Genomic DNA, 144,179 nt, shown 5'->3' with positions numbered 1-144,179 from the left:
TTTTGTTTTCCAAGTTTCTTGGGAAAATCTATTTCAAATATGCAAATGAGCTCAACACTATGCCTAATTGACTTATGGCCAAGAAGCCCTAATGGTACAAGTAAAAAAAAAAGGGGCCAAATATCTAACACATTCATGTCCATTTAGTAAGTTAACCTATTCATAAACATGATACATTTGAAGTCACTTGCCATAAAAGACTTAAATTGACCTTAGGAATTGATTGCCCAATCTTGCCTCCATCTTTCTAAATTATTTTTTTTTATTTGCAAACAAGCCTTACCTAATGACAATCCCCCACAGATAACATCAGAAAAAGTCAGAATAGTCATCTTAGTCATTAGTAATGTGGTGAGATAACATTTTGATTTACAAAAGATTGGGATTGTTGGTAAAATTATGAGATTACAGGCAGATCTTACCAACTAAATGATTCACTCTCACACAGAAGAGATGAAAAACCAGATAGACACACTTTCCAGACATTCCAGCTCTTTAAAATAATTTTGACAGACACCAAAACTGCTTCTCTTTTTGTAGTTAGCAAGTATTTCAGACCAGGCAGGCCACACATCAGACTTCAAATTCTATTGGGCCTAATTTCATTGCTAGACAACACTTTGATACCTTTTTCAGGGAGAAATGGAGAAGTGTAATGAGTCATTCAGTGATGAAAACACATCAGTTGTTCTACGAGCAAAAGGCCGCAATGGTGTGAACTGTGCCAGTGCTCAACATGGAAGTAGCTTAGTGACAATTCCTGGAGAACGAGTACATATCGAATGCCGCCGCAGCTATTGTAAAGCAGAAAATATTGTACGTGATAATGTAATACAATCTTTGCAACAACCACAAATCAAATAATCTCCACTCAGAACAGAACATTAATTTTCAAGAGCATTGCTTGTTCTGTGGACAACCAACTAAAATAGATAAGAAAAATAAGAAGTGAGAGAAAATTGTTATGTACCCAGTAAGAACAGGAGACTTCCAGCAAATGGTTGTACAGGTTTGCCACTTAAGGAACGATGAATGATACAGTTTTGGGGAGAATATCATCTGTCCATGACCTTCATGCAGCCGATGCAATGTACCACAACATATGCAACACTAATTTTCGAAATATGAAGAATATTCCGAGTCAATTTTCAGTGAACCCTGGCAACAAACCCAAAAGAGTCAAAGTCGGAAGACCTGACGATTATGAGAGAACAACAGCATTCCTCAAAGTGGCAAACTTTTTAGAAGAATACGATGATGAACAACTTACTATTCAAGACCTTAAAGATGACAGAGTACTTGTAAAACACAGGTTGTGAGCCATATTCTGCAAAGTGGATGAAAATTAAAATAAAGGAACACTTTAAAGATAGTGTAATAATGACCGGCCTGGAAAATCAATGTGGTCACTTTGCGAGGCAACTCAATTCCTTGTAATATATATATATATATATATATATATATATATATATATATATATATATATATATATATATATATATATATATATATATATATATATATATATATATATATATTATTTAGAAAAAAAGTTACCTGGTTGCCTTAAAATTTTGAGTTCATTGAAATAAATTTTTTGAGTTAATACAATGAACATTTTTTGAGTTTCGACAACCTTTATTAAAATATTATTAAAAGATTTTGTAATCATATTGGGTAATGTTGTGTGTTTTATTTCTGATTACGCAGTGAAACGCCAAATAGTGCTATTTTCATGATTTATCAATTTTTTTTTATGTGGTTTAGATACAATAATATTTTGAATCCATCAAATTATTTTAAAAGGAAATAATGCACTTGGACACGAGAACATGCACGTGATGTCATTGACCCAAACAGAGGCTGGACTGGGTCTTTTAATTTGGCCAATAAAGGCTTTATTTCGACTTCATTTATTGTTGCTTTGTGCACAAAAGACCGAGTCTCGCTGTATCGCTCAGGCTGCACTGCAGTGTCTATTCACAAGCGCGATCCCACTACTGATCGGCACGGGGGATTTGACCTGCTCCGTCGCCGACCTGGGCCGGTTCACCCCTCCTTAGACGACCTGGTGGTCCCGGGCTACCCCAGGAACACCATATCGATACCGAACTTAGCAGGGACACCCGATCGACATAGTCCACGGCAGCCCAGAACCCCTGAGCTCAAGCGATCCGCCAGCCTCAGCCTCCCAGCAGCTTGGATTACAGGCGCACGCCACCGCACCCGGCGAGAGCTGCGGGGATCAGCGCTGCGATTGAATCAAATGTGCGCCCAGCGCCCTCTAGTGTATGAAAGTAGAATCTGGGACGATTATTATATTATTATGCAGTGAGTGTGTGTGAACCAAGGCATTTTGCCATCTCTTTTTACAAGCTATAATTGTTCAAGTTAAGTGGTACGTTTTCTTCAAAAATATATTCTTCTCCTTCAAATGTATGCTTATGCACAAAATTAAACAACTCCTAATCTATTGGAGTTGGGCTAATGTTAATACGTATGGTTATTAATAAAAATTATCTTAGTTTAATTAATGTATAATTTGCTACAGCTGAAGACTTTCAAATGATTTGATCATTCAGTGTTAGGCTATGGTCTATTTGTAAAATCTATATTATGTGTGATACAGAAAAAAAAGCAAAAAAACTTTCATTTTCTTTTTTCTCATGCTGTTTTTATGTCCAAAGATACAACCAAATAGTTGTATGTACATACTGTAGTTGCACCACCTGACATGGAAAATGTACCAACATTCTTGAAATTAGCAGCTTTTACCAGTATTTGAGAGAGCTCTTGTCGTGGCAAATTCTTGATTGTCCCCGGTGCTTTAAAGAAAATCTCTCAGAGTCAAAGTTCCAGGTCTCAGAAGAAATAAACTTTATTGTATGAAAAACAAAGTGAGATGCCAGCTGAACATCTGACCATCTCTTTTGCAGGTGCATTACTCCCCACACTCTTTGCCACAGTTGCTCTATTCATAAACTTATGTAGCCTTCTTCGTAATGGTGGCTGACTGCCACTTGTTTTTCTTTCTCATCCAATAGGCATCATTCTATTCATCTTTTTTGATAGTCACCTCATAGTTTTATCCACAATTATATACAAACTTTGTCACGTATCATATTTATCTGTGGAACATCACCACCTTTCCAGTAACACAGTTTCCCAGCGCTTCACACCAATTTTCCCATACAACTAATGTAATATCTCTTGTTTCTTGGTGCTCAGCCGAGGCCAGTTTATACTGCAGCTAAGGCCTAGTGAAAATTAATTTCTTCTACACCCCCCCCCCCCCCCCCCCACACACACACACACACACCTATTCCCTTCTACCAGAGTATGTCCCCATAAATTCAGCCTTCTTTCAGTTAATCTATCTATGGCTAATAATGATCAGCCATCCCTGCTTTTATTCCAACGGACCTCCTTCATGTGAACATACTCCAGCTGGATAATGAGATCAAACATCTCCCCTCTCTTTTGGCTAGAAGGAAGTAAAATATCATCTCATTTCCCTATCAATACAATCATTGTGACAAATCATTTGATAAATCAGTGTGCTATATTCATTTCAGTAGTATACTATTTCAGAGCTTAATTAATTCAGTGGATTAACTTTTTCAGTGATTATACCATAAATGTGTTAGGTACATGTATCCCACGATGCCAGAGGAACTCTCAGATGCTTCCGGTACTCTGGAGCGCTATCTGGGTTGCTCCACCGTTGCCAGGTGTACTCCGGCCCAGCCATGAGTGCTACCTGGTGTTGGGGCTGACAGCGGGTTTTTAAACCACCAGTACAGTCTAGCCCAGTTGCTAAGCACTGAGGTGCTCGTCGATCCCGCCCTCTTTGCTCTCGTAGGGTTTGACAATACATTTCAAACTACAGTAAATGTAAAAAGGTTCTCCCTTTTTTATGTATATATGTGTATATATGTATATATAGTGATTATAAAACCCTTCTAAACATTCCCTTTTATTCTGGTTGCATCATCTCGTACCACGGACAATGACCTGCTTCAGACCCTTAGTCGTCTCCTCTTAGTTACAGTTAAAACATTAAGTGTAATAATAATAAGTGAAAATAATGAATGAAAATAATAATAAATGAAAATAATGAATCATGTATGGGAAGGGGGCTCTTTTATGAAAATAACAAACAAAAACACAATACTACTCTTCCTGCCTACTCTACCCATATTTCTAAGATGTTTCTATTTTACCCAAAATAAAATACACAGTGGGGCTAACTCCCTCTCTCTTCAAAAACATAATCAAAAGCTCAAACAAAATGAAAATGACATTGCTCCCCTTCCCTTACTCCAGGTTTTTACAGAAACTCATCCAGCTCGTCCAGTCCCGGGCCTATTGGGTACATTCCAGAACCGGCACCAATATCCACTCCCGATCTTTTTACAGATATGCTGATCATCTGTTTGACAGCAGCACTGGCCAGCATTGATCGGAGATAAAACACAACACAACAGAACAACAAAATAAAAATACCTACAGCCACTCATATTATAATTTCCCATGATTCAAATATTTTGTCAAACCAATACAAAGTTCCCTATGCTTATCTCCTACATTTTCAGTGATTTCTTCAGTTATTATTTAGTTTCTTCATTGCCTCGTTGAGTGATCCACCAGGAGCTCTATTATTTGGAACATAAGTACAACAGTTAGCTTTAAATATTACAAAGACACCTCATTTCTCATGCGAATGACCAATTTAACGTTTGTCTGTTTTGCCATGTCATTTTATTTATATGCCCCCAACTGTTCTCCCATTGCGTCTTCAGTGTGGTTAATGAGTTTCTGTTGATCACAATAAATGTAATACATAAAACATATCACAAATTATCCACATAAATATATTCAAAGCCTGGTTATAGTTAATCTCTAACTTAAATTCATTTGGAATCCCCCTTGAGTGACCACTCAAATCACACATTTTCAAATGCTACATCTAGCTAAAAATGACAGATGGAGTGACCAGCACTATATCTTAATAATCTACATTTTGTTCAACACATTGTCCGCTCTTTTTCTATTTTTATTTTTTATTATTTAGTGCATAAGAAAGCACAAGCTTATCAGCTCTGTCTTGAAGCAGATCCTAAAATCTCTCTCTTTATTGGACAGTATCAATCATCTAATTCTGTGTTTACCCCTAATTGGTTAATGCAATAGTCCTTTACTGCATGTGCAGTCCTAGCAAAATTTTCAAAAAAGTCCAGTCCTAGTTTTAGTTAATTGTTGAATCAGGCAAACACTCATCCTCTCATCCTCTCCTCTTTTTTTTCTTTTATTAAAAACGTACAGCTGGACTGATGTCTATTGAAAGAAAGCAGATATAGAGTGTTAGCTGAACAGAATACGCAGAACTGCTGTTGGACCAGTGAATAATAAAAATCAAATTAATACTGCCAAGCGGTCTCTGTAGTGTTCATTGAAAAGGTATCACCTGTGTCCACTTAAAGCAGCACTGGGTAACTTTTCTCGCACTGGGCTCTCTCTCTCCCCTACAGTTGGGAAAAAATAATGTCCTCAACTACTGTCGAAAACTGTCGCGTGCATTTGTTGACATGACAACCCTGATAGCCCTGAACTAGTGATGCGCTGGTCGTCTCATTGCCCGCGGACCCCATATGTCTATTTAATGGTCGCGGGTGCGGGGCGGGTTGTAAAAATATATACAGTGGTGCAGGGCGGGCCAAATAACTTCATAAAAGCAGCCCCGCGGGTTGGTGCAGCACTAACAGTTACCCTGAACACTGCAGGAGGAGTTCACATGCAGATGTTCTTCTGCCGTCGCGTGTGAAATGTCTTCATTCCAGGTACAGTCAGTGGTAGGGTTGGGAACCGAGAACCGGTTCTTATGCAGAACCGATACTGATTTTTGAAAAATACCGGAACCGCGCGAAATTCCTGAGTGTCGGTTCCGAAAACGGTTCTGGTGCAATGTGTGTGCGAAGCGCTGGGAGTATAGCCGCGAGCCGCGCTCCCGCTCTCTCTCTCTCTCTCTCTCTCACACACACACACACACACACACACATACTCACACTCACACTGTCCTAGCGCTGCCGCCTCCTTTCCCCTCACGTCACTTTTTTAAAATCCCCCACCGCGTGAGTCCCGCAAACGCGGCGCCGAGGAGCTTGTTTGTAATCCAAGGACAATGGCTCATTAGTTTCGAAATGGTTTGGGTACAAGGTGATCGTGCTGAAAATAAAGGCGTTTGTCCAGCCTTAGAAGCTCATTTGAAACATTGCCGCGGCTCATTTAAGAAAATGACAGCTCTGAAGAGACGCCGCTTTAGTTCGAGGTAAGTTAGTGCTAACAATAATAAAGAAAGATGATCAACACCTTATGTGTTACCACTGAAATGTGTGTGTATATATATATATATATATATATATATATATATATATATATATATATATATATATATATATATATATATATATATTTCCAAATGTAAGCCCATCTTATGCGAAATGCACGCTTCATACTGTCGTCTGCTCTGGCTCTAAAAACTGTTTACTTTTTGCAAACCTTGTGAGCGCGCAAACGCTGCGACCTCGCACCAAATGTTTTTATTGGTTTATTAAGTACAAACAGGAGAGTTATGAAAAATTGAGCGCGAGGGATATGTTCACTTCACACAAAAATATTTTGGAATGAGACGGCTAACTGTAGTAGCGTTTTGTCCACTGTCTATAATAGCCTAATTTAGAGATCACTTTTTTTTTTGAACGTTGACGGTCAACCATCGGTCAAACAGTCATCGGTTAACATCCCTAAAACAGAGAGAGAAAATGTAATAAGACAATTTCAGAGGTGTAAATTTGAACATGTTTATTTTAATTTCCATAAATTCCATATGGCTCGATTAATCCTGTAATATATGTATAGTACAGGACTTTTTTTTTGACATTGCCAACCTGTAAATTCTTTTGAGAGCAAGTAATAAACACAAAAAAGTATTGTTTAAAGTTGCGTATTGTGCCTTTTTCCTTTACCACTATTTGTTTAATAATTTTAATGGAACCGGAATCGGAACCGGAATCGTTAGGCGGAATCGGAACCGGAACCGGAACCGGAAAATTTCTCACGATTCCCAACCCTAGTCAGTGGCATATGTTTCAGCATGTCATGTGAATATAATTTCATGGGTATTATTTTTTTCAAACGCCAAATAATCACGATGCTCACATTTACAAGCCAGTGTCATTATAGTAGTCTATTGGTTGCCGTTTTACAGAATCTATATGATACTTCAGTTCAATGTTTGAGTGGTAGGTAATCACCATAACAAGCAGGACAGCATCGGTCGGGCACGCCTCCTTCAGCTCACGCCAACCAGCAAACGGTCCAATGTTGATCCTCGTCCTGGCTTTAATCCCATCACTTTTCCGTTTCCTCTTATTGCTTTCCTCCAACAAAACCTTTTCTTTCTTATTTGTCTGTGCTGCTTCGGACTATATTGACTATATTATCCAACAAACAAAGTTGGGCTCGCACGTCCGAATTTAAGGAAGTGTGTGTTGGTGGAAGTGACGTATATGCCGTAAAGCAGTCGAATTTTGTAGTTCTTTTTGTTCTCGGGTTACTACCTGAAACCCGAAGTTTAAAAGTATGATTAAAAACGATACAGACCCCGTCAAGCGATGGCAGACGTGTCATTCAACCTATTGTAAGTCGATGTTTCATCACAAGAGTCTTGAAAATATATTACGAAGGTTGAAAAGTTACCTAGTGCTGCTTTAAGAAAGGATGAAGTCCTTCTGCTCATCATCGATCATTTGAGCTGACTGGGCTGCTGTTTTGAGTGTTTCCCTCCTCATCCTAATGCATTTGGTCTGATGTCATTCAAACATACTTCATGTCCCTTTTGTATCACTTAGCTTCTTCCTTTGTAGTTCTGTGGCCATACCTAAGTCATTTATAATTATATTGGAATTATATTTTGAAAAACTACGGAAAGTGGCAAGCATACACTGGCTCAACAAATGACCTCCAAACAACCATCCCCATGTAAAAAAAAAAAAAAAAATGCAAATCCTCACCCAAAATGAAAAATGTATTTTACTGAACACCTCCAACTGTCCACAGTCAATCCATCAAGTTGAAGTAAAACCCAAAAAAACTTAGCTTATGTACAAAGCAATTTAAGTATGATTAGACACTTCTGTTATTTTTTCTCTTATCTTACAAATTATATACAGACAGTATACACTTTTTATTTCACCTCCTCCCTTGGACTTGCTTCGCTTTTTACAACACTATCCCTATCCTGACAGCCCAGGCACTTCTTGTCTGACTCAATCAAGCTTGGATCACTTCCCAGACAAGTGTACCCTTACAGACACACACACACACACACACACACACACACACACACACACACACACACACACACACACACACACACACACACACACACACACATACATCTGCAAATAAACTTCTCCCGCAGATGAGCACAAAGCACTTCTTGCTTGTGTTGAATGCACTTCTTGCATTCAAACGCACTTCTTGTGTTTATTCTACTACTACACACAGCACTTCTTGCAAGTGTTGAATGCACTTCTTGCGTTTATTCTACTACTACACACAGCACTTCTTGCATGTGTTAATCTACACAAGCGCTTTCCCTAAGACCTGGAAATTACTTCTCTGTCTTTTTTTCAAATTTATCATGTATTTCAAACATTTGTTTAGTAATAATTGATTATAGGTTCGTTTAGGAAGGCAATAAGTAGTTACCCAAGGCAGCAGCTCACAAGGGACCACACAAAACAAAATATAAGCAAAATTGCTTACCTTGTATTTGTTTGGAGCCTTTTGTTTTGTGAGGCCTCGTGCCAACCCGCCACAGGCCCCAGCTCAGCCCATTCCGGCTCCTGGTTGGCTCGCCAAATGTCGTGGCAAATTCTAAGTTCTTGATTGTCCCCGGTGCTTTAAAGAAAATCTCTCAGAGTCGAAGTTCCAGGTCTCAGAAGAAATAAACTTTATTGTATGAACAACAAAGTGAGATGCCAGCTGAACATCTGACCATCTCTTTTGCAGGTGCATTACTCCCCACACTCTTTGCCACAGTTGCTCTATTCATAAACTTATCTAGCTTTCTTCGTAATGGTGGCTGACTGCCACTTGTTTTTCTTTCTCATCCAATAGGCATCATTCTATTCATCTTTTTGATAGTCACCTCATAGTTTTATCCACAATTATATACAAACTTTGTCACGTAGCATATATATCTGTGGAACATCCCCACCTTTCCAGTAACACAGTTTCCCAGTGCTTCACACCAATTTTCCCATACAATTAATGTAATATCTCTTGTTTCTCACGCTTTGATGTTACAACTAATGTAATATCTCTTGTTTCTCACACCTTGATGTTTTTTACGAGCGACAGACCTTGATTTCTTGGTGCTCAGCCGAGGCCAGCTTATACTGCAGCTAAGGCCTACTAAGCCCTAGTGAAAATTAATTTCTTCTACACTCTACAGAAATTGTATATAAACACCATTTCAATTTGATCAGACAGTTGCACCACCTGACATGGGGGGGGGGGGGGGGGGGTTAAGATAACAAAGCATAAAATAATATTAAATCTATACTAAAAAAATTAATTCTAAATAAAAATAGGTTTTATAAAAACAAATTTATATATAGGCTACATGAATCCATCAAATTATTTTAAAATGAAATAATGCACTTGGACACGAGAACATACACGTGATGTCATTGACCCAAACAGAGGCTGGACTGGATAATTTAATTTGGCCAATAAAGGCTTTATTTCGACTTTATTTATTTATTGGTTAATTTTAATACGTGATACAGTATGACACACACAATAACTCCCCCCCCCCCCCGTGCTGTTTTTATGTCAGAAGGTACAACAAAATAGTTGTTTGTATACTGTAGTTTCACCACCTGACATGGAAAGTGTAAAGTGTACCAATATTCTTGAAATTAGCAGCTTTTACCAGTATTTGAGACAGTTCTACTAATTTTCAAGGATCACTTGGGCTCTTGGATGATCCATTATCATATATATATTGTTATTACCTTAATTCTCAATTTATTATGCAAGAGCTATCTTTGAGAATATACAAATGGGGGGATAAAAGCCATTAATTTTTCAATGTTCTCAACCTCTTTAAAACAGCTGATATTTATAAAATGTGTTCATATAAAGGTTTTAAACCTAGAATTATGCCATATTATTTTGTTTAAATGAGACACCGTTTAAATTCGTTCAGACAGTTGTACCTCCTGACATTTTGTGGGTTTAAGATAACAAAACATAAAATTATGTATTATTTTAATGGCTATACTACAAAAATATTACTTAAATAGCGTTTATTGGCAGGTCTGTGTGGAGGAATAATATCGCCAAGACTGCTTTTGTCAGCATGTCTGCACAATATGACTTCACTCGTTTACCTTTTGGGTTGAAAAATGTTGCTGCAACTTTCCAGCGATTACTGAATACCGTCTTACAAGACCTCATCTGTAGATGCTGTTTTGTCTAAATAGATATTGTTGTATAATCAGCCAATGTTCCAGAACACTTTGGGCATTTAAGACAGCTATTTGCAAAACTGGAAACTTCTGGTCTAACTTTGAACTTAAAAAAATACAACCTGCTGAGAAAGTCCCTTTTGTTTCTGAGTCATGTAATCTCAGAAGAAGGAGTAAAGGCCGAGGCCTCTAAGGTGGAAGCTGTTCATAACTTTTCAACTCCCAAGAATGTGAAGGCAGTTAAGCGATTCCTTGGCTTGATGGGTTGGTTTTATCGCTTCATACCAAACTTTTCAGAGCGTGCAGCAACTCTTCATGCCTTTAAAAACCCAGAAGGATGACATCGACCGTTCTGCGCTCACCTGGGTTTTTAATCACTCAAGGCCCACATCCTGATAAGCAAGATGAGCTATTAGACTCCACATTTTTTATTTTACTGTAAGGTACCAAAGTGGGAAGTGCAATGTGGTTCCTGACACCCTGTCACGAGGAATGGAAGAGGAAATTCCTGGGACATTAACCCTCTCTCAGGCGGTCAGCGCCCCATGTAACTTACCATTGAACTGGGAGGTCATCGAGCGATGGAACCAAATATGTAAATATATACACTCACCTGAAGGATTATTAGGAACACCATACTAATACTGTGTTTGACCTCCTTTCGCCTTCAGAACTGCCTTAATTCTACGTGGCCTTGATTCAACAAGGTGCTGAAAGGTTCAAATTCTTTTGGTTCCATCTGATTGGTTCTAATTCTTTAGAAATGTTGGCCCATATTGCAGTTGATGGAGATTTGTGGGATGCACATCCAGGGCACAAAGCTCCCTTTCCGCTACATCCCAAAGATGCTCTATTGGGTTGAGATCTGGTGACTGTGGGGGCCATTTTAGTACAGGGAACTCATTGTCATGTTCAAGAAACCAATTTGAAATGATTGGAGCTTTGTGACATGGTGCATTATCCTGCTGAAAGTAGCTACTCGGTGGGGTCTTCTGCTGTTGTAGCTCATCCACCTCAAGGTTGTGCGTGTTGTGGCTTCACAAATGCTTTGCTGCACCTCGGTTGTAACAAGTGTTTTTTTCAGTCAAAGTTGCTTTTATCAGCTTGAATCAGTCGGCCCATGATTCTCCTCTGACCTCTAGCATCAAAAAGGCATTTTCGCCCACAGGACTGCCACATACTGGATGTTTTTCCCTTTTCACACCATTCTTTGCAACCTGATCTCACAGATATCTGTGAAATGCACACGGACCCTTAACTCAAAAATCCGTGGTAGTTGCACGGAATCGCTGAAAATTCCGTGATGCGTTCACGGAAGTGATGCCTGTATATGTCAATGACAGGCAGCATCTGTGGTCCGCACACGGATTCCCTGTTCCAACACCTTATATTTGTCCGTTTGATTCAGTCAGCATCATTTATTTACATTTATTTTCTTTTTATTCATACACGTTTTGAACACTTAACTCAATCCCTTTTCCTCAACCTACCCATTTGTGTATTATAAAAAACAGGATATAACAGGCAGATACACAGATACGGCAGACACAATTTATTCAGAAACTACAAATATTCCAAGTGTTCCGAGGCCAAACGATTGATTTGTGTGAAGAAAATCCCCAAAAACGATCAGTAACGTCGAGTCCATCCGCCGAATATTAATAATAAGTTACATTTCAAATATTGCCACCGGAAGAAACGTCGCATCAGTTTTGACAGCATTGGCTGCTGTATGTCGCGTGACCATTGCGTCATTATGTCAGCATTGATTGTAAAATGCCATTGGCTCTCGTGTGTCTCATGACCGATCGCGTCATGCTGAAGAGTCGTCTGTATCATAACGAGTGCGTGTGGAGCACGCAAGGGGGTAATCTAGCGCTCGGAAAGCGTTCCACCCCTAGGGGCTGCCATTGCTAACCAAGCCATCACCTGCTGTTAGCATCCCATTGACTCTCATTCATTTTTGAGTCACTTTGACAGTGAATAACTTTACATCTGAGAAGTTTAAAGACTCCATTTGTCCATTGTTTATTTCTAAAGAAACACGACAATGTATAAAAGGCTCCATTACCTTGTATCTTACACTATCGCCCAGCAGAAGCTGTTTTTGTAAAAATAGGCTAACGATTGCGTCATAACCAACGCAACCCTGTCGCACAGTTGAGAAATTACCGTATAGACCTGAGGAGACGCTCGCAGGCAATCTTTTACTGTCTATGAGACAGTCGGGGGGACGTGGAGACATAAAGTCTGATAAAGTCAAGGGAGAAGAATGAGGAGAAGCCCATAGTGAGCCAAAAACAACGGGAGAAAATATTTAAACAACGTGATTCAGCTTTCAATTTCCACAACTACTAGAAGACCTACAGCTGTCAGACAGGAGGCTCACGTCACATCTACGTCCTCAAGCTCAGTCTCAGCCTGCGCAGTTCGCTCAGCCATCAGGAAGTGAGTGCTCCAAGGTTGACTTCATTATTTCGCCGTTGACGTAATGGGATCGCTCGGTCCATTTCTTTTACTGTCTATGGGAGCACGAGGAGATTGTCTTGACCAGGACCACACCCCTAAATACATTGAAGCAACTGCCGTTGATTATATTAATTGCTTTAATGAGAAATTAAACAGGTGTTCCTAATAATCCTTTAGGTATATATATATATATATATATATATATATATATATATATATATATATATATATATATATATATATATATATATATATATATATATATATATATATATATATATATATATATATATATATATCAAAATATACATGACAAAGACAAATGCATTTCTGTTGAATCTGTCACTGTGTCATCGGTGATATAATTTTAATAGGGCAGATGCAATAGGAGAGGAGAAAGGGGAACAAAACTGGGAACACCTAGGCCAGAAAATTACAAAATACCAACATATTCAAAATAAGATTAAACAAAATTGTTTTCCATCATGACAATTTTTTCGTCATGATGAATTGTTTTCCATCATGACGGATGACACAGTGAAAGATTCAACAGAAATGTATTTGCCTTTGTCAGGTATTTTATGGTATGTGATCACGAGAGAGACATTCATCACCATTAACAGGTGCGTCTCCTAATCCCATTTTACTCTCACGCACGTCTTTAAAAAAATATTGCACATAAAATTACACCTGCTTCTACTCAAGATAGATTAGATAGATTACTTATCCACACTCCATTGCTTTGTATGAAGAGCTTAATGTTTTAATTACGTATTAAGCAGGTAATTATTTGATTTGTCAGGCTGAATGGTCGCACGTTTACACCCATGTTCAAAGTATTTTTCTTGTCTATTTCTTTCCGAATCTTAACACATCGAACTGGAAGAAAACTATGCTGGAAGCAAATAAATCCAAATAAGATGATGAAAAACAACACTGCAACAGGGATGCCTCAATTTGAACATGCAAACAGTTTTAAAAGTCTTCTTGTCTAACAGTTCCTTAGAGTACTTTTCTAAAAAGTAAAAATAAAACATAAAAAACCTATTAGCACACGAGTTCATTCAGAATGTTAACATTCAGCAAGTCTTCCGAAATATATGAATAAAAGAGAGTTTTGTGGACATCAAAGTTCTCTGTAGGCTTCTTGTAACTATATAGGGCAGGATCTCTCAGCATACATGAGCAAACATCATTTAAAAATGCAAAAAAAAAAACAAAACTGTTTTAGGTTTAGGGGTATGTTTATGGTTAGGGGATATACAGAATATAGTTTGTACAGTATAAAAATCATTATGTCTATTAAGTCCCCATAAAACATGAAAACACAACTCTCTTAGTGTGTGTGTGCGTGCGTGCTGGTAATCCCTAGGTTATGGGGACAAAATGTCCCCACAAAGATGGCAATATCCGAAATCCTTGACCTTGTGGGGACATTTTTTGGTCCCCATGAGGAAAACATCTTATAAATCATACAGGAGTTTTTTTTTTTTTGAGAAAGTAAAAATGCAGAATGTTTCCTGTGATGGGTAGGTTTAGGCTGAGGTAGGGGCAGTGTAGGGGGTTAGAAAATATGGATTGAACCATTATGCCTATGGAAAGTCCCCATAAAACATGGAAACAATATGTGTGTGTGTGTGTGTGTGTGTGTGTGTGTGTGTGTGTGTGTGTGTGTGTGTGTGTGTGTGTGTGTGTGTGTGTGTGTGTGTGTGTGTGTGTGTGTGTGTGTGTGTGTGTGTGTGTGTGTGTGTGTGTGTGTGTGTGTGTGTGTGTGTGTCTGTCTGTCTGTCTGTCTGTCTGTCTGTCTGTCTATGCGCCTGTGTGTTCGCTTGTTCTGTTTTTCTGTCCCAGTGGGGACTTCAGCCTGAATGTGTGTGTCACATGAAATCATGTGACATTACTAAAACATATTTTACTTGTCAATGACCTGATTCACTCTTACTTAATGTTTTTAATTAGTATAAAATTAGCTGACAAATATCTATTATAACTTCTGATTAGTTTCACATAAGCCTCCATATTAAAGGTTTAAATACTAAACTGACTTTATTGAAATGAAGCCTCAAGAAGCTTGAAAGACTTTTTAGATGGGGAAGGTTTTAATATCCTTTGTGAAATCCCAAACGTAAGCCTTTTTTCTGTTAAGACCTCAGTGAAATGTGTAAAAACATTGGCAGTAGTTTCAAAATATACTTCTCGTTTTATCTTAAAATGATTTGAATTGGCCTCTCTGACCTATAGCATGAAGATTAAGCTTTGTTGTGCTTAAGCATGTTTTTGTTGTGAATCTGTTCAGTGACCTTTGAGTCATGTGTATAAATTAAACACCGCCCAAAACTAACTCTCTGCTATTTGTTCTGTCGTCATAGAGTATGAATTTTTAAACTTACTCATAAGTGTCTGCTTTGTCCATGTGTGCACCATTTCTAACAGGATATAAACACACACAAACAAACACACACACATAAATTCCCTTGGAGTTTCCTCATTAGGGTGGAAACACATATTTGGTCTTCGAATACTGCAATTGCTGGATGCAGGATCTGGCACACACACACACACACACACACACACACACACACACACACACACACACACACACACACACACACACACACACACACACACATCAACAAAGTGTAGTACCCGCCCTTGAGCTCCAACTATATAACAGGACAGAGCTTCGTTCAAAGGTATCATCTACTTCAGGACAACTTCAGAGACTGTGTTCCTTGTGGATTCATCCCATCTCTGCATTTATCCACCATGTCATGCTCAAAAACCTGCCCAGAGACTTGTCTGAAGACCTGCTCCATCACTTGCCCTGACACCTGTCTGAAGACCTGCCCTGAGACCTGCTGCGACACCTATTCCAAGCCCTGCTCCTTCACCTTCCCCGAGACCTGCCTGAAGACTTGCTCTGAGACCAGCTCCAACACCTGCCCCAAGCCCTGCTCCTTCACCTTCCCCAAGACCTGCCCTGAGACCTTTCTGAAGACTTGCTCTGAGACCAGCTCCAACACCTGCCCCAAGCCCTGCTCCTTCACCTCCCCCAAGATCTGCCCTGAGACCTTTCTGAAGACTTGCTCTGAGACCAGCTCCGAAATCTGCCCCAAGTCCTGCTCCTTCACCTTCCCCAAGACTTGCTCTGAGACCTTTCAGAATACTTGCTCTGAGACCAGCTCCGACACCTGCTCCAAACACTGCTCCTTCACCTTCCCCAAGACCTGCCCTGAGACCTTTCCGTATACTTGCTCTGAGACCAGCTCCGACACCTGCTCCAAACCCTGCTCCTTCACCTTCCCCAAGACCTGCCCTGAGACCTTTCTGAATACTTGCTCTGAGACCAGCTCCGACACCTGCTCCAAACCCTGCTCCTTCACCTTCCCCAAGACCTGCCCTGAGACCTTTCTGAATACTTGCTCTGAGACCAGCTCCGACACCTGCTCCAAACCCTGCTCCTTCACCTTCCCCAAGACCTGCCCTGAGAACTTTCCGAAGACTTGCTCTGAGACAAGCTCCGACACCTGCTCCAAACCCTGCTCCTTCACCTTCCCCAAGACCTGCCCTGAGACCTTTCTGAAGACTTCCTCTGAGAACAGCTTTGACATCTGCCCCAAGTCCTGCTCCTTCACTTTCCCCAAACCGTGCCCTGAGACCTGTCTAAAGACTTGCTCTGAGACCTGCTCCGACATCTGCCCTGAGACCTGCTCCATGACCTGCTATGACAGCAACCACAAGTCCTCCTCCAGCACCTTCTCCAAGTCCTATTCCATGTCTTCAAAGTCCATAATTAGTCCTCGTCATTGTGGTACAGTCACACCCAAAGCCTACAGTGTGTATGGATGTGGTTTTGGAGGAAGGACACGGATATCTTCCTGCTCTTTTCGTCTGAATACTTGCTCCCCATGTCCAGAATATAGAATGGATGGAGCATACAAATGTCATAGTGGACTGTACAACAGAGGACATGGTGAAAGATTTGGTGCAAGAATCATGGCTGGAGGGTGCTATGGAAGGGATTATGACTACATCCAGAAGACTGAGAAGGCCACCATGCAAAACCTGAATGACCGTCTGGCGTCCTACCTAGATAAAGTGCACTTTCTAGAGGCTGCCAATGCTACTCTGGAGAGGCAGATCCGTGAGTACTATGAGAAGAAGGGGCCAATCTGCCAGAGGGACTTCAGTTGCTACTTGAAAACCATTGCTTGCCTTCAGGGAAAGGTACCATTTAAGGGTGGAAATCTTCAAAATATATTACAAAAATGGTGTCTGATGTTATAAGTTATAAATGAGCCACACTGATAGTTTCCTATGTCCATGCTCTTTATTAAAGATTAAAGATGCTACCATCAACAACAGCAAAATCCTCCTGCGCATTGACAACTCTAAATTGGCTGTTGAAGACTTCAGAATAAAGTAAGGAATTTTTGCATCTAGTTCTTTTGAAGAACATTCAAAACATTCTGGAAAACTGACAGATATTTATAAAGAGCCTCTGGGCTCCCCCCAAAAAAGATCTGTTAATAGTTAGCTCTAATTTGTGTTCCTTTTACATGTAAGCAAGTAAACAGTAAGGGATATTACTTTAAAGACAAATAAAAACAGAATAGAATGGAAAATGAGTCCTTCCAAATGAAGCAAAATCTCAAGCTAGCACATATGTAAATACCAATTTATGAAAGCAAATGTACTTACATTCATTCATATACAAATGTCCATTTGAACAGATGTAATGCAGCTGTTAGGGGTTAACAGCTTATGACCCAGGACCAGTAGTGAAGAAATGAAGACAGAGTCAGGATTGCAATTAATTAAAAGAAAAATTTACTTAAGAATAGTTTGCAGTTTTAAAAGCAGAAGCCAGCTTCAAGTCTCACAAGGAGTTCGTAGGCCGCGCTCCCTCTCTCACCATCTCGTTGCCTCGCCCTCTCGTACATACAATTGTCCCAACAGTTATACCGTTTTCAAGGTCTTATCCACGTCATTACTGCAATGTGGATGCTTCAGATTGGCTCAGAGACAATGCACAGTCATGATAATTTCCACTCGAGTCAGTTAATCTGATGCACGTTTACACTGACGTGTCACTTGTTGATGCTTTCACCCAGAATTAGGCCCGTAGTGACCTTCCAGATCTGGAGCAGGCGCCAGCTTGCCCAGAACAACAAGTCCACCCATCTTTTAGGGTGCCCATTGTACACCATTCTGATCTGTAACACAGAATATTGCGCACATACACAGATACACAGTCTCTCCAAGGTTGGAGCTGATTAAGCTCCAGTTCTAACTAATTCTTACCAAAACATACTGATAACATGTGCTTTATTTCAGTGAGAGGGACACACAATAGTACAGGCAATATTCATCTTGAGTCTTTAGTGTTGCAGTAAAAGGAAATATAAAATAAATAAAACATAATTAAATGAAAGACAAATCCATATTTCATATGGAAGCCGGGCTAAGTGAGCAAACGCTGTTACTGCACTCCTGACATGTTAGGGGTGTGTGATACCTCAAATCCAAACATATGACCTTGTTGCCAGTGTTTAGTGACACATCACACATCTCTAGGCCAGACCCTCAGTCACTCCTCAGGGACCAAATACACACTTTAGAAAACAAGAAACTAAAACAAAATCATAACTGGATAGAATCATTATAATAATATAGGTAATATAGGAAGATAAATATTAATTAAGGTTTTGATTATGAAGTTAATAAGGATATAAATATATACAGGTATATTGAAGCGGCAGTGGATTTCAAAATCCCCCCTTCACAGCAATAAATACAATACATCCACAGTCATAGTGGAAACTTTGCTTTTTGTTTGTACATAGATCACTTTCATTTTTTTCATTTTAATTTCATGATAACTTCCTTCCCCTCTGACCTTTCCACCAATCAGGTATGAGAATGAGTCATTGATAAGGCAGTGTGTGAAGGCTGACATCGATAACCTGCATCGTATACTTGATAAGACATGTCTGGCGAAGGCCGACTTGGAGAGGCAGATCTGTGCTCTGCAGGAGGAGCTGATATATTTGAAGAAAATTCACCAAGAGGTTTGTAGCAGTTTGCCTGATGTGTAACAGAATAATTGAAAAACAAATGTAATTTTTGTTTTTAATGTTTTTAAATGAAGATAAATGGAAGCAATAACTTAAATTCACAACTAATGCTTGAGCCATATGTGGTTATAGGATGTGGCTGCGATAATGTGTCAGTTGACAAGTGCAAAAGTTTGTGTGGAAGTAGATGCTGCTCCTCAGCAAAACCTGGAAAAAGCTTTGGATGACATGCGTTGTCATTATGAGACCATCATAGACAAACACTGCAGAGAACAGGATTGCTGGTTCAAAGAGAAGGTGAGACTTCTAATTCCTCTATTTGAACACAAATCAGCCATCATATGTATAGTGGAAGACTTTTGATTTCAAATAGCATTACAGTGAAACGTAACTCATGAGTTAAATAGCTCACATGATATGTGTGTTTGTGACTCTCTTTAAGATGGCAGGTCTGTGTAAAGATGCTGGCACCAACACAGTGTGCCAGGAAACCTCTAGATCACAGATCTCAGATTCACGACGCACTTTGCAGAGCCTGGAGATCGAGCTACAGTCTCAATTAAGCATGGTGAGACACAGGAAATACAGAATGTGATGGACAGAAAGAAAGAAAATAGAAAAGGGCTGTGAGAGGCAGTGGAAAGAAAGTTTTGGCCACTCATCTGAGGGACAAAAAAGGCTCAACTAAGGTTAAATGCTAAGTGATTATAACACACTTTTGTGTGTGTGTGTCCTACATTGTGGGGACCAAATGTCCCCATAAGGATAGTAAAACCTGAGATCACCTACATTGTGGGGACCAGCCAGCGGTCCACAATGTAAATGGATTCAAAAACATACTAAATTTTGTTTTTGTGAAAATGAATGTTTCCTGTGACGAGTAGGTTCAGGGGTAGGGGCAGTAGGGGATAGAATGTACAGTTTGTATGGCATAAAAACCATTAAGTCTATGGAAAGTCCCCAGAAAGATAGTGCACCAGACAAAGCAGTGTGTGTGTGTGTGTGTGTGTGTGTGTGTGTGTGTGTGTGTGTGTGTGTGTGTGTGTGTGTGTGTGTGTGTGTGTGTGTGTGTGTGTGTGTGTGTGTGTGTGTGTGTGCGTCTTTGACGTCAAGCTTAAAGCGTCATGACAGGGCATTAAGGTCGACTAGTCGGTGCAACCCTACAGTGAAGTATCCATTCTTTACAATTCTAATGTATGCTAAATGTTTTAAGCCTTGTTATTTAGATATGAGCAATTTAAGGCAAACCTGCCTTTGCTTTGTTCTATTCAATGACTGTATAGTTAACTACTTGGACTAATGTAAATCTGTTTTTTTTTTTCTGCCCCTTCTCATCCCCCACACAGAAAGGAGCACTGGAGTGCTCACTGTTGGACACAGAGGCTAGGTACAGCGATATTCTAGCAGGTTTCCAGAAACATATCAACACACACGAGGCAGAGCTTTGTCAGGTGCGCTCTGGCATTGAACAGCAGGGCAGAGACTATGATCTCCTGCTGGACATCAAGAGCCGCCTGGAGCAGGAGATCGCCACTTACAGGTGCCTCCTGGAGAATCAGGGCATTCAGTAAGTTCATCTTTTTATTTTAAAATAAATGTGACAGATAATTTGGTTTATATTTCATAATCTTTTCCTGGGTTGACATGTAGCTTTCAATCTTTCTTTTCTAGATTGGAAAAATAAGGTAATTGCATTCTCTCTCTCTCTCTCTCTCTCTCTCTCTCTCTCTCTCTCTCTCTCTCTCTCTCTCTCTCTCTCTCTCTCTCTCTCTCCATCTCTCTCTCTCTCTCTATGTATATATATATAAAATATATATACACACTCACCTAAAGGATTATTAGAAACACCTGTTCAATGTCTCAATAATGTAATTATCTAATCAACCAATCACGTGGCAGTTGCTTCAATACATTTAGGGGTGTGGTCCTGGTCAAGACAATCTCCTGAACTCTGGGAGAGAAAGGTGATTTATAGGTCATTTCTAGGGTTTACAAAAAATAGTGTAAAAAGGGAAAAACATCCAGTATGCGGCAGTCCTGTGGGCAAATATGCCTTGTTGATGCTAGGGGTCAGAGGAGAATGGGCCGACTGATTCAAGCTGATAGAAAAGCAACTTTGACTGAAATAACCACTCAATACAACCGCGGTATAAAGCAAAGCATTTGTGAAGCCACAACACGCACAACCTTGAGGCGGATGGGCTACAACAGCAGAAGACCCACCAGGTACCACTCGTCTAAAAAAAGAGGAAAAGAGGAAAAAGAGGCTACAATTTCACCAAAATTGGACAGTTGAAGACTGGAAAAACGTTGCCTGGTCTGATGAGTCTCGATTTCTGTTGAGACATTCAGATGGTAGAGTCAGAATTTGGCATAAACAGAATATGAACATAGATCCATCATGCCTTGTTGCCACTGTGCAGGCTGGTGGTGGTGTAATGGGGATGTTTTCTTGGCAGACTTTAGGCCCCTTGGTGCCAATTCGGCATTTTATTAAATACCACGGCCTACCTGAGCGTTGTTTCTGACCATGTCCATCCCTTTATGACCACCATGTACCCATCCTCTTATGGCTACTTCCAGCAGGATAATGCACCATGTCACAAAGCTTGAATCATTTCAAATTGGTTTCTTGAACATGACAATGAGTTCACTGTACTAAAATGGGCCTCACAGTCATCAGATCTCAACCCAATAGAGCATCTTTGGGATGTGGTGGAACGGGAGCTTCGTGCCCTGGATGTGCATCCCACAAATCTCCATCAACTGTAAAATGCGATCCTATCAATATGGGCCAACATTTCTAAAGAATGCTTTCAGCACCCTGTTGAATCAATGCCACATAGAATTAACGCAGTTCTGAAGGCGAAAGGGGGTCAGGTCAGTATATGGTGTTTTTAATAATCCTTTAGGTGAGTGTTTATGTGTGTGTGTGTGTGTGTGTGTGTGTGTGTGTGTGTGTGTGTGTGTGTGTGTGTGTGTGTGTGTGTGTGTGTGTGTGTGTGTGTGTGTGTGTGTGTGTGTGTGTGTGTAAAGTACACAATACATTTATGCTATTCTACCCTGCAGGTGGCCAGTGTAACAATGAATGCAGTGGGGGGTCGTGGATAACATGCAGTTTTAAGTACCACCACTCTGTAATGCCTTTCTTACCATTCACTCTAAGACGATTATGGGGCTGCTGACTGGAACATTTATGGTGTGCATTCCTTATTAAAGTTCAGTCTCAAAATTATTGGTTTCTTTATTTTTTGTTTACATCACAACATAAAAGGAAACCCACACTGTCTTTGTTACACATTTTTATATTTAGAGATCATGTGTAAACAAACAGTTTCATGTGTTGAATGCTGGCAAATTATATTTGAATACTGAAACAGAAGCTCACGCATGGTAAGTGGAAATAACTGAAATTTTACTATGCATCTATAAGTATCTTTACATCTGTGGTTCTCTAAATGTTTTCAGGCTGTACACCACTGTCTTAACTTTGACAATTGCTAGACACTCTACTCACCGTGTTCAGTGTTGGTTATAGTTACTTTGGAAAGTAGTTAGTGAGGTTACAACGTTACCATCAATTAAAAGTAACCAGTTATGATACAGCGTTACCTATTCATAAAAGTAACGCGTTAGAGTACTCATGCGTTACCAAAAATTAAAAGCCATTTGCAGCGGCTCACCTATGACAGACACAGCCCCCGGCCCCTTTAAATGCACCTAGAAGTCGTGGCTCCCCACAAAGAATAGCGTCAGTCATCCGACTAAATTAACACTGCAGGATAACAATAACAGGAAAGACAGTCAGCAATAGGCTGATGTAAGGCTTGGATGCAGCTTCTAGGCCTTGAAAACCCATTCAACGCACTGTTCTTGAGCTAATCTGAAGGTCACACAAAGTTCGGAGGTCTGTAGTTATTGACTCTGCAGAGAGGAAAACAATACTAGACAAAGATGCATGGCAAACATGAGGGCTTACATCTTACACTTATCTTTGTCTAGGATTGTTTCCTCACTACTAAATAATCCACAGTCAACTGTTAGTGTATTTTTGCACATACATGTACGTGCGGCAAACTCATTTAGACTCCACTGCAAGCTGAACAAGCAAAAGACAGGAGGGTGTTTTACAAAACTTTTCAAAATCTGTCTCCTCTTTATCCAATCAGAATTTCTTTTATTTCTTGACCTTTTTATGATCATCTTTTACAGACTAATTGACCGTCACAAATTCCAAGTTAAGTTGTTTTTTTTTTAAAGTTAAGCTTTTAGTTGTTCTGTGCTGTAAGCTAATTCACAAGCTTACAACCTTGATTAAAACTTATGTAAATTGCTTACACACAATAAATAGGCCTATAATTTAGTAAGTCAATATTTTACACATATTTTTATACATCAAACCAGCTAAAATATTTATAGAAAATGATTATTTTATTATAGTAATCTGATGTAGGCTTAAGATATATAGGCTCTGCAATTTAAACTTATGTCTACAGAAATTGCAGGCTTCGTGTGGTTCAACATTTTATATTTGATCTTGTGCATTGTGCTAAATTAACTTAAAGCATGTATTTAATGGAAATGTAGGCCACCACTTACGTTTAACAATAATAGATACCAAAAAGATTGGAAAATGCTTTGGTTCACACTGACTAATCATACCAGATTCTACTTTCATACACTAGAGGGCGCTGGGCGCACATTTGATTCAATAGCAGCGCTGATCCCCGCAGCTCTCGCCGGGTGCGGTGGCGTGCGCCTGTAATCCAAGCTGCTGGGAGGCTGAGGCTGGCGGATCGCTTGAGCTCAGGGGTTCTGGGCTGCAGTGGACTATGTCGATCGGGTGTCCGCGCTAAGTTCGGTATCGATATGGTGCTCCTGGGGGAGCCCGGGACCACCAGGTCGTCTAAGGAGGGGTGAACCGGCCCAGGTCGGCGACGGAGCAGGTCAAATCCCCCGTGCCGATCAGTAGTGGGATCGCGCCTGTGAATAGACACTGCAGTGCAGCCTGAGCGATACAGCGAGACTCGGTCTTTTGTGTTTGTTCGGTGGAATATAAGATATATTTGTATATTCTGCAATATATTACATGAATATATAATATATTTTATAATATCATCAATATATTAATCCATATATTAAAATATATTTCAAGTTATATGTGTATATATATATATATATATATATATATATATATATATATATATATATATATATATATGAATTTAATTTGATAGTGCAATGGTTTCCAGTTTATTTGTTAAATCCACATTAGCTAAATCCATTAGTTAAATCCACTTTCAAATATCTATTTGTGCTATATCGCCTCCTTCTGGAAGATCTGTGAAATGTCTGTTAGTATTCATTGACTGCATTCCATGGCCGGATGGAGGCGCTGTTTCAAACTTTATTAAAACCCTTCCCCAAAATGAGGTCAATCTGACTTTTCTGAAGAACAGTGCTGCTCAAGAATTATAAAAACAGTTTTGTAAAATCAGATGGATAATAAATAAAGCCTTACAAAATGCAGGGTCAATATCTGCACCTCGAATCACTGAGTATATGTGCCTGCCAACATGGGGGTAATATTCAGATTTCATTGACATTATTAGCTGTTTTAAAGCAAAGGAATGAAAATCTAAGTATTACAACTAAATACAGTTGGATTTGAAGTTAGTAAAAAAATAAAAAACACTGAAAAAACAAAGAATTGTTTTCACGGGGCACAATGTATAGCCTACTACAAATATGTGTTATGTTATAACACATTTATTTTTTAAAATATTCACAAAATATTCATATTCCTATTGGTTAATTTAAAGTAGCCTAGTTCAGATCTATTTAAGTTATATCATCCTAAAGATAACCTAACACATCTTCACATTTTTATCTACAGTATAGCCTAATAGGATTTTCTTGAAATTCATTTTTTTTTTTTTATTGCTTTAAGATTTTATATGTCTATACTTGTAGAGTTGTGGACCTTGATTGATGTGGTCATTTGGAAGTGGAAAACAGCTGTGTTGATGTTTTTTGTAATAAATAAAAAGACTGAAGTAAACATTGGCACACAGATAGGGCCATGGTGCGCCCTCTACAGATTTAAATTAATATTGCACAAAAGTTCAGAGCTTTTTCCTGTCCAGATGTGTTTATTTCTGTTCTTCAGTTCTGTGACAAGAAGTCCGATTCATTTTCGCGAATCGGTTCTTTTGAACAGTTCGTTTAAAAAGTAATGTTCAAAACGGATTAAGCTACATTTGCGTCATGACTTGGCATATTGCATGCTTCATTGTGTCTCTCTCTACCTCTCAAAAAACATGTAGGCACACATTATTATTATTATTGTTATTATTATTATTGATATTATATTATTGTAGTGGCATTTTTTGTAGTCAAGCTCTTCAGCTCATAAAGTCATTTAGAACTTCTAAGTATAATTTACATTTACGTTAAATTGTTAAAAATTGCCTATTGGCTAAAAGCTTTTAAAAAATTAGGCATTTTTTTTCATAACGAATGTCAAATGTGTGTGGGGTTTTTTTTCGTTTTTTTTTTTTTATACTTGTAACTTCTGCTCTTCGATTTTTTAAATATCCTACTTTTTGCAGAATCGGTCAAATCCACAATTTTCGGTGCGATCACAGTTTGGAGAATTTTCACATTCTAAATGTTACTTCAATTTCGCATCAGGGCAAAAGATTTCCCCACACAGATTTTACATTGGGTTCAAGCAATGACTATAGATTTTTAAAAAGACGGTCACTCCTGTTACTAATGAATGGGAGAAACCATAGATGTTTCTCAAACGGAAGGCTGCATCCTACGAAGGCTACATATCTCAGCTACCACGTCATTAAAGGCCATCTCAAGTTGAAGGATCCTTGGAAGGCAGACTTTGTTTCACTTTCTTCATTTGGCCGGTTTTAAAGGATGCATCAGATGTATCCTTTGTGGCCTTAAATCACCCACAATCCTTTGCACACATAAATTCACAAAAATAAACTCAATGAAAAACAAGTCGGTACTGAACTTGTCTGAGCTTATTATGAAATATAAGACAAAAAATAATATTTTCAGTCATGAAAGCATATGTTTTGCTGTAAATGCAGCCTGACGTGATCATACTCAACTCTAGTCAGAATATGAGTCTGAAACTGCTCCATTGGGCTGTGATTATGAGGCGTGTTTCAACCGAACCAGGAAAGACATCAATTGGATAGACCTACAACCAATCAGAGCAATGAAGCAACGTCAACAGAGTTCAACTGCACTGTGTTGCTAAGTCCACGTTTTTTTTCTGCGGGTTGTTTTCTATGTCCGTGGGTTGAAGCGACTATTATGTGATATATAGATCCATAAATGCGAATTTTAGCAGGCAACCTTGCCAAAATAACACACATTTTACCCCCCAAACACCTTTTTTTTCCGGAGAACCCCCCGAGAAGCTTTTGTTTAGGGCTAGTATACTGTAAAAAATTATAGGTTCAATAAGTATTGACAACCTTTTTTTTTACATTGTTTTAACTCATCAAAATAAGTTAAGAAATATTAAACTTTTTTTTTATTAATTATACAAGATGTAACTCATTTTTTTAAAGTCAGTTTAACATAATTTAAGTTGAAATAACTTAAACATCCAAGTCGATTGTACTGCAAAAGTTCAAAATTTGCCTTTTTCTTTTTACAGTGTACTTGGCAGGTTTTGTAAAAACTTGGCAACCCTGTCTGCACGCACGCTGGAATAAACGATCTTTGCTGGTGTTGTAAAAAAATAAAATAATTTAATGATACACAGAGAACTTACCCAACATGATCATCATTTTTGAGAGAAATTGTGATGGTGAATGCATAGACAAACAAGCTTTTCGTTTAATATTTGAACAAATATAATCCAAGCTCCTTTGATGACGTGCATGATTACGTTACTGTTGATCATCTGTCCATCATCGTCTAAAGCCTGCCCTGATTATTTCTTTGGTTTAAGATTTTAGATACGGTAATTCATTAGATAATTATTTCATTAGATATTACTCCTCTATGGAGCGAGGCAGGACCGAACTGCCCGACCTAAACATTTTGTGGGCGGGGCTAAGTACGGCTGGCATCCAGGCTACTGTAAATGTATTACTAACACTAAACTGACAATAATTGGGAGACCGCAGACGGCTGTCATTCACTGAAAGCCAGCCATTTATAGAAAGCAGGAAATATAAGATTTGTAATACAAAGTATTTTTCCAAAATTAAGTTTTAAGTATTTTCTTGCTGTGACCGAGGGGGAACATGTGTGACTTGTTATGCACATTTACTAGACCATCTCATTCTAGTGTTAAATTGCTGAGGAGGACACTAGCCTACAAGCCTCAAAAGGACTGGACTAGGAAGGGCACCGTCTCTGTAGGATGCAGTCTTCTGTTTGAGAACCAGCCTTAGGCCGTGTGTCTACCACAGCGTTTTTAGCCAGCTGAAAACGCTAGGCACTCTGCTGAAAACGCCTCGCTGTGAGCACTTGAGAGCGTTTTGGCAGGCAGCGTTTTTTTTTCTTCAGTTGAGACTCTTTGCTTGTTATGATACGGAAAATCCGCGGAAGTGTTAAGTTTCATAGGTTGTTTGTTTCTGTATTGGTTCTATTTTAAATTGCAGATACAATGTAAAGTATTTGCTCTGGCTCTTGTTTTAAATCATTTTGTTCCGGTATTATTGCTTGTTGTCATCTGTTCACGACACGCAGAATGTGGCAGTTGGTCGGTGTTGTATTTGTCCCGCCCCTCCTCCACTGTGATTGGATGGCTGAGTGATGAGCGCTGCGTTTTACTCAAAGTTAAACATTCTTCCACTTTCGGCGACCAATAAAAAACAGCGAACGCTCTGCGCCTCGTTGTGCTCCAGGCGTTCCAAAAACGCGGCGCTTCATTGAAAACAATTGAAAAACGCCAGCCAGCTGCGTGAAAAAAACGCTTTGGTGGACATGGGCTTAGACATATAAAATACATTATATGTATGTTGTCTATGGGCGAAACTAGAACATGCAAGATAGTGCAATACGTCCCTGCCTTCTAAGTAAAAGAGCCAGTCACTAATTGGTAAAGCGCCATTGGGTCACCGCAGCTGCTGTTAGAAGCTCCGGTTCCCAACAAAAGTGGGCGTTTCTAAATTTGTGGGTGTCTTCAAACTGATGGGTGTTTATAAACCATGCAATGAAAATTATCCCCTTCACCCGACCCGACCCGACCCGACCCAACCCACACTGTGACATGGCAAATCAGGTAACAGTTGAAAATGTCCCTCTCTTTATGGCCTCGCCCACTGATCTAGTAACTCCTATTATTATCCTGCAGAGACCTATACTTGGGAGAAACCTGAAATTCGTAAACGACTCATTTCTATTAGTGAACGAATCATTTAGACCGGTTTGGTGAGCCAGTTCAACCAATTCACTGAAAAGCTCCGACTCCAAGGAACGATTCGGACATCTCTAACCGAAGAGGGGGCGGGGCACAGCGGAGGACCATCTCCAACGGTTTGTATGTTGTTTTTCATGAGTTGTCGGGTGTCTCTGTCAGTCATACGGCTAGCCCTACCCCGCAATCCGACTCCAATAGCGAAGCCTGTGTCTCCGACTCTCCGAGCAAGCAAACTCCTAGTCCGTTTTAATTCGGTCTCCAGCGTATCAACATTATTCAGCATGCCCGAGCGGAGGCCCTTCGTGCGGTTGCCCACTGACGTCTACCCCGTCAACTACGGGCTGCGCCTCAAGCCCGACCTCATCGACTTCACCTTCGAGGGCAAACTGGAGGCAGCCGTGGAGGTAATGTTGAGCCTGATGCCATGCAGCCCCTCTTCCCCCCTCTGGTCTGGGCCCCAATGTCATGCCTTGTTCGTGTTAAGCCTGTTTTTTAACTGCATTTTTATAACTGCTGAAACGGTTGTTGCTGCTGCTAATCTAACGAGCTAACGTTACCTGCTAGGGAACCAGACAGCGGCTTTACACACCACGTCTTTCATGTTTACGAGTTCCAGCATGTTTGAAATGTATCATTTGCTATTAAATACTTAAACTTGGTGTCCTCTGAGGTCTGCCTCTCACAATAAAAATAATTAAGCAGTGAGTTTGTTGCCCCGCAAGCTAAAGCGCTAACTGGCGCCACACTGCTAACAGTGTTAGCCTGCAGAGCTGCTGTCATAAAGCACGTAAATACACACATAAATGTCATTATTTAACTGCCTTCCAAGTTATAGTTTTCACATACATAGACGAGACGGTGAATCAGCCCTGGTTATAAGTTCCTGAGTCACTCTTAGCCTGTCTGACAGTTTACATGACACTTTATAGCTTACTATAATCACAGTGTAGCGCCTGAGGAAACGCTCAGGTGCAGTATGGACTTTGTGGCTGGGGGTAAAATAAGTCTAAAACGCAAATAAATCTTCAAATTATGAGGTTCGTTAAAGGATAAACATTGTACATTACCTTAATGATTAATGTTTTTACTCATCTTTCTTAAATGGCTAGTCTGGTCTGAATGTGTATACCTATCCAACTTTATATATATATATATGTATGTATATATATATATATATATATATATATATATATATATATATATATATATATATATATATATATATATATGTAATGTGTGTGTGTGTGTGTGTGTGTGTGTGTGTGTGTATCAATCAGTGGATCTTATCAGTCACAATCACAACATTTTGTGTAAATTACTGTGGTTGATCCTGTAAACAGATAGAAGAGGTAAATGCGGGCCAGATGTGATGAAATTGAGGACCTGCCTCTACCACTGCCCTTTGCGTAAGATTGTTTGTGGAGCCTTTTTTTAGATCAACAGCTTCACACGTTAAGTTGTGCAGCTGTGTTGTGAAAGTCGCCTTGCAGTTGATCTTGTCAAGATGCCAAAATTTATTGGAGCATGAGATTAACTACATCCCCCACAATGCCATACACACAATGACTGTCGCTCCTATAAAGCTATGGCTCACATTTATAAACGCCATTAAAATAGCTACTGCTAGTGGCTACCTTTTGTCACATGGCCAGTGCACTCATTGCATCCAAGTCACATCCAGCTTCAACAAGCCACATGTGCCCTCTAAAGCTTTACCTTGGCAGATTCAAGCCTCTAAACACAATGTGTTTTTGTATGTGGGATCCAATTTACCATGAATGAAGTGTAATAATAGTTAGGTTGAGGAATAATTAAAACGGTGCATTTACAGACCCTGGGATGTATTGTGACTGTGCGTCTGTGAAAACTGGCTTATGGACATGAGAGCCTGAAAGCTATTGATCGTCCCGGGAAAGTTTCACTTCAGCATTATGCAATAAATGCAGTCTTAAACAGCCTATTGCAACATAAGAGGCCATGCAAACTGTTGGTCTTTTTATTGGTAATCTGATTATATATGCACACGTCAGAATTTCATAGCAGCAGGAGATGGCCCTTGAGCCTCCGAAAAGCTGTGAGGATTCAGATGGTTCTTTTTCCATGTGCTTCGTATTTGCTCGTATTCCTGGAGATTTCCTACAACAAAACGAGAAGAGGGAAATTGTATGCACTGTATGAGCAAAGATAAAAACGGCTGAGGTAGATGATCCCAACACAGTCAGTCAATCAGTTTTTTGTTTGTTTTTTAAGATACAAAAATACAGTAAAAACGGTAGTATTGTGAAATATTATTTCAGTTTAAAATGTAATATTTTCTATTTTAAAATATAGTTTATTACTGTAATGGTAAAGCGTCACATGATTCTTCAGAGATCATTCTAATGATTCTATATAAGCATTTCTTATTATTATCATGGTTGAAGTCTTAGTATTGACTAAACCAGGAAGAAGTTACCTGTACTGATTGTCTGAATTGTGTGTAGTGACGTGAGATTGTTTCGTTTTTTTATGATCGTTATCTGATACAGTATGAAACAAAAGAAGGTTCACAAAAGGCAATGAAGTGTCATTAGAAAAGAAATCACACACCAAATTCTGAAAACTGAGGCTCATGACACGACTGGACCCATATAAACATGAAAACTGAACTGTGTGTCATTGTTTTTGACAGGTTACACAAGGGACAAACCAGATTGTGATGAACTGTGCTGATATAGACATAATTACTGCTTCTTTTGTGCCTGAAGGGGGGGAAGGTGAGTGCCAAACTCAACTGTAATCCTCATTTAGTGATGTATTTGCTCGACTTTTGCTTGATTGCTGTTTTCAACCCGCATTAAATGCTTTATTGTGAGTTTTATTTTTAGGATTAACTGTGCTCGTTTTCTCCCCGTCCATTTAGAAATTAACGCTACAGGATTTAACTATCAGAACGAGGATGAGAAGGTGACCCTATGTTTCCCCAGCACTCTGCAAAATGGTAAAGAACTCATTCTGTGGCCTGGAAGACGCTTTCTGCTGTCATGTCAACAGTTGCTATAGTCGGTTTATGCATGAAAACGGCTGTAAAGATGAATGGCCTTTCTTGCTCTGTCCTTCTATTTTATGGGCCTTTTGTTTTGTTGTTTAATCACTGGCTTCTTGTTTCTCAGGGTCGGGATCGTTGAAAATAGACTTTGTTGGAGAGCTGAACGACAAAATGAAAGGCTTCTATAGGAGTAAATACACGACTACTTCAGGAGAAATCCGCTACGCTGCCGTCACACAGTTTGAGGTAAACTCATATCAGGGTATGCGCTTCATTCCTTTGTTCGCTCGCTCACTTTCTCTGCCACTGATTGCTTTATCGTTTGTCTTGTCCCCCTCTCTTCCTGCTCAGTCATTCACTTTCCTCTGTCTCTCGATAAAGACAAATTCAATCAAAACTCAATAGTGACTTTTAAAATTAGTGGAAGTTTTAAAAATAACTTTTTCAGACTGTCTGTTGCATAATGTATGTCTAGCTTGGTACAACCTTTTTATGTATTACTGGTTTTAGTAATACATTTACTGGTGCTCGCCTTATAAATTCATTAAAAAGTCATTATTTAGGTACTCATGCTTATTACATTCATACTTGATGGATTTGAATGTGAGAGGGATATTTAACTGAAAGTTTAGCCTCTTAACTTTAGCTTCGTTTGAAGTTAACGTAATCAGGGCTCAATGATAAGGATGTCCCGCTGGCTCGGGGCCAGAGTGAGAGAGTTGATTGAAAAGTAATTTGCCTTTTCAGTTTAGTGATGCTTTTCCACTGAAATATTTACATGCATTGATCTTCTGCATCCATTTTTATGCCTTGCCAATTTTAAGCGTTTGGTTTTTGTTGATGTGGTCAACACTGTTGTGTTGTTGTACATTTATCTACACTGTTGTGTTCCTGATTTGTCTGCAAGACCTGGTTATCTAGCTGATTAACATAGAAGAGGTTTTGTCAAAATTGAAAAAACTTGTTCTAAGTCTTGTTAAACTACAAACCAGCAATGTTTTGTATCGAATGCCATCATTTCCCAGTAAAACTGTTTTATTTAGGGTTTTACATTATAGATGTGTAATTTCCAGCTTGCAAATTTTATTTTATTTAAAAAAACGTAATATATTATTTTAATATATTGTATACAAATAGGTCAGTAAAAAGGAAGTGAGCAAGTGATTTTGAAGAGTTTGGTATCACATGCCTTCATTTTCCAGCAAAGTGTGTTTTATTTATGGAATTGTATTACAGATTTTATGTATATTACATCATTTATATATTACATATAATTTTCAGCGTTTAATTGTCTTGAAAAAGAAGTTGGTAAGCAACATGTGAATTTAACAGAACATTTAATTATTATAGCAATAATAAAAATACATTGCTGAAAATATTAGCAGGACAAGCTAATATCGAAACTCCTGGCCCGACTGGGCAATTAGAAAAAGATAGAACGTTTTTGATGCCGTGCAAATATCCCTGCTCGTGTTTATATCACTGCAGCCCATTCTAACCCTTAGTCCTCTCTTCTTGTCTCGCTGTCTCCATCTTTCTCAACGTCTCTCGTCACACACTCCAGGCCACGGACGCACGTCGAGCTTTCCCTTGCTGGGATGAACCAGCTATCAAAGCCAATTTTGACATCACCCTCATCGTCCCAAAGGACAGAGTAGCCTTGTCGAATATGGTATGTGTCATTTTTTTCTTCTTTTTTAATCCTTCCCTCTGGAAACAAATGTCCCTAAATGCCTTTATTCACATTACTGTCAGAAGTGTGCATTGTCTAACCCAGGCTCAGAGGCATTGTGCCACCCCTAGCAAGCAGAGACGCATTAATGCATGGGCTGAACCCCAGGGGCTTACCGTTTTGTGGTCTGCACGTCTCAAATGCTCGCTCACACACAGATATTAAGGGTGCAGTCAGTTCATTTGACAGATGAACTTGCTCCTCGACTTTTGTCATTTGTAATGTCAAAAGACTACAGTTTTGTTTACGTCACCATCTTTGGTATTACCGTAATTTCTCAAATAAAGACCGGGGCCTTTATTTACCTGAACTGCCGATGGGAACCGTCTTTTATTTGAAGCAGGCTTTTATTAGGGGCAGGCCTGTATTTCTAATTCCATCTGTTTGAAATATAATTGCTTTATGTAAACCATTTTCAATTTAAAGTGATCGTTCCAGTGGACAAATATCATTGATTTTTTTATAGAAACATTTGCAAAAATATCACCATACAACAAAATAATACGCATTTTTTGTAATTCCGTGGGCAGCTCCGCATCTGAAGATGAACGAGTTCTCGGCGAGCCTGACGTCTCATCACACCGGCCCCCAGTTTGCACATTAGGTGCTTATATTTACTAAATGAGCCTACAAATCAGAAATAAGCAATTTTAAATAATGATCCAGGTTTAAGCAAATAAATAAATAAATCACGACATTAAAGTTTAGTGAAATTAGGAAATATTTAAGAGATCGTTAATTTAGTGCATATTTTGTTCTCATGTCACAAGTAATAATATCAAGCCAAGGTTTACTGAGTTTTACACGATTATTTTGTAGTGTGGTTTTTGGTGAAATGTACTAAAATAAATATCATCACCTGTGCACGTTAGCTCACTTCTTCTCGACGCGTTGGTTTATAGAACAATTACTCCGAATCGCCCTCTGTCATTTCAAAGAATAGCACAACGGCTTGAGACGCGGAGCTGAGATTCGAGGCTTGGGTGCGGCACCTAATATAAGCCTCTCGTCTCTTTTATGTCTTAAGGGTGTCGCAGATTACCCAGGGCACTGATCAGGGAGTCAGCCCATTGACTTACCGGTATGTCCTGATCAGTGCCCTGACTACTGACGGAGCAGATTGAGGTGCACGCATTGTGAAGATCGATATCTGTAGCCTGCCTGACACGGCATTTTCACAGACGTCGCATCTCTCATAGACTACAGTAGCCTATTTAAAATGGCACATGCATCTGTTATATTCTCAATTTAATTTACAAAGCAATCCCTGTAAAGTTTTTAGGTGACACTGACATGACTCGCATTGGTGCGCGTGGCATCAGGATGGTTTCGCATTAAATAAACGGCATTAAGATTATCCTCTCATTTTCCCCCAGTCTTTATTTGAGACCGGCCTTTATTTGTTCGTGCTGACCACGCCCCCGGCCACTATCAGAGGCCTGGCGTTTAATTGACTACAGGTTTTTATTTGAGGATATACGGTACTTTAGTCACTGTCACTATAGTTACGGTTGATAGATCTCATTGCACTTTCATAGTCAGTATTTGAGATGCTACTGTAAGCAGTGGTGTCAACAGGATATCTCAAAAAATAAAGTCTATCGAAAGTGGCATTCACTAAAAATCTGATTTCAAAGATCTGACTTTTCAGCTAGACAAACAAGGAAGAAAAGTTTCTGAAGTTATGCCACAAATTGAAATGTCTAGGGACATTTTTATTCAGGGTATGGGGGCCTACTGTAATTCTGAAACCCAGGGGCCACTGGTTTTCTATAGGCACTCCTGCTAGCAAGTCATGACACTTGACGCACATTATGTACACGTGCTGTGGTAGTCATTGTCACACGTTGTTTAACCGTACACAATTACATTACTTGACACACACAGCACCACCCCCACTGTGGTTTTATTTTTTAATAGAAATAAAACCATTTAGTGTAGTTGGACACAGGCACTATAAACTTATAAACTGAAAGTGTCTGCTCTGCTCCTGCTGATTTGATGATTGTTTGATGTGTGGTTCTGGGAGACTAGTTCCCATGAGCACATTCATTACAATGGTCTTTTCCTTTCTGTACAGAATGTCATTGAGCGAAAGCCATATCCAGAGGATCACAGTCTGGTGGAGGTGAAGTTCGCCACTACACCCATTATGTCCACCTACCTGGTGGCATTTGTCATCGGCGAGTATGACTTTGTGGAGAATCAGTCGTCGGATGGTGTGACAGTCCGTGTGTACACCCCTGTCGGAAAGGCAGAACAAGGGAAATTTGCACTGGAGGTATGAGAACTGCTCCCTCAGTCTGGGATAGCTTGCTTTTTTTTTGCATAGCTAATTCAAATCAGTTTAACCAGTTTAACCTTGTACAAACCTATTAATATTTTTTTATATCTATATTTTTAAGGTTTATTTTTCCCAAATGTCTGATTTATATATAATATGCTTCCTGTTTGAAAAACAGTACTTTTGAACAGTAGTGTACATATATATATATAGAGAGAGAGAGAGAGAGAGAGAGAGAGAGAGAGAGAGAGAGAGAGAGAGAGAGAGAGAGAGAGAGAGAGAGAGAGAGAGAGAGAAATGAATACCTTTTTCACACAGGACACATTCATCTGTTCAAAAATGACTTTCAAATAAATTCTGTTCTTTTTCAATTTTCTATTCATCACAGTTTCCACAGCAATATTAAGCAGCACAACTGTTTTCATCATTGATGATAATATTTATTTCTTGAGCAGCAAATCATCATTATAGAATGATTTCAGAATGATCATGTGACCCTGAAGACTGAAGTAATGAAAATACAGCTTTGCCATCACAGGAATAAATTACATTTCAAAACATTAAAATTGAAAACTTTTACTTTATGCTGTAATCATATTTCACTACATTACTGTTTTTTTTATTCAAATAAATGCAGACTTTGTGAGGATAAGAGACTTTTTCCAAAAACATTGTAAAAATCTTACCAACCCCAAAGTTTTGAACAATAATGTATACAATATATTTACAATGTTTATTTTATTTTTAATATTAACATCATTCATCATTATATACACAGTGCCTTTTTTAAACTATGTCTGATAAATCTAATATTGAAATTGTATAATACTTGGTCTAATAATAAATAAAGCTGTGTGCCTAATGATGAGGATATAACCCTTTTTAATAAATGAAAGTAAAACAATGCATATAATTAATGGATTAAATGTGTATTAAATTACAATGAATAAATAAATATTTTTAAATGCTAAACATCACAACATAATAGTGTACAGTTTGAGAAATAGATCTTAATTTATTTCATATATTATTTAATGCTAGATATGGTTGTAATAATACTTTGGTTGTGAATTTATGAACCTTTGGGAAAACATTTTTTTTTTCTTTTCTTTTTTCCAGGTTGCTACAAAGACCCTTCCGTTCTACAAAGATTATTTCAATGTTCCTTATCCGTTGCCTAAAATTGATCTAATTGCTATTGCTGATTTTGCTGCTGGTTTGTATACTTTACATTATAAATGAAACATCTGGCGTAATAGACTTTGTCTCTTATGTGTAGTTGTATTAACTCTTGCATCTCTCGTGTCCTGTAGGTGCCATGGAAAACTGGGGCCTTGTTACTTACAGGTGATTTTAAGTTTTAACTGGAACGATTAAATAGCAATCCTGAGACTTTATAAATCATCATGAAAACACAGAACCTTGTGCCTGTTGGAAGTAGCTATTCAAGAGAGCTTCGTTAATATTTCATCTTTCTCGGTAGCATGTTAATCCCCAGCATACCTCAACAAATGAGCTGCATTATGTTTAGCGTTTCATTCTTATGCATTTTTTATTAGTGGATTTTAAGTTTTTGTGATTGTACCCTTACAGGGAGACAGCTCTGCTGATTGACCCAAAGAACTCGTGTGCGTCATCCCGCCAGTGGGTTGCCCTGGTAGTCGGACATGAACTGGCACATCAGTGGTTTGGGAACCTGGTTACCATGGTGAGTGTTGAAATGTTCAAAGTGGTAGGTTCATGCTACATATGTTTTTTTTGTAGGTCACAGTAGTATTTGAATATAACTGTTATTCAGGGTGCTGAGAATATGTCTCTTGCTGCAGGAATGGTGGACTCATTTGTGGCTTAACGAAGGCTTTGCATCTTGGATTGAGTACCTTTGTGTTGACCATTGTTTCCCTGAGTACGACATCTGGACCCAGTTTGTTTCTGCGGACTACACCAGGGCTCTGGATCTGGATGCGTTAGATAACAGCCACCCTATTGAGGTTTGCAAGAGATGAGTGCATCACCCCATAACCCCAAGCTTTCCCACTGTGTGTCTCTGGTGTTTGTTGCTTTTAAGTGTTTGCGTGGACAGCAGGAAGTTTTGATTTGCACTTTGTTTGTCAGTCTGTCTATCTACTCAGCCATATCACTTACAGCATTTAAATTCCAGACCTAGATTTAGCCTGATGAAATATTGATCTCTGAGTCATGTTTCAGTGCTTGTGTGTGTGTGTTTCTTTTGAATCATAGGTTGATGTCGGACACCCTTCAGAAGTGGATGAAATATTCGATGCCATATCGTACAGCAAAGGGGCATCTGTCATTCGCATGCTGCATAACTACATTGGCGATGAGGTGAGAGTCACGCTTTTGGCCAGCTGCAGAGAGACAGGTTTAAATCTGTCAGACAGGCAGTCGATGTGGGTCCCTCAAAAGGATGTATGAAAAGACATGTTGCTTATTTGCGGATTGTGCTGGAGTCTAAGGTCAATTAAGCATTTGTTATCTGACAGATGTCTTTTTTTATTTGTTGCAATCGTAATTCCAGCCATGATTAACACTGACTCCTATGGTGTGTTCACACTTGGCAGGTTTGGTTTGATTAAAACATGAGATTACTCTTAGTGTGTTTCACTTGAATAGGTATTTCCACTGAAATGTAAGCGCAACACTGAACAAAGACATATAAACCAAACAAACCAAAATAGGATGTGGTGTCACAAGATGAGACCCTAAAAAAAAAGCACAGAATGCTCAAGGATGCCTAGTTCTTCTTGTCATAGAAGGTATGTTGTCCAGTGCAGTTTGTTACAGGCATCAGAACCACAATTATCCTTGCTGCAGATCTTTATTTGTATGTGTAACAGAGGGATTCCTGCTGCTGTTTTGACTGATTTACACATTTTGAGAGTCCTCAGCTAGTAAAAATACCATCATATTTACGTACAGAAAACAAGAGCATTTAGCCCAGAAAGTGGCATTATTTTGATTGTTTAAGTTCCATAGCAAAATATACACAATGGAAGATATTTATTTATTTTGTATCTAGTAGGCTCGGTGTTAAATATTAAGGGAGCCGAACCACAAGTGTAAACACACCGTTATTTTCATTCACTTTATTGCAGTTGTCTTTAGGAGCTTTGGTTTTGAATGATATTTGATTGAATTATCTTTTTCTAGGATTTTAGAAAGGGAATGAATGCTTACCTTTTGAAGTTTCAGCACAAAAATGCATCTACTGGTAAGTTTATCAGAATACGCTTTATTTTTTATCTTGATGACTGAACAGCCTAATGACCTTTTTAAATGCAAATCAGGATTCTTTATAGCAGTTTTTAGGTCTGTTAAGATTATTACATCATCACCTTTTAACAATTATTTGAAATTAAATTGTAATCATTCAAGTTGGGTTTTCACCATGAAAACTGCCAAAGAAGATGGGATTGTGGTTTTAAAAAAATAAAAACAAATCAATTATTTAATCTAATGCAATAAATGCATATCACCAAGTCCCCACCCTACATTTTTCTCTTTGGATATTCCATTACACTCAGATGCACATCACAACATGGGAAAAATAGATCTGACGCTACTTTAAATATGGATATATGACTTCTTTAAGTCAATGTGTTATAGGCTTACACTGCATTTGACATCAACACAACTTAATTGTAAATCACATTTATTTGTATGACAATTACTCATTAGCATAAATTCATAATAAAAACAGTTCTAGCTGTTTTATCTTGAACTATGGAAACCTTGCGGTGTGTTATTGAGGGAGTTTTTACTGCATAAAAGTAGGGTGATTATTTGTAACATTTAATTACATTTTTGTCTGTACCTTGTGATATTTTGAAACTTTATACATTTTATATACAGTATTCCAAGTTATATTTTGTAATTAGTGCCGTAAAATCGATTAATTGCCAAAATAAAAGTTTGTGTTTACATAATATATGTGTGCGTACGTGTGTATAATTATTATGTATATATAAATACATACACATGTATGTGTTTATGAAAAATGTGTATATAATATAAATTATACAGTATATACATGCAAATACTTCTTAAATATATACATGGAGTGTGTATATATTATACACAGCACACACACATATATTATGTAAACACAAACTTTTATTTTAAATACGATTATTAGCGATTTAATCGTTTTGACAGACTTTTTGTAATATAAATTAAGCATTTATTAGTTATTTATTTTTACTTGTGCTCTGTGTATATAGGAAAGTGTATCCATAAGGAAGTGATTAAGCATTGCCTTTTGGCCCATGATCTGATCCAAACAACAGAGATTACAGCTGTAGTAATTACAGTGTGTTACATTGTAATTCTGACACAGCATAGTATTTGGCGGGAGTGTTGTGGGCGTGTGATCTGGCACCAGTGTTGTTGTTATGCTTTGTTAATTGTTGTGTAGTCAGAAATAAAAGGTTTGACGTCCTCTCTTTCTCTATCCCAGAGGACCTATGGGAATGTTTGGAGGAAGCAAGTGGGAAGCCCATTGCTGCAGTGATGAATTCCTGGACCAAACAAATGGGCTTCCCTATTATAGTAGTGGATCAAGAGCAGGTAACATTTACAGACCCATTCTCATCTTTTTTGTTTTGTTTGTTTTATTTTGTTTTGTTTTATTTTATTTTATTTATTTTGTTTCACCATCATCCAGCACAGGGGGATTGTTTTTCTTTCAAATTTCTCTGGATGTTCTTTCCCTTAAAGTTTTCAAATACAATTTAAATAAGCCTCGGGGTATTGAGAAGTCTTGCTGAGATGGACTATGAGCTTCTCCGGGAGCATCTGGTAATAACAACTGTTGTCTTGGCAATACAAGATTTAATCAGAGCTGAAATAATTGGTTTTGATTTTTTTTCTCTCTCTCCAGCATGGCAGTGACCGTGTGCTAAAAATCTCTCAGAAGAAGTTCTGTGCTAGCGGACCACGTAATGGTACATGCAAATAAAAAGAGCTGTTAAACTATGCACTAAAGCTGCTGACTGTTTAATTTATTTATGTCATTTTCTGACTCTGTTATACCCTAATTTCTGTGTGCTAGATGAGGACTGCCCCAATTGGATGGTTCCCATCAGTATCTGTACCAGTGAGGACCCGAGCTGCACTAAGATGAAGGTTCTGTTGGACCAGCCTGAAACAACAATTAACATCACCAACGTTGCACCTGACCATTGGGTCAAGGTTAGATTGCTATGTTTTATGTATTTTGTAGAAAAGGTTAAGCCTGACAGGCCAGAGCCACATCAAGATGTAGGGTTTCGGAACTAAGCATTGGCAGGGCTCAATCTGAGGGGCGGGATAAACGGTTGTCTTTTAGAGGTGCCCTAGAATGAAACATTGAATTAACCTTGCCATAATGAAATAATAAGAGTTCAGTACATGGACATCACATACTGTAAGTCTCAAACACCATTGCCTCCTACTTCTGTAAATCGCGTGAATCCAAAACACCATGGAAAAAAAAGTGCTTCTTAACATAAACCCAACCGTGACGCAAGCGTTGGGGATCATTTATATGCACGCCCCCAACATTTGCATCTGTCCAAACATGTTCATTGTCAGGCGGAACTGACGGAGCCGAATCATCAAACGACACTGGAGGATAGCAAAAACGGAAGCTCTGACACTCATTATGATCCAGGCTGTACAGGAGATGTGAGGACTTGTATGTCAACAGTCATGGTTGAGGTTTATTATAATCGGATACCACAACAAATCGTTCGTTTGTTCGGCCCATTTCAAGGAAGCTTCGTTCAGGGTTTTAAATTGAAGAAAGGGGCAACTATATTCCTGCAAGCAGTAAGTAGTGATTTATCCACTTATTGACTAGCTGTTTAAACAATTTCTGATTAAATTGAAGGTTTCTTAGGGAGACCGCATTGTATAGATGACGCAAGATGCTATTACAGCAGCAATAGGAAACTCCAAATACCATATCAAACAAAATGGCGTGTGTAATGACAGGTTTATATTATTTTGTATTACAAAATACAACCGTAGATACGTTGCTTACATCGTTCACTTGATCCTTCTAGCAAACGTCACCTTTTCCACCATATAAGTTAAAATGAAAGTCATTTGACAAGGCTATTCATTTTGTAAAAATATAAGTTATATATTTATATTTTTGAGAACTGAAGTACCTACTTCAGTTCTCAAAAATATAAATATGATGTTTTGCATGCTTGTATTAAGAGTACATCACAGTCACTGCGTAACCTACATTGTGACTAACGTTATATAAACATGCAATGTCTTTGACGAAAAAAGACAAGTCTAAAATGTAGGCTGAATGACACTTTAAGCAGAACATCTCAAATGGAGATTGCTGAAATGCTGCTTACTTGTTTATTGGTGTTTTCGGATCATCCACGCGAGAGAGAGCTCGCGTGCATATGGTTGCCAGATTGGACATGTTTTTAGGTAAAATGCCAGATGTGTTCTTTTCACAGAAAAGCTCTGTTTGGGGGATTTAAATGACTGAAATCTGGCAACTGCACGAACGCAAGCTTTTTCTCGCGCGCGGATGATCTGAAAGCACCAATAAACAAGTGGGCTGCATTTTATCAATCTTCATTTGAGATGTTCTGCTTAAAGTGTCATTCAGTCGGTCTGTGTTTTGTTAGGACGGTCAGGACTCACGAGCCGCTTCGCTGAACTGCTGTGAGCTGCTGAAATAAGCCAATCAGAGCAGAGCTCAACATTAATATTCATGACTCTTCAGAGCATGGCAAAAACTGAGTATTACATCCTAGGGACAAGTTCTAGGGTTGTAAATGGACCTGTAAAACTGTATCTGGACAATTTTTGCCCTTAAATAAGCCACATACACTCTATGTAGATATCAGAGAATAATTTAACATATTGTTTCAACTCAATCTAGGGCACCTTTAAATTCCCTCTGCACGCAATAGGATAGCACTACACCCAACCAGAGCAAGCGGAGCTAGTTCATAGATTAAACTTTTGCTGTATGCTGTATCCAGTCGGCAAAACTCAGAACACATCTTCCTTGTTTTAAGAATGACTCAAGTTCTTCTCTTTGTTCTTTTCTCAAAGAAAAGCTTTACTCCAAGCTTCCAGAGTCACGGCCAAAGCCGATTTGAAAGACAGCTGTTTGCCAGCTTCTTTGTCTTCAAGAAGCATGTGGAACCGTCACTACTCTGACGTCATTGTTAAGCCCGCCCACTGACTCTATACACGATGTGATTGGCCCGACTAGAGTTTGGTTTTTCAAGCTCACAAGCCAACGGAGTGTTGCTAGACGACCCTGGCTAAAAATGAGATTGGCATCTGCTAGGGTGTGTCTAGTATGAAAAGGGTCATATTACAGAAAATGGTATAACTAAAACAGCTGCTTAATTTTGGGGGTCAGAAAGGTGGAAAATGGTTATATAAAACAAAATTCAAGGTTTCTAAAATATAAAATAAATGTCTCAATATAAATTTATCATACAAACTAGGGATGTCACAAGTACCGGTACTTTGGTACCAAATCGGTACTGAAATTATTAAAATGTGAAGATACCAGCATTTCTGTAGTACTGGTAGTAGCCTACTGACTTCTGTGGGACCCATAGCTGGGTTCAGTCGCTTCCGTGTTTATCTAAGTGCAGGGCTCCAGACTGTAGTCAAATATATACTAGTGTTTGTGAATATTAAACTGCAAAGTAACATTTAAATATTACTCCTGCTGAGCCCTGCACCTGTCATTTCATGCGAATTTACCATTTCATTTGTGAAAACTGTCATATCATGAACACAGACACTAGATCTTCACGGCAACCCGTCAAAATAAAAATTCGGTTTAAAAGAATTGAAATTGACAGAATATATTAGGCTACTGTTGTACAGTAGATTTTGCTACATCTGTATGTAATAATAATACGCCTCTACGTATAATAATTATGCCTAGAGGGTTGATTATTTTTCACTTGATCTTTTTTTAATAAACAATGTTATTTTTAAACAGCATACAACCTTTTAAATGTTTGTATTATTTACTTATAATGATTATCATCATAAATAATACACTTGCTGTGGTACCGAAATTGGTACTACTGTGTACCGTAAGATTTTGATGGTATTGCTACCGACTACTGGAATTTTGGTACTGTGTCATCCCTAATACAAACCGAGTGAATACATGTTTAGTAGGGCTGTGAATCTTTGGGTAGGCAGCAAATCGATTCGATTCATAGGTTTTTGATTCGATTCAAGAACATTTTTTTGCCAATTCAAGACGATTCATATTGAATTTGATACAATTCGATTAGTTCAATTCGATTATGCCTTTTTTAAATATGCATTCATAGAATTATTAAAATGCTTCCCCTAATGTGTCTTATTCAGGGCGTACAGCGGTTTTTAGAGGTAAGAGAGTGAGCAAAAAACCCAGTAGCACTTTACAATAAGGTTCATCAATTAACATGAACTAATAATGAACTGCACTTATAAAAGCATTTATTTATCTTTGTTAATTTGACCATTTACTAATGCATTATTAAAGTCTTGGTAATACTAGGTAATGCACTGTGAACTAACATGAATAAACCATGAACAGCTGTATTTTTATTAACTAATGTTAGCAAAGATTAACTAATGTTGAACAGAGGTATTGTTCATGGTTAGTTTATGTTAATTAATGCATTTACTAATGTTAACTAATAAAACCTTGTTGTAAAGTGTTACCAAAAAAACTTTAGTTAATGCTGACTATTGTGTATGATAGTGTTAATGGCTACACAACCTTAGTAAAGTGTCCCAGGCATTAAATATGCAGTGCTTCCATGGAGAGACTAGAATATCATGCAATTTTCCAGCTAAACTAACTTTCTTCATGGAATAGAAAGAAAATCCCTCTTTGTTCTGTTTATAGAGAACATTTTCCTTATGATGATTCTAAAAGTAAACGCGCTGGTGTCTACTGACAGGGATTTTCTTTGTGTTACAAAATCTGACACACTTTAATGCACATCTGATTGATAGATAAACTGCATGCTCTTATTTCAGTGTTGGTAATGTTGTAGTTACTTTAGCAGTTTCTTTCTTATATTCAGTTAAACGATATTAAGTTAAATTTCTTGTATCATTCATCAGAACTGTGCGTACGCATTTTAGACACTTACAAATGTGTTTGCTTCCTCCATGCAATAAATGTGCATCCTTGAATAAGCGGGGTTTTAATTCAACTGATTAGGTATGTGCGCAATCCAGTAAAGGAGGTAAAGAGCGCATGCATGTCTGTGAAGGAGAGTTGTTAGGGGGCAGATGATGCGGCACAATGTCTCTATTAATTCACGCATCTAGTAGATATAATCAAATGTTTATTTTAAAGCACGGAATCATTATTGAATTGTGATTTATTCGATTCTTAGCATTTTAAATCGAGTATCGACCAAAATTACCAATTCACAATTCAAAATACATTTCAAGATCAATGCATCATGATTTGTAATCGATGCATCGAGAAAATGAGTGAATCATTGCATCCCTAATGTTTAATAATCACTAGGGGTGACCCCGAATAGTTGAGGATTCGATGCATTGATATGCAGATACAGATTCGGCCACAGTCGAATCTTTGCTGGTGTTATGAAACAAGGATCATACCATTATGGCAATATGGGGGTGCTCAATTATATTTTAAAGACAATGAATTTTTTTTTGCTGCGTGCAAAAAAACTAACACATTGTTTTCAATGAGTGTACACACACTGGCGGCAGCATTCAGCGCCTGTCCGCGGTGACTCAGGAAGTTGCTTAAAATCCTGCCACGTCACAGAGTGCCATTTCAAGTTTTATATTCAATTTAGATTATATTTCCCTCAAATCGTCAATCTACATACTGATTACACCCTGTGCTACACGATACACCTATCGTGCAGCTCTTCTGTCAGAAGTCGATTCAAAATTAAGCTTGCGTGTATATAATGTGTGCGTCCGGTGTGAGAGACCCTAGACGCGCCACTGAGCTTCGCGTCCGGTTTGCGACCCCCCTTTAGGCACAATCGGTTTAAGAACGTGCATATAAACGCACTCAAAGTGTTCTTGTCCTCTCTAGGCAGGTATTTTTGTTAGGTTTATTTATCAAAATGTTCTTTTATATATTTGTGTGATGTTCTGTATTTTGAGTGTGGCATTTTATGAATGTTTATTCACCACATTATCTTTTATTTAAACCTAATTAAGAAAGCCATTGTCAGTTGGCAGGCAGTTTTGGTCGCTTTATTAAAAATTGTTGCTGTTTGCAGTGTGTAAAGTAAAATAAAAATAGTTTTACCCTTCTGCTGACTGGTGTCGTGGCCCTTCCAACACATTTACTCACACATAGATGATTCGACTATTGGTTGACCAAAGAGAGATTAGACTATTCTGATTCGAATCTCTAAATCCTTAGTCGGGGACACCCCTAGTAATCACTTAGTGATTGTCGACAAACTGTTTGTCTTTACCATAAGCGAGTCTCTTTAGAACTTCTCTAAAGAATGTGTATGTGCCACTCAAACCAGAAACAGGTAAAGGAGCAAGCTATCATTTAATTCAGACTGTGCTTTGCTGTTTGGTGGTTGTGCAACATCAAACCACGATTACAGCATCAAACCGATGTGTCAGAGGTGAATTTATAAAGATTTTTAGGTTTTTCTCATCATGCAAGCGCATGTTATGACTTTGACAAAAGAATTAGGGAAAAATTACTTGAAAATGTTCACAGATGATTGTACTACTATGAATATATACTATGAATGTAATGCTGCATGAATCATTTATGTTAAATAAGCTCTGAAAATCTACAGAGAGGTTTGGATTTTTTTTTAAATGGAATATATGCAGCAACCCTGTAAACTGCAGCATGTATGCAATCTGTGTCTCCAAACTGTGTTGTCTTCCATGTGCAGATTAATCCAGGTACCGTAGGATTCTACAGGATCCAGTACAGCTCAGCCATGCTGGACGGTCTGCTGCCTGGTATCCGAGATCTTACACTGCTGCCTGTGGACCGCCTGGGTCTGCAAAACGACCTCTTCTCTCTGGTGAGACACTACACATGAGGCTGAATCATTGGTTTGCAAGTCAGAGTAGAGGCTCAGGTCTCCACGTTGAGTCAGTTCTCAAGTATTGATGATAAAGACTGGAGTGAAGTGTCAAGTTACACAGCCTTATGGAAGGCAGGTTCTTTCAAGCCTACAGGTCTGACTAATACACTGTTTCACTAATACACTACTAATTATAAATTATGAATCAAATCGTATGAATTTTGTAACTTAACCTCCATCCAAAAAAAAATACGTACAAGACTTAACTTTGTTCACACTTAGTAAAACTTTAAAATGTTAAGTTGGCTTTTTGCTGGAACAATAAAAGTGTAGAGGAACGTTTTATTAGATACTGTACTATGGACGTATTTTAATATACATTGGCCCATTTCTGTTGATTTTTATAATAACTAGCTATTCATACAGTACCAAAAATCCAATTAAATGTATTAAAATAAATTATTAAAAATATAGCTTATTATAAAGTTTATTATGTGCTTGTCTGTTTGAGTGCTTCATTGATTTGGTATTTTCTTTTATAGGCTACAGATATTTTTTCAGTGTTAATATCATTGTGTTCACTGTTGCTTAAAAGGTGTCTTGAGAAAAGCAATTTCAACAATATCATTAATCATTTCTGTCTAGAGGTGTGCGATATCACAATTTCCGCTCATGAGCGATTCAAATGTCTTCACAATCTGCTATTGAAGAAATATACTATTGTTCTATCAGTTGTAGTTCTTCTGTATATTTTCGTTTCGTTTTCGTTTTTTCGAACTAGAGCTTAGATCAGTTCAAAAAAATCAAGACCGACCCTACCCAAGCAAATGCACCCGAGAGACCTGCCCTGCCCGACACATTAACTGTAATTATGAGCCCAAGCCCCATTTAAACCCGACCATTTTTGAATACGTGGGCGTTCTGTCGAGAACGAGCCTGTAATGACTAATGAGCGGAGCGGAGCCGGTGTGACTCAGCTCAATAATCCGCAGGCGCGCGCTCATGAACCCAGCGGTAATATGATGTTCGTTCAAATCCAGCTCAGACATGACATAAATCTGTAGCTTACTATACTTGTTGTAGCCATTAAACAATGTTTTTAATTTATGTTTAAATATTATAGCCTAATATTTTTTTGTTTCATCTGATTATGATAGGCTAGGCTATAAGTGCAAAGATGCGAGTGGGTCAGAAAGGATTTTGGTGGTTATATTTAGTTTAATATTAAGTTTTGTGTTGTGTTAAAAGCCTTTCTTTCGTTTTGTACAAATTGTATCTTAATTTTAATAAAGGTTTCTTCGGCCAATTGCATGTATTTAATTAATAAGAAGCAAATAAGTAGACTATGAGGTCGCGGAAGCGATCGCTTTCAATGCTCATGAACTGGAGCGCGTCTCAAATAAACTGAAACTCGGCAGGCTTGCCTCACAGACATGAGGAATATGTAGCCTTATATGTGTAGAAACGAAAAGATTTAAATAAGCATAGTGCAGTGTTCAGAACTCACACGGTAAACAACCAGCTTGATACAGATGATCACGGCGATGGGCATGAGCGGGATGTTAAAGTTTAAGGGATTTTTTTTTACCTCATACTGAATATGATCGGGTGAAAGCGCATTTTAAACAGGTAGGCTACGTAGCACTTATTCACTCACGAATTAATCGTTCTCTCTAATGCATTCAAAATCTTCTATCATCTTGTAGTGCTTCCCTGCAGTTATCAATAGCCAGTTATCAGTAGCTCTAAGTAGGTAGCTTACAGTTAGCCAGCCTATTATATTATATTATATGATTTTGAATGAGCAGACATCTGTATTGATCCGTAGATAAAATAACTGATGAAAACGTTCATCTTTCCAAACTTCCAAACATACAAACAAATTTGAACTGCAAAGAGCATCAATTATATTTAATTGGCATAGTGGGGGGAAAATGCACACAAATGTTCCAATAAACCACGTTGAAACCAGGCTCTTAATCTCCTATTATTTATTTTTTATATTTTTTTTTCAGTTAATGCAGGTTATAAACCAAACTTTATAGTGATATTTCAGAGCTTACTAAAATACTTTAGCAGTTAATAGCCGCAAATTTCCTCGGAGCGAAGACGGAGCTGTGTTTCTGAAATCAGTGAGCGAGGCGAGGAGAGGGAGATGGTGAACCCAGAGCGGAGCTGGAGCGGAGGGATTCTTGAATGCTTAGAGCGTGGAGGGGAAATTGCCGCCGCTCTGCTCCGCTCACATACTCTGGTGTGTTGACTCGCAAGGCTCGCAGCGGGGCGGGGGCGTGGCATCACGATGGTGTTTCTCCATCGTGATGTCGCACAGCCATCACGATGGACGATGATATCGTCCATCGGCACAACCCTACAACAGAACTTGTTGCCATAGTTGGCTAACGTTGCTTTTGTGAAACAGCCCTGACCGTGTAAGCATGCACACACTAAAAGCCTGTCTAAAGTACTAAACTAAGTTATCTTTCGCATCCTATTGCGCTAAAACTGTCAAATACACACAAGGTTTACATTAACACAGTCAGGTTATGTCTTCATTGAACGTAAACACTTGAGGGAAACCTGGATGCATATCAGTATATTATATTTGTGGTCTTAAGTGACAACAGCTTAATAAACCTGCTGCTGTCTGTCATTAATGTTTATCAAACAACAGACAGAAAAGGGAAAATCACTTACTGATCTTCAAGGACTAACTTCAGTAGATTTAATAAGAATGACTGTATATATCATTTATACACACAACGGCTCCACAACGGATCAAGTCCAGACTGAACTTCCCGACCTCTAATGTTGTGGGCGGGGCTAAGTTCGGCTGGCATCTAGGCTAATATTTTACAATTTGTTCATTTAATTTCTTACTTGAATACTAACTGTTAGTTCTTGACAGTGTTTAAGAAGAAGAAGAAGAATTTTTGATCATTTTCACAAAAATATCTTGGCCTCCAGAATTTGTTGAATGATTATCTGAACATGCAATATTTCAAAAGAAAGAACAAGCCCTCTGTCAACCCCCCTTCCCCCACCCCCAAAAATGTAAAAAAAAAAAAGCAACATTTTGAGCAAAAAGCTCACGTTCATCAAGACACAGATTAAGTAGATCGAGTCCATCAACACCCCCGAAGCTTCACAGTCCTATAATCCTTGCTGGGTCGATATTTTATTCAGGGTAATGTTAAGCAGTTTTGATTGATATGCTGTTTAATGTTGATGATTACATTATTATGCACATTGCATGTTTCTGCTTCTTCTTCACCTGTGTTTTGATTTGATTTGAATAGATTCAGTACTCTTTCAAAAGATGCGTAATGGAACCCCTTACTGTATAACAGTGAAAACATGGAAAGCCATAAAAAACTTGTTTTTGGAAGCGGTTTCTCATAAAAGACGAAATGAGAACTTGTCAAAGGCAGGGAAAGTGTTAAATACACCTGTGAAAAAATAAAGTACAGTTGATTTAATTTGGATATATATTGTTTTTGTAATGTACATGTTTGTCCTTATTTTTTTTTAGTCTCCCATTCCTACCATTACTGGCCTAAATGGTCTGTCATTCTTTTATATTTTATTACCTTTAAAGACTACTTTTTTTCAAAATAGAGAAATTAGTTTGACTATACTGCTCACTTGCAAAACAGTAAAACTAACATGAAAAAATCCTGATAAAATCTTTATTCCTAATATGACGTTTTTGCCTTATCACCCACCCCTATCTGTCGCTCATCTCTGCCGTCTATTACCACCTTCTGTTTTTAATAGTGTTGTGCTGTCTCTCTGTCTGTCATGCCCTCAGGCTCGAGCAGGTATGATCAGTACTGTGGAGGTGTTGAAGGTGATGGAAGCATTTGTGAATGAGCCAAACTACACGGTGTGGAGTGACCTGAGCTGTAATCTGGGTGTTCTGTCCTCTCTGCTCTCACACACTGACTTCCACGAGGACATCCAGGAGTTCATCCGAGATCTCTTCACCCCTATCGGCATGAAGCTGGGCTGGGACAGCAAAACCGGAGAGGGTGAGCCAGAACTCACAGGCTATAAAGGGATGGGTCACGCAAAAATCAAAAACTTTTTTTTTTTTGGTCCTTTTGTCAGCAAATGTTTTTTTTTTTTTTTCTATTTTTTTTTTCATTTTCTCATCCTCTTAGATTTAAGGCTATTTTTTATACTTTTTTTATATCATAGCTTTTAATAAATGGTTAGGATTGTCATACCAAAATTTCTGTAGTCAATACCAGTAACAGTAAAATTGCACTTGGCAATATTAAATTAATTAAAGAATTAAATTAATGTTAAATATGAATTCATAAATGTAAATATTAATATCAGTTCAATTAAATTTAGAGTTTCTTAGCATATAATAATACAAGTATTTCTTATTTTATAAAATATATTGTAATACTTATTTTCAAATGTGCTACGTTCACGTGGACACCTTTTGTTCCATGTGGTAATGAAATTTACGCTTGGTAAATCCAAACTTAGTGTTTACATGAACTCTAAATAAAGTGATCGGGCTGATGTGCACTTCAAATCGGGATTTTATGGACATGCGCACACTGCACGAATGTACGGAGTTTGCGCATACTTTTTTCCTACTTTGCCTTTTCTGTGTGTGTTTTAAAGAGTAGAGTTAATATTTATCTATTTCAGCTCCTAATTACAAGATCACCAGCACATGAACCACTGTACTGCCTTGCTTATATTTATCAAGCCGTACAATTGCCCCTTCCCGTGCCTAAAACAAGGCGTCTGTGGATGAGAGTCTGGAACAAGGACTGGTGGGACATTGTCTTGCTCCATTTCACAGACATTGAGTGGAAGGATAATTTTAAAATGATGACGTTATTCAACAACAACAGCTCTTACCTCATTATTCCATTTCGGCGTCATTGCACATGTGCATGTTCCAGTTTTAGTTTTCAATCCAATTCAGTGTTTACATGTGCACATCAATTAGGCTACATTTACACTAAAAATAGTTCACCCATATAACTAATAAAATCAGGATTGTTTCTCTCACAAACTCTTTACATGGTACATTCATTTGTCATTCATTTGTCATGAGACACTCAAATGAAGTGCTCCTTTGTTTGTTGCCCCTCTCCCCTGTCTCTCTTTCAGGGCATTTGGACGCCCTGCTGCGAGGTCTGGTGCTGGGGAAGCTGGGTAAAGCGGGGCATAAGGCCTCTCTGGAGGAGGCCCGGCGGAGATTCAAAGAGCATGTGGAGGGTAAACAGATTCTGTCTGCAGACCTCAGGAGTCCAGTGAGTCCTCTAGCATTATACCACTCATAACACAGACACACTTGAATCAAAGTGCACTCAGCGTTTATTTGTCGTGGAGAAAAATGTTCTCCTCTTTGCAAGAGATCACTTGAGTCAGGAGTTACAGATGCCAAAGCTTAGACTTTATTGGTGGAGACAACAAAGCCGAGATTCCTGCATAACAACTAACGATTACACTCGTAACTCTTTTTTTTATACAGTTTAGGTGTTTTCTTCTTCTTTTCATATTCAGGCATTCTGCCCAAAACCTACAGTTGGGTACTTTCCAGCTCTTTTAATTGGTTCATCCAAAATTTTAATCAAATCTTCTAGCTACTCCCTAATAGTGGCATGGTCTAATTTGAAACATTTATCACATGTTGAAGGCCAAATAAGAGATATATATTATGCAGGTGCAAGTTCATGGCAAGTTCAGCTACAGGCAGAAGTACAGTGTAAATCACAGAGGCTGAAATCATATTCTATAAATATATCTGAAATGTCTAATAAAAAATACTCCATACTATCAGATTTTTTTATTTTTTTGTAAATGGTGTTCCTGTATTGTTTTTATTATTGCTTTATTGTTTTTGTTATTAGACCTGTATCAACATGTCTCTGTAAACATAGTTTTTTTTTTGTGTGCATATTTTTAGGTGTACCTGACCGTTCTGAAGCACGGAGACAGCACAACGCTCGACACCATGCTCAAGGTGACAATTTACATGTCTGAGAATTAGTTACAGCATTAAAGGAGCAAAGAAATTAAATGGCATCTTTTGTTGTCTTTGTTCAGCTTCATAAGCAGGCAGACATGCAGGAGGAGAAGAACCGCATCGAGAGAGTGCTGGGAGCCATTCCCGCCCCTGACCTCATCCAGAGAGTGCTTAACTTTGCCCTATCGGTACGTGAATACATACACACACGCACACGCTTACTGTGAGAAATAGGTCAGACTGTGGAAAATTTTAATGCACCAGAAAGACACTTTGCAAGAGTGTGAAATGTTTGAACAGATAAAGGTGATGGTGTGAGACATTAGTCATGTCCTTTTGGGTGAATCATGACAAACGTGATGGGGGGGGTCCAATAGGGGTGGGTGATATGACCAAAACCACAATATGAGAAATTGTATTTTACAATGATGATGTATATCATACGGAAGCTAGTTTCTGCCATAGAATTTAAAAAAAGGTAATTGCAACTTTTTATCTCACAATTCTTTTTATCTCAGATTTGTGTGATTAAAAAGTCTTTTAATAAACTTTTTTTGTGTGTGTGTGTGTGAAAACAAGCTTCCATAATACCATTATTATAGCTATTTTTGTTACTTTATTTTAACTATTAAAGATAAGAACAAAGAAGTAAATAATACAAGAGGAAGAATACAACAGAGCAAAGATATAAATTAAATAAACTTTCGGGTACAGTAGGCTTATTTAGCATAAATACTACAGAAATTGAATTACCAAATGTAAAACCATAGTCTTCTATATGAATGAAATTTTAATCAATTCTTACTAAAAATACAAAAGTTATAGTCAAGTTTTCTCTTGGTCTAACGTTAACCTAGATAAATGTTCGCTACTATTGGGCGCTTTTGCGAAGTGTGGAAGCTGAAGTATAGCGTGCTCTGCTAGGCTACATGGAAGCACTTATTTTTATATTTAATTTCAAACTGTATAGGGCTTTTATTTGTGTACACTCACAATAACAAACAAACAATGTACTTTTGTAAAATAAAGAAAACAAATAAGATGTGCTTTTTCTGCCGTCTTGGTCTCCTGAACAGTAGCGCATCACATAAGTGAATGAGTATGCTGCTTGCATTACAGGCATGAGAGATCTGTATCTGTAGAAAGCTTGAAGGCTACTTTTAAACGAACCAATCTGAAAAAAAATCAAATACTCTATGATTATGTAATCCATTTCTTAAAAGGCGCGTTCACTATACTGTGGAGGTGATGAGTTCATTTATACTGCTGGGCCCGGTTTTTCAAATGGTTTAATCCGGATAAAATTGATCCGGATTTAGTAATCCTTTTTGTGCGATCCATGATCACGTAATCCATCTTACTTTTGGAGCCAGTTTTTAAAGCAACATCGGATTGGATCAATCTGCTCTGGATAGGAACTTTTCAGGATCACTAAGGCCCGTCCACACGGAGACGTGTTTAGCTGTATACGTATAAATTTTGTACCGTATCAGCGTTTCGTCCACACGGATCCACCGTTTTAGAAGCATGCATCCGACATTTTTCGAAACCGGGTCCCAAAGCGGATAAATCTGAAAACGATCATCTTTCGTTTTCGTGTGTACAGCGAATCCGTATATTTTCTGAAACGGTGATGTCATCACACTACGTCCAGCACGGAGAAAGAGTTAAGGGATACAACTACGGGCACTGGGCATGCGCACATCAATATCGCGTAATTTAATTACCATATCTGCATTATTGTAAGGGTATGTTTTGGGTTGGGGTAGGTGTAGGCATTAATAAAACACATCTGTTTAGTAGCAAATGTATTTATTGTTATTTTATTGTGAGATTTTGCCTCACCTCCGACCACTGCTATACCCCTGCTAGCCACAACTCCTCTCCGTTTTTAGTGTATTTCTGTGGCAGAATTACAGCGCCACACACTGGCCTGGCATGCAAACTACATCGTTTTTAGTCCGTTTTTGTAATCTCGTGTGGACGCAGCTATTTCTTGAAACGAGGGGAAAAAAAGATCGGATTGGGAAAGCGCTGGCTTCGTGTGGACAGGGCCTAAATCTGGATAACCTGGACAACCAGTGCTCAAACATGATAGGAAATCACAATGTAGAACTATATGTAAAGAGCAACAAGTAGAATAGCCAGTGTGGGGTCAATATCAGTTTATTTTTATTTGAAATGTAAACACACATATTTAAAAAATAAACAAAAAAAACAAGAAAAACCCCACCCCATCCTCTTCCAGCAGTCTGCTCATCTGAGACCTACAGCACAAACACTGGACATTGAGGATATTTATATCAAGTATAGATGTACTTTAATCATTGCATGCATCACTAATAAATATTCCAAAAACCAAAATATTTTCGATTGTGATGAATATATCAATTAGTGACAGAATAAAATGTATTGTTTTTGGTCAATTTTGACAGCTGTTTAGGGGATTATTTTGTTTCCTACCCCCTGAGGCCAAACTCTTTCTACTTTGCTGTAGGCCTATACTGAAAGGCTGAATACGTTAAAGCCTACCTAATCACTGTAGCCTGACGGATGAACAAATCAAATTATAACCTTATAAATAAATAGGATCTCTTGTAAGATACTGCATGATCCAAATATAGTATTATTTGATATATTTTTAAAGTTTTCATTACATTTTGGCCATGAAATCCACACTGAATCCACCCTTCTGATGGGATCAGTTTAATCCAGATTTTTAGGATTAAAGTGATCCAAATCCTACAAAAAAGTTCTGAAAAACCCAAACTAAAGGTTTGGTCCAGATCAAAACCAAGATTGGATTATTTGATCTAATCCGATTATGTAATCTGTTTTTTCTTTTGAAAAACACATTTTCAAGATTTGATCCAATCCGTTATCCAAAATCCTAGTGGATTACTTCTGAAAAACTGGGCCCTGGAGGGCCAATGTGCTGCAGAGTTTAGTCCAACCCTAATCAAACACACCTAAACATGCTAATCAATGTCTTGAGGATCATTAGAATCACAGGTGGTTGTGTTTGATTAGGGTTGGAGCTAAACTCTGCAGCGCATTGGCCCTTCAGGGCAAGATTTGAAGAGCCCTGTGCTAGAGCATTGTGGAATGCTTTATGCATGCGTTTATATATGCTGGAGGCATATATTCTGCCTCCCGTATTTAAGTAAATTAATAAACTTGCAATTAGTCGACTAACGGCTTTAATTCATGACTACTAAGTCGACTAGAACAATCTATAGTCGAAGGCAGCCATAATTATACCTTTGACTTTTTTGTTGTTTGATTGACATTAATGACATTCAGCAGCAGGTTTATTAAGCTGCTGTCCCTTTAAGAACAGATATACTGACACACATCCAGTTTAACTGTTTATGTTCATTTAAGATATAACCGACTGTGTTTGAGTATTCCACAGAAGGAACATTTTGACATAAATGTATGTGCATTTGACCATTTAAGCACAGTATATTTAATGATCGGAAATATAGGTTAGATTCATTTATTTAAAGGTCCCGTTCTTCGCGTGTTTTTAAAGCTTCGATTATGTTTATAGTGTGCAATATAACATGAGTTCATGTTTTGTGTGTAAAAAAACTGTATTTTTCACACAATTTACTTATCTGTACAGCGCTGTTTTCTCTGTCCTAAAAACGGACTGATGATTTCCTTGTTCTATGAAGTCCCTCCTTCAGAAACACGTAACGAGTTCTGATTGGGCCAGCGCTTCCCGTGATTGGACAGCAGCTTGGCGCACTTTGCCCGGAAAGGTCCTGCCTCTTACCATAACGGGGAGATGCAAGAGCAACAAGACCACGGCCCCTATTTTGCGTGTACTTGTGGGCGGAGGGTTAGTCGACAAACGGTTCTAGTGACGTCATTCAAGCAAGGAAGTGCATAGGTGTAGTCCAAACCGGCCGTTTGCTGTAGGCTTTGAAAGGGAACTTCTGTTAAACAAAATATCTCGCTTGGCATTGAACTTTGAGCTTTATAATTTTACAGGTATTATTTATGCTCCAACAGCAACATTTCTCACTAACTAAAGTTTGAAAGATGGAATGGCGAAGAACGGGACCTTTAATGTATTAAAAGGGCCAGTATTATTTCTGTCCCTTTGATTAACGTTTAAAGATGCAATGCCTCAATTTTCCCCAGGAGATCAGTAAAGCGCCATTTCCAACTCTCTCATCTTTGAGTTAATATTCTCACAAGAAATCCAATCTGACACGCTCATTCTCTGAGCTCTAATCTGAGTCTGTAGGAATTAAAAATCTCCAGTGACAGTGTGAACCGTGACACTGATTCTGGCTGTGGTATTTTTAGGAGGAGGTTCGTCCCCAGGACACCGTGTCGGTAATCGGGGGCGTAGCTGGAAGCAGCAAACAGGGGCGCAAAGCTGCATGGAAATTTGTTAAGGACAACTGGGAAGAACTTCATAACCGTTACCAGGGCGGCTTCCTCATATCAAGACTTATCAAGGTGAAACAAGTGCAGTACACAAGTAGAGACAAAAGCACAGATAAAATAAGCAACACATTCTTGTGAATTAAGATGAGAAATACAGTACCAAATCTAATTTGATTGTTTATATTCACTATGTGTATGTTCTTGTATATATGCAGTGTTGATGCGTTGTTTTGTTTCTTTACTGCAGCTGACAGTGGATGGGTTTGCAATAGATAAAATGGCTGCTGAAGTTAAGGTGAGCATCACATGCTTTCTCAATTCACTTACAAAGCCTTTTTTGTATTCAACAGCGAAATGTTTTTCTGTAATATATACAATTTTATAGTTATGTTCAGCTCTAAAATTCAATTTCATTGACTAGGTATTGCTCTTAAAGGAACACTCCACGTTTTTAGAAATAGGGCTTATTCAACTTCTTTCCTACATTTAGATATGTGGCAAATGCATTTTTTTCTCAGTGCATGCATTGTTTTAGGTTGGCAGGGTCGCCGCTAGCTTAGGGTTCCATTCATTAAGCTATGTTGCCAACTAGCATGTCCTGAGTAAAGGTATCAAAAAGAAAACACCTTATTACTTCTTCTGGCCTGCGTATTCACAACGAGTACAAATAGTGATGCAGATTAAGACTAGGTGATTTCCTTGGGTGCAGAGATATGACCAGTGTTGAGCACAGACACTCAAGCTGTTGAGCGATCGCAATGTGTTGCGTGATATCTCTGCGCCTAAGTTGCAGTGCTTCGCCTGTGATTCCCCATAATATAGTCCCATCTGCCTAGGAAATCGCCTAGTCTTAATCTGCATCTCTATTTTTACTCGTTGTGAATATCACTTTTACTGTTGACATGCTAGCTGGCAACATAGGATTCCATTCATTATGCTAAGCTAACAGCAACCCTCCCAAACTAAAACAATGCATGCACTGTAGGAAAAGATGTTGAATAAGCCCTATTTCTAAAAACGGTGGAGTGTTCCTCGAAAACAAACCAAGTAAGCAATTTTTTTCATTTGAATTGATCTTATCAGGGTCAGTTCAGTAATCTGAATGATTTATTAGTAAATCAGATTGAATGCGTTATAGAAGTCCATATACAGTTACCATGAATGAAATGCAAATTTGTTTAAAAAAAATAATAAACCTTGTACAGGAACATTTATCTGTTAATAAAATAAATTAAATAAATAAATGAAATTAAATAAATACATTTATAAAATAAAATAATAAGATTGAAAATGTATATACAATCACACAAAAAAACGGCTTTCACTTAATGTACGAATGCCACCCAATTATATAACAAAATATCAATCAAAGTGGTATTTATTTACTGATAACATTTTTTAAAGTCTCATCATTCGAATCACTCCAAACCAAGTCACATTTTTGCCTATATATATATATACATACATACATACATACATACATACATACACACAGATAGATAGATAGATAGATAGATAGATAGATAGATAGATAGATAGATAGATAGATAGATAGATAGATAGATAGATAGATAGATAGATAGATAGATAGATAGATAGATAGATAGATAGATAGATAGATAGATAGATAGATAGATAGATAGATAGATTATTTTAGATATCCATAGGGCAAAAGTACAGATAAAAGCTTATCACACAATTTACTTACATTTATCTGTTAAAAGCTTACATTTATTTGTTAAAAATACAAAAAAAAAAACAGTAATATTGTGAAATATTATTACAATTAAAATAATAGTTTTCTATTTTAATATTTAAAATTTTCTTTAAAATATTATTCAGTTATGTGATCAAAGCTGGATTTTCATAATCACATCATAATTTATTAGTATTGGAAATATACTTTAATTATTATTTTAATATTTTTTTTATAACCTGAGATACTTTTTTTCCCTCAGGATTCTTTGATAAATACAAATTTAAAGAAGAACAGCATTTATTAAAAATATAAATCTTTTTTAACAGTATAAATCTTTACTTTTACTTTTAATCTATTCAACACATCCTTGCTGCATTGCAAGTATTAATTTCTTTTAAAAAAAGGAAAGAAAATATTGCTAAATATTAATAAAATTAAATGAATGTGATTCCTTTTTTTATTATTATTATTATTATTATTAATCAAAGAATCCTGAAAAAAGTATCACAGGTTATACAATAAATATTAAGCAGCACAACTGTTTCCAACATTGATAATAAATCAGCATATTAAAAAGATTTAATGTGTGACACTGAAGACTGGAATAATGATGCTGAAAATTCAGCTTTGCCATCACAGGAACAAATTACAATAAAAAAATAAAAATAAAAAACATTTCAGAGTTTTACTGGGAAGGCATTTCTGTATCCCCATCGCCCCATCCCCCATCGTCACAAAAAGATGTTTGGTTGGTTTTAAGTGAGAGGCAATGCTGTTAACCGCTACAGGATATTGTTCTTCACAGAAATGTTGGTGGTTTTTCTGTTTTCAGAGTTTCTTTGAAAGTCATCACGCACCAGCGGCCGAGCGTACGGTACAGCAGTGCTGCGAGAACATTCACCTGAACGCTGCCTGGCTCAAGAGAGACGCAGAGGACATCCACCAGTACCTGCTGCAGCGGAAAGCGCCCCCTGTCTGACCTCTGAACTTTGACCCCTCCCTGACCTGCTCACTCACTCCAAAATGAGCATCATCTGGCTACCTTCAGCGAAAACAGAAATGATTTCAAAACTGCAACTCCATCTTAAGAATTACCCAAGAGTCAATAAAGAGAAGTGAAACTAGGAAACAAGACTGTAATTCACTCTTGAGTGTGACGTAGTTCCCCATTCTGCCAGTGGGAGGCGCAAGTGCACTCGAGCAGAGCTGAGACTGAAACGCGAGAGATTCTCCATGTTATTTTATGAGCTGGTAATGCATGTCCACACTCCGTTCCTTCAGTATGGCGCTCTTCTTATGCAGTGATATTATAACACAATCATCTCTCTTTCCTTGCATTCACCGGTAAAAAAAAAAAAAAAAAACAAGCATGATGTTGATATGCTCAATTTTTAAGTTTGTTTGTTTGTGTTTTCTTTTGTTCTGTACAAATCTCCTTCAGTTTTATTAGTAATGGCTATATACGCATTTTACCCAGAATCCTCTGCGGCGTGACTGGGCAGAATGGAGGTTAAAGGTTGAGACGCACTGGCAATTGAACGGACTCTATGGTAACGGCTCTGAATCCCATCGTTAGTAACGGTTAGGAATGAAGACGCATAAGCATGGTACTGTGTGTATATTGTTAACTGCGAGCATTAGTTCTGAGACCTTCAATTAATCTGAAATGTGATTATATATACATGCTCTTTGCCCTTGTCTCCTGTAAGTTACGTCACTGTCACCTGTTCTTCTGCACTTCCAGTGGTTTATACCTCCAGAAATCAACACAACGGAATAGAAATTACACCGTGAAACAGAAACGTCATTAGCATCTGCCATGATAATACAAAGCTGTTAGAGAAACATTTTATAAGATGTATTTAATGATTATTTTTTTTGTCTGTTGTTGAAATCAAAAAAAGCCCCCCAAAAATCATGATTTAACCTGGTTTCAAACTCGGAGGCCTTAAATTGGTTAACCTGATTGTTTGATGGCATGGTACACCCTTAAACGGAGAATTTATTATCTGCTGTGGCGCTCTAAATCTTTCCCTGAAATGTGCTTTTGTTTAAAAATACAATTGATGTTCATTAAAGAAGGTGAGAAAAAAAGATGATAAATGGGCGCAACTGTATTGTTGGAATGCTACATTGAATTTGTACATGTGAAGACTCTTCATGCTCTTATATTTGTGTCATTTGTAAACTACACAAATTAACATGTATCCCTTAAATGTATATGCCATAGACATTCACACAGTTCAAATGAGTGTTTCGAAAACATATCACTTATGAATATACATGTAAATAATGATTTCAAATCACGCACGGCAGGTACAATGGGAGGAAAGGCGAGGACTTAGATTTTTTTATCAGCGTTAAATGCTCAGTTTTGTGACTCTGAAGCACAGATATGATTATGAAAGTTCACATTTGCACAGATTTTATGTTGGGAGCTTGTGTTCAATGTAAAAGATGCGGACTGCAGTATCTGAATGAATTTGAATAGCAGTTTTCAAACATCATTGATAGCGTCCGAGAGTCTCATTTCACAAGATTTTCAGTACATTGCCGAAGATGACAAAAACTATAGGCAATAAAGAAAATCACACCTGATGCAAGAGGGGAACCTTGTGCAATGGACTGCTTGCATTTTTTAAGTATTACAAATTGAAAAGTGATTAATCTGTATTCCAGCTTTAACATTAGCTGGTAGCTTATTAAATGCAGTCATGGAAAAAAAAATGGAAATAAGATGTTTAAAATTGTCATGGGAAATAAAGTCGTGAAAAATCACATTTCTATAGTGAATATATGCTTTTAGTTATGCTCAGAGATTAATGCTTTGTCGACTGTAAAATTTTCTTTCAAAATGCATCTATATAAAATTATTCATTAAAAAAAAAAAACTTCAAACTACTTTGACGCGTACGAGGCATAGAGGTCAGATACTGTAGTAGCGCTTCTCCTCGTCACAGGAGGGCGCTGATGTCAGATCCGCGCATTTTCGCCATTTTTCAGTTAAACGAAGGAGTCCGTGTGGGAAGAACATGGCGACATCCATTTGTAGGACGTTGAAATGCTTTCAACCTGTGACATTTCACAATATTAAGGTAAGAAATTATAAAATTATTACACCAACAGGGCATATTTATGAGACATATATTTGAGTGTGCATGACGTCAGTGAGCATACATTTGCATGGTGAAATCATATTCATTGAGTGTCAGCTGGGGACTTAAGTGCATGTCTGAGTGATTTATTTCTTGGTTTTCTAAGGAAACCCACATTTTTTGTAAAAAGTAAAATATTAATTTAATGTATTCTCATGTATTGCCAAAATCCCTCCTTCATATAATCCAGTGTGCCGCGTCGTTGCTGGACGTGCGGCTGCCGCAGCCGGTGTTGGTTCCGATCCGCACGAAGAAGCGCTACTTCATTCCTCCAGCGGTGAATGAGAAAGAGAGAACACAAACCGAGCAGGAGGCTAAAGCCCGGGCTGCGGGTGTGGTGGTCCGACAGCAATACATAGAGAGACCCATCAACATCTCGTGCACAGGTACGCGTGTCAAATTAATGTCATTGCCTGCACCTTTAAATGCAAACTCTGTGCGAAGTGTGAAGTCTAGACACACATATGAGGGACCGTACAAGCCATAATTCATTCTGGTACTCTCACACACATACATTCTCCTTTCACATACATATATAGTCCGCTCTCACACACATTCATTCTCCTTTCACATACATATATAGTCCGCTCTCACACACATACATTCTCCTTTCACATACATATATAGTCCGCTCTCACACACATTCATTCTCCTTTCACATACATATATAGTCCGCTCTCACACACATACATTCTCCTTTCACATACATATATAGTCCGCTCTCACACACATACATTCTCCTTTCACATACATATATAGTCCGCTCTCACACACATACATTCTCCTTTCACATACATATATAGTCCGCTCTCACACACATACATTCTCCTTTCACATATAGTCCGCTCTCACACACATACATTCTCCTTTCACATACATACATTTCTACACCTATGTAAAAGGATAATGTATGTGTGTGAGAGTAGAAAATATATGTATGTAAAAGGAGAATGTATGTGTGTGAGAGTACCAGAATGAATTATGGCTTGTACGGCCCCTCATACACACACCTACTCATTCTTTGCTAAGTATTAAAATACGTTTTTAGAAATGTGTATTTTGGCGCAATTTATTCCAATGTAAGACTTCTGATCAAAGCGTTTTTAAAGGGATAGTTCACTCAAAAAATGTTATGATGTCATTATTTACTCACCCTCATGTCGTTCCTTTTGTTCATCTTCAGAACACAAATGAAGATCTTATTGATGAAATCTAATAGTTTTCTGTCAAAAAGTTTACAAAGTGGTCTTAAAACTAATCCATATGAATTAAAATTGTGTCCAAATATTCTGGAGAGACACGATCACTTTATATGATGAACAGATTAAATGTAGACTTTTATCCACAAATAAACATTCATCAACTCATGTCAGTTATGGGGAAGCACAAGCATGTTTGCTTTGTGTGAGAACCAATGAGGTTCATTCTCGTGTTACACAGCATTTTAGAGTTTCAGCAAGAACCAAATGGTTCATCCCCGTGTTATGCAGTTTGAGCTCTGGCCTTCAGCAAGAACCAATGAGGTTCATTCTCATGTGTTATGCAGCTAGTTTGAGCTTCAGCAATAACCAATGAGGTTCATTCACATGTGTTAGGGACAGAAAGCTCTCAGACTTTATATAAAAAAAAAGATCTTCATTTGTGTTCCCAAGATGAACAAAGGTCTTACGGGTTTGGAACGACATGATTAATGAGTAATTAATGCATTTCCCTTTAAGATACTCACGTGAAACATACACTACGATTTGGGTCAGTATGATTTTTTATTTATTTGTTTGTTTGTTTGCCTGTTTTAAAAATATATATATAATTAACACATTCAGCAAGGATGCATTAAAGTAATACAAATTTAAGTAATCACCTGTAATACTACAAAAGAGTTCTATTTCAAATAAATTCTGTTCACTTAAACTTTCTTTTCATCATAGAATCCTGAAAAAGTTTTCAGAGTTCACAAAAATATTAAACAGTTTTCAGCTTTGTTAATAACAAACAATATTTCCTGATAATTAAATCTTCATAATAGAACGATATCTGAAGGATCATGTGACACTGAAGTGTGGAGTAATGATGCTGACAGTTCAGCTTTGCATCAGAGTAATAAACTGCATTTTAAGTATGTTTAAATAAAAAAATATTTTAAATTGTAATAACATTTTACAATATTAGTTTACTTAATTTTGATTAAATAAATGCAGCCTTGGTGAGCAGAAGAGACTGCTTTAAAAACATTTAAAAAAAATCTTGCCAACCATTAGCGTTTGAATGATAGTGTGCATTCAAACCTTTTATTAGTTCTGTATTAGTGCAGAGTTTTGTGATTTTTTTTTTTTTTTTTTTTTTTTTTTTTTTTTTTTTTTAAATGTATGTTTAGTTTTTGTTCAGATTTATCTTCAAAGCCTCTTGGTCATTGCTCTTCAGATGTTTAGATGATAAATAAGTGATGTTGGATTTTCACATAATGGATAGTCATCATGTACGATCTTTTTTTCCAGCTGGTATCTTTGATCCGTACGTTCCTCCTGAAGGAGATGCCCGCCTCTCCACTCTGTCCAAAGAAGGTCTGAAACAGCGCACAGAACAGCTGCGTCAGAGTGCAGCGTCACAGCTGTCGTAAGGCCCACATTTGCCTCAATGTTTCACTTTAAACTTCATGCTAAAAATCTAATCCAACAGAACTATGCTGGTCTAATATTGGTATGGTTTTCTGTTTGACCAGAATTCGTAAAATAAAGGATCATGATCCAGATTTCTCCACTAAAGTGTTTCCAGGACTAGCTCAACAGATCTTCATAGACGCTCATGCAGCACTTACACAGTAAGAAAATACTATTTTAAACAATAGTTACTGCTTTAGAGTTAACTATACCATTCAAACGTTTTAGATCGGTATGATTTTTCTTCACCAAGGCTGTTTTTATTTTAGTAAAAATACAGCAAAAACTGAAAAAAGAACAGCATTTATCTGAAATGGAAAGCTTTTATAACAGTATGCAAGTTTGTTTATTCAGCAAGGAATGATCAAAAGAGTCAGTAAAGACATTTATAATGTTGCACAAAACTTATTTTCTTTAAGTTTAAAGGGTTAGTTCATCCAAAAATGAAATTTATGTCATTAATGATTCACCCTAATGTTGTTCCACACCCGTAAGATCTCCTTTCATCTTCGGAACACAGTTTAAGATTTTATATTTTGTCTGAGAGCGTATCCAAGTGTATGCACACTATACTGTCCATGTCCAGAAAGGGAATAAAAACATCATCAAAGTAGTCCATATGTGACAGTTAGTTAGTTAGAATCTCTTGAAGCATCGAAAATAAATTTTGGTCCAAAAATAACAAAAACTACAACTTTATTTAGCATTGTCTTTTCTTCCGCGTTTGTTTTCAAACCTCAAATAAAGATTCAAACGGTCATGAATCAGCTTATTGATTCATGATTTGGATCGTGTGTCAAACTGCCAAACTGCTGAAATCACGTGACATTGGCGTTGCGAATCATGAATTAATACGCTGATTCATGACCGTTTGAATTAGGGCTGCACGATTTGGGGAAAATATATAATTGCGATTATTCTGGGAAAAATTGCGATTGCGATTTAAAATGCGATTATTGTTATTAGTATTTTCTACAAATGAAAAGTGTGTGTATATAACATTTTGTGTTTTTATATTAATGTGACTAATAATAATTATTATGACTATTATTACTGCTAAAAATATTTTTAAAAATAAGAAATATTACCATTACAATAACACTTTCATAATTACAAATGAAAAAGAGTATGTCAGAATAAATATAACAATAATATACTAATACTAATTATTATTATTATTGTAATATTTTACAGAAAACTTATTTTGACTGCTGGGTTACATGTTATTAAACATTGTCTTTTGTTGAACAGGTTTATGAATGCTTCACTAGTTTGTGGAGATGTTTGACTCGTGTTGCTTTTTCAAACACACGTTATAAGCGACTCAAACTCACAGTCTTTCAGACGGAGCAGCTTTTATCACAAAGCCGCTCTTCGCTAACACACTGGGCATTTATTTATTTCATTAAAATCGCAGCGTTCGAGCTTTCATAATCGCACACAAGACAAATCGCGATTGCGGTTTGATTTCGATTAATCGTGCAGCCCTAGTTTGAATCTTTATTTGAGGTTTGAAAACAATCGCGGAAGAGAAGGCAATGCTGAATAAAGTTGTAGTTTTTGCTATTTTTGGATCAAAATGTATTTTCGATGCTTCAAGAGATTGTAATAAACCAGCTGATGTCACATATGGACTACTTTGATGATGTTTTCATTTCCTTAATGGACATGGACAGTATAGTGTGCCTACACTTAGATACAAATACAAAATATCTGAAACTGTGTTCCCAAGATGAACGGAGGTCTTATGGGTGTGGAACGACATTAGGGTGAGTCATTAATGACATAAATTTCCTTTTTGGGTGAACTTACCCTTTATGTTCTTTTCAACTTTCTAATTATTACAGAATCTTGGGATTTTTTTACATAACCGCTTCCAACATTGGTGATAATAAATTAGAATGATTTTTGAAGGATCATGTGAAACTTAAGACTGGATTAATGAAGCTGAAAATTTAGCTTTGCCATCCCAGGAATAAATGGCATTTTAAAATATATTCAAATGGAAAACCATCCATCCATCCATCCATCATCTTCCACTTATCCAGGGCCGGGTTGCGGAGGCAACCATCTAAGCAGGGACGCCTAGACTTCCCTTTCCCTAGCCACTTCCTCCACCTCCTCCGGGGGAACCCCGAGGCGTTCCCAGGCCAGCCGGTAGACATAATTCCTACAGCGTGTGCTAGATCTTCCCCTGGGCCTCCTACCAGTGGGATGTGCCCAGAGCACCTCCCTGGGAAGGCGTCCAGGAGGCATCCAAAATAGATGCCCGAGCCACCTCAGCTGGCTCTTCTCGATCTGGAGGAGCAACGGCTCTACTCTGAGCGCCTCCTGAGTGACAGAGCTTCTCACCCTATCGCTAAGGGAGCGCCCAGCCACCCTGTGGAGAAAGCTCATTTCAGCCGCCTGTATCCGTGATCTTGTCCTTTCAGTCATAACCCACAGTTCATCAACATAAGTGAAAGTAGGAACGTAGATTGACCGGTAAATCAAGAGCTTTACCTCAGCTCTTCTTCACCACGACAGATAGGTACATCGACCGCATTACTGTAGATGCTGCACCGATCTGGCTGTTAATCTCCCGTTTCCATCCTTCCCTCACTCGTGAACAAGACCCCAAGATACTTGAACTCCTCCACTTGAGGCAGGAATTCCCCACCAACCTGAAGTGGGTAAGCCACCCTTTTCCGACTGAGAACCATGGCCTCGGACTTGGAGGTGCTGATTCTCATCGCATCCGCTTCACACTCGGCTGCAAACCGTCCCAGTGCACACTGAAGGTCCTGGTCTGAGGTTGCCAACATAACATCATCTGGAAAAAGCAGCAACATAATTGCGTGGTCCCCAAAACGGACACTCTCTGGCCCTTGGCTGCATCTAGAAATTCTGTCCATATGTATTTTGAACAGAACCGATGACAAAGGGCAGCCCTGCCCGAGACCAACATGCACCGGGAACAAGTGTGACTTACTGCCGGCAATGCGGACCAAGCTCCTAGTCCGGTCGTAAAGGGACCGAAAAGCACTAAGCAGGGGGCCCCGGACCCCATACTCCCAGAGCATCCTCCACAGGGTGCCACGAGGAACACAGTTGAATGCCTTCTCCAAATCCACAAAACACATGTGGACAAACTCCCATAAACCCTCCACCCTGGAAAGGATATAGAGCTGGTCCAGTGTTCCACGACCGGCATGAAAACCACACTGTTCCTCCTGAATCCGAGGTTCCACTATTAGCCGAATTGTCCTCTCCAGTACCTTGGATAGACTTTTCCGGGGAGGCTGAGAAGTGTGATTAACCTGTAGTTGGAACACACTATCCAGTCCCCCTTCTTGAAAAGAGGGACCACTACCCCGGTCTGCCAGTCCATAGGCACTGTCCCCAACCACCACACGATGCTGCAGAGCATCAGCCAAGACAGCCCCACAACATCCAGAAACTTGAGATACTCAGGACAGATCTCATCCACCCCCACAGCCTTGCCACCAATTATGCCAGAACTTATTAACTACCTCGATGACTTCAGCCCGGGTGATGGACGAGTCCACCTCTGAGCCCTCAGCCACTCCTTCCTCAAAGGAAGACGTGTTGGTGGGATTGAGGAGATCTTCAAAGTATTCCTTTCACCGTCCAACAATATCCCCAGTTGAGGTCAACAGCTGCCGATCTCCACTGTAGACAGGGTTGGTAGGGCATTGCTTCCCCCTCTTAAACCATCGGACAGTTTGCCAGAATCTCTTTGAGGCCAACCGATAGTCTTTCTCCATGGCCTCACTGAACTCCTCCCAGGCCCAATTTTTTTTTTGCCTCCTCAACTATTAGGGCTGCAGTCCACTTGGCCTGCCGGTACCTGTCAGCTGCCTCATGAGCCCCACAAGCCAGCCAGGCCCGATATGACTCCTCCTTCAGCTTGACGGCATTCCTTACTTCCGGTGTCCACCACCAGGTTCGGGGTTTGCTTCCTCGACAGGCACTGGAGACCTTACGGCCACAGCTCCGAGCGGCCGTGACAACAATGGAGATGGAGAGTCCATTCGGACTCAATATCTCCAGACTCCCTCGGGTTCCGGTCGAAGCTCTGCCAGAGGTGTGAGTTGAAGATCTCTTTGACATGGGGTTCAGCCAAACGTTCCCAACAGACCCTCACAGTTTGTTTGGGTCTACCGAGTCTGTCTAGCTTCATCCCCTGCCTTTGGATCTAAGGGTGCGTTCACACTTGTCATGTTTGGTTCGATTAAAACGAACCCTGGTGCGGTTGCTCGGTTAGTGCGGTTCATTTGAACATATGTGAACGCTGCCACCCGAACTCTGGTGCGCACCAAACAAGCGGACCGAGACCGCTAAAAAGATGGGTCTCGGTCCGCTTCCAAACGAACTCTGGTGCGGTTCGATTGATATATGAACGCAACACGGACCAAACACATGTAAACGGACCAAAAACCGGACGTATAATGTCACAAGAGACGCCCGACTCTTTTCTGCACAACGGAGGAAATCCTGCTGCTGTTTTGAATGTTTTGAACATTTTATGAGCTCTTCATGAGTTCTCAGCGGGTAAAAATAATGCCACATGTACACGCATAAAATGATCGCGTTTAATCCAGCACACAGCGTTGTTTTGAACATTTCATGAGCTCTTCATGAGTTCTCTGGTAAAAAAATAATGCCATATGTGTTACACGCATAAAATGATCAAGTTTAATCCAGCACACAGCGTTGTTTTGAATGTTGTGAACATTTCATGAGCTCTTCATGAGTTCTCTGGTAAAAAATAATGCCATATGTACACGCATAAAATGCCCGCGCGTGTAATCCGCGCACAGCATTGTTTTGCATGTTCGGTAAACGAGCTCCTACGTCATATAAACCGACCAATCAGGTTGTGAGCGTCTCCCTGTGCCTTTGGTTCGGTAACTTTAGGTTCGCTGTTAAAAATGCCCGTGTGAACGCTAAGCGGACCAGGACTATTATGTTTGTTTTTGTTTTTTGGTCCGGACCAAACTAACCAAACGAACCGAACTACAAGTGTGAACGCACTGTAACACATCACCAGGTGGTGATCAGTTGACAGCTCCGCCCCTCTCTTCACCCGAGTGTCCAAGACATATGGCCGGAGGTCGGAGGAGATGACCACAAAGTTGATCATCAACCTTCGGCCTAGGGTTTCCTGGTGCCACGTGCACTGATGGTGTTCGTTATGGACAAGCCATGGTTAGCACAGAAGTCCAATAACAGAACACCGCTCAGGTTCAGATCATAGGGGCCGTTCCTCCCAATCACACCCCTCCAGGTGTCTGTCACTCCCCCACGTGGGCGTTGAAGTCCCCAAGTAGAACAATGTAGTCTCCAGTCGCAGCACTTTCCAGCACCCCTCCCAGAGACCCCAAGAGGGCAGGGTACTCTGCACTGCCGTTCGGCCCGTAAGCACATATGACAGTGAGAGACATATTCCCGACTAGGGGTGTAAGAAAATATTAATACACGTGGGTATCGAGATATTATGTTTGCTGATACTGTATCGATTCTCAAAAACACTATCGATATTTATATATTTACTTTTTTTACATCCAAGTTTCGTGGCTTTGTGTTCGAATTAAACCACAGACTGTATACAACCCAACCACTAGATGGCAGTGTTATCTCAGAACCTAACTGACGCCAGGTCGGGTACTCCTGCAACGGGTCGGGTACCTGCGGGTATCCGCATGAAAGTGGCTAAAACGGGTGTATTGTGACATCTATAAAATTCACGGGCGGGGATGCGGGCGGATAATTAACTCTGTGCGGGCGGGTAGTAGCGTGGATTGGCGGATGAAAAATATGAGCAATATTTCTGTGGCAAAGTGAACGAGAGAGAGCGAGACCAGGGCGTGATTGTGAATGAGCGTCACATGTGAGCCACACCGGTCTCGAGTCCTCTGAGGGAGCTCGGAGGCATATAAGGACGAGAGATCACCAGACCCGGATTTGATGTTGAGTTGTTTTTACGTTTTTTTATGTGTGTGCGCTTGGCAGATGTCCATGAGGGGCTGCCCACGTTACTTTTGTTTTGTTTGGTTAAAGTCTTTTAAATGTTCGCCGGTTCCCGCCTCCTTCTTCCCCCATCGAACATATTGGCTATTACAATTTCTATGTCCAAATTACCATTACACACACACGCAACAACGATATGCTATTTGACCCGTCACGTCACCACCACTGCGACATTAAAATTTTTGTTGATGCCTCTCGTAACCCAGAAGGAGCGAGCGTTGCATGAGTAGCAATGGATGAAGTAAAAGTAAAGTTGGTGAGTGGAGTAGCAATATGAAATTGTTGACAACGAGTCTTTAAAGGCAATTTTGCCTGTTTCATTAGCCGATTCATGACGCTGTTGTGATGTTGAAAGAGGTGCAGGATAAAAAATAAAGCATTTTAATTTGAATGTTTTAGCGTGTGTATCGCGGGCACTAAATTTTAATGGGTCTGGGCGGGTGCGGATTTAATTTTGATATCTTCACGGGTCACGGGTCGGATCTGGTACTAAACCTTGCGGGGACTGGCGGGGGCGGGTCTCCAAAAATGGACCCGTGCAGGATTCTGACTGACGCACAGAGCAGGAGAAGCGCAAGGTGCAAGGGTGTGCATTAGCATTAGGAAACCCAGCTCACAAGACGATAGAATTATTCTGCTCCCGCAGTGTACAGAGCTAAAGTGTGGACTCATTTTGGCTTCAGCGACAAAGAAGCCATTAAGGAAATCAACAAGAGTTTTTTTGTTTTCAAAATAAATTTCCAAGTTAAAATCCAGTAGCCTACTCGGGAAACATTGAACCTGAGAGCTCGCTTAACATCCCAAGTTGTGCGTGAAGGTGAGCCCAACTATTTCTAGTCGGTATCTCTCGACCTCCTGCACAATTTCAGGCTCCTTCCCCCTCAGCAAGGTCCACGTCCATAAAGCCAGTTTCCGTGTCCAGAGATCGGGTGGTTGGGGGCCTCGCCTTCGACTATTGCCCGATCCACTAATAGAAATTGAATGCAAATAGAAAACAGATATTTTAAATGTTTAAAATGTTAAACATTTCACATTATTACTGTTTTTGCTGAATCCAATAAATTCAGCCTTGGTGAGCAGAATAGACTTGTTTTTAAAAACCATTAACAAATCTTACAGATCTAAAACTTTTGAATGGTAGTGTATGTGGTATTAATTTTCTTTTCCAATTTTCCCCACTTACAACTTCTATATTACTCATTATGTATTCTTAAATGCCCCTTTCCCCCAGATTTAACAAAGAAAAGCTCCATTCTTTGGTGACAGAGAGGTGTTACCCTGTAAGTAAATGTATGAACTGAAAATTCACCAGTAATTTAACTCGTTATTTTCTTATAAAGAGCAGCAGCCTTGTTTTAGAGTCCAGTTTGTCCAACCTGTGTGTGTGTGTGTGCATGTTTTGCAGGAGATGGTTCGGGGAAACCGTTATAAGACTCTGCGCTGGCGCTTCATTGAATCACTGGAGCCACCGCGGGTGGTTCATGCACGGTGTCCTGATATGATCAGCAAGGGCAACCTGTATGGCCAGGTGACTCTCCGTATGCATTCTAGACAGGTAAGTGAAGAAGAAGAATTTGGGGTAAGAATGGAATTATATGGGAATACTGAGTTTGGGCTTATGATACCACTTCAATCCATCTCTCAGACATTGGCGATCTATGACCGATTTGGCCGGTTGATGCTTGGGGATGAAGATGAACCCAGGGATGTCCTGGAATACCTAGTGCTGGAGAGGCATCTGGTCAACCCTTATGGGTGCTGGAGACTTCACGGCAAGATTGTTCCAGCATGGGCTCCCCCAAAAGATCCCATTATTAGGGTAAATTACTGCTGTTTGTTTCCATATATACATTATATTGCCAAAAGTATTAGGACACTCCTCCAAATAATTGAATTTAGGTGTTCCAATTCCATGGCAACAGTTGTATAAAATCAAATATATATATATTTATTTATTTATTATTTTTTTTTTATTTATTTTTTTTTATTATTTTTTTGCTGCAGTAAAAAAAAAAAAAAAAACATTAATAAATGTTGTATTTGAATTAGGTATGTGAAGGATCAAAACTTGGGATTTTTAAAAGTGAGAGATGTTACTTAATAATTGATATCTGTTTTCAACAGACTATCATGATTCCTGGTCCTAAGCTGAAGCCCGAGGACGAGTTTGAGAGTCTGAATTACCAGGTACCAAAGCCAAAGGCAGTGCAGTGGTATAAGTAATTCTGAATGCAATGCCTTACTCCACCTAACACAGGTCTACTCTGTACAGTTGGATTCACAATAATCAAAATAAATATTTCTGTATTTATAAAACCTTGGGTTGTTGCCTTTTTTTGCATCTTTAATTGAACTCGCATGCATATATTGATTTGTTACATACAGTGATCAACATGTAGTTTATTCATTACACATGGAACTGGATGAAAATCCTTGAAGTTGAAAAGTTTATTTCAGAATGCTTAATTGACAGAGTTTCAAGAATACAAAAATAAAATGTTCCATTTTTTACATTGACAGAAGATAGTGGAAACTTAATTTGGCTACTGTTGAAAATTGACTGTTGGTTCTTACAAAAAAATCATACTTCATACAAAAGCGCAGTCTTTGTGTTCCTGGTTTGAAAAGCTAACATTGCAAGTACATTCAAAATCACAGAATAATTAAAAATAACTAACTCTACCTCTGGTAGGAATTATAAATGCATTCTAATGGGCATTACCTGTGCTAATCTCTAGTTATTTTAAGAAGAAAGCAGCATGTAAACAGGTTGAATTAAACACATAGACAAAGATTTTTGTAAACCCTTATTTAGTTTCACATGCTCACACAAGGGACTTAAAATTACAATCTACAAAACAACAATAAGAATATGTACTTAATGTTAACACAAATCAAATTTAATCATTTTCTTACAGATCGAGAGTTATTTGCCATAGAACATAAACATGGTCACACTTTACATTACTGTCCATTTTACTGTGATTTCTCATAGCATACAATTAAATATTGAGTCATGAACCTCATGGGATTAATATTTAAATGTTTTGTGAAATTATTTGTAATTAGAGTCTGTAAATGGCAAAAAAAAAAATGCCTTTTGTTCCCACAATCATAAACCTTGTTTGCCTTTGCATCTCTGCACATTAAAGTTTGCTAATATTTAGTTGACTGACTGTTTTGGAGGGTGGAGTTTTGGAGGAGAAAGTGTATGGTTGAAATTAGTGAAACGCCTTAAATAAATCACACAATTACAACACCTTTAAGTGTGTTATATGGATATGTAGTAGCCAATACAGTAATGTAAAGTGTTACCTTTTTTTAAATGAATAATTTGTGGGTGGTAGAATTTGAAGTAACTTGTTTGTTTGTGTAAACCATTTGAGTAGAGCAGAGATTAAAGATCTGTTTAAAATATTCAGTGATGAACAGTAGCATCATGGATGTAAATATAAACACTATCCATAACAGCTCATCTCTTCACTTACTTGCTTGATAATATTAGTTTTTTGACTGAAAATGTGTGAAATTAAACATTGTAAATGTTCCACCCAAGGTATGTTGGTGATTACAGGTTTTACTGACAATATAATCTACATAGCCATACAAACACAAATACACACAAAACAATACCAAATTAAACAGGGTTTTAAATGTAAGGCTAATGGAATGTGCACAGGTGAGCAGTCTGTCTCTATCAGTTAATCGTCAATTTATTAAGCTGAGGAGGGAGAAGTTTACCGTTCTTAAATAACAGTCAGTGAAATGTGCTGATGGCAGTGGACGGACATTCTGCATTAAGCTGAAATGTGTGACCAGTGTTCCATTTTGTATTGAGTCTTTCAAGGTATATAAAGCACAATGATACTGCCCTTATGGGTCACAAGTCTGAAGGAAAGATGAAGGCCTCTGCAGCAGTTTCTGCATCATCGTCATCTTCCTCTGGTATTGTCTCCTCCCAAGTGAAGACATCTAAATGATCATGCACTTGTATAGATTCTTGTCTGCCCCCTTCCATTTCCCAAGGGCACATTGCGTCACGCCGAGCCAGAGGAGGATTAAGCCTGTGTGTCTCCTCTGTGGCCTGTGTGCTTGTGTCTGAAGGGTATATTTCTGGGGCAGTTTGACTTTTGCTGCTTTCTGTTGTTGCTGCTGTTCCCATGTCATTTTCCCAGGGTGAGACAGATTCTTGAGCACTGTCTTGACTTTTTGATGGGACAGCATGAGTGCAGTCTTGTGGCACAGATTGTTTGGGTGTTGCTTTTTCCTCCCATGGACAGACATCTGAATACACACTTTCTTGCTTTTGCAAGGTTCTCACTGACTCTCCTGTCTGCCATGGATATACATCTGCAAGAAAACTGTCTTGTTTCTGTAAGAGCTTTGCAGGCTCTCCTGTCTCCCATGGACAGACTTCTGCAAGAACACTGTCTTGCTTCTGCAAGATCTTTGCAGGCTTTCCCGTCTCCCATGGACAAACATCTGCATGGACACTTTCTTGTTTCTGCAAGATCTTTGCAGGCTCTCCTGTCTCCCATGGACAGACTTCTGCAAGAACACTGTCTTGTTTCTGCAAGATCTTTGCAGGCTCTCCTGTCTCCCGTGGACAAAAATCAGCATGGACACTTTCTTGTTTCTGCAAGTTCTTTGCAGGCTCTCCTGTCTCCCATGGACAGACTTCTGCAAGAACACTATTTTGTTTCTGTAATATCTTTGCAGGCTCTCCTGTCTCCCATGGACAAACTTCTGCAAGAACACTATCTTGTTTCTGTAAGATCTTTGCAGGCTCTCCTGTCTCCCATGGACAGACTTCTGCAAGAACACTAGTTTGTTTCTGTAAGATCTTTGCAGGCTCTCCTGTCTCCCATGGACAAACTTCTGCAAGAACACTATCTTGTTTCTGTAAGATCTTTGCAGGCTCTCCTGTCGCCCATGGACAAACTTCTGCAAGAACACTATTTTGTTTCTGTAAGATCTTTGCGGACTCTCCTGTCTCCCATGGACAAACTTCTGCATGGACACTTTCTTGTTTCTGCAAGATCTTTGTGGTCTCTGCTGTCTCCCATTGACAAACATCTCTATGGACACTTTCTTGTTTCTGCAAAGTATTGACTGGCTCTTCTGTTTCCCATGTACAGGCATCTCCACAAACATTTTCTTCTTTCTGTATGGACTTCACAGACTCACTTGTTTCCCATGGACACACAATTACATGAACAATGTCTTGCTCTTGATCTACTTTCACTGACTCCTTTTTCGCAGCACCTACCCTCTCTTTTAACTTCTCAGAATCCTCTACTTCCCATGGACAGACAGTTGCTTTCTCAGTCACTGTCTCTTTTAAAGAGTGTCTAGTAGTGTCTTCTGTATTCTGCAATGACTCCCAAGGACATATTTCAATTACAGGTGGGGGTGGTTCAGGAAAATCACTTTCTTGTTTCAGTGTTTCACTTGTTTCCACAGAACATGCATCTCTCTGAGCTGGTTCTTGGTGTACTGGACTTGGTCCAGCATTAACATAAATTCCCCTTTCACCAGGTTTTATTGCGTCACTAGGAGTTTTGATGGATCCCTGTCTAACCTGAGAATTATTTGTGTCTATTACATAAGAATGGCATGTTTCAGGTTTCACATTTACCTGCTTCTGGGTGTCTCCAGACATTTCAACAGTAGTATTACATATATTGTCTAAGGTGATCCTTGATGGGTCACAGTTTGTTTCCCAAGGACAGACATCAGTAGGTGTACTCTTGATTTGCAGTTGCTCTACTTCCACAACTTCCCAAGGACAGACTTCAGAAATGCTGGTTTGATGAAAAGGTTTTGGGACATCCCATGGACACACTTCTGTATTAGGAACAGACAATAAAGAATTTAGTTGGAATTCAGGGGATTTGATGCCAACATTGCTTACTGTCATAGAGAGTACTTGCTTGTCACTGCATTGTCTTTGTAATACACTGTCATTCACATTCTGCTTCTTGACCTCTAAGATAACCTCCTCTGACTCCCATGGACAGATGTGAATTGGGGCAGTATGTTTGGGGCTCTTTTCAGGAGACTCTGTAGATGGCTGCCGTATTGCTGTTTGCTTCACAAGGGAAGGTTTTATACCTATGGTAGTCATAGCCCGTCTGTGTGTCTGCGGGGTACGTTTGTCTGAAGCTGTACTGCCTGGGTACAATCTCATGGATGTGGACATGGATTTTTGTAGTGTTCCCTCCTTGACATTACTTTCTTGTAGGCTTTTCTCTCTGCTCAAACTTCTTCCAACTTCTCCAATGCTTTTAGCTGTAAGGAGATTTTGAGTAGCAGAGCGGAAAGAGAAAACTCGAAAATCCTTTGGCTTCCCAGAGACCGTAAGAGGCGACCCTGGAGCACTGCATGAGATTGAAGGCTTGGGTTTTGTGGAATCAACATCTGACTGAATGCCATTGCCAGTTTCAGTTGCAGGAGGAGCAGGAGGTGGTAAGTATTCCCAAGGACAAACATATAATAGCGTTGGTGACGAGGCAGCACCAGGTGATTTGGGTTCTTCTTGATTGATGGAATATGTGACATGTTTTTGACTCTTGTTTGCAGGCTGCTCCTCTGGAACCTCCCACGGGCAGACCTCTGCCTTGTCAAATGACTCTGAGAGCAAAGCACTTGAAGTCTGCTTCTTTATGTCGACATCCACAGTTAACTGGCGCTTTTCTGCTGGGGTACCTTTGCCAGGAAGGGACACATTTTCAATGCTTCTACAATGAGTCACAGAGCGATGGTCATTTCGTTCTATAACACTAAGTGACTTTTGAAACCTGGTAGGCTCGGGAAGCAGAAGGTTTGTGTCTAACGATAGATTCTGGGCACTTGCAGACTTGCAGACGAGCAATGTTGTATTGATGGATCCTGCATCAGAATGCTGTGAAGCCCTCTTGTCTGTTGTGCTCTTTATGGAGCAGTTTAATAGGGAGACTTCTCTTTCTGGAGTACAATCATAGGCACTATGAGACTTTCGCAGTTTTGGAGATGGCTGCATTAAAGTTTCGTTCATAGTGTTAATGCTTGGGGTTTGATGACATTTGTAATAAGATCCAGATCGGGTTATAGTTCCTATTGCAGCACTGACATCCTTGTCTTCACGGCTGCATTGCCTGCTTAAACTTTCTGGGATCTCAGTGATCCGTTTTATAAGGGATCGCCCAATACTAAGGCGAGAGCTGCGCTTCTTCGGAAGGTGGGGATTGCTGTTTGCCATCCTCTTGGTCTTGTGGACTTCCAACTGAGAATACAGTTTCTTCAACTCATCCTGGTGCAGAGGAGAAAAAGGGTTTCAGTTGAGGAAAGTCATTGGGAGCAATACAATAGGACGGTTTTTGTGATGTATGTACTGTACAAAACATGATGTTCAAAAGGCACCAAGTAACAGGGTAATATATCAAAAAAGGGCAAGTAAAGGCAAAGGGGATGAGGAGGAGACTAACATAGGTAATAATGCTGATATTTTGTGTAAGGTTATTTTTTTTAATAATAGAGATTCTCAGGGCATGTTGGCTCATGGGAACCCTTAAGTCTGTCCCAGTCCCATTTTCCCCTCTCTCGGCCCTTCCACTCATGAAATAATGGCAAAAAGCTAAATTTTAATTTTTAAATATCAGAAATACATGCATAACAGACAACAAGGTTTATTTATCTTGTCATTTATGAGATTTTGGTTGTGTTTATTTAAGTCCTGGGTATACTTCATTTTCTGCATTCTGCTCCGTCTCGTGCAGTGTCCTGTCAGCATAGCTTTCAAAGGGGTCTCCTCACCGGGTAGTTCTAGGAACACTGTTATAGGAACTAACCACTAGGGATGTTTCCCCGAGAACTAAAAGTTCCCCTAGGGCCATTTTCCTGGTTGCATTCGCACCGGCAGTATAGGAACTCTGAAAGGATGTATTTGTTGTTGTGACTTTTATTTTGACAGCATGGTGGACCTTTATTTTGACAGTGCTGATAGGTTATAATCTGTGTGTATACTGCTTCTTCTTTTTAAATGCCGGGTACTGATGTTTCGCATGCATTTGGCCAATCAGCGTACACTTACGTCACTGGTGATTCCTATTGTGCTGGGTTATTCTAGGTTCCAGACAGATTGGAATTTGGATTGTTCAAAGTCAGATGTTCACCATGTGAACTCGGGATACATCGATCAACCCCAACCTCAGCAAGACATGTCATTGGACATCACTTTCAAGATGTTGGCAAGTCCTGCTTCCATTGACCGTAGACGTAAAAACAAACATTAGACATTAAGTTTATGTAATATGTCTTAATAATTTTTTTTATCGTCTGCTGCTTTCTAAAAAATGTTACGTTGTTTTTATTCTGTTTTTGCCAGTGGACACAAAAACACAATAGGCTCTCATTGTGTGGTTGCAACATCATGTGGTCAACTTGACCATGACCTTTGATTGCCTGGAACTCACTGAGGTCTGAAGTGGGACATTTGATTTGGGATATTCCAGCATCCAACCTTGTCGAAAAGCAGTATTAAACCCTACTCTGAAGTAGAAGCTAAATTAGTTCCCCCCAAAAGGAGTTCCTAGAACTAAAATCGTTCCTAGATCCTGTGATGAAAACATCCCAAAATCCGGGAACTTAGTCAATAGCTCTAGGACCTATAGCCCCTTTTCCACCTAAATTACCCGGAACAATTTGTTCCAGGAACTTTTTTTTCCCCCAGACCGCTTGCTGTCTGCGTTTCCTGTGACTAAACGTAATAAAGCCTGAACCTCCTCGCTGGTCCTTCTGTCATGTTTAAACTTCATTTTTGATTTGAATAGCAAACAACTCTTACTTACATGCACCACAACAGACTTTTAGGTTGAAATAAAATGCTGCGTGAACTCAACCAATCACCATGTTCAGCGTCTAAGTCCCACCCCCGAAAGTTCCTGAACTTTGAAAAAGTACTACATCGCAAGCAGGGACGTTTGGAGGAGAAAATTTTTACCCGGAACTTCATTCAGACCCCGGTTCCTGCGGTCAAACACTCAGAGTACCACCCTCAAGTCCCTAGATCCTGGAGAAAGTTCCTGCGGTGGAAACATGGCTTAGGATAAGGTTCCTCCATTGCAAAAACCCCTAAAGTATACTCAACCGCAGATGGACAAGTTTGACACACATGCGCAGTACAATTGATACCCTGTCCTAGTCCAAGAAATGTGCAAAATGTGTCCTTACCAGACATAAGAGGGCAGCACTGAGTTGTGTTATTTGCAGGACAATCAAAACAAAAACATTGTTTTGTATTGCTCTTTCTGTACCTTTCTTTTACTACTGCACAGTATATCACAGTTGTGCATGTTGCCACCTAGTGGACTCTGTCTCAACATTCACCTGGAACATGCAAAAATTATGTTACTCAGACAGTGCACGGACTGTCGCACAACACGGCTGAAGTATACGTTGGGCTTTTTGTGTAACATTGTTTAGCAATTTACTTTATTGAAAAAGTCAAATGTATGTTTTTTAAATAATTTATAAGTAGACATTGTCACACAAAAAAAAGTGTTAGCGTGTGTGCTTTTCTTAAAATGAAAGTGTGAGCATGCGTGTGTCAGTAGGGCTGCAGCAGGGCAAGGGGTTTTACCCGAATGTCATCAGGGTCCAGGCTGTGGTCACTCCAACAGTTAGAGGTGAAACTACTGTTGAGGTAAGAACATGAGCGGCGCAATTCCTCCTCATCCTCATATACCTCTGCGGCTATTTCCTCTCGGCCTGGCCGTGACATGTGAAGAAACTGCAACAAACACCAATGCTGATTTGTACTTGAGATAAGCTACATAACAGAAATGTGTTTCATACAAAGTTTATCAGACAGTATTTAATGAATAGATTTTAGTTTGCATGCTTATGCTATGTATTAAAAGGATGTACTTTGCTGGAAATTTACATACTTTAGAGTGTGTAATAAAAGTGTATTGCTTTAGGGCATACTACCACATCACAAAAGGTTATTTGTGTTCCTTGCTATTTAAATTTTTTAAAGTAAACTGTCATAAACGATATTAGCCAGTAAGCATGCATAGATGCACACTTCAAAAATTCACCAGGGAATTGATCATGCAAGCTCAAATGGCTTACTATTTTCAATATACTAACATTTTATTCTAATCTGGCATAATATTTAGGATTTTATGTGAATTGGGATGCACAAGGTATTTTATGTGTTTATACTGCCAACTTTATGCAACTGTGATTTACTGCAATAGGATGTCATTTTAAATTATTAATGAATAGATTAAAATAATATTGCATATTGAAACATGGCTACTTTCAACAGTACCTTAGGTACAAAAAGCAGGCCGAGTGTAACAGTAATTGTGACATGCGTGTGAGCAAAGAACAGCAAGAGCATCCAGTCAGGATGAATCGATGGTCTGGCAAATCTGAAAGTAACAAGAACAAAGAAGTCAATAGAACAAACTCTTATTATAAGCGTTAAATCAAAACAACTTTATTCCCCCACCTGAAAAGGTGAAACACGGAGGATAGCAGTAGCTCATTGTGGATAGCGATGCTCATGTAACGTGGTTCGTGAAATGCTGAAGGTACGGTCTTCACTGCACTGCTCAGGAAACTGCCCCAGCACAGAAACAACAGCTCCGCTGAGAGAGAAAGACAACTATTTTTTTAACTTCAAAGGTTTTATTTGTCACATATGTACACAGCAGCAATAAGGACGGGAAATGTTTTGTACTTTTTATGAGGAAAAAAGGTGCAAGGACAATATAAATTTTTCATTTGTAGTTTTTTTTAAATTATTCTTAAAGGTGCCCTAGAAAGAGTTGAAACAATATGTTAAATTATTCACTGATATCTACATAGAGTGTATGTGGCTTATTTAAGGGCTAAAACTGTCCAGATACAGTTTTACAGGTCCATTTACAACCATATAAAGTGTCCCGAGGATGTAATGCTCTGTTTTTGTTTTATTTGGAAGAGTCATGAATGTTAATGTTGAGCTCTGCTCTGATTGGCTTATTTCAGCAGTTCAGTGGTTCAGTGAACCGGCTCGTGAGTCCTGACCATCCTAACAGAACACAGACCGACTAAATGAAACTTTAAGCAGAACATCTCAAATGAAGATTGATAAAATGCAGCCTAATTTTTTTTGTGGTGTTTTCAGATCATCCACGCACGTGAAAGAGTGCTTGCGGTTGCCAGATTTCAGTCATTTAAATCCCCCAAACAGAGCTTTTCTGTGAAAAGAACACGTATAGTATGCAGTGTCTCTCTTTCTCTCTCGCGCACGGATGATCCGAAAACACCAATAAACGAGTAAGCAGCATTTCAGCAATCTCCATTTGAGATGTTCTGCTTAAAGTGTCATTCAGTCTACATTTTAGACTTGTCTTTTTTCGTCAAAAACATTGCATGTTTATATAACGTTAGTCACAATGTAGGCTACGCAGTGACTGTGATATACTCTTAATACAAGCATGCAAAAACGTCATAGCCTATTTCAGTTTAAAAAAAATATAAATATATAACTTATATTTTTACTAAATGAATAGTCAGTCAAATGACTGTCGTTTTTACTTATATGGTGGAAAAGGTGACGTTTGCTAGAAGGATCGAGTGAACGATGTAAGCAACGTATCTACGGTTGTATTTTGTAATACAAAATAATATTAACCTTTTTCATTAGACACACTATTTAGTTTTGTATGGTACTTGGAGTTTCCTGTTGTTACTGTACTAGCATCTTGTGTTATCTAGACAATGCGGTCTCCCTAAGAAACCTTCAATTTAATCAGAAATTGTTTAAACAGCTAGTCAATAAGTGGATAAATCACTACTTACTGCTTGCAGGAATATAGTTGCCCCTTTCTTCAGTTTAAGACGCTGAGCGAAGCTTGCTTGAAATGGGCCGAACAAACGAACGATTTTGAATTAAATTGTTGTGGTATCCGATTATAATAAACTTCAACCATGACTGTTGACATATTAAAAGTCCTCACGTCTCCTGCACAGCCTGAACAGGACATTTGTGTCCAATAGAGATGCCGTTTTTGCTATCTTCGAGTGTCGCTTGTTCATCGGCTGAACTGATGATTCGTTTCCGCCTGACAATGAACATGTTTGAACAGATGCAAATGTTAGGGGCGTGCATATAAATGATCCCCAACGCTTGTGTCTCGGTTGGCCTTGTGTTGAGAATTAATTATTTTTCCGTGGTGTTTTTGATTCACGAGATTTGCATAAGAAGGAGGAGGCAATGGTGTTTGAGACTCACAGTATGTGATGCCCATGTACTGAACTTTTATATTCCACTATGGCAAAGTTCATTCAATTTTTTATTCTAGGGCACCTTTAATCCATTTGGTCTTTTCCATTTTTGTTACTTTTTTAAGGTAAAAATATGTAATATTTAATGTTTTCTTTAAAAAATGAGTGGCACAGTTTTAAATGTTTATAGACGTTCTCTCTGATAGAATTTACTTTTAGTGTTTATGTCACGTTACAGTATACAATAGTACATGCCAACCAACGTAAGTTTTTTCCTAAAAATGTTAAATTACAATCTTCAGACAGTTACACAGTAACAAAGTATAATTTTGAACCCTATGAAAATCAAAATGACTTCAACTTATTGAAAACGTTAATCATGGAAGACATGTTTTGTTCCATGAATTGCATTTTTATATATTTTTGAACAAGTCCAGACTAAAAAGTGAGCATCTTAAAGCTCAATAGAAGAAGGATATGTATTTAAAGAAAAATGTACAGTGTTACTAAGTATTATAGGCTACAACCTATATAGTGTAGCACCATAATAAATGCAAGCTTCATTTTGTGTGAGCTGTCTGAATGTGCCGGAATGAAAGTATAAATCTATTTTATCTAATGGTGTCGTTTCAGTTCAGTCCTTCATTTACTTAGTCTAATTTATGACATTTTAGCAGTAACATTATTGTAATTTTTTGTGGTATTTTATTAGTATGGTAGATAGTGGTTAATGCCGAATCATATCCAATGACAGTGGTACTGTGTTCAAATCATCAACTAAATGCTTCAAAGAACATTAAATTATCCAGGACCATTCATCCTTTCATTTGTCTGATCTACTAATGTGCCCCAATTTCAATTAATCTCTCTGCCAGACACCCAAGAAAACCGATGGACTACTGCCACCAGTCAGAAATGACATCACTTGCCCACAGCCATCATGTAGTCCCAGCGGTCCAGGTCGCACACGTTGAAGCCTTCTCCTTCTGAGGTGGTGGAAATGATCAGCAATGGGACATTTCGATCTCGATTCTGCAGGACGCCCACTGTCCATGCACACAGGAACCAGCTGACAGTTAGCACTATGACTCCCAGCATCCTCAGCACACCCGTGGTAGTGATGTATGGCACTCTCTGGGCTGTACGCGACAGGAAAACCCTCAGAACCCTGGAAACGTGCCCACATATAGGCTGATTAATTTTGGAAGTTTAATTAGGTTCCTTTATAAGGTGTTTTGTTTTGTTCTTTCTCATATCACAGACTTCTAGTTTAGTCTTAAAGGTGCACTCAGTTGTTTTTCCCTAATTGCAAAGCATTTAAAATAATGTGCACTCGTCTGTAGCCTAATAAAAGTTTTATTTTACCAGAAGCGGGTCAACTCATGGAGGCCGACATGTAGCGACATTGGTATTGGACATACATAACAATCAATATATATCGGTACAATTCTGCAACAAACCAGTACCGCAAAAACACAAATTTAAAAAATGACTCAGTACAACTTTAAATGCCTTGAGAATAGCATCTTATTACACAACATCTCATCTGACAGATGTGCAGGTTAGAAGATTGGGTTGAGTTTGATCAATCTCAGATGACAGGACTGAAGTGCTACAGACCGGTACATCTTGAGCGTCACGGTTCCGTAAACAATGGCGAAGCCGAGCAGACGGACCCAGCGGAGTAGAATACACCGGAAAGTGCTGGGTTTGAAGTATAGAATAAAGACCTGAAAACATAAACAGCCGTAAAGTCAAGACCAGTCATGAAATAAACTAAAATTCTTGGTGGATGTTGCAAAAATGCTTGTTTTACAAAGCATATTAATAATTAAAGGGGTTGTTGCATGCAGTTTTACTTTTTAGCTTTAGTTAGTGTTTTATGTTGCTGCTTGAGCATAAACAGTATCTGCAAAGTTACAGCGGTGAAAGTTCAATCCAAAAGGAGAAATTGTCTTTTTAAAGTTATGGAAGTTTATTGTCTACAAAAATGGCTGCTTTGGACTACAACAAGCTTATTCTTGGGTTGGTGACATCCTAAACCCCTATTAACATAAACACTGCCTAAGATGTGACTTCTGCCCGTAATGGTAAGGGCCGTGGCGTTTCAGGCAACTTGGCACTTCATCCAATATAAATACATGACACAAATTTGGCCATCTAACCAATCTAAAGGTGCAGATCCACTTGTCCGTGCAACACTTCAGTCGCGCCGCGCTCCACTTTATTCCTATGGGTGACGTCAAGCGACTTCAACGCGCCCGCATAGCATTCCGGGAAGGCAGCGCTGCATTTAAACCGATTTGAACGCACAAATGAGGGGAAGCGTCACAACATCACGCTTTAGTCGTGTCGCAAAAGTGGATCTCCATGTTAAGACCAATGCAGTTTTCGGAGGGATGGGCTTCATAGAAGCAGGAAGCAAACGAGCCGTTCAAAGGACATTGGAGACAGCGGTGTGGAATAAAGGTAAAATATAAGAAAAATCCAGCGTTTAAAAAAGAAGAAGTATTAAGACATGTTATACTGTGCCCCATTAACACAACCAAGCCTAGAAAAAAACAAGGAACCACCCCTTTTAAAACTGATAAAAGAATAAACAAAATGTGTGATATTTTACAAAAGTTTGGGGTAGTGAAGTCTTTGAAGTCTTTTTTGCTCACCAAGGCTACTTTTGTTTAATCAAAAATACAGTTAAACAGAAATATTTAAAATATTATTACAATAAAAAAAACTGTTTCCTATTAAAACATACCATTTTCTATGAAATTTAAAATGTATTTTAAATTTTCATTTATTCCTGTGATGGCAAAGCTGAATTTTTAGCATCATTACTCCAGTCTTTAGTGATTCCTTCAGAAATAATTATAATACGCTGATTGTTCAGTAACTCTAACCTATTAAACTAGTAACTAGTAATATTAAATGTGACCCTGGATCAACAAAACCAGTCATAATTGGCACGGGTAAATTTGTGGGAATAACCAATAATATGGTGGTATATTATACAATAGATAAGTCAAAATTATCGATTTTTTTTTCTTTTAAATGTTATTTATAATGCACTTTATATTTAACAAAATCTCAACATGCTACAGAATTAAAAACTATCAACAACAATAAATAATTAAATAATTAAATAAATAAATAAATAAATAAATAAATAAATAAATAAATAAATAAATAAATAAATAAATACCAGAAAAATTAAGAAGTAACAAATCAATTAAAAGCTCTGCTAAAAAGGTGGGTTTTAAGACCACGCTTAAAAGCATTTACAGTCTGTGGGTTCCGCAGGTGGTCAGGGAGAGCATTCCACAGACAGGGGGCTGCTGAGCCGAAGGCCCAATCTCCCATAGTACGGAGACTGGTTGTGGGAGTTTTAAGACGATACAGAGAAACAGAGTGGAGGGTACGAGTGGCTGTTTGTGTGGTGAGGAGTTCCTTGAGATAGAAGGGTGCGTCACCATGGATGCACTGGTGCGTAAGGAGAGAGATCTTGTACTCGATCCTGAACGACACAGAAAGCCAGTGTGATTTTGGAATGGGGGTGATATGGTCGTATTTGCGCACCCTCATGAGGATCCTAGCAGCGTTGTTCTAAATACACTGCAGCCACTGGAGATTTTTACTAGAGATGCCGATAAGGAGCGCATTGCAGTAGTCCAGCCTGGAGGAGATAAAGGCGTGGACAAGCTTCTCCGCATCTGCCAGTGTTAGAATGGGGCGAAATTTGGCAATGTTTCTGAGGTGGAAGAAGGAGGCCTTACACAGGTGTTTGATGTGAGCTTCAAAAGTAAGCTGCGATTCCATTCTGACCCCCAGATTGGTGACTGAAGTGGAAAGTGGAATGACCTGATCAGAGAAAGCAATGCTGGTGATAACGGACTTCTGGACCTGAAGTGAGTCCTATATATATATATATATATCCCCCAGTACGCTGGCATAGACTTTCCCAGGGAGGCTGATATCAGCCTCCCTGGGAAAGTCTATGCCAGCGTACTGGGGGAGGAGAATTCGGCCGATAGTGGAACTTCGGATTCAGGAGAAACAGTGTGGTTTTCGTCCCGGTCATGGAACACTGAACCAGCTACATGGGAGTTTACCCAACCATTCCACATGTGTTTTGTGGATTTGGAGAAGGCATTCGACTGTGTTCCACGTGGCACCCTGTGGAGGATGCTCTGGGAGTATGGGGTTCGGGGCCCCCTGCTTAGGGCTGTTCGGTCCCTTTACGACCGGAGGAGCAGGAGCTTGGTCCGCATTGCCGGCAGTAAGTCAAATTTGTTCCCAGTGCATGTTGGTCTCCGGCAGGGCTGCCCTTTGTCACTGGTTCTGTTCATAATTTTTATAGACAGAATTTCTAGATGCAGCCAAGGGCCGGAGAGTGTCCGGTTTGGGGACCACACAATTTTGTCACTGCTCTTTGCAGATGACGTTGTCGTGTTGGCAACCTCAGACCAGGACCTTCAGTGTGCACTGGGACGGTTTGCAGCAGAGTGTGAAGCGGCTGGGATGAGAATCAGCACCTCCAAGTCCGAGGCCATGGTTCTAAGTCGGAAAAGGGTGGCTTGCTCACTTCAGGTTGGTGGAGAGTTCTTGCCTCAAGTGGAGGAGTATCTTGGGGTCTTGTTCACGAGTGAGGGAAGGATGGAACGGGAGATTGACAGACGGATCGGTGCATCATCTGCAGTAATGCGGGCAATGTACTGATCTGTTGTGGTGAAAAAGGAGCTGAGCCATTAGGGCGAAGCTCTCGATTTAATGGTCAATCTACATTCCTACTCTCACCTATGGTCATGAGCTGTGGGTCAAGACGGAAAGGACAAGATCCCGGATACAGGCGGCTGAAATGAGCTTTCTCCACAGGGTGGCTGGGTGCTCCCTTAGAGATAGGGTGAGAAGCTCGGTCTCTCTGGAGGAGCTCAGAGTAGAGCCGTTGCTCCTCCAGATCGAGAGGAGCCAGCTGAGGTGGCTCGGGCATCTATTTCGGATGCCTCCTAGACGCCTTCCCAGGGAGGGGTTTCGGGCACATCCCACCGGGAGGAAGCCCCAGGGAAGCCCCAGGGCACGCTGGAGGGATTATGTCTCCTGGCTGGCTGGGAACGCCTTGTGGTTCCCCCGTAGGAGCTGGAGGAAGTGGCTAGGGAGAAGGAAGTCTGAGCGTCTCTGCTTAGATTGTTGCCCCCGCGACCTGGCCCTGGATAACCGGAAGATGCTGGATGGATGGAATATATATATCAAAAATGTATTATTTAGTAGTAATATGTGATTTTGCACCCTCAGATTCCAGATATTCTCTGCCAAATACAGCCCTGTCACAAACGACTCACTGGAGAGGTTATTTATTCAGATTTCGGATGATGTATACATTTCAATTTCAAAAAGTTTACCCTTCATGGTTTGGTGGTCCAGGGTCACAAATTGTGTAATTTCTTGATCATTTTCTGAGTCCTAAGTACCAGCTATTATGATTTCAACTGCAGTGCAGTAATCTGTAAAGAAGATTTGAATCCCACACTCACTGGAAAATAAAGCAACAGAGAGCCACACAGGATCATCTCCAGCAGCAAAAGCCCTGATGATCGGATCCGCTGAGAGACAGAAAGATGGCGTGAAGAAGAGGTGAGAAGTGGAGAGGGGAAGCAGAGGTGAAATTACAGAAGCTGTCAAGTGTGCATCAAGTTTGTGCACATGTGGGACCTCTTTGACTGTTTGAAATGATTCATCATAACACATGGCATTGTAGGATATATCATAGGATAGGCCACTGGTCATGATAAGTTAGGTGCTGAAATCTTACCTTGGTTCTTCTGCACTGATATGCTACCAGCATGCTAATAAGCACAAGGATCATGAACAGGCCCTGGACAGCCAGGACACCCGTTCTCAAGAGCCAGTCTTCCTGCACCCAACACGGGCCTCCGTCCTCACACTCAGCACAGCCGGGCCAACAGGGCAAACACACAGGGACTTCTGGGTAACAAGCCTGGGTACTATTCACACGGTTGTTCCCTGTAACACCATATATCATATTTTTTCTTTTTTTAAATAAACCAATTTTAAATTAATTTAATTAAAGGGTCATTTCACATAAAAATAAAAATGATGTCATTAATTACTCTTGTGTCGTTCCAAACCTGTAAGACATTCGTTCATCTTCGGAACACAAGTTAAGATAATTTGGATGAAATCCAAGAGCTCTCTGACCCCTTCATAGACAGCAATTTAACTACCACTTTCAAGGCCCAGAAAGGTAATAAAGACATTATTAAAAATCGTCCATGTGACTCCAGTAGTTCAACCTTAATTTTATGAAGCAACGAGAATATTTAATGTGCGCAAAATACAAACAAAAATAATGACTATTTTTTTAGTCTGTGTCAGACTCTTACGCTGTTGACATAAACAAAACAAAAACAAACAAAAAGTTACCTGGTTGCCATAACATTTTTAGTTAATTGAAATTAAAAATCTTTGTTAATACAATGAACATTTTATAGGAATTGACAACCTTTATTTAAATATTATTAAAAAATGTGTAAGCATATTGGGTAATTGTGTGTTTCATTTGTGATGACACAGCCTCATTGTGCTATTTTCATGATTTATCAAAAAAAATTATGTGGTTTATAGACAGTAATATTTTGAGTTCCTATTTATTAAACCAATTTCCTTCATTGTATCAACTCTGAACTAAAAATTTTAAGGCAACCAGGTTACTTACTTTTTAAGTTAAACCAACAATATATGTTTACAGTGCAGTACAGCTCTTCCGAGTTCTACAGCAGAACGACTCATGCACATGCGTCGTGGTGCTCACGTGAGAAGCGTCAGCCAATGGTAAGCCAGCGTTCTGGAAGTGCTGCACTGTTTGCACTGCGTCAACAGCAAGTATTCGAGTATTCTCAACGCTTCATAAAGTTAAGGTTGAGTCACATTAACTATTTAAACAAAATAAAAACTATTTTTCCTTGAAAGTGGTAACTAAATTGCTGTCCATGGAGGGGTCCGAAAGCTCTCATATTTCATCAAATATACCGTAATTTGTGTTCAAATTAAGATGAACAATGGTCTTGTGGTATTGGAACGACATGAGGGTGAGTAATTAATGGGAGAATTTTCATTTTTGGGTGATCTAACCCTTTAATACTTTCATCTATCATAATAATACAGCTTAATTATCAAAATTACAAAGTACATTACTGGTGCTAGTTGCACTTTGGTCTAGAATCATGATCTCTCTGTCTAAATGGGTGTATCAAGGGCCTAAAATGAACACTCACCAAGCACCAAATGCAGTTAAAAAAATGGTGTAGACGAGTATGTGAAACAGTGTCAATCGCCAGTTGGCCTGTACAATTTTTATGAATTCTAAAAATGCAATATTGTGAGAACATGAATGACGCTCGGGACAGTTGACAGGCCAGTGCTGCATCGTCATGAAAGTTCAAGCCTTGCAAATTTAAATATTCAAGAGCAAGAAGACATGAAATGTCTTACATTTTCTGAGTGCAAACATCCAAAGCATGTCCAGAAATCCACATATCAGACAGCTTGCGAATACTGAATTGAGCTTTCTTTCATGTCTTCTTGAACTTGAACAGACATATTCAAACCAAATTGTGTCAAAATGCCCGTCTTGGCAAGTATCCTCATAAACATACTGTTACATCTTAAAGTGCTCCTATTGTGCTTTTTCAAATATTCATTTTCATGCAGTGTGTAATATGGCTGTTTGTGATTGTGAACATTCTGCAAAGTTAAGTTGAGAAAGAAAAAGAATCAACTCTGAACTGAGTCATCTGTAATTTGAGTCATCTGTAATTTAAATCTTACTTTGTGATGCTTCTACGTCAATAGAAAATACATTTGCATAATGCCCGCCTATGTTGTACGTTGTCCGCCCTCCAACAACTTGACCCACGACTCCTCAAATATATGCACCGGATATGCACTGTTATTGACACAGTTCCTGCATCTGCACTGCAATAAATTAGAAATATACACATCAGTTTGTTGATGGACATATACTTATTAATCCTGATAGTGAGGAGTTGTAGTTGCAACATTTCATAATGTACCTCAAAATGAACAGAGTACAACTGAGAAACGTCATGCTTAAGACGTCCTTGGCGATGTGTTTGTAAAGTATTTTTTGATCTTTGATGCATGTAAACCTGTTTTAAGAGACATCCAATACAAAATGAGGAACCTTTACCATACCATAATAGGGGCACTTTAAGTGAACTTAACCAGAAAGAAAACCCATGTTTAGTTAGTTTTAGGCCCTATTGTTTCTAAAGAGAGGCATAGCTCAATTGCTCCAATAAATAATAGAAAAAAAGGATGTACAAAAAAATACATCAAAGCTAATGTTGTAATGCCTTTCTGCTATAACTTTGACCCTTAACCAGTCATTGATTGTGATACTTTTATATGGCATCATGTTCCCTACACTATATTGCCAAAAGTTTTCGGACGCCTGCTTTTACATGCACATGAACTTTAATGACATCCTATTCTTAATCTGTAAGGTTTAATATAGAGTTGGCACACCCTTTGCAGCTATAACAGCTTCAACTCTTCTAGGAAGGCTTTCCACAAGGTTTAGGGAAGTTTATGGGAATTTTTGACCATTCTTCTAGAAGTGCATTTGTGAGGTCAGGCACTGATGTTGGACGAGAAGGCCTGGCTCGCAGTGTCCACTCTAATTAATCCCAAAAGTGTTCTATCGGGTTGAGGTCAGGACTCTGTACAGGCTAGTCAAGTTCCTCCACACCAAACTCATTCAACCATGTCTTTATGGAGCTTGCTTTATGCACTGGTGGCCAGTCATGCTACAACAAGAAGGGGCCATCCCCAAACTGTTCCCAAAAAGTTGGGAGCATGAAATTGTCCAAAATGTATTGGTATGCTGAAGCATTAAGAGTTCCTTTCACTTTACACTTGGCACAATGCAGTCAGGCAGGTACCATTTTCCCGGTAACCATAAAACCCAGACTCATCCATCGGACTGCCAGACAGCGAAGTGTGTTTCAATACTCTAGAGAACATGTCTCCACTGCTCTGAGTCCAGTGGCGTTGTGATTTACACCACTGCATCCGATGCTTTGCATTGCACTTGGTGATGTAAGGTTTGGATGCAGCTGCTCGTCCATGGAATCCCATTCCATGAAGCTCTCATTGTACTGTTCTTGAGCTAATCTGAAGGCCTCACAAAGTTTGGAGGTCTGCAGTTATTGACTTTGCAAAAAGTTGGCGACTTCTGCGCACTGTTCACCTCAGCATGCGCTGACCCCACTCTGTGATTTTACGTGGCCTACCACTTTGTGGCTAAGTTGCTGTTGTTCCCAATTGCTTCCACATTTGCGTTAAAACCAACAACAGTTGACCGTATTTCATGTATTTCACAGTTGGCAACCTATCACGGTCCCACACTTGAATTCACTGAGCTCCTGAGAGCGACCCATTATTTCACAAATGTTTGTAGAAGCGTCTGCATGCCTAGGTGTTTGATTTTATACATCGTGGCCATGGAAGTGATTGGAACACCTGAATTCACTGATTTGGAGGGGTGTCCTAGCCTGGATGCCAGCCGAACTTAGCCACGCCCACAATTTTTTTAGGTCGGGCAGTTCGGTCTGGCCTCGATCCATAGAGGAGTAATTATCCCCGAACAGAAACTGTTCCGACCAATGAAATCATCAGGGCGGGCTTTAGAAGATGACGGACAGATGATCAACAGTAACGTAATCATGCACGTCATCAAAGGGGCTTGGATTATATTTTTTCGAATCCTAAACGGAGAGCTTGCTTCTATATGCATTCACCTTCACAATTTCTCTCTGAAATGATGATCATGTTGGGTAAGTACTCTGTGTATCATTAAATTATTTTATTTTTTTACAACACCGGCTAAGATCGTTTATTCCAGCGCATGTGCAGACAGGGTTGCCAAGTTTTTACGACAAAACCCGCCAACTACTAGCCCTAAACAATAGCTTCTCGGGGCCTCTTCCGGGTGAAAATTGCGTTTGGGGGGTAAAATGTGTGTTATTTTGGCAAGGTTGCCTGCTAAAATTCGCACTCATGGGTCTATATATCACATAATAGTCGCTTCAACCCGCGGACATAGAAAACAACCCGCAGAAAAAAACGTGGACTTGGCAACACAGTGCAGTTGAACTATGTTGACATTTGACAATGCGTCGCTTCGTTGCTCTGATTGGTTGTAGGTCTATCCAATTGATGTCTTTCCTGGTTCGGTTGAAACACGCCTCATAATCACAGCCCAATGGAGCAGTTTCAGACTCATATTCTGACTAGAATTGAGTATGACCACATCAGGCTAGGGGTGTCCCAATACTTTTGGCAATACAGTGTGTATATTATCTAATAAAATGAGTCTAAACCCACTGTGTAGACTTCTGTGCGACTGATTTTTGATTATTTTAAGCCTCTTACATTTGTTTCGTATGTCTGGATTTGGACTGTAGTAGCCCTTTTTACATCGGCAGCAGTACTGACCCATCCGGAAGCCTTGTTGTGGGATGGGCTCACACTATGGGGAAGAGAAAGAAATAGAGATGTTTTACCTTCTGTAAGCAAACTAATTTCTCCTAGAAAGGAAGCATTAATTGCATGTGTAGTCTCTCCTCAGCGGTTTATCTGTAAAAGTCCCATACATCAGACTCACTCTGAGTTAATCTAAGCTAAATCCTAAATGGAGGGGTAATACCTCTATTGGCAGAGCTTTATCTTTTTTATACAGGGAAATCCAGCACTGTTCACATACATTTTTTCATGTTATGTTCACTTAAGAAAAAGATTCTTGATTATAAGAGGATATTGTGCCCTTGAAGAGAAGCAATGATATTGAAAATAAATAAAATATTAATAGTAATTACGTAGATGCTCTTATGTATCTCTATTCAGTGTCTAGTATTGTTTTATTAGATCTGATCTGATCAAGTAATTCTTCAGAAAACCCAACACAGGTTCTTGTCTGTCACTTTACTAAACAGCATGTAACCTTTATAATATACATTGGACTATATCATGCATCATGCCAATCTAATGTTTCATGCATTTAATGCACCGTCATGAGACAAAACTGTTCTATTAATATGTTGCGCTTCTCATTTATAGGCGGATCAACTCAATTCTCATTAAATTCGTTCAGTGTGCCAAATCCTGCCGTTGCTTAACCTGCCAACACCTGTGAGCTTGTGTTCTGGTAGGTCAGGATGATGGGGGGGTATGGGTCTTGTGGAAGGGGGGGTGTATGAGCCTCTGCCTTCTGGGAGGGGGTGAGAGTGGGGTGGGTATGGTTTGGGGGTGGGGTGTGTGATGTGGGATGTGGTATGTGAGCATCACAGGATTACTAACCTAATCCTTCAGATCATCCTGCACCCAGTGCTCACATCTTTAAATAGAAGGTCTGAATGAAAGTGGGAGGATGATGATGGAAAACAGTGGGAACAGGAAATGGGAAATGTATATAACAGTCAGCAACGCAATGTGTAAAGCAGGTGACGTATTAATATACATGCATTTTATAATAATAACCTAAAATATTATTGAGATGCCAGATCTGAACTTTTGAACTTTTATAACTGTATAACTTTAAGTGAAACACTTAATTCTACAAAAATATTTTGAAGAATGTTGGTAATGAAACAGTCCACTGTATGAACCAAAAAACCCTTAAACATTTATGTCCCACAAAGAAAAGTAAGTCATACAGGTGTCAAATGACATTATGACAGAAGAGTTTTTAAATATATATATATATATTTTTTTTATGAACTACCAATAAGTAATTGCCCAAGTATACATATAATCTAAATTATGCCAATTTGTGAGGAATGTAAATCCAAAACCTGATCCTGTGACATAATTTAAAGGAAACAAATATTAGAGGAGAGCATAGCTAATAATACAATTTAGTAACACTTTAGTATGGTTACATATATATATATATATATATATATATATATATATATATATATATATATATATATATATATATATATATATATATATATATATATATATATATATATATATATATATATATATATATATATATAATAAATGTATATATAAACTCCTAATTTACTGCTTATAAATAATTAGTAAGGTAGTTTTGTAGCATTTTAGTTTGGGTAGGATTAAGAGATGTAGAATACGGTCATGAAGAATAAGGCATTATTATGTGCTTTATAAATACTAATAAACCGCCAATATAGTAATAAGCATCCTTATAAGCAATTAGTTAATAGATAATAACTGAACTCTAAAATAAAGTGTTCACCAAAATTCTAATGCTATCATAATAGTTACATTACAGTGGAGCATCAAACATGCTCTAGGAGACACGAAAATAAATCACTTCACACCAAACGTCCTCTTGACATTTATTGAGTGTTTTGAGTGGATCTCTGAATGTGTGCTGGCCCTGCTTGTTCCTGGTTAGAAAAATCCACCCATACAGCATATAATATATCATTCTCAGCATCTCTGAATCTACAATGTAGCAGCTTCTTGTATGACATTGAACACAAATGTAATGACCTTTAAAGTCATTTTAAATGGCCAAATAGTGTTTAGAACCTGGTTTCAATAAAAATTAAAAAATAAATTGTGGTGAGACTTTACGATGTGGTTCTATTCATTAAGTTTAGCTGATGCATTAGCTAATGAGCTAACAATCTTTATTAATCTATGTATACTAATATACATTTTAATACTAATAGAAAACAATGCATCATTCTTCAAAATATCTTCTTTTGTGTTCTCCAGAAGAAAGTAAGTCATACAGGTTTGGAATGACATAAGGTTAAGCAAATAATGACAGAGTTTTAATTTGGGGTGAACTATCCCTTTACCTAATTAATTAAACCTTACTGCAAAGTGTTGCCAAAATGTGAATGAGACTTGACGACATGCACAGTGCCATTGAGCCCAGTGAAGTGTTTGCAGTAGATTGCATGTGAAAGTATTGGTCAGTGACAGTGTACACTCACCTCCATGCTGGTACGATTACATTGGTGAGTGTTTGCAAACCAGATGTCTCCACTGGCACACTGATCCAAATCAAATCCCTGGACATTAACATCAATGCGGATCACACCCCTATCACCAGAAGGCACAGAGAAACGACAAAGATATGGTTATGACAACAAAGTAACCTTAATGAAATGAGACTTGTAATGAAGTTAATGGGATAGGTAACTAAAAAAAAGGGTATTCTGCCATAATCATGTCATTCCAAATCTCAAAAGATTTTATTATGTGAAATACAAAAGAAGAAATTTAGGAAAATGTCTTTTATTGTTCACACAATGGAAGTCAGTGGGGTTCTATTTCAGACCCTATTGAGTTTCATCATATGGACAAAAACAGAAACATTCTTCAAAATGTCTTATTTTGTATTCCACAGAATATCAATTTTAGGGGGACTATCCCTTCAAGTGAATGGACACTGAGAGATGATTGAAAGATCAAATTTGAGCATACAAAAATGAGAAACTATTTAAAGAAGTTGATGAAAGTGCACTGACCTGAACTCTGGGCTGAGGTCTGGCTTCAACCCGTAAAATGGCATTGAAAGGCTGAGTAACCATCCTGGCAAAAAGCGACCATCAACACATTCAAGGAAAGGGGCTTCGCCCCACTGAACCCCGCTGCTATTAATCACATAACTATCCCCACGCGCCCACTTGGGAGTATCTAGGGTGCTTAGGTCATTTAGAAGCACCCGTTTAGACAAGGCATGGAGGGGTGGAGAGCTAGACTTGAAGGAATCAAACCAGCTTTGGTCAGGTGCAGGAGGACGGAAGCTGCTCCAGACAGACGTCAAGTCCTGTAGGAGAATGTCCTGGGTTGTGCCTTTGGAGGCACGGAGCACCAATTGGGGCTGTGGGATTGTGGGGTCTGCGTCGAATGTTAGAAAAGCTCGTCTGACCAGGCCTGGCCTGTCCCCTTCGAGCATGGCCCGGACCAGTGCATGGTACCACTCGATATCCTCTCGTACGCTCGTTTCTCTCAGCTCACTGGCTTGAAATATCAGGTTGAGGAAATTGGCCGCGTTGGTCAGAGACGCTATGGCTTGGTGCAAGAGAGGGAGCAGTGCTCTAGGCGCAGATCCCCGCTGGACAGCCAGCTGGAACGTCCGTGTGCAGGTGGAGGCGGCCAAGGAGGACGAATCGCCAGTGTAGAGGTAGTTCTCCACGGAAGAACGGTCCTCGGCCGTGCTCACTTTTACAGGAGCCGGACTGGTGGGTAGGGAGCTGGGTGACAAGCTCTTCCCTGCTATGGTATTTGGGTCCGTAGGACATGGTGTTGAGGTGAACTCCAAGCTGGACATGTCCTCAACTTCAGACACAGTGGTGAGCTGAGCAGAAAGCAGGCTAGGGAGTAGCAGCAATAAGGGTAGCACACAAGCACACAGGCCCATCCTTGCAGCAACTGCTCCTCCAATGGTTTTCGTGAAGGAAAAGAGCTTTGCGCCTTTTCACATCCTGAAAGATGCTTTCAAAGCGCAGGCCTCCATTTCTTCTCTTTCCCCGGCTCTGCTTCTTCTCTCCTATTCTTGTTAACCGATTGACACGCTGCACAGGTGTCAGTGGTGATAGTTAGAGTGCAACCGCACTTTGGTGCCAACTGTGTCAAATGAGTGTGTTTTCATACACAAACTGACATGCACTACTCATTTTCAAAGCTGAAGCTCAAGGGAGGAGGCAACATTTATGCTCTACGCGTCCTGCAATCAGTCGGTCAGGTCCTTCTTGGATGTGATGCTACTGGGACCACGAACTCTAAACTCTGCAAGAAACTGTAATGAGAAACAAAGATCAACAAGAAACCGATAGCATGTGTTTATCGCTCTGCTTACCTCTTCACTTGCTCTGCAGTCCTTGTGTAAACCTCTCCCATCTCTTCTCAGTCCCTCTCCCAATCTCCCAGTTGTGGTGAGTGCTGAGAGAGGCACATCTGTTAATGTTGGATTGTTATGATGAGTGTGTGTGTGCATGAGGATGGGCTGATGGATGAGAGGATGGGAGGGTAATCCTCTCGGTTGGGTATGCATCAGAATCTCACCGCTTTGTGGATTAACCCAACACTCCCCGGCTGGGTCAGTCATGAGTGGTCTTTTATGGACCGTGTGTGTGACTGTGTGTATGTGTGTGTGTGTGTAACATTGTGCATCTGTGAATATGTACATGCAGCGGTTTATAAGTCTGCATCTGTTTTGGCAGATGAAGTGCACTGAAATGTTAATCTCTGATTAACAAGTTGTGTTTTGAACTGCAAATGTTTTGCACATAAATCAGGGAAATGAGAAAAAAAGACAGAAAGAAAACATGTTCCACATGTGTACTACATGAATGAACGTCTGTCAAAGATGTGCATGCGTGTATGAGAGAGAGAGAGATGATTCAGACAAATCCAGTCAAACTGGGTAATGCAGGCAAATCCTTGTTTTGGTGCCATGGCAACAGGGTACTGAGATTCAACACTCATTCCTGTGGGGCCCCACCCCCACCCCCCACCCAGGACTGCAGAGGCTGTGACTGTGTGCATGCCCCTACACATACATGTCTATATACATGCACACAGTTCTCAAAACATAAACTGTGGAAATGTTTCTTTATGAATAGATATGTTTGTCTTTGTGTCCTCTGTTATGTGCTACAGTATTGTGTGCATTTAATTGGAGAGAATGTTGTCAACGCGTGTAATATTTCTCAGATAACGCACTTTGAAACACATTTTCTTCTGGATATTTGTGTGAACCCATAACTGTAATAAAACCCCATAAACTCTTTGTGAAGATAGCAGGTTTAAAGGGCTCTATGGGGCACGTGTAAATTGTTTGTGTATAGCGACATCGTTCGGTCCATCAGTGTAATTGCATTTCACAAATACAGCTCGAATGTGAAGTCTTGACCACAGAACAATGGGCGAATGTAAACAATAACTGTATTTTGTCTCACTAGGACTTTAAGTGGCATACATATCGTGTGTAGTGATTTTACAATATTTATAGACGTATGATATTAAAATACTTTAGGAAAAATTACATGATACATTTCATCTAAAACTAAGCTTTTTTATTGCTGCGGCTTTAATGATATCATAGATTAAAATGCATTGAGATGTTTGAACTTTTAAAAAGGAATTTGAAAAACATTTCAATATAGCCTACATTCATTAAAAAAATAGCCTGCGATAAATTATCATTTAAATAAGTTATTGTTTATAATTGAATTACTAGCATGTCCATCATCATAATATTCCCTTGGTTCTATTTACAGGCATTGTGTTTGACATAATGCTTTATTTTTATTTTTGTTGTAGTATATCAGGATGAGAGTGATTATTTAAACGATGGTATCATGCAAGTCATTTGTCTTGACTCAATGCAACCGATTTGCACGGAGAGTTTCATTTGTGTTGGGTTCGTGCGGTAAGCCGATGCCACTACAATTGATGCATCACAAACATCGGTTGGTAAGGCCATCTTCCAGACAACAGCGCGGTAAATGACATGAAAGCAACATTACAGCACGGTGCACGTCACTAAAGGGGACAGCACATAGCCTGCAGCCAAGTGGACAGCAATGGCACCGATAAGACCAAACACGAAACGCATCGAATTTGCGGAAGTGAGCGGGCGGGTGGGGCCTCGACAGTAATGTGACCACAGACGGCGTTAGGATTGCGTGAAACGAAGCGTTATGTATGACCCTACAAAGACCCGTGGAGATTTTTAAGGCCGGACGCGAAATGAGACGAGGACGTGCGCAATGTTGAAGGAGCGACTGAAATAGAGTTTATATGCACTAATTGTCTGGCGCTGAGTGAGAGGGCTAACTAACACCAAGAGGATTACCATCATCACAAACCCGAGATCTCATGACTGGAGCAATGTGAAACGCCGATATCGCTCATTCCTTCAGTATATTGAGGAATAATAATGAACAACGCGCAAGATATGTCTCCCGATTTTGTCTTGATGCGCCTGGTCTCCGCGGCCGAGGATGACCGCTTGGACGAGGAGAATGGGAATCTGTCGTCGGGCACTGGGCTGACGGTGGCTATTAAGGGGAACTTTGAATGCACGCAGAATCACGGCCACATCTCGGCGGTGAACAAAGCTCCGCAGGCCAGCGGAACGGAGGCACCTGACGCGGGAGTGATGGCGACTAGACCTGCGCTGTCTGTGCCGCCGCCTCCTCTTCATTCAACCGAGGCCCACGGGTACGATCTCACCCACCGAGGTGGAATGGGGCCTCAGCTGTTGGTATTCAGGAACATATCGAGAGACTCTGAAGGATTTGCCGAGAACAACTCGGAGGATCAGCGCAGGGCTTTTGAGGACCAAGCGGTACTCGCTTCAGAGTCTGGCGCTGTGGATGCTCAGCATCCGCCTACATGGACGCTGCATCCACAGCTCAAACTGCCAGCGGTTGCTACGGATACGGATGGAGGCGAACTGTGTCACCGGCATCGCTTGATCACAGACAAACAAGACTGGCCGCCGGTTGTGGATCACAAAACGAGCTCGATGACAGAAGCGGGCTGGAGCTGCACGACTGCTCAGCGGCAGCTCCAGCTGCCAGAGGGTCCTGTCCTGGAGCTGGCGAGGAAATTCGGCGAGCTAGGAGTCGCCCCGGTACCCGATTTTCTACTCAAGGATGGCGAGCTGCAGCACTGCTCGTGTCAAAGCGTGCTCGGCTCGGCTGGAATCAGGCAGGGAGAGGACCCGACCGAGACCAGCGATGCTCTACTGGTGCTGGAGGGCCTCGGGTCAGAAGAGGTGAACGGCCTGGGCATCAATGCCTGTCAGAAGACCGAATCCCAAAACAATGAGCCGGGTGCGTTTGCGCTAAAATGTTTTCCATCCGTGCTGTCCGGACAAGCTATGGGGGTGTCCGGGGGACTTTGCTCACCGGCGTGTTGTTTGTTGCGAGACTCGGTAAACACCAGGCCTCAGGGTCCCACCACAGACAAACTGACTCCCGAGGTTTTATCCCAAGCCGCATCCAGCCCGGACACCCCGTGCTCCAGCCAGGCGTCCACACCGAAAGCCCGGGCAGACAGGAACACGACCCGGGCGCATCTTTCCCCTGCGAGCGGAGGAGAGAAGACTTTGAAAGTACCAGGGAAATCCAGGAAGGGCTCGCTTAAAATACGCCTGAGTAAACTTTTCAGAACTAAAAGCTGTAGTGGCTCTAACAACCTTTTGGACAAGAGACCTTCAGTCACGTTCTCCATATCCTCAGCGGGCAGTTTAGTTGACATGTCTGGAGCGATCGGTGGGGAACAGGACACAGTCAGGTGAGTTCTTCTACCCAAACAACGTTGGAATTTGATATTGACGGTCCATGTATTGTTGTAGCCTATGCTTTTATTTTATATTATTTTAATATTCTATTTGACAACTATATATATATATATATATATATATATATATATATATATATATATATATATATATATATATACACTCTCAGAAAAAAAGGTACAGTGCTGTCACTGGGGCGGTACCCTAAGGTACAAAAGTGAAAAGGTACATCTTTGTACCTTACCCACCTCTAAAAGGTACATATTAGTACTTTAAGAGTGCAAATGAGTACCTTAAAGGTACATAGTAGAACCTTAAAGGTACATATTAGTACCGTTTCGGTTTTGTACCTTAGGGTACCGCCCCAGTGACAGAAATGTACCTTTTTTTCTGACAGTGTATATATATATATATATATATATATATATATATAGCATATGATTAGTTAAAAAAAATTAAAAGCTCTGAGGTTAACATAATTTGGAGACAATTTGTTGTTATACAATAAACTACACAGTCATACATCAAAAGTGCTTTTTCAAGCAGTTTTTTAATATAGATTTTTAAAAGTTTCTAACAACTTGTAAAATAATGACATTCATAAGAATATGAGTTTTAGTCCAACTGTTGAATCCTGGTTAGTAATCAATTTATGGTTCCTTCAAATTTGTGTGTAATTTATGGAGTAGCCTATACTGTCAGAAAAGTTTACAAGACTTGTATCTTTAGGGGTTCAACAGCTTGTCACTGGGGCAGCAATTAAAGGGATAGTTTGCCCAAAAATGAGAATTCTGTCATCATTTGCAGCCTCAAGTTGTTCCAAACCTGTGTGGGAACACAGCGGAACCCCACTGACTTCCATAGTATTTAAAAGGAATATATATATATATATATATATATATATATATATATATATATATATATATATATATATATATATATATATATATATATAGGCTTTCTATAAGTAATATGTACCTTTAAATTATAGGGGTAAATAAGGTACAGTTGTTCCTTTAAGAGTACTGCCATTGTGGCAAGCTGTTGTATGCTGAAGGTAACATTTTTACACATTTTCTTACAAGTGTAGAAAAACAACTAAATCATAAAGCTCTTGACCAGAAATCTTTACTCTTTACTTCACCTTTGGCTTTTCGGCATGTTGTTTAGCTTAAAATTTTATATTTTAAAAATATTTAACTTTTCATTCATTGATTTTGCCCCACTTTACACCGAATAGTGATTGAAACCAGGACATGTTCGTGTTTTCTCACTTTCACATTCTCCATAAATATTCCATAACATTTCTATCATAAAACACATTTCATTAAACTTGTTGTTCTTTAAAACATAGTCATAACTGGATCACAGGTGAGTGCGAGTTGATTATAGTGTCTTTAAATTCACTATAAACTGTAAAGTAAAAAAAAAGATAAATAATGATATGATAAACTTTGAGATACAGAACAGAATTAATGTAAATTAATATGTTGTCTTTTTAATTTGAATTATTAAAATGATGATTGTCTTTCTGCAGCCAACCTGGACTAACAAGGGCACAAAGTGCCTTCTCTGCGGCCTCTTTTACTCCCGTTTTCACAGGTAAACAAAGTTTTATAAAGTGGGGAAGACGCTAAAGGAATCTGTGGAATACATTAAATGAAGGCACATTTGCAAGCCACTAATGAGCTTACACAGTGCATGGGAAATATAATGACACAGACACACGATTTGGATGAGATTAATCTCATTTTAGGCCAATCTCTGGAATTATGCTACATTATTGTAACAAATGTTGTTAATGTCGTTCTTATGGCTCTTGTAATTAAGTTCTATTTGTACTATTGCTCTGGTTGCAGGAGAGACCGTGTCCTTGGTGGATGTGGACATCTCTCAGAGAGGGAGGAACTCCCCTCACCCTCCCACTCCTCCACCTCCCCCTCGGCGGAGTCTCAGTCTGCTAGGTGAGCCCCGCTTCAGATGTTCACACACCCTCTTGATCGTTTCTGCTTTGCTTCATTCTTACTTTGCACCTCTCCATCTGTTTCACACTCATATTTTCTCCAGTAACCTCCCCATCCCCTGGGTATCGTCACTTCATTGTTTGTACTCACCTCTATTTACTGTTACATTCAAAAGTTTGGGGTCAGTCAAAATAAATCACAAGATTTTTTGTCATTTATGAAAGAAGTCCTCACCAAGGCTGCATTTGTTTGATCAAAACAGTAAAAACAGTAGTAACATAAATCACTGTTGTATATTAATGCACTGCTTTCATTGAAGCACACACACACATCACTTGCAAATCTTAGATTGCACCGCACACATGGAAACATTCTAGCCTGGATGCCAGCCGAACTCAGCCCGGCCCACAACATTTGAGCTCGGGCAGTTCGGTCTGGACTTGATCCACAGAGGAGTGATTATGCCCAAACAGAAACTGTTTGGACCAATGACATTTTCAGGGCAGGCTTTAGACGATAATGGACAGATGATGAACAGTAACGTAATCATGCACTTCATCAAAGGCGCTTGGATTATATTTGTTCAAATACTAAACGGAGAGCTTGTTCGTATATGCATTCACCTTCACAATTTCTCTCAGAAATGATGATCATGTTTGCTAGGTACTCTGTGTATCCTTACTTTTTTTTTTTTTTAACAACACCGGCAAATATCGTTTATTCCAGCGTGCGTGCAGACAGGGTTGTATGAGTCTATATATCACCTAATTGAGGTCGCTTCAACCCTCGGACATGGAAAACAACCCTCTGGAAAACTGCAGACTTGGCAACACAGTGCAGTTGAGTTCTGTTGATAACTAACATTGCTCTGATTGGTTGTAGGTCTATCCTATTGATGTTTTTCCTAGTTTGGTTGAAACACGCCCAATAATTACACCCCAGTGGAGGAGTATCAGACTCATATTCTGACTAGAATTGAGTATGACGACGTCAGGCTAGAAACATTCAATTTATTAATAAAATAGCTTCGCTACAGAATCACTAGATCATATTTTCAGCAATGCGAGGTTAAAGTCGCTGCATTTGAGCTTCATTGTTATTCTCAGACAACATCAAATGACTGCCTATCAATCAAATATTTTAGTATGAGGAAATTTTTTGACTTTTAAAGTAAAATATCAAAGACCCTCCTCTCAAAATTCTATTCCAAAATTCCAAGTGTTCAAAAAAGACTGCTGAGATTGACCTTACTGCAGTTGTGCACCTGTGAGCGAACCCAAGACGGATGTTAAAGCTGGAGTCTGTAGTCTTTCCTCTTTGTCGCCATCTCTGTTCGAAACCTGCAATTGCAGTTATTTGCAGAATGATCAACTTTACATGAATTGTGTCTCTGCACGGCCCAGCCGTGAATCCAATGAATCCAATGTTTTGAGGAGAATGTGTCAGTCACCACGACGGTGTGGATACTGTCATCCGGAATCACAGATTCTACTGTTTGAAAGTATGACCAACATAAGACTGTCATCTGAATAAGAAAGTAGCTAGCATCCACTTTTGTTCTGACCAACTAAGGGGAAAAAAGCAATAAATCGTGTTGATTAAATCTAATGATCACTTATCATATCACGTCAAACCGGGTGAATATCCAGTTGTCACTGGGGATTGTCGTTCGATTCGCCATCAAATTGTTAAGTTTAATTATATCACATGCTGAGAAATGGCTATAAATCTCCACCTCCGACATCCTCACATGCAATCTAGCCTACTAGCTGGGACACCTTCTTTATGTGTACAGATTTGACGTAATGAAGCAAAGATATGCTCGAATTTCCCACGGAAGTCCACCAGTACCACTGGAATTAACAAACATTATTACAACCTTAAAAATTGAGCTAAGGTAAGCAGATAGTTTTGAACACTGGCTGGTTATGTACTTGCTCAAAAATGTATATAATTTTTACCCCAAAAGGTTACGGACTGCAGCTTTAAAGATGTCGTGACATCAACCTTCTTTCTTATTCTTTTACTCTGTCCTTTCATTTCCCCTTTTTTTAATCGACCTTCATTCTTTTCATTTCATGGTTACCAGAATCTCTGATTGCAATCTGCAAGCATAAAATTTGCAGAAGCGTCACTTAAAAGGAGTTATTGTGTAAGTCTACATGTGGTTAAACTTTACCCGTATTTTGACACACAGATGAGTTCCTTTTCTAATAAAGTGAGGCCACTGCACAGTTTCTTCCTGTTCATCAGCTCAGTGTGGTCTTTGCGAGGGAATTTCGAAATAGTCTCAATACTAGAGAGATAGATATTTGGATCTGAAGCTGTCTTTGTCGTGTGTGAACGGAGATGATTAGGTATGTGGGATTATTCAGTCATTGTGTTCGAAATTGATTATTTTCCTAAACTACGTTTAGGTGAGCAATGTGCACATTCTCAGTAAAGAGTAGAGGATTATTTCGGGTTCAGCTCTATTTACAGCATTTGTGTTGTAATGTTGATTAGCATAAAAAAACTAAGCTGACTATTTATTTAAAAAAAGAAAAATGGAGGTTACAATGAGATACCTATAATGAAAGTGAATTGAGCCAATGTTTGGAGTTTTTAAAGGTGCACTATGTAGTATTTTTGCAGTAAAATATCAAAAAACCACTAGGCCAGTGTTATATATTTTGTTCAGTTGAGTATCTACAATATCCCAGATGTTTCCATCTATTTGTAAATTGTGAGAAAATTGCTATTTTAACTAAGGACCGGGATGTTTCAGCATTGCGTTTGAGGGAGTCGCCTGTCAATCGTGTCATATCTGCGCTACCCTTGGTTTCGGGTTTTATTTGGCAGGAGCGTTTTACTCTTAGCAGTGTGAACAAGTGAACGCACGGAGTAACGTCATAACATCATTTTAAACACACTTAAATGTATCTAATATGATAAACAGAGCTGCATTACCTCAAAATCATAACCGAAAGAGCGGATCAGTGCAAGCGACCGGCGACTGTGTCCCGTCCCGTCATAATAAAAGTCCCGGTATTCGCGAGGCGAATATTTGTTTCACAATCGCTCCAGCAGCTGTGCTCAGGTCCATAACACTCGGTCCTGCTCTGCTTTACACTGCAGTAACGTTAATAACCGCATGCATGAACGTGATTTCTGCCCAAGTCCTATTTCCCACTGGCTGTGATGTGAAGACCACATCTCCCAAGATGCTGCGCTCACAATTTTCCTTCATCAAACTACGCATTTGTTTTGAATAGGCGCCCTCCAGTGGACGGAAAGTTGCATAGTGCACCTTTAAAGGGATACTTCACCCCTTTTTTATATCAAACTATATTATTCCCTTAACTAAAACGAGTTGGTACATACCTCTCTCGCCTCTCTGACGCGCGGTGACATTCTGATAGCATTTAGCTTAGCCCACTAAGCCCAGTTCATTCACTATGGTACCAAACAGAGATCAACTTAGAAGTGACCAAACACCTCCACGTTTTCCCTATTTAAATACAGTTACACTAATAGTTGAACGAACAAGTATGGAGACATAAAATAAAACGTGGCGCTTTTTTTAGCGGATTAAAAGAAGAACTATAATGTATGGCGGAATAGCACTTCTGAGAGTACTTCGACTCAGCGCAGTAAAAAGTCCCGGCTGAAACATTCTCCCTCCCATCTCCCACTCCCCCCATTGACAAAAATGAGTCGGAAGTACTCTCAGAAGTGCTATTCCGCCATACATTATAGTTCTCCTTTTTAATCCGCTTAGAAAAGCACCACGTTTTATTTTGTGTCACCATACTTGTTCGTTCAACTATTAGTGTAACTGTATTTAAATAGGGAAAACGTGGAGGTGTTTGGTCGCTTCTAACTTGATCTCTGTTTGGTACCATAGTGAATGAACTGGGCTTAGTGGGCTAAGCTAAATGCTATCAGAATGTCACCGCGCGTCAGAGATTAAGTGCAAGCATTCAGACAAGAGAGGTATGTATCAACTCGTTTTAGTTAAGGGAAAAACATTGTTTAATATGAAAAAGCGGTGAAGTATTCCTTTAAAAGCTGACATTTGAAGATTTTATAATCATGACTTACATTAATTATTTTGTTAAAACCTATGTATTTCTGAGCTGTGAAACCGTTTAAATAACTTTTACAGATATTTTAGAGGTGTAAAATTGGATATAACTTTACACTGTAGGTAGTTAAGTGATTTTTCCAATTAAAACAATTAGTATTTTTTTACTTGGATGGATTGGCCACATTCACTTCCATTGTAGGTGCCTCACTGTAACACCTTTTTTTCTTTAAAGAAAAGGTCATAATATTTTTTGTGGTAATCAACATTGTCACAAATGTTATTAAATAAGATTGTATTGAACCAGTGTTATCATAGTTAGCTAAAACTAAAACCATAAAAAATAAAATTTTGTTGAAATAAAATAAAATATTAATAGCTTATTTAATTTACAACATTAGTCATTTTCACTTAGTTAGTAACATTTTGACTCAAAATATTATTTTAAAAACTATAATAGCATCTCAATGAAACACTTTATTAAACATCAAATATTTATTTAAAGTGAAAAGAAAATGCTCCACATCATTTTTCCACAGCTGGGAAGAAATGCATTTTCCAGTGTCGTGAGTGTGTGATTGAATGCACATACCAGTGTGTGGATTTACCCATGTTGTTTTCCCATGTTGCGGTTCCCCATGTCATTTGCTTCCTGTCACGGTGTCTTAGTCTTCAAGTGCTATAAGAGGATCAGATTTTGTCACATAATTGAAGGATTTGTCTTGCTCCTTTATGGTTCAGACAGGCAAAACAATGTTATTCATACATAAAGCACAGGTCACTGAATGTAATATTCATATTAGTTCCAATACTGCAGTTTGCAGTTAATCTAATCAAAATCTTATCTTCTAAAATCTGGCTGCATTTTGATCTATTTTTGCTAATATATGCAAGAATATTGTTGCTGTCCCTTTGCTCCGAAGCTGAATGATATCAGGGTTTATTGTAGTCATGTTCTGATTCCTCTTCATCGCCCCAGGCTCCTGTCTCATTCTAATAGACTTTAACCTTCTCTACGCTTCCATTGCTTTTTCTGTGACATCTCCTTATTCTCCTGGCTCTGAACCCTCCCTCCTGCTCTCTTCCAGACGATATAGGTGGGCCGCAGCCTGGGCCTTTCCTAGTGAGTGTAATGGGGGCCTCCCTGCAGTCTCTCCCTCTGCCTCTTCCTCCTCCTCCCCCTCTCCACGCCACCATCCAGCATAGTCTCAGCCTCAATGGTAAGACTTGGGTGCAGTGGAGGGGGCGGTGTGTGTTTCAGGGTGTTTCAGGGCGCTTCTCTGGTTCTGAGAGCAGACTCCAACCTCCACTTCCTTTTCTGCGAACCGGCTCATTCTCTGCCCTCAGAAGCACCTTTATTCCATCAAACATAAAGGGAAATGGAATAAAGTGTAAATGTAACCGTGATGTTCTGGTGAAAGGTAAAGACAATACATGCCATCCGTTGCATGTATCGTTTTGTCAAACAAAGGCTTTGGTTGACCGCACAGTTTCGTTTCACATTTCCTTTCGCAGTTCGGAGGAAGAAGGCTGTGTGACTAATGCGCGTTTATAAAAAGAGGAAGTGTAAGCGAGATGGTGCCATACTTTAGGGTTCAAACTTAAGCTGTGTTGTAGTTCTTTTGCTGAATAACTCGTATAGCAATATAACTTTTGTCTAAGATATACGCTTTTAATAGTAGTTCAACCTAACTTTATCTAGAGAACATGGTATGTAAACATTTATTGGTAGTTTATACGGCATCTCATCACTTGCAGTTTCAAAGTTGTGTCTCATCAGATCTTCTAGAGAACAAAATGATCACTTCCTGGGAAATTGCAGCAAAAATATCTGTAAAAAAAATGGAAGTTGCTTCAATTGGAAACACGGTCATGTGAGACACATCTGGGAGGTCATTATACCAAATCTTTCTGATGACAGACTTTGGGTCAGGTAATTCAGAATGATCAAACCAACATTTGAGATCCTGTGAAATGAAATTGGTCTGCTTAGTCCAAGTACCCAATTGCATCCACTGTTGAGGCACTCTAGGTTGAGTTAGAGGGTTAGTTCACCCAAAAATGAAAATTATCTCATTAATTTCTGACCCTAATGTCATTTGACACCTGTAAGACCTCCGTTCATCTGAACACAAATGAAGATATTTTTGTTGAAATCCGATGGTTCAGACAGGCCTTCATTGACACCAATGTCATTTCCTCTCTCAAGACCCATAAAGGCACTAAAGATGACGTTACAAAGCCCATCTCACTACAGTGGCTCTATAATTTTATGAAGCGGCGAGAATAGTTTTTGTGCGCAAAAAACCCCTATATAACGACTTTTATAGTGATGGGCCGATTTCAGAACAAAGCTTCGAACCGTTATGAATCAGCGTATCGATTCATGATTCAGATTGCGAGTGTCACATGATTTCAGCAGTTTGTGAATGCTGATTCATAACGGTTCGAGTCTTTTTGAAATCTGACCATCACTATAGAATCTTTTTTTTTTTGCGCACAAAAACTATTCTTGTGGCTTCATAAAATGATTGTACAGACTCTGTAGTGAGATGGGCTTTGTAACGACGTCTTTAGTGCCTTTATGGGTCTTGAGAGAGGAAATGACATTGGTGTCAATGAAGGCCTGTCTGAGCCATCGCATTTTAACAAAAATATCTTCAATTGTGTTCCGAAGATGATGTCGAACGACATTAGGGTAAGTAATTAATGGTCAACTAACCCTATAAGTCACTCTTTTTGTTGCACATCAGGGATTAATTCGGTAAATGTGTTTCCAGTGTAGTTTATGCTCCAGTCTTCTTATTGGATAAAACATGTATCTGCCTCAATTGAGCACATACATTTTGTTATGTGCATTTTTAGAAAGGATGCACATTGGTGGACGTTTTTTAAGTGGAAAATACCAAAATGCACATAAAAATAGGTTGATGGCAACATAGTGAAAGATGTGTCCTGCAGTGTGATATGCTATAGGGGAGACCTTCACAGATGTCACAGAGGGAAGTTGTCACAAGTTGTTTTAAAATGTTTCCTGTGGTGTACTTGTAATGTTAATATGATTTTTTTACATCAAAAATGGTCATAATTTAGAAATAAAAGGCATTTTTCCTACCCTGAATTTATAGCCAGCTGATTTGAACGCTCTGTTTGAAGGGGCGTGTCTGCTTTGAGACGTCACTGATTGGCTAACATCTTTGCATATGAAATAGTTAAGTAGTACATAACTCTCTCTAAAACTTTTAGCACGTGTTTACGGTTAGAGCTCTCATAATTGTGAAAAGTTTTGATTATAGCATTATATTTAGATGTATGGCTTTATATTTACAGTCAAAATAAAATTATTCAGACTCCAGATATATTTTTTTAATAGTGGGTGCAGGACACTATAGTTAATTTATGTAAGTGATGATAGCAAAATAAAGTAAACTGTAACATATGTGTCATATAGTGGACTACCAGTGAAATTTCTACAAAAAAAAACTGGAAACAAAATGACCATTTTTTGCTTAAGTGTCTTTTCTTGAATTGCTAATGCGACCTTTTATACCACAGACTGAACAAAATTAATCATTGCTTGGTAATTGGTTGACCTAAATTGGTATTTTCTAATCGTTTACATACATTTAACAGCTGACTGATTTGATTGTAATCCATTACCTTTCCAGCAAAATTATGAATTTGCTCTGACAGTTTATCTCTTGAGTTCTTATCATATTTTATTACCATTGTCTAAACTATAGTAAATAAACTGTGATGTAAGAAAATGTTGAAGGTCTCTGAATACATTTTGGTTTGACTCGATGGAGGCGTGAAAGGTTGCAGTGATGAGCATTGTACCCAATCACAGACAAGTTGAGCACACGAATACAGTGATCTTGTCTTTGCAACTTGATTTCTGCATATTAACAGTGCAAACACAATGTAAAAAAAAAAGAGATTAGTTGATTATAACGGTAGTTGTGGCACGAATCCAGAACTCATCAGCTTACATAAAAATATTTTTTATCCTACTAAAAGAACCAATGTGTAGTTGACCGTGTAGTCACTGGTTTGATTTATTAACACAGACAAAGAACATCGGACTGTACATGAATCATTACATATCAGAAATCACTGGTCACAGATCAGGCATTAGAATTAACACGGTTACTTACATGTTGTCGCGTTACTGTCAAGTCAATATCGGAAAAAAAAGTCTGTTTGCAAAGCCTGCTACAAATAATGACTGATTTCCCAAAGAATCCACAGTGAAATGTACAGAACAAACAAATAATGCTCAACTGAGAAATTCACATTGTTGAAAATAAATAACCACATTCCTAGCACTAGGATCCTTTGGATGGTAGTGTTATTTGTAGTCCATCCTGTATTGCTCTTCTTTTCTGGACATCTCACTAACACACCAGTGAGTGGGGCCAAAGTTGTAATGATGAAGTTGACTTTCATTTTCATCTATAGGGGCGGTCTTTTACCTGTCATAGGCACATTCCACTAGAGTCTTTCTCTAGGCTTAGTTTCGATAAAAACTGGTTTTGGACAAACAAGGAAGTTTTCAGTTCTGAAACTTACAGGATATTCTTAAAGTATGATGAACTCTTATATGTCAAAAGCACAAGGAAAATTTGATTTTTCAGCCCATGACCCTTTTAAAAAACCCAGTTCAGAACTCTTTTAAATTAGAACTTTGTTTTGCTCTAGCCGTCAGGAGTGCACTAATGGGCCATGTTGTCACAAAAGGTCAGTGTGTATTCAGTGAATTGTATCTTTTTTTGTGTCAGAAATTAACCTGCTTTGATAAAAATGTGTCTCATCCGAATTTATTTAGAAATTTTAAAGCAATTTTTAAATTCTTGTCTTATACATCATTTTTAAGAACCTCATATTACCAACTTGGGATATTTGTACTTTTTTAAAATGTACACTTATAGGCCTGTAATACTACTGGACTGTAAAAAGTAAGTAAGGAAATAAATAAATAAAACCTTGAAAATAATTTACAATACTTTTCAATTCAATTTACACTACTTTTCAAAAATCTTTGGTGAAAAACTTTTATTCAGCAGGGATCCATGAAAATGATCAAGTGACTAAAGATATTCATATGCTAGAAGATCCATTTCAAATCAATGCTGTAAACTTTTTGTTCATCAAAGAATCTTGAAAAAAAGTATCAAGGTTTACACAAAAATATTGATCTGCACAACCGTTTTCCAGCATTGATAATAATACAAAATGTTGATTTGTCCTTGAGCAGCAGATCAGCATATTATAATTTTCTGAACGATCATGTGACACTTAAGACAAACTTTTGTATTGCCTTTAGGAGTGTATATTTGTTATTTGACAAGTTATAGACTTAAAAAGAAGGTATACGTTCTCATTAGTATTATCAGCTGTTTACAACTCAATATTTGCTTCTTTGTGTCTCAGATGCTTTCTTCCGGGCACTTCCTCATTCGGCGGCATCACCGATGGATACTCCGGCCCCTGTCAGAGTGGCCCCGCCCCCGATCATGTGTCCATTAAGAGGTGCCGATTCCAGCAGCTTCACTGCCAGCCTGAGAGAGCTGGAGCGGGTGAGAGACAAAATCAGTTGATGTGAAGTCAAGAAATAACTGACATTTCCAGTCATATGATTGTAATATCACTGGGCATGACTTTTTAACTATGAAATGCCTCTGTGGCTTCCTGTGGTTGTCCATTTCATTTCATGGGTTTTGCATGCTTTCTCTGTAAGCAGCTTTTCTTTTTTTCTAGCACTGTTGGATGGTCATTGTGTGTTTGTGTGTCTGCAGTGTGGCTGGTATTGGGGGCCAATGAACTGGGAGGATGCTGAAATGAAGCTAAGAGGGAAGCCAGATGGCTCGTTTTTGGTGCGGGACAGTTCAGACCCACGATACATCCTCAGCCTCAGTTTTCGCTCACAAGGAGTCACACACCACACACGTATGGAGCACTACAGAGGTAAACACACATATATACATGAACACACACATACTCTTTTTTGGCATATCAGACTTGAATGTGTAGCCAAAAAACAGATGAAATCCTACTTTTACAAACCTCATAGTCCGATTAAAAGATCAGTGATGGGACTACACTGTCTGAACAAACAGATTACATTTCATGACTTGCAGAATGACAGTGCACACAGTTAGTCCTAAATTTTTTTTAAATCAAAGTCATTAAATGTTTTCACACCCCCATTTAATTTCTTGCACATTAGACATTACACTAAAAAAAAAAAATGATTGTCATTGTTAAAAGTGCATTTTAAATTGGTCTAAATCGTTTATAGTTTCCAGGTTTAAACCTGCTTTGTTTTGTCTAAAAGCAACTCCCCATACAAAAAAATGAAAAGAAAATATTTTATTTGAATAGTATTTTCACATGAGTGTTGGTTAGCTTTAATGACTGCAGAAATGATTGTAGATTTTATTCCTTTTTCTGGTGTGTGTGTGTGTGTGTGTGTGTGTGTGTGTGTGTGTGTGTTGTTTTTGTGTGTTGTAAGTACATAACAGACAATATAATGCATATTTTAGACATCACAGTAAAAGTTGTCTTTGTTTATTGTAAGTAAACTATTATTTTAAACATTGAATAACAAAATGTTTATAGTTTTATCCTAAGGGAAAATTCTACTTTCATATTAGAGCAATTAGCTTTTGTTTATAAGTAAAGTTGTAAAAAGCCACATAAGTAACATTTTGGTTTATTTCTAATAATACCTATTGATATGGTCTTTGCAATAAATAATCGTTTTACTTTAGCCGCGTTTCCACCGCAGGAACTTTCCCCAGGAACTAGGGACTTGCGGGTGGTACTCATTGTGTTTTGACCACAGGAACGAGGGTCTAAATGAAGGTCTAGGTAAAGATTTTCCCCTCAAAAAGTCCCTGCTCGCGAGGTAGTACTTTTTCAAAGTTCAGGAACTTTTGGGGTTGGTACTTGGGCGCTGAGCATGCTGATTGGTTGAGTTCATGCAGCATTTTATTTCAACCACTGCTTTAAAAGTCTGTTGCGGTGCGTGAAGTAAAAGTTGTTTGCTATTCGAACCAACAAGATGGAACGACGACGAATATCAGGCTTTATTAAGCATAAATGTGGAGGACAAACTCCAGCAAGTAGTCCTACGTCACCAGACTAATCTTCACGGTACTTTAGATGAAGACAGCAACATGTCTGTTGGAAAAAAAGTTCCTGGGACAAACTGTTCTGGATAATTTCGGTGGAAACAGGGCTTTGGTAATGAAAGTTTTCGTCTGAGAAAATAAATAATTTTAATTAATAGTAGATCAAAATTAAAAAGGTTTGAACCAAACCAAAAATATGAGAAATACTACTACATTTGGCTGTAAAAAAGTTTTTGTCTTTAACTCTTCAGGAACCTTCAGTTTATGGTGCCACCCTAAATTTGAGGACCGCTGCCATTCTGTGGTTGAATTCATTGAGCGAGCCATCATGCACTCTAAAAATGGAAAATTCCTCTACTTCCTACGTTCACGTGTACCTGGTAAGGCTACACATATCCTTCTCATATGACAAAACATTAGCAGACAATACAGGATTCTCAGCCACTACTGTTGAATACTAATAAAGTGCATTCATTTGTTATGTTTACTGATGAAGGAGGGACAAATAGGGACAAAAAAGTGCCTGAAGTTATTTCGCTTTAATTTTTTTTCCAGTTTTAGTCATTTTATTTAAACTTAAAGCTACTGTCCGTAACTTTTTTTGTGTTCAGGATGAATGTAAAACATGAATCCATTTTCCAAACCGTGTTTTTGTCCCTGAATCATTATGGTACACTTATAATAAGTGTTTTTATTGGGACTATTTCAGACCGGTCTGGTAGGTACCACTGCGGAGGAGCACAGTCCCTGCGTGACTCGCCATTGACATAAAAAGACAGAATATGTTCTGATAAATTCAGATATGATAATGGACATTTCGTTTCCGACCAATCACCAATCAGGCAGAACGATCACAACAGACTGGGCTATCTGACCAATCAGAGCAGAGGAAGCTCTCAGAAAGAAGGGGTTTAGAGAGACCAGATGCTTTATTGAACTACTTCAGACACTGTCAGAAAAGAGGTGATGCTGCAATGTATATTATGAAAAAGTATATTATATTATAGACAAAGTGTTTTTTGACCTTGAATGCAGGTAACCTCCAAAACTAAATTAGGAATGATTAAAATAACATTACAGGGGCACACAAGCAACAGATGTAGTTAATAATAACCATGGTTTTGTCTGAACTGTTTGTGGTAACAATATGCACAAAAGAAAGAGGCAGAGTTTATTTTGTTTGTAAAGACCAAAAACAGGTTTAGGGATGTGAGAGATGAAAGGTCAGTGTAATGAAACTGTCTTGTGTCTGTCTCAGGGTTGCCCCCGACCCCTGTGCAGCTGCTCTATCCAGTCTCACGCTTCAGCAATGTGAAATCACTCCAGCATCTGTGCCGTTTCTGCATCAGACAACTCGTCCGCATAGACCACATCCAGGAGCTGCCCCTGCCCAAGTATGACTCTCTTTTGCCGATTTAGAGTTCTGATATCCTGTAATTCAAGAGTTTTAGGTCTAATAGTTTTTTCATATTTTTTTTAAGTCTCTTCTGCTCAACATGGCTACATTTATTTGATTAAAATAGAGTAACTATTATATTGTGCTATATGATTAGTTTAAAATAACTGTTTTGTATTGTAATTTATTTTAAAATGTAGTTTATTCTTGGAATGCAAAGCTGAATTTTCATCAGCATTACTCCAGCCTTCAGTGTCACAAATCTAAATCACTGATTTAGTACTCAAGAAAATATTTTTTAATAATAATAACAACTTATTACTATCAATGTTTAAAACTGATTAATTATTTTTTTTTGAAAAACGTGACTTTTTTTAACGATTATTTCATGAATAAAAAGTTTTTAAAATATAGCCCTTATTTGAACTTATAGAAGTCTTTTGTAGCTATAATTCGCTTTACTGTCCCTTTCTATCTATTTTTTTAATGCCTTCTTGCTAAATAAAAGCATGAATTTCTTTCAAATAAAAAAAATCTTTATACCCCAAACTTACTGATAAATGATGCTATGTGCTAATAAATAATGTGCTCTATTTAAAATAAAATCTATTAATATAAACTAATAAAATTATACTTTTTTTTGTCAATTGTGCATCCCTAAAACTTTTGGTGGTTATGGGTGTATCACATGTCTACCCACTGTAATGAGGTTTTATTGAAATAAAAATATCTATATTTGTATTGTCTATACTATAGACTAACATTTCTCCTTTTTTCATCATAGACCACTCATTGTCTACTTGAGGAAGTTCTATTACTATGATCCAGAGGAAGAGATGTACCTGTCAATCAAAGGCATGCGCCGGGCAGCAGGTGTGGAACAGGAAGCCGAGTCTGAAACATAGCCAGATCGCTCCTTTTCACTGTAAGTACTTGCAGCAATGACTGTTCTACATACCGGTATATTATGGTGTACTCAATGCTCTGTTGCCAACGTATTTAATTAACAAAACAAAAATATATTCTTTTTTGTAGGATTTGTGTTTGGGTAATAGATGGAACAGCGCATGGACACTTCCTGGTGCACAGCTCTGCTCCAACTCCCTGCCAGTCTTCCAGCAGAAGCCAATGAACATCAGCCGACTGGCCCCTCCTCTTGACCAATACGTGGACAGAGGGAGTAGGCTACAGAGGAGTGCTGGAATACTGTCTATGTTGAGCAGGCAAATAAATCCAGAGACTGACATGATAGACAAAGACTTGAAAGGTCACTGGACAGCAAACAGTGGACTTTAAAAAATAAGTTGAACAAAAAAACGGAACAAGGACATTCGACTTGGGGTACTAGCAAGAGCCTTCATCTGTAGGTTATATTACACTGGAGTTTTTAAACTGGCCGGTTTGTGAATCCGTCTCTGTTCGGTTCTTCTTTCTTTCCTCATCAGGCCCCTGCCCCTGGGTGGAGTGTGTGACCCCTTTATTTGTCCTTTCCCTGATTGTAACTCCTTCAGTCTGATCAGGCCACATGAACTGTATTTTGAGTAAAAGACAAAGTAAACTTGAAAATAAGTGGTGGTTGACTTTTTCCACATTATTTATGTATATCTCTTGAATGGACGCATCTGTTTTTCCTTTTTTTAAAGAAAAGGAAAAAAAGCATTTGCAGATCACTATGAGTTTACCATGTGTTTGTTTGTTTGTTTGTTTGTTTGTTTTTGGGCATGCACTATCATGGTGATTCCAAGGTTTTATTTGAATTAGCATGGTGTTCTGTATTAATAGCATGACTATGATTATCTTCCAGTACCCTGGTATTTCTAATCAATCCCATCAGTATAATGGTAACACCCTTTTTTTTTTACACTATTTTACAAAATTTGGGCAACAAAACAAATATGTTTTGCTAAATGACATGCTGAAGAATGAAAGCATTTTGTTGTTGACAAAGCAGCTGGTTGTTGCATTAATGAGAAGCAACGTCCATAACCTGTACGTTACTCGTTTCAGAAGACAACGGCTATATGTTATGGTGGAGCACCTGCGTTTATTGCAATAGAAAACGAACACAGTACAGTCCTGGCAGACTGATACATCGAAATTGTTGTCTATTACTTTTGATTGATATGCTTCTTCCATTTCTAACTGGGCGAGCTACATGTCAGTGAAATTCAAGCCGTTGTATTATTGGTTCGGCTTAATATTTTGACTTCTTCACAACGCCCGCCTTTCTCCTAAAAACTCGACAACCCATTGGCCAAATATATATCCTTCAACTGTCATAGAAATACTACATTATCTCATTGACCGGAACAAACGTCAATCAGGCAAATGTTGTACTCTGACTGGTCAGTACCGCTAGCTCTCGCTGATTGACAAGTAACCCGATTGGCCAGAGGTCGCGGGTGGGGCGGTATCTCGTGTGGGCTCTTCAAGGCTTCACGGAGAGTGAATGTCGTCATGAGCGGTGGGTAGGAATTATAACGTTGGTGTTTATATTACTATGTTACTTTGATAAACATTCTATTGAGGGAATGCACCGATACATATTTTATATAGTAGCTTGCAATAACGAGTTTTAAAAATCAAGCGTAACATGGCGATTCTGCCAAATGCACACTTCCGGAAACACGGTTCTTTTCCGCAGCGAAGAGTTTATCTGGCTAGTTAGCACTTTAGCATGCTAAGCAAGCAGTTTCCTCCTCCATCAGCGCACTCTTGAGTCTGTCTGCCAGCACACAGAATAACTATTTCATAGCGCGCTGCGTGATCGTAGAAAGGCGTAAACGTGTAGAAGGCTGATTAAAACATCATATAAATAAATATTTTAAAGCACTCAATTATAATAGCTCAACCATTTGAATGGCATCTGACGTTTAGCCTGTTAGCGTTAGCCGCTGGTTTCAGCCTGCAGCTTTAACCAAACTGTATTTTGCATTAATACAGACGTAAAAACATAATTTTGTTACCGCCAACCACGAATATTACTGTAAATACTTCCGCTTTGGTTGTTTCCTGATTTTTAAGCCAGATAAGCTTGTTATGAGAGCAAGTTTGAATGTGGTAAAGTTGCAAAACCTTTTAATTTTATGGCAAAAGAACAATGTAGTACAGTTCCTTTCGACATGCTATGCAATGTAGCGACTTAAAATAAAGTGTTTAACTAGTTAATTTTGCTAGCTCTGACAGCCAATTAGCAAGCATCATAACACCAAGTGTTTATTTGGCTTGGGATCTGAGAGCTTTGTACATGCGTGGTCAATGGGGTCTAGGCTGGGTGTTTACCAAAGATGTATATATATAGCAGAGCAGTACCGGTGGCTCTCAGTTCTGGTCCTGGAGTAGCCCAGCCCTTCAGAACCAGGATTGAGAACATCATATGGTGTAAAGTGCCAATGAGTGCAGTGGATTAAACCCTGTGTTAAACCCTGTGTTAAACCCTGTTCCGCTGAACCACTCCTATCCAGAGTTTAGATTACCGCAGGTAACGCCTCCTTAGATACACTCATGAGTCATAACTCATAACTGAAAGTGCATGCCATGCCATTCATTTTTGTTTATTTTGAACAATCCGTTTATTTGATTTGTTCACTATTTCCAGTTCTTTATGCAAACAGTGGTCACAATACTAGTGCTTTAGAAAACATAAATGCAAAGTGTAAGCACATAATTATATGACTTTAGTAGTTCAATTAAGTCCTGCTGCCATATTTCGTTCTCAAATGGAAATCATATTTCAGAGTTGATTTTTTCCTTGCATAAATAGATTCGCCTCCTTCTTGCAGATCAAAAGGACAGTATGGCCACCACTGTCGCAGTCAGCCCCAGTGAATATCTTCAGCCCTCCTCCACCGCTTCTCAAGTAAGGACCCATGAGTCTATATTTTAGAGATGCACTGATGTTTTGTTGTTGTTGTTTTTACAAATAAGCCAATAATTATCATGTTATCAATGAAATCTAAATTATTTGTAATGCAGATTATATGTTCTTATATATTTCCCTTTATGACATTTAAATAAAGAAAAATATATTTTCTGGCATCGCATTGTTTTTGTTGTAGATTGAAATAATAATAAAAAATGAATAAAAAGGAGGTTAATGTAGCAATAACATGGTATTCAAAGTTTTCGTCAAAACAAAGTGATTCACACTTTTTTTTTTTAATTATTTACTATCTTTATTGATCTTATGGGGAGATAGACACAAACGTTTCAAATGTCAGGCCATCTTCAGTATGCACAGTAAAAACTTTTAAATGTTTGTGTGTTTACTCATCTAATGGTTATTTATTAGATACAAAGCAGTCTTAGTTTATAAAGTTATGATTGTTGCATGCATTCCCTGGACCTGAGAAAGGTTCAAATGATGTCAGCAATTTTTTTGATTGCTTTCACTGCACATGTTACAATTGACAGTATTTTCCTTTTTTGATTGATTCCATTTTCAGTCATATTTCAAGGAATCGAACTGTACGCATCTGAAGTGTCTCACCTGAAGGAAATAAAATAATCCATTACTTATTAGCTTTAAGATACCGGATACATTTTCTTATCGGACCAATAATGCTAACATTAAAACTGATCATATATCAGCCGATATGTGGCATGTATTGCGCATCACAAAAAAAATTACATTTCAAATATATTTCAAAGTATTACAAATATAAGTATTTTCAGAGTGTAGGGAGTCACGAGTGCTTCATAAAAGTGGGCTAAAGAGATCATTTGGTGCATTTTCATTGTGAATTTTTGAATTCTACTGTTACACTCTACTGTTAAAATAATAGAAAAATTATTATTTTAAGAATAAGTTGAAATAACATGGGCTGACAGCTTCAACAGAAGCAAATCGCAAAGATTAACAGCCTCGTAGCTCATAGTACGGCTTTTTAAGGTTTATAAGTTCGTGTTAAAAGAGTTTTTACTTCCGGAACTTGACGTGTTTTACACTATTATTCCTACTCTGGAACACGTAATTCTGATTGGTCAGTTGCTGCATTCCACAGTCAAGCCTTTTGGTATAATTACTGTTAAACTGTATAATTGACAACTGTCAATAAAAAATACAAAAAGTGATTTTCTTACATAGCTATGCAAAGTTATTGTGTTTTTGTCTTTTTTGCTACACATAATGAAATATTGTTCATGCTTTTCATTCTAATAATTGTCAGTCACCTCAAACTCTGGTAAACCGTTAAAAGTTTGCTTCTGTTAATAGTGTATTGACATGCTTACATGCAGGATTCACAGCCTTCCCCACTGGCACTTCTGGCGGCAACCTGCAGTAAGATCGGTCCTCCTGCTGCCCAGGCCCCAGTCAGTACACAACCATCTCAGCCAACCACACGTCGTCTGCACCCCATCAAGCCTGCCCCTATTGCTCCGGCTCCTCCCAAAAACCTTGGTTTCCTCTCAGCGAAAGGAAATGTCATCCAGCTGCCTGCAGGACTTGGTTCGTCAGGGGCCAGTCCCATCGTCTTCACTATTCAGAGCCCTTCACGTCCAGCAGGCACATCCAATGCAAACATCCAGTACCAAGTGATTCCTCAGTTCCAGGGGTCTCAGACCATCCAAATGATGCCTCAGGGAGGACAGATCCAGATCATCCCTGGAACCAACCAGGCCATTATCACCTCTCCTGTCACAGTTCAGGCTGCCACTCCGACCCCGCCACCTCTGGCCCCAGCACCTGTACCCCAGCACAAGACGGTGGCCATCAAGCCGTCCTACCAAAAGCGGCGGCAGAATAATGCCAATGTAAACGCTAACATAGTACGACTCCCTAGTGGACTCACGCTCCCTCTTAATGTTACTACTAGTGATGTGGGAGGAGCGCAGATTGTAACAGAGACTGCTGCTGCTCCAGTGAAGGGCAAGAGGGGAAGGAAGAGACAGGTGGCTATAGCCCCGCCCCCCGCTGCCCCTCAACCGGCCTCACCGCCACCTGTAGCCGAGCAGGTTGAAGCGCTGTTAATAGAGACCACAGCCGACAACATTATTCAGGTATGCGCGTTTCTGTAATTCTGCTTTGGCTTGAGTGCTTTAGCTCATACTGGTGTAATTTTGTGAATTGGTGGTTTTCTGGATGTTGTCTAAAAAATGTATAAATTAAAATAACCTTGATTGTTTGCACTGTTTTGTGAAGGCATGTGTGTCAAGTAGGGATGGGCATGATTAATTGACGATCTGTAATTGATCGTTAAGAATTTCATCGATCACGTTAATGTTATCGATTAATCGAATGCATTTTTTTAATCTAATGCAGGTTGCGTTACATAGTGTGAGTCTTTAAGCATTTCAATGAACAACTGTGTGGCAGCAATTAAACATTTTACCACCAGGGTGCAATATTTGACACCATACTCAGTTATCGCTGATCTTCCGTTTTGATTTCAAAAGAATACTCAAGAAGAGGTCACAGGGAAGTGTGACGGGACCATTTTGATTTAAAAAGCGAAATAGGTGTATGTCTGTGTATGTCTAGGTTAACATAAGTCTAGGTTAACATAAATGCAGATAGGCCTATTTGTAATTTAAAAAAACAACATAATTATCGATTTCGAAATATTTCCTGTTACAGAACAAAATATTCTGTAGCATATTTTGGCGTCAGTGTCTTTGCTATATCAGTAGGCTTATGTTTTAACATGAAGTATAGGCCTTCCCTGTACGTCACCTAGCAGCAGCAGCGCCGCGTCAAACAAGCTTTTGGTGTGCAAAGACAGAAAACGCCACGCAACAGAAACGCAGCACGCGCACGCACATATGTTCGGTTTGGCTAACTGAAGGTAACTGTCTGCCACAAGTCGATCTTGTAATAAAGGTCTCATCGAGGAATGACACCCTGTATTTTTGTATTCATTGCATTTTTGAATCATAAAAGTTTAATATTACATTTTATTATAAAAATATTAATGATTAATCGATAGTCGATTGTTAATTCTCCCAACGATCGACTAAAAAAATGTAATAGAAGGCCCATCCCTAGTGTCAAGCGAAAATCATGAGCTTATCGCTCTGTCCTTTCATTGATGCCTATCAAGTCTTTTTTGTTGTTGTTATTGTTGCACACACAGCCTGTCTTATTTCACAATTAAAAGATATTGAGAAATGATATTATACTAAAACAAATATGCTATTTTAAGGAGTTTAACATTTTACTTCACAGTGTATTCTCTAACATTTTACTTCTAAATGTATTCTCTACATTACTGAAAGGCAAAATAGAAGTTATAAAGTATATTTGAATGTTTTTCTGCTGGTTTTATATAAAATAGTTATCAATGTGCATTAATCTTGAATAATTATTAATCATTGATATTTAGCAATAATTAATTTTTAAAGCAACTGTTTTATTTGTTTTAAATTGTGTTAGTGATTTTATGTTTTTGCCATTTATTTCACTATTTAAAGAGAATTTACTTTTATTTACTTTTATTTAACTTTAGTTTGTATTTTCAGTTAATATTTTAGTTATTCTTCAACTTAAACTTGTTTCAGGTAGATGATGCCAAGGCAACATTTGTGATTTAGATTTTCATCCATTTTATATAAAAATTTTATATCTGCTTTTTGAAAAATAGTGTTAATAGTTTGTTAATAACCCTGATTACAATCATAAACATTTTATTAGAATAATGGCATTAAAAATAGCAATTTAAGAAGTCCAGAATTTGGAGGAAAATATGCTTGCTAATTGTTCTTTTTTCTTTGAGTGAATCTTTTTAATACAATTCTCCCTTTAAATAAGGAGGGAACTGTTTTTTTCAATTGTGTCTGTTTCTAATAATGTCTACCTGTAACAGGCAGGAAATAATCTCCTGATCGTGCAGAGTCCAGGGGGGAGTCAGCCTGCCATGTTGCAGCAGGTGCAGTTGGTACAGCAGAAATCCGATCAGCAGGTCGTCCAAATCCCCCCGCAGGCTCTTAAAGTGGTACAGGCAGCTTCTGCCACACTTCCTCCTGTACCACAGAGACAGACAGTCACGCCCAGTGTGCAGATGTCCCCCTCAGAACCCACACAGGTAAAAAAAATTGTATTGTCTCTTTACAGTTAATAATCAAGGGCTGTGAATCTAAGGCTATGTTTAGACTGCAGTTAAATGTGGCCCAAATCCAATTTTTAGTTATTTTTTGCTCGTATGTCTAATCCGTTATTGTCATGACCGTATGAACAGCACAAACCACATGGAATCTGATCTTTTCGATTCTGATTTGAGCCACTTCTAAACTTGCCAATTTAGGAGAAACTCTTAAAAATAATGGGCATGTCAGTCCTAGCTTTAGGACTCATATACATTTTTGCTCTAAGAGCATTTCACAAAGCATTTTAGCACTAAAACCAGCTCCTAAATCTGTAAAACGCCAAGAGTAGTCAGGAGGACTCCTAAGTCACTAAGATCAAATCACTAAACAATCATAATGGCTGTTGCCGCAATCCGCCCAAAGACAATAAACATTGAGGCAATAGTGATAATTAATAATCAAAAAAGAATTATCTCAGATTACTTTTGGTAGTTGTTTATACAAGTTCACACTTACAAATTATTTAATAAATTAAAACAATATAAGTGTATTTGACGTGCTGTCTGAAGCGATCATGGGCTCTGAACTCAGAATTTAGCCCAAACTCAGAGTTCTGCCCCGTTTCGCAGACCGAGAGTGAGGAACGGGTGGCGGAGAGATGCAGAAAACTGTGGAGGTAACTAACATTAGGAGAGTCGGCTTTCAACTGTGTATATACCTCTTCTCTCGCTGATTAGATAGACAGTTTGAACGTGCTCCTCACAAACTTTGTTTATAAAACATAATTTTCGCTTGAGTTCTGCAATCTCAGATGCAGACAAGTAAGAGGCTAATGATTAGCTGAACATATACTAGTTTAATTAGTGACAGTTTACTTTTTAAAATCTTTATTTGAATATAGCAACATGAAACCTCATTCAACAAAATATTTCTATAAATAAATCATTGACAGAGACTCCCCTATCAGCCAATCACTGTGGTCATTGTTAGTGTGTTGATATCATCCATAGCAACGAGGTCAGCCCTGCCCTTACTCTTAGCTTAATACTTCTCTCGTTTCCTTAGTAAATGTTGCTCTCAGCAGCTTTGTGAATAGATTAGTAAGAGAACTCATAATTAAGAACTTTCACTGCCATTTAGGAGAACTCAAGTGGTAAAATAAAATGTTTTGTGAATACTGCCCCTGATGTTTTCGTATTGTGACCTCAGTCTGACCTGTAGACATTCGTCACAATTCTGTGCTCATTAAAGATTTAACATACCCAAACTTATCAAGAAAGTTGCGAAAGGTAGTCAGTGTAGGACAGTGATGTGTCAGAGCTCGTAAGTATTGTAGTGACAGCTCTATTTACAAGCAAAACATCATAAATTATTAAAAAACTTGGCTCTTTTCCTAGTCTTTGGTTTTAATATTACCTGTGCATTCTGCGGCAGATCACACAAGAAATAAACACGTAAGGGCTTCCGTTAATGTCCTCCGTATGACGGCATGCTGCATAACGTCTATTTGTCGTTCTTTTGTGCACTCATCTGAGCAATAAATCGGAACTGAGCACTAAGGCTTGCAGTGTGAACATAGCCTAATGTGCTCATTTCATTTCCATTTGCAAACAATCTAAACGGAATTCGTCAGTTATCTAATGCATGTGCTCTGCTGCTTCAGGTGCTGATTAAAACAGCCTCAGGTGAATGGCAGGCTGTACAGCTACAGGAGACCACTGTTACCACACCAACAACACCCACCAGCAGCCCCACAGCTGTGATGGTCACTAAAAAGGCTCAAACAGGGACACGGAAAGAAAGGACTCTGCCTAAAATTGCCCCGGCTGGGGGGGGTCTGATAACCCTGAATGCAGCCCAGCTCGCTTCAGCTGCTCAGGCTGTTCAGACCATCAATATTAATGGCGTCCAGGTGCAGGGTGTTCCTGTAACGATCACCAACGCCGGGGGTGAGTCGAGTGCTCCCTTTTGACAAACAAATGCAAAAGGCTGCGTTTAATTATTTTTGACTTGTAACTGAACTCTCGCAAAGACATTTTGAATGATTAGAAGTGAAGGTAGTCCAAGTCACTCGATGGGTGTGTTGAAAAAGTTAAATGTAACTTCTTCAACACACCCATCGAATGCCTTGGACTACCTTTGCTTCTGAACTTAATTATCCCACACAACCAAAGAGCACCGAGATTTTACACCCTGTGCAGCATTTCTTGCATTCCTTGCTTTGACATTTTGAATGATGTTAACTTATGCATTTTGATTAATGTGTACGTGTCTTTCAGGTCAGCAGCATCTCACAGTGCAGACGGTTCCAGGCGCTGGCCTGCAGTTGGGCGGTATGCAGACTCAAACGCAGACCATGCATGTGGAGCAGACACAGACTCTCGCACTGGAACTGCAGAGTCAGCCAGGAGAGAAAAAGCGCCGTATGGCCTGCACCTGTCCAAACTGCAAAGACGCAGAAAAGAGGTAGCAAAGCTTTTATTTATAAAGGTTAGGGGTGTCGAAGTTCAGCGTTTCTTTGTTGCATTGCGATTCGGCATCGATTCAGTAATAGACCAAAACCGGTTATAATGTACTGATTCTTTTCTGATATCATTTGTCGCATACGTGCTTTGTCTAGGTAACATACAATAGCAGAGGAAGGCGAGAGATGCAAGTGCAAGTAATTAAAATGCTTAAAATACTTTAAAAGCTGACATCTTGGGCACATTTTGGCTTTGATGAACAACCTGGTAAGCAAGACCTGGAGCACAGACGCGCTGTATCTAAATCAAAGCTATCTGATTTATCAAAACAATTTCATTTACACTTAGGCACATACATGTATCTCCACAAAACGGATATAAATTCCGATCTCCGACATTTGTGTAGTTTTTACATTCAAAAACTTCATAGCTATTAAGTAATAGGCTATTTTCTACACTGGTTTTGAGGCTCTCTCCTGAACGGTGGGTTTTGATGGGCACTCCGCACTGGAGACTTGGAAGTAAACGCCCACGGCTAGGATTGGATACGATTTGCATATTTAATGAGCTTCTGCTCCCCTGTCAGTTCATGAGGCAGGGATTGTTTTGAAAGTGGCAACTGGGATGATTCTCTGACAGGGCTCATAAACGTCTTTATCAAACAAACACAATGATTTATTTCTCATCCACCCGTGATCGATTGGAATATTATTTTTGTATTACACTTAGGGCTGGACAATAAATCAATATCAATATATATTGCGATATAATTTTTTTCAATAACGGTGATATGATTTTTAAACACATTTCCGATATTTTTTTATATCTTTTAATAAAGTGTATTTTCATCCCCCGCACTTTTACTGGGTCTCACCGGTCCTAGTCGACCCGCTCCGAGCAGGATTCGAAACGGCATTACCTGGAGCGGGGCGGGCAAGTTAACAGGGACGCTAAAGACCGCTTTCTCTAACCTCGGTTGATTGCGCGCTTCTTGAGGTCACAGGCAAGTGCATAGAAACCAATGTGAATACATCAAGATTTAATTTCAGAGACAAAAAATAAACTATGCATGACCTGTCATTTTATTCGTATCTAAATATGAGGAGGGCGCTCTCACAGAAAGTCCAAAAGCGGATTCGTAGAAACTTACTGTCACACTGGAGCTGCAGCTGAAGGAAAACAATCGTTATGAGCTGAAAAGTGACGACGACAGTCAGACAATTGCGACAATATATGAAATCAATGAAGGAGCATCATGAGCAATGAGTTTTCAACACTGATAATAATCATAAATGTTTGTTGAGCATCAAATCCTATTATGAGAATGATGAGTGAAACTGAAGACTGGAGAAATTATGATAAATTCAGCTTTGATCACAGAAATAAATGACACTTTACTATATATTTACGTAATGAACAGATGATGTACATCAGAATAATATTTCACTGTATTACGTTTTTTACTGCATTTTTAATTAAATAACTGCAGCATTAAATCTATGCTATAGTTTTGCATTATAGAGCGCTATGAATTGTTCTTCACTGAAATTTAAAACTTAAAAGAAAATGCTCAATAAACTGCATCTGCGGCATAGGAGCACTGTACGCTGTGAAGCAGATCCACCATCTGAAGCAGATCCATCCGCTAGAATATTCTGAGTCAGGCTGAATCCTGACTGAAGCACTTTTGTTTAATCTATATTAAGAATAATATAATCAGCCTATATTATAGTTTAAACTTAAAGATATTAATATTAATAAAGTGAGAGTCTTATGTTTATTTGATGTTGATTTCACATTTCTTTTTCATATAAAGGCTAAATACAAATAAAAGGTGAACATTAATTTATTTGTACTGGTTTTATTTCTAAAATATTATATCGTTTTATAGGATGACTATTCATAGACTTGGCAAATACATTTTTTAGAAGTTTGTAGGTACAGACATCCTTTGTGGCAGTTCTTAGTAGTTTTTTCTAAATCTTTTATATAATTCATATCGATATCGGAATTAAATCGTATCGACCGAAATTAAGAAAAATATCGTGATATGAATTTTGGCCATATCGTCCAGCCCTAATTACACTTGGCCCGCCCGATTGGTGGATATAAGTGCAAACAAACAACAGTGTGCGTGCGTGTCCTTCAAATATCACGTCAAGAGAGTGAACAACGTACGTAGATCAAGAAAGGAATGCTATTTCATTATTTGAGATACAACGGCCTGTCGGCTGGCTTAATTCCAATGTCCGAGTCTAATTCCAATGCAATACTATCACATAAAAAAACACGTTTTACTCACATAAGTGTGTACCTTTCCGGTTGGATCCAATATAGAAGTCATGTTAAAAAGGCACAGCATTGTTTTAATCTCAATATGTCTGCAAATCGAGCATAGACCTGAGACTTGTTTACAAACGATTCCGCAGTAAAATGAAGCGAACACACGTTGGCTAAAATGTCTTCCCCGTGTGAGCTGAGACATCATTAAAAATAAAGTTTGAAAAAATAACCACACATTCCTAGTATTAGGAACTGAAGGAAGCTTATGCAACGACTGTGTTCTCCCACATCCAGGAAAAGCGCAATATCTAGCTCTGTTCTTTGGTATGTGTATTGTTGCTGGCTAACGCAATCCGAACAGCTCCATGAGTCTGTGGGCGGGGCTACTGAATTAGACCTGCCTATTATTCTTTAGAGATGATTAGGGCTGCAGCTATTAGGGGTTGAGCGACTTCCATTTTTTTAAAGTCGACATTTATGTGATGAAAGTTGAGTCGGCGTTGACTAGTCGCTGATGACGTCATTAATGAACAAATAAGCCTGAGCCTTGAGCTGAGACGCGAACACAGGACAGCTATGGCATATGACACAGCACTGCCCATAAGGTTATTGTTCCTACAAAACAGCTTTTGTGTCAGTTCTTTTGTCTTATAGTCATTATATTTCTCACAGATTTCTGCTCGTTCTGAATAAAATACATATAAAGTAGCACAGTAAAGATTTCATGTATATGAATGCATTAGTGAGTGATTGCGTGTGAATTAATTCTACCTTGCAGCGTCTACTAATAGTGAAGCTGTGAGCTTTAGTTATCAAGAAATATATGCTAGAACTTTTCAGTTTCTAAGCTATTTTATTGATAAATCAAAGAACAGTGTTGATACATTTCTGCGCTACTGAATGTGCGATCGACTATGTGTGAGCGTTGCAATGCATGTTTCAGCTCAGACATGACATAAGCATACATACTGTCTTCTGGAGGCTTTGTGGCTTTTGTAAGAAGGTAACTTGAAATAAGAACAAGAGTAAAGACGGGTGTACTAGAGAGGCGCAGATCAGCTCTAACCGGATCCGCTGTTAAAAACAAACCATCCAATCCCACCTGATCATCACAAATTCATATCCTCAGTGTAAGCGTGATGTTATTGTCACATATTAGCTACACTGAAATTACATTTCTTTACCTAAACCAGGGTTGACAACCTATACATCCCACGGAGGAGTAACCGCTGGAACGTGAGCAAATGCGAGAGATGTGTTTGTATTCAATTAAGAAAAAGTACATTGCACATACAGTCCCTGACAAAAGTCTTGTCGCTTGTGTACAAATTGACCTAAAGTGCCGCTGAAATATATTTCTAATCAAGATTTTTTTTACAAGAAATGGCTCATTTTAATCCCACCAGCTTTTGTGATAATGTTTCAGTGAAAAACGAAACTTTCAAAAAGTATTCTAATATTCACAGCTTGGTAAAGCCCATTGAGTCAATTTTTGCAAAGACATAAGTGTTGTCACCTTGTCATATGAGCTTCACCTGTGACTAATAATGGATCAATTAGGTCTCAAGTGTGTATAAAAAGAACCCCAGTACACTAGACCTTCACATCAACTGCAACTAGACCTCTGCAAACATGCCTAAGATTCACCCTGAGACTAAAGTTTTGATTATCAAGAGGCTGAAGACCAGATCCACTGGTGATGTGGCAGACACCTTCAATGTGTCTCAGCGTCAAGTACAGAGGATAAAAAAAAGATTTGAAGAGACTGGAGACGTTTTTGACAAGCCCAGGTCAGGCAGACCCCGCAAGACAACTGCTCGAAAGGACCGTTTGTTGGCTCGAAAATCCAAGGCCAGCCCATTTTCCACTGCAGCAGAGCTCCACGAGACCTGGTCACCTGAAGTCCCTGTGTCAACCAGAACAGTTTGTCGGATTCTGTCTTGAAATGGCCTCCGTGGTCGAATCAGTGCCCAGAAGCCAGCACTAAACAAAAGACAATTGAAAAACCGTGTGGCATTTGCCAAGGCCCACAGCCTGCTAAAAGGATAGATGCTGGAAAAGTGGCAAAAGGTGGATTTTTCAGATGAATCTTCTGTTGAATTACACCACAGTCACCGCAAATATTGCAGGAGACCTACTGGAGCCAGAATGGATCCGAGATTCACCCAGAAAACAGTGAAGTTTGGTGGCAGAAAAATCATGGTCTGGGGTTACATCCAGTATGGGGGTGTGCGAGAGATCTGCAGGGTGGAAGGCAACATCAATAGTCTAAAATACCAAGAAATCTTAGCTACCTCTTATATTCCCAACCATAAAAGAGGCCAAATTCTGCAGCAGGACAGTGCTCCATCACATACTTCCATCTCCACATCAAAGTTCCTCAAGGCGAAGAAGATCAAGATGCTCCAGGATTGGCCAGCCCAGTCACCAGACATGAACATCATTGAGCATATGTGGGGTAGGATGAAAGAGGACGCATGGAAGACGAAACCATTATTTATTTCAGTGCATTAAACATCATTTGGGAGGGTTTTAGCTTTTCATATGAGCTATTTCTAACACCAATTAATTAATTAAAAGTCAGGTTAATATCAGGTATTTCTAGAAAATAGATAAGCGACAATACTTTTGTCAGGGACTGTACAGATGTATATTTTGTGCTAATCCTTCATCATTGTAACACAGCTTGTTTTATTAAGTTAGTAGCTATAAATTAGCCTAGAAATCTAGACGCACCCTAGCGGCATCAAATCTAATTTGCCATGAGTGTCGTCTAGCAACTCTCAATACACTTCTGAGCTGTAAGCGCCAAACTCCAAACTCCACGTTTAAACGCCAAACTGGTTGGGCCAATCACATCGTGTAAAGAGTCGGTGGGTGGGGCTTAACATACTGGCGGCAGAGTTGCGCTTGCGTCCTTCTAGTAAACAGAAACTGGCGAAAACCGGCGGTCCTTCGAATCCGCTTTGGCCGTGACTCTGGAAGACTTGGAGTTAAGCTTTTCTCTGAGAAAAGAACAAAGAATGGCACTGAAGTCATTCTTATGAAGGGAAGATGTGTTCGGAGTTTTGCCGATCGGATACGGCGAAAGTTTAATCTGTCAACGAGCTCTGCTTCACCTTCGTTGCTTTGGTTGGTTGTAGCGCTATCCAATTGCTTGCACGCCGTGCAGAGGGAGTGTGAAAGACAACCATTTATCCCGCCCCTCGGATTGAGCCCTGCCAATGGTGAGTTTCCAGACCAAACATCTTGATGTGGGTCTGGCTTGTCAGGCTGGCTATAAATATGATTAGTGTATAAATATAAGTGTGATATTTAAATTACACAGACCAATGAAAGCACGCAGCTCTGAAAGTGCGAGCGCTGCACATCACATACACACACGCATTACAGATTTTTCTGATGTATTTCGAAGATATTATCAAGTGTATAAAAGTCTCATTAAAGATTTCACTCCCATCACAATGACTGTGATCCATGTGCAAACTCCATCGCGTTCATTTGTTTGGGGTTGCTCGTATCTCTTCAGCTGGCACGTGAACTGCTAAGCAAACTGCCCCAAATGAAACTTAATGTTCAGCGCTGCATCCTGAAGCTCAACACACAGTTGTCTTCATTTAAAAACAGCAAGACTAAATGATATTACCAGTGCTGATGCCGCTCTCTCTCGCATTGCGATCTCTGATCTCGACATGAGCTGAAAACGAAAGTTAAAGAACGACACGCATTCATTGTGTTTTACTGCGAAATGAGAGTTTCGCATCTTTATTAAAATCAACACATTATGATTTATCACATGCACCTGCAATTTTTGGGATGTTTACCTACCCGAACCGTGGATATAACCGCAATCCGCTCCTACTCAGAGTCCTTACACAAACAAATTGGTTTCTGCAACATCTGTAGTTAAATGGACTAAACAAAGCATCGAGGCAGATGATCTATTGTTTGCTGGGCCTGGTGTCTAAAAAAGCTGTTCTTTGACTAACAAGGACGTTTTCAGGTCTGAAACTTACAGGATATTCTTATATTACCATGACCTTATATATATTAAAAGCTAAAGAGAAAAGTTGACTTCTCAATTCATCACCTATTTAAAGTGGCTTTTAGTATTTAGTTTTGTGTAGTTTTGTGCCCATACTTGAGTTTTGTTTGATGTAGGGCTGGGCGATAAAACGATAACGATAATTATCACGATATAATTTTCCTCGATAAAACGATAACAACAGGTCGATAAATTCTCGATATAATGCTTAGGCGCTATGCGTAATGCTGCGCATGCGTATTGCAGACCGGGCGTCTGGGTGCTGCACGCGGTAATGTTTACAGTCTGTGGCTGACAGGCTTGGAGGATCGGAGATAAGTGGAGCGATAAAAATGAGCAATAGTGAAGAAAATGCAGCGCTCACGGCCAGCTCGGAGGACACAGATATCGTTGACAAGTTAGTTCGCTCAACTTCAGTGGTTTGGAGATATTTTAGCGATCCCATCCGACATAAAACAGAGCGACGTGCGTGGACTGCTTATCATAGGTTCACGTTCACCACACAGAATTTAATTATTAAATTATCTTGTTTCTTCAAAGTCCTTCCATATAACATGCAGCCCAACACAGCGGTGAATCTTAACTACATTCACACACCGGCTTATTATTACCTTGTTAGCTGTAGTGGGTGACTTATTTACAACAGGCTAACGTTACCAAACTATAATCACTAAAACATCGGACTTGTACATCGCTATCATAATTGTTTGTCTTTGGTGATGTATTAATAACTCCGCATCGCCTGTATCAAAAGAGAAATAATGTCATCTGGTGTTTAAAATGAATAAAATAGACTAGACAGCCCTTACTGGAGATCCACAAATACTGAACTTTTCTCTCTCCCGACCAGCCCACTGTCGGTGAGGTGTGTTTGTGTATGTGTGTGTGTCGGTGAGATGCACGGTGGACCAATCCACTGTGAGGCAAGAGAAGGGGCCTCAAAATGTATCTTAAAACGCTTTTTTTTGACCGATTGCGTTCTTAGTGTTTTACTTAGACAATTAAATATATAAACGCTCAATATTGCATTATTTGTTCTGTTTCAGCTGCGAAAATCGTTCACAGCAGAACCGCAACGCGTCTCACAACAACGTGTGTAAATGAACGATTCATTGTTTGAATGAATCGTTTGAATGAACGACTCAATGACTCGCTCATTAAGACGGCCACCTGCTGCCACCTATTGGTGGTTTAATTTGATCTTTAAACATACTTTCCAACATGTCTTATTTGTCTATTCAAAACTACAAATCTCAAAACATTATTTAATGCTGTTGTAATTTTTCAGTGTAAATTATTTAATTTGATTGGTAACAGCCCTTATAGTGCTTTATTTTAATCTAATGTATTGATCAAAATTACAAATATAAAATGAAACATGAAGCTTAGCCTATAGTTAATAAGATTAAGGGAAAATGCCCTTAATAAAAGGTGAAAATATCACAAATTTCAAATGATTCAATAAAAATAAAAACCACAAATATGCAGATTTAAATATGTCAAAGCTGATTGAACACTGGTGAGAATATTGCTTCAGAATAAATTATATTTACAACACACACACACACACACACACACACACACACACACACACACACACACACACACACACACACACACACACACACACACACAAACACACACACAATTTTCCGGACAAGCTAATTTTTTACTTGGACAAGCTTGAACGATGTACTTGTTCCAAGGACAAGCACATGAACATGCTTAATGTCAAGCCCTGTATAATGATATATTATTGATATATAGTGTTGAGTAAAAAAATGCTGACCACAGTTAAGATTTTAATAAATAAATCTACCTCAGTTTAAATAAATTGTTCACTTGTTTGGGAAGTGTTTGTCATGTTTTGACAATAAAGGATAGTTTAAAACTACAGCTAACTGTCTGTTTTCTACATATTTCACTCATGAGCAAAAATATGCCTTTAAACTTTAAAGAAATAAAGATTTTACATTTATCGTGATATTTATCGATATCGACTGATATGCTAAATTATATCGTGATAATTTTTTTGGGCCATATCGCCCAGCCCTAGTTTGATGTTTGATACGTTTAAAGGGGGGTGAGTGTTATTTCAAAACCATTTTACAAAACAGACTCGGGCCGAGTCCAATAACAAACTTGTAGCCAATCGGCAGTAAGGGCCGTGTCTGATGGTAAGAAGAGAGCGCTCAGTGCATGTCATTATTCTAAACACACGGCACACGACTGACATGAGCCGAGAACTAACATATGCTGGCTTTTCCTTGAATATGCTTGTGTGTCATGTTAAACGGGAAAGTATTGCAACAAAATTTGATAAGGCTCGCTTTGGAGAACACAGTGATGTTATCAACTAATTTCAGTTTATCAGTGTTAGTTTTAACACGAGTCACACTGGTCTGCTTCGCTGCACTCGGCTCATTACAGGCTCGTTCTCGTCAGAACGCCCACGTATTAAAAATGGTCTTGCTTAAATCGGGCTCATAATTACAGTCAACGTGTCGGGCCGGTCTCGGACACAACGTGCATGGGCTTGGGTAGGGTCGGGTCTAATTTGGATATAACTGTGGGGCAGATTTCACAATGATCAAGTTTCTCAATGGCAGACTATTTTATAATGAATGGCTGTTATGAAAGGAAATACTTATTGTAGCTGCCCATATTTTTTTATGTGCAACAGGCCAGGAGAGGTGGGGAAAAGAAAACACATCTGCCACATAGCAGGCTGTGAAAAGACCTTTCGAAAGACTTCCCTGCTACGGGCACATGTCCGACTGCACACTGGGGAGAGACCCTTTGTGTGTAGCTGGGTCTTCTGTGGAAAACGCTTCACACGCAGTGACGAGCTGCAGCGACACGCCAGGACACACACAGGTAAGCAGCCTCCAAATGTACACGCGCACAAAATACCAATATGTTGCTTCAGTGTGTAAGTTATCTTACTTTTTTTTTTCTTCTGTTTTTTAGGAGACAAACGTTTTGAGTGCAATAAGTGTCAGAAACGTTTCATGCGGAGCGACCACCTCACAAAGCATTTCAAGACACACATCAACACAAAGAGCCTGTGAACATCACCTTTCACAGGGTTTTATTAACTTCGGGGGGATAAAAAAGGAAAGCGCTCTTCCCGGGGCTTGAAGGATGGGAAGTACCCCCCCACACACACACGTGTACGACATGGCCCTGGAAAGTCACCTGTTTGTACCAGCTGTTTCAGGGTAGACTACACTCCCGCTGTCCACTTTTTTTACTCGCCCTCATTGTCAAGGGAAGGCTGGCAGGCCGTGAAGTGCGGCCCTCACCTGAGATTTACGAAGAACATGGGTGCCAATTGTGTCTTGGTTGATTCCTCTGTTGTAAGGAGCGGAGAGGACATCTGTCTCACCACCATCAGACACTCCAGCCAAAAAAAAAAGAAGAAGAAAAGCAGTTACTTTTTTTTCCTTTACCCCTCATTTACAATTTTTCACATGTATGTTTTGGTTGTTTTAGCTATATCATGCCCCTCACAATGAATTGTAGCATCTAATGGACAGTGTTTTCTGGCTTTTATTGTGTAAATGTTTGTTTTCATACATACAAACATACATTTGTACATACTATGGCAAATTTGAATACGAACGTGGTTTGGACAAACTCTTTGATCCAGGTAAATTATTTTCAGTTAAAATGATTTTTTTTAAATGTCTGCTTTAGAATTTTAAACGGAAGCTTGAAACTTTGTATAACTAGTTGATTGGTTTTAATATTAGTGGAGGTTTGGAAAAAAAATATTTTGACTTTTACATACTTGTCCATGGTTAGACAATCATGTCATGTGTATAAAGGAGATAAATAGGAGGGTAAATATCTTGGGATTTGCTACACGTTTAAATGTTGATTATATAAAATAAGGAATAATTTATTTAAAATAAAAAAACATAAATGGAATTGAACATTTGCAGATTGTATCTTTGTTAAAAGATTGCCAATATGTCCATTCAAAAAATGTTGATAAGAATTAATGTTTATGTTCTGGTGTAAAGCAAGAAGAAATTTCTCACAAACGTGATGAAAATGTGTTTGTGGTTACATTATACCAATTTAAATGTTTTTATTTAATTCAAGGTACGTGTAAAGCGGCTGCTGGATTTAATGGTTTGTTAAATTCAATTATTCCATTTAAGTTAATCTTAGTTTTTGTCCAAGCTCTCTAAAGGAGGCCTTAAGAGGGGAAACAAAACCTGTGCTCATGTATGTTTGTATAGTGTCTGAGTTCATACTGCTCTGTTTGGGTGTAAAATGTAGGATAATTGTTACATAAATGTGTATTGGCTGTTGTTGCCAAACATGGAAGATGTGGACTGTGTACAGTGTAAATCAGAAGGATAAAACCATTGTATAGTTTCATTCCTATAATATGTAAGACTAATAGATTACCCTTTTTATTGACTAAAAGTTGCCTTAGTCTGCAGCACCCCATATTTAAAGAGATTTGTCTTTTCCAGGGAACTGCATTTGTAGACCTGCTTTATTTTTTTGTCTAACTTATAAAGTGTTAAGAAATGCCAATTTATGTGCACTGACCAAATTCAGGGTTTTCACTGAGTGGATAATTTAATTATTTGGTTTATGTACCTACGTTTGATTTGAAAGAATAAAAAGTTCTTTATCTATCCTTGAAAAACCCCACATTTAAGAGCACTGGCTTTGAATATCGGTAGATAAACTTGTGTTTGTATAACTTGTATTGAGGAGCTTAGACCAGAGAACTTGCTATCTTTTTCTACAGTCAGACCACCTCTCCCACTCACCTAATAAAGCATAACACAAAACACAGCGTTTCTGTTTTTGAATGAAAAAAAAAATTTTCTTTATCATTGACGTCATCCTCGTGTCCAAACCCACAGGCATTTTTGTGTAAACATCAGGGACGAAGCTTATGATCCATTTAGAATGTTTTATTTTATTTTATAAAGAAAATTAGGGTATGTGTATAGCTGCCCCTTCTTGAGCTGGTTTACAATTAAAATGTTGTGTCGAACCCAATTCTCCATGTAGCCTACAATGACTTCTTATTAATGATATTAATACCCTGTTCCATATAAAACACCTGCTAGGAGAAAAAAAAATGTTTGTATAAAAGTGTCAGTACAGTAAATCTTTTTTGTGATAATTGTCACAGTTATATAAGGAGATTGCAAGTTTTGCAACAAAACAAATTTAATCCCCCAAGGTTTTTAAATTAAAAAATATGGGACTACTTGTTTGATTTTTAAAAAAAGTTTTCAAGCCAATTAATTTTTAAAGCCAAGGTAATATATTTTTAAGTAATATAAGCTTTTTAATTATTATTATGAAAATATGAAAAACTTTAATAGTTTGCAATGTTGATAAATGTGGAAACGCGTCATCACAGTCTGATAAAAAACGCTAGGATACATTATATGAGTTAATATGGCAGTTATAAACTAATATACAGCCACCAAAAAGATCTGTAGAGCAACAATACAAAGCTTTGCAAAGTTCCTGTCCTGAAACAACAGGCTTCTCAAGCCACTTCAGCGACACGCCAAAAGCAGTTATCCGGCTCATAAGGCTAATTCGGATATCAGTTGACGCGTGTTATGAATTCCAGGTATATAACTTAAACTCATCGAGAGAATAAAAATAAAAACTTAAACTCATCGATTTTTGTTTGTTGGGTTGACGGCGATGCTTTGGCGACATCTGGAGACTTATCTGTGCAGAGATTGAGTGCGATTTTTTTCCATTAGCTTTTTCAAGGAGTTTGGAGTTTCGTTGTATTATTTGTTGCTTATTATATCATTTTAATTTCTGTTGACAAATTTCTCTATTTCTTTGAGGATTTTTTTATAAGATTTTTATTTTATAAGATATTAATTGTATTCAAGGAGAGTAATAATAATAATTTTATTCGTTTTGATGTCCCACAGCATAGAGACAAATCAGGGTAAAGTGATTAAATTTAAATTTTTTATTTCTTTATTATTGCTCTAGTGTTAGCTTGTTATGCTATGTTTGTGTGTATTATTTGTACAAATGTACTGTAATTTTGTCACAGGCCTGGCTGAGAGGAAGATAAAGCACGAGGAAGCTAGCACATCTCTCCACCTCTTATGACAGGCCTGCTAAACGCAGTTCGAAAGGTCAAGCCTGTAATAACGTTATGCGTCCAGAATAGTTAATTCTGAAACTGCTTGATAAAAATCTGTAAGTTACAGGTTTCACAGCAAATGACGTGTACCAGGACCTGAAGGCTTTTTCTTGCAAAAAACGTAGAAAGTAGGCTATCAGTCAGATGACAAAATGTATATATTGATAAAGATTTTCCAGCAAAGTTTAAATCATGTTGATCACTTAGAGGCCTTATAAATTTGTGTATCAAATAGGAATCATTTACTATTCTTCTTTGTTTTTCTATCATGTTTTATTACTCATTGACACTGACATTTTGTTTTGATATCTTACATGTTGCAGGATGCCCGAAAAGGCATACAAAAAGGGCCGTTTGCTGGGACAAGGCAATGGATCTGTGTATAGTGGGACACGCAGATTCGATCTATTGCCAGTAAGCTGTCAGCTGAGCATTGGAAATAAATGATCCGATTATTATTATACATGTAGTGACCTGTATCTCTTTGCAGGTTGCAATCAAGTACGGCACTAAAGATGAGGATACCGTGGAGCTGGAAATTGTAGGTTAACATCTTATTGGATTGCACGCATTCATCAGCATTCAGTCGTAGACCAATGGAGATATTGGAGCTGAATGTATTGAATGTATTTTTTTCTGAATTCTTCCACTACTGCAGGATGGCCAGGGTCCGGTGCCTCTGGAGGTCGCACTGATGCAGCGGGTCAATGCAGCTCCGGCCTGTCACAACATCATCCAGCTTGTGAAGTGGTTTGACCGTCCCACTCAATACATCTTAATTTTAGAATGGCAAGAACCTTGCCAAGATCTTTCCACTTTCTGTGCAGAGAACGGCCATTTGGAGGAGATCCTGGCGAAGAAGGTGCTGGTGCAGCTGCTCAGCACTCTCAAACACTGCAACAGCCGCGGAGTCCTGGACCGGGACATTAAGCCGGACAACCTGCTCATCTGCCCGAAGACACATCACATCAAACTGCTGGACTTTGCGGAGACCTCCTGAAGGACTCTGCCTACACTGAGTTTGCAGGTTGGTAATGCCACAGTACGAAGGAAGGATTTCACTGATGCGATGCTCCACGGAAGATCTTGGACATATGTATTGGATTACCAGAACAGAGACTTGGAAGGTGTGAAAGAAAGACATTTAAAAGTTATTTTCTGTTCCTCTTCTTGGGTATATCAGGCACTTACGCCCCTCCTGAGTGGTATCATTACAGGCAGTATCATGCAGGACCAGTTACTGTTTGGTCATTGGGGGTGACTCTGTACAACATCCTGTTGTTACCCATTCAGAACTGGAAAAGTCACCTTTAAGACCAGACTGCGCTTTACTAGACACCTGTCTCCTGGCAAGAAACCACAAAGTGGAGACAAAAATCATGCCAAATCAGGTGTTATTCTGGGTAACCGAAACAAGTATGTAACAGAGTGCCGTCACTTGATTAGATGGTGTCTGCCCTAGCCTTCAAGACATTGAACAGCATCCCTGGTTACAGTCATCAGGTGGCCAATGACATGACACATATCTGATTCATTTATAGTTCTTTCGTTAAAATCAGCTTTTATTGTAGGGATAAATCTAGATTCATGATTTTTAATTTATTTATGTAGGATGACCAGGAGTGTAGGGCACAGGTTCCTGCAGACACCTGCAGTGAGGAGTGCATGCTAGGAGGTTGTCAGGGATGGGCAGTATTTCAAATACATGTATTTAAAATACGTATTTGAAATACAAAATACTATTTTGTATTTTAAAGCCTTTGGAAAAAATCGAATGTAATTTGTATTTAAATACATTTAAGATGAGTATTTTTGTATTTTCAAAATACTCAAAATACTTTGAGCCAGGCAACCTCTTTATCAGGAGCTGTTTTCATGCATCTACTAGTTCAGACCAGACACGCCCCTCCCCCCAACATTCATTCAGGTGAGCCGCAGCTGTACAACCCTAGCCTGACAAGCCAGACCCACATCAAGATGTTTGGTCTGGAAACTCACCATTGACAGCTCAATCCGAGGGGCCTTCAAACTCCCTCTGCACGCGATAGGATAGCGCTACAACCATCCAGAGCAACGTGAAGCGGAGCTCATTGATAGATTAAACATTCGCCGTATCCAGTCAGCAAAACTCTGAACACATCTTCCCTTTTTAAGAATGACTTCAGTGCCGTTCTTTGTTCTTTTCTCAGAGAAAAGCTTAACTCAAGTCTTTCAGAGTCACGGTCAAAGCTGATTCGAAAGACCGCCGTTCGCCAGCGTCTGTGTTTACTAGAAGCACGCAAACGCAACTCTGCCGTCATTATGTTAAGCCCCGCCCACCAACTCTATACACGATGTGATTGGCCCGACCAGAGTTTGGTTTTTACAGCTCAGAAGTATATTGAGAGTTGCTAGACGGCACTCGTGGCAGATTAGATTTGCTACCGCTAGGGTGCGTCTAGATTTCTAGGCTAGTACAACCCAGCCTTGGATCGGCAACTTTACAAAATTGTTGGAATAAGGTGAGGATGTCATGGTCAATTCTACTTGTTGATTAAAGTAGCTTGTCAAATGTGTTTGAAGTATTAACGTTACTGCATGTTAGGGATGAGTGATATCATATGACAATACATATCGTAGATTCGTAGCAATAATATAAAATGTGAATCGATGGAACTTTTTCTAAATCATTTACATAGATAGGCCTATCGGGGTAAGCACATATATCTGTGCAGCTTTTAGTGGGCAGGAATAATTGGAATGTTGGAGTGGAAAAAGAAGTGAGGGCGAATGAGTTATTGACGTAATTTGTGTTATTATAACTGCCGCTAAAGGAAATTCAAATTCAAATTGAAAACGAAAGTTTTTAAGCAGTTGCACACATCTAAATGCTTTTTGGCATTCAGAATAGGCCCAGATAGATTACAGCCTAATATGGATACCTTCACTGAATTGCCAATTTCACATGTATTTGGTGTATTTTCAAAATACAAAATACTGTATTTGTATTTAAATACATTTTTCCACACAGTATTTTGTATTTGTATTTAAATACATTTTTCCTCACAGTATTTTGTATTTGTATTTAAATACATTTCCATGTATTTATGCCCATCTCTGGAGGTTGTGACCACCATGGATGGACCACCAGGTTTAGGGTGTACTCAAAGCCTGGTTTGTTTGACAAGTGTGAGCGCTCCGTTCCGTGCCTTTCGGTTTTGTTTGGCCGACCCTGGCCCGCTTGAAAGAGGTGGGCCAGAGCGCAGTTCATTTGGGCTCAAACGTGGTTTGCATGCAGTGTGAGCACTAACTGTGCCAGAGCAAGGAACAACTGTGCGCTACTGTCATCATTATGACGGCAAACACCAAACTATTACAACTTGGATACACTTTTCGATTAAATCAAGTATATTTAGGTTTATAACGGCCCTGGTTATCACCTTATTGATGACATGAATTGTAGTTTGCATTTTCAATTAATTTTCTGTTATTTTCTATACAGGTAGAAAATAAGCTGCAAATTCTTTTAAAATAAGCTGCAAATTTAAGCTGCAAATTCTTCCACCAATGTCAGCTGCCTCTGTAATAAACTTCCAATACACACAGTGCAGTCAAATGAAAATCGCTGCATGGCATAAATGATAAATCTATTAGGCAGTCTATTAGTGAAAGCGCTTTCTTCCGATCTTCTTCAAAACAAAAAGTTGCATCATGAATGACACAAGCGTGCTTCGGCCCAGAAGTTGAGTGCAAGTGGGAGTGCAGGCCAGCGGGGGAATGGGGAGGGGGGACAATCGCGCTCAGGCTACTGTGCCTAGTGTGAGTACACCCTTATTTCAGCTGAAACCAGAGCCTCATTGGGTTTAGATGATCAAAATGACCATCAGGAAGGTCCAAACCTTCATCATTAGCTGTTTCTGAGGAATTCTCCAGATCTGATGGCCCGAGACCATCAGCAACACCTACCTTTGGGAAGGGTCTAACCAACACACTGCTGAGGAAGAAATCAGAAAGATGGGGCTGGATAGGGCAAACTCTTCGTAAACCGTCAACCAACATCAACAGGCAGTCATTGAAGTGGAACCCCCAAGGAAAATGGGGAAGATACCGTCCAAGTAACACCTGGCGATGTGACCCAGAGGCTGACATGACCAAATTGGCTAATCCTAGAACCAGCTGGAAAGAATGGCCAGAGACAGAGGAATCTGGAGATATGTGGTCGTCACGTGGCAAGGGTGACCGGCATAGTAATGAAGATAGAAAAGCATTCAATACTATTAAATACCATTCAATAGCTGCTGCAACTCTCATATTCTGTCAATTCTCATCCACTGCATATGAAAATAAGTGTTATGATACCTTATGAAATATGTTTATCTAATTTGTACAATTTTAAATCGTGTTTCAGGTCCCCTTGTAGATCATGGAGAAGAGGGGCAGCCTTGCATATTGCAGGACTGGCTGGCCTTGGTTGCGTCTGGCACCTTGGCTTGAGGCAGTAGTTTTTGCGTCTTGAGGAACTGTTAGCCTACAGGGATGTGTATTGTAAATAGTTCAAGTTAGTTTGGTTAGTTTAGTACTTCACCATCCACTCATAATTTTAATAATAGAGTTACCCAGGACAATGACACAAAACAACTATTAACCTAATAAATACAATATACATCAATTTGAGTGATGATTTGCGATCTGTACACTGAACATCAGCTAGAGGCACACTGATTCACATTCAGTCAATGTAATACAAATATAAAACAAGTATGCAGCCTTCCATGCACTAGAACTGAGTGACATCAAAGATCATCTTATTTGAATAATGTCTAGACAACTAGACAACTAAACAGTCAGTAAGAACCAATAAACAAATTATAAACAATAGCACTAATAAATACAATAGAACAAAGATAAAAATGAAATAAATAGTGCTTTAAGATTTATTGTTTAACAATATTCAGGTAAGAAACAATGTCATCAAATGTAAAACAACATTGCATAGTCTTCACTGTATAAATTAAATATAGATTAATCCTTATTAAAGGATTACACTTTTGTAACCGGATCAGGTGTAGGGTACAACGGGACTAAAGGAGCACCTTAAGATAAAATTGATTTTTTAAGAGGGGGAAGGGGGGCGAAGGGGGCCTTTTACCCCACACAAGGGATAAAACGCTCACCAGCATGGGGCAAAAGGCACACAGTATTGATACAAATACTTTAGCTAAAATAATGTTTTGAATAATGTCAAATTTTATTTATTTTTAATTTAACAACGTTTGAACTATTTTCTGTGTATTTTGATAAATTAAATAATTTTTGTTCAATAAATATGCTGGCATTAAAATATGTTAATATAGAAACAAAATATTTTTTAAAAAGATTCTAAAAGCATTGAAGGAGATCCCATGATAATATATATTTACAGCAGTAACAATAAATAATATTTTTATTATATGTGATTAATATATTTTTTTTTAATGATGGTTTCATTAAAAATATGA

At 38.9% G+C, this 144,179-nt stretch overlaps 6 protein-coding genes and 1 pseudogene across 9 annotated transcripts; 6 read left to right on the top strand and 1 right to left on the bottom strand.

The window, feature by feature from the left end:
* The first annotated feature begins 16,991 nt into the window (after nt 1-16,991).
* LOC137058859 (keratin, type I cytoskeletal 19) lies at nt 16,992-20,658 on the top strand. Its single transcript, XM_067432360.1, has 6 exons — nt 16,992-17,237; nt 17,350-17,432; nt 18,925-19,081; nt 19,220-19,384; nt 19,530-19,655; nt 20,434-20,658. The coding sequence occupies exons 1-6, from the start codon at nt 17,007-17,009 to the stop codon at nt 20,656-20,658; spliced, it is 987 nt and encodes a 328-aa protein (XP_067288461.1). The 5' UTR covers nt 16,992-17,006.
* A 7,909-nt stretch (nt 20,659-28,567) lies between these two features.
* Nucleotides 28,568-61,479, top strand: npepps (aminopeptidase puromycin sensitive). Its single transcript, XM_067432359.1, has 23 exons — nt 28,568-28,897; nt 31,165-31,249; nt 31,396-31,473; nt 31,646-31,767; nt 33,086-33,193; nt 35,334-35,534; nt 36,657-36,753; nt 36,851-36,884; nt 37,131-37,245; nt 37,364-37,528; nt 37,779-37,883; nt 38,709-38,769; nt 40,015-40,124; nt 40,438-40,501; nt 40,609-40,748; nt 46,466-46,600; nt 50,412-50,631; nt 51,740-51,882; nt 52,539-52,595; nt 52,679-52,786; nt 56,919-57,074; nt 57,250-57,297; nt 59,534-61,479. The coding sequence occupies exons 1-23, from the start codon at nt 28,616-28,618 to the stop codon at nt 59,678-59,680; spliced, it is 2,781 nt and encodes a 926-aa protein (XP_067288460.1). The 5' UTR covers nt 28,568-28,615; the 3' UTR covers nt 59,681-61,479.
* Nucleotides 61,480-61,639: 160 nt separating this feature from the next.
* mrpl45 (mitochondrial ribosomal protein L45) lies at nt 61,640-72,862 on the top strand. Its single transcript, XM_067431487.1, has 8 exons — nt 61,640-61,796; nt 62,047-62,242; nt 64,352-64,469; nt 64,576-64,674; nt 71,778-71,826; nt 71,952-72,101; nt 72,192-72,365; nt 72,671-72,862. The coding sequence occupies exons 1-8, from the start codon at nt 61,734-61,736 to the stop codon at nt 72,767-72,769; spliced, it is 948 nt and encodes a 315-aa protein (XP_067287588.1). The 5' UTR covers nt 61,640-61,733; the 3' UTR covers nt 72,770-72,862.
* Nucleotides 72,863-72,970: 108 nt separating this feature from the next.
* gpr179 (G protein-coupled receptor 179) lies at nt 72,971-98,326 on the bottom strand. The gene is made up of 12 exons (XM_067431587.1): nt 97,710-98,326; nt 96,376-97,639; nt 95,839-95,947; nt 93,275-93,371; nt 88,611-88,822; nt 88,333-88,401; nt 84,428-84,537; nt 83,737-83,975; nt 81,045-81,183; nt 80,862-80,964; nt 80,166-80,315; nt 72,971-77,837 (listed from the first exon to the last, which is right to left on the bottom strand). The coding sequence occupies exons 2-12, from the start codon at nt 97,269-97,271 to the stop codon at nt 74,427-74,429; spliced, it is 5,535 nt and encodes a 1,844-aa protein (XP_067287688.1). The 5' UTR covers nt 97,272-97,639; nt 97,710-98,326; the 3' UTR covers nt 72,971-74,426.
* A 929-nt stretch (nt 98,327-99,255) lies between these two features.
* On the top strand, nt 99,256-117,300 carry socs7 (suppressor of cytokine signaling 7). 2 transcript variants are annotated; one of them, XM_067432037.1, is made up of 10 exons: nt 99,256-101,158; nt 102,703-102,767; nt 103,025-103,129; nt 108,284-108,415; nt 112,629-112,774; nt 112,994-113,162; nt 114,583-114,711; nt 115,590-115,725; nt 116,512-116,652; nt 116,763-117,300. In XM_067432037.1, exons 1-9 carry the CDS (start codon nt 99,795-99,797, stop codon nt 116,630-116,632), a joined length of 2,367 nt encoding a protein of 788 aa, XP_067288138.1. In that variant the 5' UTR covers nt 99,256-99,794; the 3' UTR covers nt 116,633-116,652; nt 116,763-117,300. The 2 variants fall into 2 exon arrangements, with proteins under 2 accessions (XP_067288138.1, XP_067288139.1); XM_067432038.1 differs by lacking the exon at nt 108,284-108,415.
* An 811-nt stretch (nt 117,301-118,111) lies between these two features.
* sp2 (sp2 transcription factor) lies at nt 118,112-137,359 on the top strand. 3 transcript variants are annotated; one of them, XM_067432039.1, is made up of 8 exons: nt 118,112-118,191; nt 119,510-119,586; nt 120,966-121,727; nt 123,530-123,748; nt 125,413-125,698; nt 126,029-126,215; nt 135,226-135,419; nt 135,513-137,359. In XM_067432039.1, exons 1-8 carry the CDS (start codon nt 118,185-118,187, stop codon nt 135,611-135,613), a joined length of 1,833 nt encoding a protein of 610 aa, XP_067288140.1. In that variant the 5' UTR covers nt 118,112-118,184; the 3' UTR covers nt 135,614-137,359. The 3 variants fall into 3 exon arrangements, with proteins under 3 accessions (XP_067288140.1, XP_067288141.1, XP_067288142.1); XM_067432040.1 differs by having other exon boundaries at nt 118,148-118,191; nt 119,491-119,586; XM_067432041.1 differs by lacking the exon at nt 118,112-118,191 and adding an exon at nt 119,146-119,208.
* Nucleotides 137,360-138,061: 702 nt separating this feature from the next.
* Nucleotides 138,062-140,182, top strand: LOC137058690 (serine/threonine-protein kinase pim-3-like; annotated as a pseudogene).
* Nucleotides 140,183-144,179: the final 3,997 nt, after the last annotated feature.

This window comes from Pseudorasbora parva, chromosome 22, assembly GCF_024679245.1.
Source record: "Pseudorasbora parva isolate DD20220531a chromosome 22, ASM2467924v1, whole genome shotgun sequence".
Classification (NCBI taxonomy): domain Eukaryota; kingdom Metazoa; phylum Chordata; class Actinopteri; order Cypriniformes; family Gobionidae; genus Pseudorasbora; species Pseudorasbora parva.
This window is presented reverse-complemented; position numbering and strand designations above follow the sequence as displayed.

Coding starts and splice junctions, on each gene's coding strand:
- LOC137058859 (XM_067432360.1), top strand. CDS start 17,007: ATGGCTGGAGGGTGCTATGGAAGGGATTATGACTACATCCAGAAGACT. Junction 17,433..18,924: donor GTTGAAGACTTCAGAATAAA/GTAAGGAATTTT, acceptor TCCACCAATCAG/GTATGAGAATGAGTCATTGA. Junction 19,656..20,433: donor TACAGTCTCAATTAAGCATG/GTGAGACACAGG, acceptor TCCCCCACACAG/AAAGGAGCACTGGAGTGCTC.
- socs7 (XM_067432037.1), top strand. CDS start 99,795: ATGAACAACGCGCAAGATATGTCTCCCGATTTTGTCTTGATGCGCCTG. Junction 113,163..114,582: donor ACGTATGGAGCACTACAGAG/GTAAACACACAT, acceptor TTAACTCTTCAG/GAACCTTCAGTTTATGGTGC. Junction 115,726..116,511: donor CAGGAGCTGCCCCTGCCCAA/GTATGACTCTCT, acceptor TTTTCATCATAG/ACCACTCATTGTCTACTTGA.
- mrpl45 (XM_067431487.1), top strand. CDS start 61,734: ATGGCGACATCCATTTGTAGGACGTTGAAATGCTTTCAACCTGTGACA. Junction 62,243..64,351: donor CATCAACATCTCGTGCACAG/GTACGCGTGTCA, acceptor CTTTTTTTCCAG/CTGGTATCTTTGATCCGTAC. Junction 72,102..72,191: donor TCCGTATGCATTCTAGACAG/GTAAGTGAAGAA, acceptor TCCATCTCTCAG/ACATTGGCGATCTATGACCG.
- gpr179 (XM_067431587.1), bottom strand. CDS start 97,271: ATGGGCCTGTGTGCTTGTGTGCTACCCTTATTGCTGCTACTCCCTAGC. Junction 84,538..88,332: donor CTCTGTTGCTTTATTTTCCA/GTGAGTGTGGGA, acceptor TTATGTTTTCAG/GTCTTTATTCTATACTTCAA. Junction 77,838..80,165: donor TGGACCCTGATGACATTCGG/GTAAAACCCCTT, acceptor CCTCTGCACCAG/GATGAGTTGAAGAAACTGTA.
- npepps (XM_067432359.1), top strand. CDS start 28,616: ATGTTGTTTTTCATGAGTTGTCGGGTGTCTCTGTCAGTCATACGGCTA. Junction 28,898..31,164: donor AACTGGAGGCAGCCGTGGAG/GTAATGTTGAGC, acceptor TGTTTTTGACAG/GTTACACAAGGGACAAACCA. Junction 57,075..57,249: donor TCATATCAAGACTTATCAAG/GTGAAACAAGTG, acceptor TCTTTACTGCAG/CTGACAGTGGATGGGTTTGC.
- sp2 (XM_067432039.1), top strand. Junction 123,749..125,412: donor CCCCCTCAGAACCCACACAG/GTAAAAAAAATT, acceptor CTGCTGCTTCAG/GTGCTGATTAAAACAGCCTC. Junction 126,216..135,225: donor TGCAAAGACGCAGAAAAGAG/GTAGCAAAGCTT, acceptor TATGTGCAACAG/GCCAGGAGAGGTGGGGAAAA.